Here is a 144179-nt window from a genome sequence, read left to right as displayed (position 1 = left end):
ATTATTATCATACTTTCGCCTTTCCTCCACCTTCTTGAGAAAGAAGGTGGTGGGGACTTATTTAAATCGTACGCCACATTCTTAAGGTTTTGCTATCATTCACTATAGTTTCAAATATGTATGTCAAATGGTGTGGGTGATATTATATATTAGAAATGGACGCACACAAGATCTCACGAATGAAAGAGGAAAAAAATCTGTCCCCGAAATTTTCTTTACACAGAGCAGAAAAGTAAATGTGCTCAAATATTTACTGAAAAAGAAACGATTCAACACAAACGTAAGTCTATGCTGATGAAAGATTTATCTTTAAATGCGCGTATAACAAATTTGCGTACACACACTTACAGACAAACATACAAGTAAACACACAAACCATGATGCTTATGTGATTGAATGGAATTGTTAGATAATATAAATACTATATACAAAGGTAACAGCTGTACTTACGTTTTGGCTATCACTTTAATTCTAGTTGTACCATCAAGCAAATAAATACCTTTTCCTTGACTGATAAGATTTAACTGGAGATGAAATCAGTTGACATAAGATCGATCACGGTGAAACGGACATGAACTACGTCAAGCTGAGGTAAAAGAAACCCATCGATCACGGTGTGTCAACCTTGATTCAAGCTACTAATTACGTAGGGGGTTGATTGTCGAATTGTAAACTAGCGTAATTTTTTTTGGCTGGGATGGTGTAACAGAATTGATTTAACAGGAATTAATGTTGGCTATCTCGAATGCTACTGATCTTTTTTTTCAATTTGAAAAGGCTTTAGCATAAGCACGGCGTCAAATTGATAATCTAAACAGGGGCGAAGAGATAAAATATTCTAATGTTTTTTTTTCTCACTCTCTTTCTCTCTCTCTCTTTATATATATATATATATAATGTTGTTGTCACGACACGAATATAAACAAACAAACCGGAATGAATACAATATTAATATCTTGTAAATGACACAGTCTCTTAAGCTCATTAGGCGCCTCGCTGCAACTGACATGGTAGGTTGGATTTTCTTGGTACCGCGTTGAATAACATCATAGAAGAGAAGATGTTTGATGATAAAGTATTAGCCCCAATGTACTATAAATGTTTGATGATAAAGTATTAGCCCCAATGTACTATAAATGTTTGATGATAAAGTATTAGCCCCAATGTACTATAAATGTTTGATGATAAAGTATTAGCCCCAATGTACTATAAATGTTTGATGATAAAGTATAAGCCCCAATGTACTATAAATGTTTGATGATAAAGTATTAGCCCCAATGTACTATAAATGTTTGATGATAAAGTATAAGCCCCAATGTACTATATATGTTTGATGATAAAGTATATGCCCCAATGTACTATAAATGTTTGATGATAAAGTATTAGCCCCAATGTACTATAAATGTTTGATGATAAAGTATAAGCGACAATGTACTATGCAAGGTGATATATCTGAGTTGTTTATTTTCGCCTAGTGTTTTTAAAATCACGCCTTTTATATTTTCACGACTGAGCAATATTTTCTAATTATATTCATTCCATGAGGTTAAAGTTTTGCGATTATTTTTACGAGGACTAGAAAATTGAAAAAAATTATTTCTCGATGTAAGGTATTACATCACAAATGACTTTAGTGTCATCCATTACAGATGACTTCGGTATCATCCATAACATAGGACTTCGGCATCATCCATAACAGAGGACTTCGGTATCATCCATAATAGACGACTTCGGTATCATCCATAACAGAGGAGTTCGGTATCATCCATAATAGAAGACTTCGGTAGCATCCATCATAGAGGACTTGGGTATCATCCATGACATAGGATTTCGGTTTCATCCATGATGGACGACTTCGGTATCATCCATTAACAGAGGACTTCGGTATCATCCATAATAACGGAGTTCGGTATCATCCATAATAGAGGAGTTCGGTATCATCCATAATAGAGGAGTTCGGTATCATCCATTATAGAGGACTTCGGTATCATCCATAACAGAGGATTTCAGTATCATCCATAACAGAGGACTTCGGTATCATCCATAATAGACGACATCGGTATCATCCATAACAGAGGATTTCAGTATCATTCGTAACAGACGACATCGGTATCATCCATAATAGACGACATCGGTATCATCCATAACAGGCATCGGACTTCGGTATCATCTATAATAGAGGACTTCTGTATCGTCCATAACAGCGCCATTCGCCGTCATATTGATGATAAGATTGTATCTAAATATGATTACAACTAGGAACAATATGCGCTTTCATGTTTCGGAAGATGGATGTTTTCATGCCCATAAAGTGTGTGTCGTCAATTTAGATATCTAACAGTATCGTACGTAATACAGATCGCATATCCAATGATAATGTGGATTCGTTACTTACTCTACGTGTGACTGATTATACAGTGCGGCAAATATGTGTCTTTCCACCGACCAGTCTGGTGTTACACCTTCTCAGTCAGAGGAATAAGTTAGAATCTTGAACCGCTCGTCCTTCGGTTCTTCATATCTGTGTATTTGGAAACATGACATGAAATAAGACTATGCAACATTGTTTCGTAATAAATAATTTACCATGAGAGAGAGAGAGAGAGGTGAACCAGATTGCTTTCATTTGTAGCAATACATTTATGACTATAAAAGGCATGAATTTATCCTTCTCACCTGACATCGAAGTAACATATTTGCTAGACATTTTTGCGGTCGATCGTTATAGATAGCCATTTGGGTAGATGGATATTTTACATCTGCCCACATCTTAATGTGAGATGAAACAAAAGACATCTCTGATTAGCAGACGAATGAAATTCCAACAGGTTTGTAAAATGGCTTATACAATAAACTCAATATGTGTGATTTGTGCCGGGCCCTTTTACCACGTCAATTTAGTACCAAGTCTAACAGCCGCTAGCACGAGAGTAACACGTGTTTATCATACATCGCCTGTATTAATCCCCGCTAATATGTCCATTTGAGAAAACCGCCAAAATTTGAATCCGAAGGTTTTAATAGCTATAAGGTTTCATTTCAACTTATTTGGTACAAAACTAAATTCTCGGTTTCAGTTTTGTTAATTGTCCGCGACATAACAATCGATCACACTCGCACATTTTCCGGTTGTTTATCAAACTTGCAACTGCCACTTAACGTGAGCGTGGATCGCTAACCAGTCATTGGGTCCAATATACTGCCTGTTCAACCAATCATATTGAGAGAGTAACAAAACCATTTTACATGAGCAAAATATTTACATCCATATAATTAGTACTTTTTGTCTAATGGTTCATTATCGTACAGGAACTGTTGACATAATGTAAATGACTTTTTACTTACATGAAAAGGCAGAATTTTCTTTGTTGTGCGTATTGTTGTCTGACATCGGAAAAACCCAAAGAAAAGCTAGTTGCATTGTAAGTGATCATAAATGTATTCTGTTGTTTCAGGCGCGCAGTGGCAACTTTCTTTAGTGGCACACCTACCCAGACACCTGGGGACAATGCTCTTTAGGGGAGCCCCTAATTTACTACAGAGAACAGTTATTGTGTCAATCAACCAAATCGCTAGTGTAAGTTTGTTAAAGAGTTACTCCCCCCCCCCCCCCGTTACACTAAGCTGTAGATGATATACTGTCCAAATTTCGACTGCAAAAAAAATATAAAGCTATAGACCCGCCGGGGGTGGGTGGTTAGGTAGCTACGATGTCGTAGCCTCAACTTGATTTTGTTGTGGTTGAGGCTACGAACTGATCCCATATCATGTAATGGAGCAAAATAAATCATCACTAAAGTCAGAAAAACAAACAGTGTACAATTCAACTACATAAGTAAAATCATGTTGTGAAAGAAGTTTGGCTTATTTTGAATTTATTAAGCCCTTACACGATAAAATAAATTGGCATGGTTACTCTAACCTTATCCTGTCCGCCATGACAGATAACGCGAGACTCTCGCCGTGACCCCTTTTCTACGTAAAGCTTGCCAGACCATATTTTGGATATTCTACGCTATATTATTATCAATCAAGTGCGAATAATCGCTTCTTGGTGGAATTTCAAAGTTGCCGATAAACCGTATTTACTTTTAATGCACAAAATTTCTGACCCAAACGGCGCCAAAATTTTACTACAATTTGTTTACATTTCCAAATAAGGCGTCAATGTCCTTATATGGCACACAAACAAACCAGGCTGAGAACGGAAGTAATCATTATTTGAAATAACATGGCGGACGATCTAAACGAAAATATCGGCTAAAAAAGGTAAACGAGATTTTACAACTATTTCTACAAAGATTTTCGATACTTCCGGTATTAAATAAGAGGACTACTCATTTTATTGGATTGTATGCAAGGAATATGTTTAAAGTGTTATTATTAGGCTAAAAGAGCGCCGGGTGTGAATCACACCCGGCTTGCTCCATTAACGCGTATATGCTCATGTTAGTACCCTGTCCACGAGGTACGAGTAAGGGTACTAATATTAGTACTAGTGGTTAGGGTGATAGCACCTCCCCACCCTCCTCCCTCTGGCCCCCACTTAATTCCTTTGGTCCGATAGCACAGTACGTTCGGCTGTAAGCGGAAGACTTCACAGACCTCGAGCCTTCTGTCGTCATGGAGATTTGTGTGCACCATTTGTCCCTGGGTTATGTAGGCCAACCGTGCATGCCCTCCCCCGCTGTCTCTTTTGTATGTTTATGCTTTAGGGTTAGCTTTTATTTCACTAACGCTATCGAAAAATATGGTGAGTATATTCTCTTTCAAATCAATCTAGTGCAATTGTTTGTGTTTCCTCAATTTTGTAACAACACATATAATACTATTATAGGGTTCTGTTAGGTACATTGATTAACTTTTAATAGGACGCAGGACTTGGAAAAAGAATTCGCCTTGTCTAGAAGATTGTATATTTTAATTCGCCTTATCTAGCAGAATGTAGATTATAATTCGTTGTTATGAATCTTTTCCATTATTTTTCCATTAATGAAATGAATTACTTTAAAGGACCAGTTTCTCTGTCTTGTTTAACATAATGTTAAGGCTTATATTTTACTCATTACCGGATGAGTACAGTATTATGGTTGTAAAGGTTGTATTAGCAATTGTATAATTAAGGCTCTCCTTGGATATAATTTCAAATGACATTCATTTCGTTTCTGCGCTTATTGATTTCAGAATAAGACATTAGATCAGAAGCAATCGTATTTTCTATTTTCATTCATATTGATTAAATAAACATAAGACACATATATGATTTAAACATAAAAGCTTTTGGGACACTGAATGCGCAGCCACGAGTGATATATATATATATATATATATATATATATATATATATATATATATATATATATATATATATATGACAGAGAAACTGAAAAGCTACACAAAAGGATCAACCTTCATAGATCTGATTGGATGACAAAGAAGCTGTACAGAAGCCCTGTGGCAGAACACTTCTCCTCCCCTGGCCACACTTTCAATGATATAAAACTTATTGCATTTGCTCACAACCCCAACTGGAGTTCCGAAACCAGGAAAGAAAAGGAACCTTACTGGATACGCCGCCTTAGAACATTGGAACCAAGCGGTTTAAACCAATAAGACTAGAAAAAGACAGACATGCACAAATAAAATTATCTTTTGCAGCCGACACATTTTCTTTTAAATAATTCTCTAAATTTGCCTAATAGCCTATAATTACTACTATAACAATGAAGTATCCGGGACATAATTTTGTCCTTACATAAATTTACATAAAACAACAAATATCGTTATGGCTCATCGATTTCAAGGTCAGTAAAATATTTTCCAGCATCTGCAACAAGTTGAAATGAACTAGATGAAACATAATCAATTTAAAGGTTTAATTCCTGTAGAAACAGCCATGTAAAGTTTTGCAAACAACGGTTTTTGTGTTTTATTTGTTTGTATTGTCTATATTTTGTTTTTGCTTTTGAAAAAGACTCGTTGAGAGTCGAAAGCGCTTAGGCTAGGTAGATACTAGTTTTGCACTGTTCGTTGTCAGTTTATTGCATTTGTGTTAATCAATCCCTTGATGGATCCAGAGGTAATTCAAACATTCAATTATATTTACAGTTGATCAAAGTCGTTATTAGCTTTGCCACCGACCATAGTTGTTTTTCTGCCCCTACTTTCTAGCGTTCACCTTTCCATTGGTCCGTTCGACAGTAACTTTTTACCTCATTCAAAAGTCAAGTGAAACCGTCGCATGACACAGGCGAAAATCCGCTATGCATGTTTTTTCGTGGCCCGTATATTCCTACGAGAGAGAGAGAGAGAGAGAGAGAGCACTTATATGCTGACAGTCCCTAAAAATCCTAAGCTCAAGAACTCATAGCAGCAATCATAACACCATTAGTTAAAATGTGCGATGAAGTATACATTATATACCCTAAAAGGAGAACAACTCCTACTTACAAAGATGTGAAAGGAAAGAAAGGGACAGTAACTTCTAAACCATTCCCACAGAGATATATAAAATCCGACCGCAACGAAGTGCAGATAACCTGTAAAAATATGAAATTCCTCTAGAAGTAACATCCAAGAGCTTTTAGCAAATATTCGGATTAAAGCGCAAAATAGCAAAATGACTAAGTCTAAAGAATACGATGATATTCGGACAGGAGTTCGAATTCTGGACATAAAGAAAGAAGATTTTAAAAAAATACAAACTTTCTTCTACATGCATGGCTACAAGGCAAAGCTTTGACACAGCGGTTGTACATATCCCCTCCAAAAAAAAAAAAAAAAAAAAAAAATGTAACAGGTGACGGAACACAAGCCATGACCCAAGGAGCTGCAGACCAAAAGAAAATGATCAAAACCTAGAAATGAAGCCAGTACAGTCTATGCTGAAATACAGTGAGATGAAAATACAAGATGACGAAACAGACATAGAAGAGATAAAAAGAATATTTTAAAAAATGATAAGAAAGAACAGAGAAAGAAAGGAAGAAAAGAAAAACATAGAAGAATATAAGCAGAAAAGGACGAAAAGAAAATACAAGAAGAAAGGAAGAAAGCACAAATTAAAAAGTCAAGGAAAGGAAATAAAGTAAACGGGAAAGGATACTAGAAGAAAGAATACAAGAAAAGAAAAAGAATTGAAAACCGAAACGAAAAATAACGAATAAAACAGGGCGGAAAACGAGGATCTGTAAAAAGAACCTGAGGAATAAAATTCCAGTAGAAAGAAATAAAGACAGGAGAGAATGTATTGTCGGAGATTATCGCAAGCGGAGTTAAGCCAGAACATATAAAAGCTTTCGCTGAAGTAAATGAGAAATAATATATATTGTACCCCAAAGGGAATAAGGAACTGTTAAGCCATAACAATACCAAAGTGAACTGAGAAAAACGGAGAATCTATTTGACCCAACTCTAAATCTACAATACACAGTGATAAAAAAGAAACGTTGATGCCACTAGATTCATAATGGAGTATAATTAACTTTAAGCCTTTCCTCACTGTATACCATGAAATCAAAGAGTGACAGTGTTTTCAACTCCGTCCGTGTTAAAAACCGAATAACCTGATAACCTACTATAACTAAAAAGTGCATCCAGACTCCAAATCCATGTATTTCTACTGATAAAGAGCAGAGAAAAGATATATATGTAACGAAGTAATAATCCCCAAATTCTTTTTCTCTCGCTCTCCACAGATTTCCCTGCATTTTGTCCGGTATACACGAGAGAGAGAAAGAGAAAGAGAGATAAAAAGGAATGCCGAAAAGATTTCGATTGAAGTGTGAAGATTATTTAATTCGTTTAGAAAATGTGGATAAATAATGTTATTTTTCTTCTGATTTTCTTACGTCTCTAAATGTTAATCAGTGGAATTATCGCTGATTTAGAGAGTATTGATAATTTCGTCATGACAGCATAATTCAACCAATCAAACAAAACTATCTGACTTATTCGAGTACGTGATTAACTCAGTTTTTATCCTTTTAGACCTTTGTCTTTGATAGCGAAGAAAATCCTTCTAGCCTACTGTTTTGTTTAAAAATAAACACTTATAACTAATAAACTCTTTAAATGTTTTCCCAAGATTTTCCAAGATTCATTTTGAGAAATTATATCACGACGAAATTAAACAATGGTAAGGCAAGATGAAGGATAACCCGATTTTTTAAACTGAATGTTTTCACCTACCTGAACAGGGCGTCAAGCCTGTTGTAGCCCGTATATAGAAAGTATCAATAGAAGAGATAGGCTACTGTTGAAATATAGCCTACTACTGAAACATTGTTTATATATGTGTCATGGGCAGATCACTATTAACTTTACCAATATTATTGGTATATCAAATTGCTTCATACCAACACTTCAAAGCCATGCTATTTTAAATGAATGTGGTATAAATAATAAATAAATGTCTTTAAATTAAATATGTCGTATCTTTGTAAATGTTGTGAAGATTTGCTTTGTAGACTAATTAAACTACCGATCTCCAAACACGTGTTATGGTAAATACTGTGGATACAATGAATAATGTAATGTGCGGTATGCTTCACATTGATTATATTTTGCAGGGTTTGTCTTTATTCATCATAAAATATTTTTCTTACAAATGCGCAGTTATTCTAGGGTAAGCTGACAACATTGTTGAAAAGTTTTCAATCGCCCCAAGCTTAAAAATACATTGTTGAGAACGTATCGTATCCGAAAGAGCCATGTGTATATGTCCATACTTCCTACAGTTTAGTAAAACAGAATATAAATTTTACCTTCAACTTGATAACAAGCATTTCAAAACTCTCTCTCTCTCTCTCTCTCTCTCTCTCTCTCTCTCTCATCTACCCTTTCATTTACAAATTTGTCATTGTCGATTCTCAGAGGTAAAACACCACTCTTAATATACGGTTGATCTATTACACCGTGACAGATGAAGGGAAACAATTTTCACTGCAATATATTTCTTTACATATTCAATACAGTTGTAATTTTGGAACATTTTTATCCTCTCAGGCCGTCTGTTTATAATTATCCAAAATGGCCTTTTTAATATGGTCCATGTCGCAATTCATTCGATTTTGAAATGTCTACATATTATTCCTCTAGAATGTGTCTGCAGTTATGGTATCAGATATCATGGTCCCATATAAAGACTCGTCTGCAGTTATGGTATCAGATATCATGGTCCCATATAAAGACTCGCATAGTGAGCCAGTGATTGTCTATGCGTGTCAGTCTGTTCCAGTAACGATAAATTAAAATCCGCCTGTACTAAGCAAATAGTCAATGGTCCCGTTTCTGGAAATGTAATAATTCGTTCATTAAATGACAAAGAATATATCTGAAGATTAAAAGAAGCTATCTTAAAAGTTAAATGTGTATGTGCTGAAAAATTAAATACGTTTGAAATTTCACCATTATCAGGTTTAAAATGTATTATAAATGATTGATCGTTCTTCGAAATTGCTTCCATTAAAAAAAAGAGGAACAAAGATTACAGATGCGTCCTTTAAAAAATATTAAGATCATCAGGAAAGCAACTAATTAGAAATAAGCAATTTGGAGGAAAGAAACAGTGTCAATGCAATACCTAAACGTGATGGAAAAAAGAAAGAGAAGATAATAGGAAGAAAAAGAAGGATGGCTTGAGGGTTATATCTATATCTCAGTGGATTAAAGGAAATAAAATCTTGAAATACTTTTGTAATTTAGAAATTATAAATTATATAAGTTAAATGAGGCCACACCCTGTTAACAGCAATGTTTGTTAGTAAACAACAAATTTCGCAGGAAGTTGTTTCATACAATTTTTTATGACATTATTGAAGTTGATTCTGTCGATCTCTAAACGACATTCAAGTGCCCAGATATATATATACTTAATGATTTAAAGAAACATTCCTTACAAGGTCTGGTGTCATATACAGAAACTGTAAATGATCTGAAAAACAACGTCAAACTATACAAGAATAGGATATGATGGATTCACGGTAGAATTTTCTAAATTGTTTTCGACAGTTTCTTGTGAGGGACACTAGCTTAGGATATGAACTTGGTGAATTAAGAAGGCGTTATTAAATTTGTACCTAACGGTTATAAACCTAAGCAGCATATTTACAATTTTGAAACAGATGGCTCATTAAAAAGCCCAATACGATGTTGATTCTGCATGTATTTCAAGTAGGATTTAAACTGTCCTTCCAACACTTATTTATAAGCATCAAACAGGGTTTCTGAAAGGACGATACATTGGAAAGAACATTGGAAATTTATATGATTTAATGTTTTTCACCAAAAACGCGCAATATTCCTGGACTGCTGCTTTTGACTGAGGTCAAAAAAGCATTTGATTCAGTTGCATGTGCATATATTTATATAGTTATACAGTTTTTACATTTTGATAAACCGATGATAAACAGTATAAATCATTTTTATCCAAACCGTATATCATCAGTAATTATTAATAGTCAAGTTGTTTGTTATCAAAAGATAATATAGATCTGGGGATCCACTTTCCGTCTATACTTTTATCATATGATAAGAATAAATGACAATACTAGGGAAATTAAAATAGGTAATATAATTTGTGTTCTTTCTCAGTGTGTCACTCACTCGTGATGGTTCCGAGAAGCCTCGAATGTCTAAGTTGCATCTTTCATATCAATATTCCAAATGGTATGCTTTGAGTGTAACTTTTGAAAAAACAAAGGTTGGAAAGGAAGTTGAACACGCAGCAACAAGAAAAATTACCAGAATATAAATTTTATTGGGGTTGTACTCTGCTTGTTATTTTCGAAATAAAGTTTTCAACTAACGTGGAAAATACTACAACTCTTGATTATCCACCTAGAATTCGTGGCATTAAGAATATGCAAATTCAGTGGAAATGCGAGGTTTTCAAATCTTTTTGGAAGGATAACTGTGTTTAAGAGTTTAGCTATTTCTAAAATTAATCATCTTCTATTATCATTTTTATATATTTGGAATATTTTTTCTTAATTCAGTTAAAAAGGATCGTAATCATTTTGGGCCCCATATGTTTGAAGCATATTTAGACTTAACTATATCATTAAAAATTGTCACAGCTGAACATTGTTTTAGAAACATTGGTTTAATTTTTGTAATTACAACAGATGGAAAAAGTGCTCATTACAAAACATGGTTTCAGAACGTGTGTGTGTGTGTCTGTGTGTGTGTTCTGTGTATGTGTGTCTATGTATGTCTGTGCCTCTGTGTGTGACATGACTGCATCATCTACCTTTATGTCAATAAACAGTTTTTAGAATAATAAAGAATTATCCCCGTGTTGTCTAAACCCAGTTTTGCACGCAAATCATTCTATTAACTGTCCGTTTAGCATAAAAGATGCTGATGTATTTGTGTAAATGGGTTTAACTGAAGTATACACTTGACCATCTTCTCCACACAATTAAACCTTGTAAAGCATCGTGTCCCTGCCAAAAGAAATCAGTATGTTTTCCTTTCTTGCTTTTCTATTTTAATTTTATAAATCAAATTGGTAAGACATTTTTCATTTTCTTTATAGATCAAAGCTTACAAATATGATCTTTATATGATCTATCCGGTTTGAAACACATTCTGTTCATCTGCTAGAATTTCATTTTCCTCGAAGCATTGATACATGCTATTGTTTAAAAAAAATATACGCAAGCTTGCGTTTTTCTTGTTATTTCAGTGTTTTGTATCATGGTTGCAATGGCCTATCTTAACATCTCTGAAGTTAGGAGCTATTGGGAATAGATCAAAGGTTATATCCAATGTTGGTACTCCTATACGGAGAGATGGTGCCTTCATGATGGCACGGCCGGAATACCGGTACACTGGGTGTACTGAACTCACACTGGATCAAGGCATGGTCTAGAATTTTTCTTGCTCCCGGAGCAAATGGAACCGGCTTGCTATCTAAGCGATCGCTTGACATGTAATGACCTACATGAATTAAACTAACTGAAGTTGTCATGATGTATACCTACATACAAATACAGCCAAACAGACATCCCTCGAGGAGAAAGTAATGCATAGCTATCTGTTACCAGGTCAAATCTATCATAAAATGTTTAAAATCGGGAATCATGAAGACATTCACTCGGTGCATGTCTGTACTTATTAGCTGTGTCATTCATTCGGTGCATGTCTGTGTTCATTAGCTGTGTTATTCATGTAGTGAATGTCTGTGCTCAATAACTGTATTATTCATTACTTGTTCTAGGTGGAGATTGACAAAAGCTGTTGAACTCTCTCAAGTTCCTCATCGGTGATTTCAAGTTACCACAGATGAAGATAAATTGCTCCGGTGATAAATAACAAGATAACGCAATAGAGTCAACATCTGTTGATATGATTCTAAAATGAAATCCAAGCATTTATTGACGAAATTTTAAAAGAATCACATCGCCGTATAAACAATACTTTCACGAGAATTCGGACACCAGCAGAACCTTTCGGAGCGTCAGCATATATTTATTTTATGTTGAATCAGAAACCATTGATATCAATTAACTTCATTTTCTTTGTTACATTTTAATTGAGTGTTACGAGTCTATGCTCTTGAATTAAGTAGCAGAAAAGAGTCAAGACAACAAGCTTTGTAAAATTAAACAAATAATTTATTTCCCTAAACTACTAAATGAAAATTAAGAAAGAAGGAACTTACGATATTGCGAATTAAGTCCGAAAATAATCCAAGAATTAAAAAACACAAGTCATATCAATGAAAAGCTCTAAGTGAATCAGAGTTCAAATCCCGATGAAATCCAAGATGGAAGGCGATAACGTCTGTAATAGTCAGTGGTGTACTGATGTGTCAACAGTCTCTTGTTGAATCACAGAAAATATTATTCCAGTTTTTGAATTCTGTATAATTTCCAAGGAATGTCTTTATTCAAGAATTATTAGAGCACTTATGTATTGCCAGCACAAAAAAGAATCACTTTAAATTCGTATTTCCAGAGAAAAGAATTACTTGAATCTCAATAATTTGAAGAAAATTTATATATAAAAAATCAACCCAAGCTGGACAAAACATAAAACATCAGCTATAAAACTAACTACAACGCAAAACAGATTTCTGGATGAGGGCCAATAGTTCAATTTTCTAGAAAGAAATGGAAGCTTGTTACATGATAAACATCACTCCTACCCACCATGACCTTGACTCAACTTAAAATTCTTACTCTGAGAAAGAATGATTTTTTTTAAGTTGTTTACCAAAATTGACACTGATTGTGAAACAAGGTCAGCGAAAGGATACAATGTATCATTTATTAGTTGTTTACGTCGAAAATAAAATAAATAAAAGTAACAACTGAACTCTATTCTGGACAATATCAAATCCAGTAAACAAAATTACATTACAGTAGCATAAACAAACAAACTAACAAACCAACAACAAATTACATATACATAACACTGAGATTCACACGCAGACACAATATCAGAATGTATATTTTTCATCAAAGAAAGACCCAAACATTGACTTTGTCTGTCCATCAACTCACATTGTCGGAGCAATCTGTATGTTTCAATAAGATCGGACGGGTTCATAATCTTCTCGGGTGCCCCGAGTGGCCGAGTGGTCTAAGCGCTCACCGTTACGGATCACTGCCATCTCAGCTCTGTCTGCGTGGGTTCGAGTCCCGGGTTCGGCCAATGTGGGTATATGAGAAAGCTTGCCAGTAGCTTCCCGTGGGTCGGTGGTTCTTCCCGGGGGTTTTCCGGGTTCTTCCTCCACCATTTATACTGGCCACCATGTATGCCTGTCTTGTGCTGAAAAATGGCGTTAAACCCAACAACAACAACAACAACCTCTTCCCTTGGTTCAGTCATGCCAAGCTTCGCTTCTGTATTGTGGGAAAATATGACCACTCCCTGTGACCCTGTATTATTTCCTTGAGGAACCTAACTGATTAATGTGTGTGCAACCACCTCAATCAACCTTGCTTCAGATTATTCCTGTTCCAAAGCAGCATGATTTCAATTTCTCGTGCGGAAAATGATTTTCACCAAACCGGGTTTGTAACGGTTGCATTGCTTAAGTCATATTAAAGTCATGACTACAGCCCTTCTTGAAAAAACTTGTCCCAATAGTTTGGATAATTCTGAAAGATATCTCCCATCGTCAAGGCAGGGTACATAAGTCTCAATATTGGTAAAATCAGGTTACTGGAAATCATACTGACCTCCGCCCAAAACTCCCTGCACTAAGGTACCGTTAGATTTGTGCATTACACCACCAGGTCCAACAAATCGAAACCCTCACCAATTCTCCTCACAGTTTGCTATACATTTGCAAATCTAGTTGACCAGTTCTCAATACATTGCGATAGTTCATCCATTATTGCTTTTCAGAGCCAAATTCAATGAGAACTTCTATTTTCTCATCGCATCAATGCACGAATTAGTTGCGTAATTTGTCAGATTGGTCTCTAAAATATTCCCATTAAGCTCACTTTCCACATTTTGACGTCATTAACTTTCTTGAACAATTCTTATGCTTAATACTGATTTCATCGTTACCACTCTAACATACGACACCATTGTGCACGGTTACAAATTATCACCAGACAAACGAGAGCGTCTTTCACAGACATGGATATAAGCAATGACACTTGCCAACATTTTTCTGAGTCTTTTATACCTATGTAAATACAATTTATCATCTCAATACATCATATATATATATATATATATATATATATATATATATATATATATATATATATATATATATATATATATATATATATATATATATATACACATACATTTTCAATATATATATACATTTTCACTTTTCAGAAAATTTCGCTATCTTGCCTATATTGGATGAAATGTATGCATTTTAATCCATAGAAATAAAAACAAAATAATGTAAAACAGATTTATTTTCTTCAAAGGGCTTAACATTTATAGTTAGATATCTTATATACAATCGTTCTTGTTCACATACGGTAGGATCTGTTTTTCATCAGCAAGAGCGGTAATGAATTAACTGGAATTGCAACTTTTCAAAACGTCTGCTCTCAAGAATTTATCAATTGTCAAATGTTTCTTGACTCGGATCTGTTCTTTAATTAGCACCAAATTTACCACTGTTCTTCACCAAGAGCACGCACAGCATTTCCATGATATAAAATGATTTTCCATATTAGGCTAGGGAGATAACTGCCTTAAAGAAAGCTCTTGTTTTATTTTATTTTATTTTATTTTATTTTTCTTTCTTAATTAATTTCAAGACAGGCTTTTCAAGGGACGTCTTAGCAACTCCAACTGCAGGATATTTCTGCACATCTGGCTAATGCCATGCATATACTGTGCTGCCTGCCCACAGGCTATATGATGTTCAAAGCTGTCACGTGACATGATTTATTAAACCATGAATGTATCTGTTACGTCGACAAATAAATTGGTTCGATACCCAGCCCATGCCAGTTTGGGATAAGTAAAACACCATTCCTTCAGAGTCAGTGAATTCAAGCCATGGATACTTATGAAACCAATTGGCTGACATGTCTTTGTTTCTTAGATATGTCATATTTTATAAATTTTTACTTATGTCTCTTGGAAGAACTCAGACTGAGTAGCAGCCTTAAATTTTAGCCCTGTACTTTAGGTTTTCCTTCACTAAGTTTTCTTTATGATCCTTTTTGGCGAAAATAATTGAGTAAACTCATTTTATCCATTAATGGAAAAGATCACATCACTTGATAATTATTTAAAAGAAAGTGATCATACTATATATTCTGTTGTTCAAATGAAAACACCATCTCTCCATAATAAATATCCACGCAAAATGGCACATTGAAGTTGGTCCTCCGTATAATCAATTACATAGACTCATTACAGTTGTAAATTCCGTTCATAAATGGAATGCATACTTCTGTTGGTAAAGTGCTTCATATGTTGACCCCTCTTAGCTATGTTATCTAGTAACCGTTGAGGTATCCCCCATTGAGCCGAAATTTTATAAAGGATTTTGTATGTTATTGTATCCACTAAGGTCTGGTAATATGGGTATTTTCCAACAATAGAACTCAAAAAGAAGTTTGATAAAAAATTTATTTAGATGCATTTTTGATTAGGGTTTCTCTACTTTCCTAAAATTTTGATAGATTGGTACTTATCAGGGTTCCTGGTCTCAGGTTCCCAAATTCTCCCTCCCCAGGCTCGAAAATGTTGAGGTAATGGGGGATGTACTTCCTTCCATAGTCATATTTGTCAAAGGCCGGTTTCCGTCCCCCTTATTTCTCTTTGGTCTTCATTGCCAAGAGATCTTCCTACTGCACTGTGTTTGCTATGTATTATGCTAAATTGTGTAATGTTAGGACTGGCGTCATAATCAAATTCAGTCAGAGTTGTTATTTATATTTAGTTTGCTATTAAAAGAAAGCATATTCATACAAAGTATTTACATATAATTCGCTCTTTCACTGAGTTCGTTTCTGATTTTTAATGTTTCTTTTGTTCTATTCCACGGGAAAGACATTTTAGTGTTTTTTATTTTCTTTGAAAAACAAAAACAAAAAAATACTAAACTACAAAATGACTTATATTTGTTTCTTTGCAGTGCTACCTGTATGTCGTGCGTCTGTCAATCAATCAAATTTGGAATTTATGTCGCTTTTGCACTTGTGCATGTGCGACCAGTTTATTTCCGCAATGGCAGATTACTTAACTGATCGTGGAGGAAGGAAAGGAGCCCCATCTGCCAGGCATTTGTGCACATAAAGTGTGCAATTTAATTATTGTCCGATTCAGGGGCGTGTTTAGTCCCACGGGACATACGATAGGCAGGAATACAAACATAAATTCATCGTGATATGTCTGTATCATTTCGACGCTTTTTGCAGATTAATACCCCATTCATAGCGCCACCCCGGTTCTGTGCGTACACGCCCTTCGGAGCACATGATTATTAGATAATTGGGAATCGTCCCACACACTCGTCTTTGGTAGTCCTTGTCAGGGAAGGTAGGAAAGGGCCCGATTTAAGAGTCCAAGCGCCAACTGGAACCCTAAGGCTGACACGCCAGGTATAATAATGTAAAATCTTGCCATTCAACCAAGGGGCTAATCCCTATTGCCAATTCTGAGTAAGCCACAGTCGTAATTTGAATCACGCAACATATAGTTAAAACTTTTTTACTTTTAATTTAGAATTTTGAGTACTGAGCGTATATTGTAAGTCCTAATATTATCCTGAAAATCTGCTAATCATAGCGACTAAAAAAATTGGTTTGCCCTTGTCTGGTTTTAAGAGAAAAAATGTGACCGGTTACCAAAGGATCAAATTCGTATCTATTGCAGAAATTGAGCCGTGTTTCCAATCCAAAATGGAACCCCTTAAATAATTAGGCACTGAAATAGTATTGTAGCCCTAAAAAAGGATGTTAGAACTGCAGTCGAAAGGTTTTCCTCTTCCTTTATCTCCGCTGCACGCCGTGTTTCGTCGAACCGCTGTTCTGGAAATGTCTCGAACCCGTGAAGTTCTGTCAGCTGTTAGACGGGCAGCATCAGGTTGGTTATTGGATGATTTTGGTAAACCTCTTTGCAAAACTGAGTGAAGATACGTACCCCAAATTGCCATTGTTGGGGTACCGGCTTCCTAGTTTTAAGTTGTCTCCAGGATAAGTATTTCACTACACTTACAAAATGATTGGCCTTTTAGGAGTTAATTAGTGCTGCTTCTATACCGAGATCCACCAGTCGTTGTCTATATGGGTTAATATCCTCTTCTTCAACTGCATCCTTAGACTTACCTTCCTCTTTGTCCTCCTCTGAATCTGTGTCTGAGCCGGAAATTGTGCTTCAGCTTTCGCTTTTAGCCGCAGCTTCAGCTTCTACTTAGGCACGTTCCCTAGCTCGTGTAATGTCGTGGAGGTTTATTTCTGTCTGGGCCTCCACGTTTATCATGTTGTCCTGCCGTGATATAGTCTGGTTCGCTATGTAGGTTGTAATCAAATGATGAATCATTATCTATTCCATAAGTCTAGGTATTTCGGTCAGAGATCCAGGCGTTGTAGTTGAGTAGTCTGCAGCCCTCAAAAAAAGCTGCCTTCCTCCTCTTTCTACGTTTTCTATTCATTTTCCTTCTTTCCTCACCGTCTCCCTCTCGCCTCCATTGAAGAATATACAGGTAGATGGAAAACCCTCTAAAAGGAACATTCAAAGCCAACTCAACTAAACAACCATCGCAAGCCCATAACTCAAGTAGCAATAAACAACAACCCAGTAGAAACCAAGCAGGAAAATTGACCAAACAAGATACAGCAAACCTTAAAAGAGCAGATCACAACGTGAACTGAGAACAACTAGATAGACAATCATGCAACCCGATATAGCATACCTTCTACATCTCCAGCAAGAACACCAAATTGCAGAATATAAGCAGCCGCAGCATCGCTTCAACGCTTTAAAAAATGCCACGGAGGAGAATTCAAAGTAATCAGGTCTAGATCGAATTACATCACAATCTGGTGCAGCACATTACATCAAGTGGCCAAATACATGGAACTTAATGCCACTGGAGATATCACAGCGACCATAACAAGAAACAAATCGCTTACCAAAACCAACCAAAGCGCATGAAAACAAAACAACAGAAAAAACCACCACAGAAACAAACAAGGTAGCACAAAACTGATTTTCGTACAAAAAGTAATCAAACTAAAGGGCGCTCACAAACAAATAAAAAAACAATTTGGAAATCAAAGATGAACTATTGTTCTATAGATTGGATGTAACAAGAGCTACTAAACCTAGGAACACACAAAGCCACGAAACATAAACAGTATTAGTGGAATTTATGACAGCACAATCCTACTTTTGAGACTAGACCATCACAAGGCAAATTTTCCAAGCTAGAAAATAACCAAAACAAGCCACGATTCTGCAGTAACTGCAAAGGATGTAGCCACCTTTCCATAAGATGCCCGCAATTGAAGACGTGGAAAATGTGGTGGCCAGCATACTAAGACCTGCCAAAATCAGGGCCAGAAATGCGCCAATTGTTTGGAGTCGCGCTACCCAAAATCAACGGATTCTGTATATACCACGAGAAAAATTGAAATAATAAAATTCACGGAGCACGAGAAACTGCCCTACCATAAGTCTATACAAAATGTTAACAAGATCAACAAGGAAAAAAATCTAACAACACCAAAGACGACGGAGCTAATCAAGCACAGGGATAAGCCAAGTACGACGAAAGTAGCTAAGGAAAAGATTAATAAAACGAAAACATTCAATCGAAGAAGACCACGCCGAATCACCAACAACGCACAGACTCTGCGGCTTGCACGGAATTCACTATCATTACCAACACAAGCAACCATAGATCTAGCAATGCAAATAAAGAACAGGAATTAAGTCAAACCAAAAGCAATGCAAACACAAAACAGGCAAAAATACCACAGACAATTCAACATAATGGAAAAACTACTAGCGCCGCAAGCAATTGCAAAACTATCAAGGTCAATCTTCAAGCAAATACAACTGAGTATATATTCCTAAGCAGTGTGCTTCAGTACATTGTAGAACTCATAAATGGAATTAAAAATTACACACAAGATAATCAAACCCCAGTCAAACCACCCATCATAGTATTAGCGAAATTATTGGAAAAATATTTTCCTTCTCGTTCGTTTACTCAGTTCAACTTCTACTAACCATTAAACAACATGAATAACAGGCGGTAACAATCGCAAATAGTCAGTAATAAGCTGGTAGTGGATGTGTCGTGGATAATTAAAAGTAATCAAGAATTGATAATTAAACTAATTCAAGAAACTAGCAGACCGAATGTACTTTGCCTCCAAAAAACACTTGTTTAGTGCTACCAGGTTTACTCCAAAAATCCCAGAGTATTCCATGGCATACTTCAAACACAAAGATAACGGGGAAAAGGTGAAGTCTATGCCATCCACGTTAGGAACTCCACCCAAACCACAACTACAGGAAACACACACACACACACAACTTGGAATCAGTCGACTTTAACTCTATTATATTCAACACTTGACAAACTCCTAACAAAATATACACCATCTATGATCCCGGAAGAAACAAATGTACGACATCAGAAACAAATTGCCAAATGTTGAGCAGTCCAAAATAAAACACAATAATCTGTGGCGATTTCAACGCCCACAATGAACAATGGTGAGGTAACCTCGTATATAAAATATGAAGAATAATAGATAAATGTATCAGCGAAACTAATCTCGTAATACTCTACAAAGGAACTCGAACACGAATTAATCCTGAGAACGACAAGATATTGCCAATAGGCCTGTCTATCTGTAAACCAAAAATAGCCCAAATAACCAGCTGAGAAGTGGATCAAACCAGCACCCTTGGAAGCGAACACTTTCCTATCATATCGCCACCATTAATGTGACTATTCCTACTATACAAACAAGTGACATACCTAGATGGCAATCAGACAAAGCAGACTGGGCTGCATTCCACTTGACCCTTCAATACATCAAATTAGAACAAATGTGATATATCAATGTGCATACTTATAACAAAACCACAACCGGGGTACTAACCCCTGCGGCGGCTCTGTCATCCCCAAAGGAGGAGAAAGGAGATCTAAACCAACTCTCCCTCACATTGTGGTGGAATGACGAATGCAAAAAAGCACTCGAAGAAAAAAAAGGCCCTCAGCAGATTTAGACCTATCAAACTATCTTCAGATTTCATATTTGAGAAAGGAAAAGAACAGACTGCAAAAAAGACATTAATACCGCTAAATAAAATACTTGGCGTAATTACTGCTCGTCCCTAAATAATAAATTAATGCAAAACAGGTATGGTAAAAGAAAGGTAATAAAGGGTAAAGCAATGCAAACAATACCCAAATTCCCAGAAGCCTTTACTTACATGGAAAAAGCTAACCTACTTACCCAACATTTCGGAGGAATGAGCAGTAAAACTAATCATACATTACAATTCCAAAACCATCGGAATAGGGTAGAACTCACTAATCCCGGTTGTTCACTGATCAAGGAACCATACAATCCCAACTTATTACCAATTTTACCATTCACGAATGGAGAGCAGCATTAAGGAACAAGTTAACAACCTCACCTGGAGAGGACCAATTGTCTTACAAAATATAAAATATGTACTAAAAATATGGAGGTAATAATATCAGATATGATAATCGTCATCTGGCCCACTGATACAATATCAAACAACTGGAAACAAGCAATCGTAATACCCTTCCCAAAACCGGGCAAAATTCCAATTGATTCAAACTTCAACAGACCAATCTCACACAGACAACATTTGCAAGGAAGCGAAGGCTATGATTAACAACAGACTTAGGCACCATTTGGAAAGTAACAACTTGATATCACAAAATCAGAGCGACTTTCGGAATAAAAGGTCATCTATAGATCAGCTACTAGACTAGAATATAGGATAAAACTTGTTTTCAGCGCTACACCTAAACGTGATCGTAACCTAATTGCAGTTTTTTCTTGATCTAGAAAAATATTTTGATCAAGTATGGACTAAAGGGCTAATCGCGAAACTATCATTGGATAACGATCCGGCTGCATCAATGGATATCTAGGTTTCTAACAAGTCGTCCAATCAAACCAAGAAAGATAAGTTCTCGGATAATCATACTTTAGATTCAGGTACTCAACAGGGACGTGTCCTGATTCCTACCATATTTAACATCATGATGAACGAACTGGAACAATCTATTGATCTCTCACGCATAGACTTATCCCAAATCACTGACGATAGTGGTATAAGGAAAGCAGAAAATCCTGCCAGCAAAACACCTATTGGCGAAATCCAAACGAGTCTAAATATGATTGGTCGATGGGCCGACAAATGGGGCTTTACGTTACTACCTGGAGAAACCATAGGAGTAATGTTTTCTCCAAAAGCAACTTAACAAAGAGAATACCCCAACGTATTTCTGCAAAATACAGAATTTAGATTTGTCAAAGTAGTGAAATTTCTAGGCATGCTATTTGATGAATACCTGACATAGAAAAATCATATCAAAGAACTAATTCCGAGATGCAACGTATACTTAAATTTATTAAGAAACCTAAAAGTAACCAATTAGGGAGCAGATCAAAACACACTCTTGCTATTATATAGATATCTAATTCGGCCAAAAGATTGATTATGGATGTCAAATCTATGCCTCAGCAAACCTACTTCTGCTCAGGAAACTCGACAGCATCCATAACAAAGCCACTTATATATGTACAGGTACACTAAAGAATACATCAAGAGAGGAGTTATACATTTTAGCAGGCGAACCGCCCCCCACATCTAAGAAGAGAGGAAGTTATTAAGATACGTAACCAGGATAACAATACACGACAAATCTCACCCTACAAGCCTCGTCATAGGAAAATGCAGTAGACCGTTTTGTCACAGATTGGTCCCCAAATTCCTAGGAGAAAGAAGATCCATGAATTGATTAGAAATTTAAACTTCGAAACAACTCAAGCAGAAGAATCCAAATATCCTGATCCCTCACCACGGACATGTAATGACTCCATTATCAACCTACAAGCATTTACATTTTACTGTAAACATGAACAGCCATTTGAATTAAAAGCAAAATCTTGTCCATGTTAGATACAGTATACGAGGATTACACCAAAACCGATATTGATAGATCCAAATCGTCCGAGCCCTGTAGAATTGCAGCTGCAACAATCCAACAATCCAAACACTATAATTATTATGGATTCTCTTAGTGTAACAAGATCGATCCAACAGCCGGTACAACTAATTTCTTACACAGAACGCTAGAGAACCATGATATGACGATCGAATTTATGTGGGTACCATCACACATCAAGATACCTGGAAATGAAACAGCCGACATTTCGGTGAAAGAAAAACTCAAATACCCAAATTCGATACCACTCCACTTCAGCATTCAAGACATAGTCACATCAGGAAAAATATTAAAGATAAATGGCAATAAGAATGGGATAACAGTACCCGAGGGAGCAAACCTTACTCCGTCCAGAAAAAAAGTCGCCAGGAACAGTAAGGCATCTACTACAAGATCATTAGAATCAAAACAGGAAAAACCCTGCTATCAAGTAGATTTGTAAATATCTTCCGAATAATATAGCCTGGGGTACTAACTGCCCTCACCGCCTAACACCAAATAACCTTCATGTATTCAATGTATGCTCAAGGTATCAAGAACAACGAAACGACCTTAAGAGAGAACTGGATTACCAGCTACATATCCGGACTTTCTGAAAAACGACACCAATATCAACATGACCTAAAACAATATCTTACACTTCATCAAAGAAAACATGGAAAAATTTAACCAAGGCCAAACAAACTAGAACAAGCAATTCACATCCACCTAACACTAAATACATCTAGCCGCCTCATCAATACAGAACGCAGTATCAGAAACATATTTTTTATTTTTTTAAACTGTACCCGTGGTAAGACCTGGTGAGTGGAGCAGGGAAGGCGGACTGACCAATGGAGGGCATGATGTCAATCAGGTCCTTCGGTCTTGGTGTCGCCTAGGCATAGCGGACCCAGCATCGATTGAGAAGATATTACCTGCTCTTCGTACGTCGGGCCAAGGAAATAATTAGGTCACTAAGGGAATATAATCAAGTAACAGGTTATTAGCGTTAAAATCAAGCAATGACAACAGATAACAGGTCAACCACCTCGCTAAGTTCGGGCAATGTAAGAGTCAACAGGACAACCACACAACAACAACAACAACAATAAAAATATTAAAAAAACGAACACGTACTACTTATTCGTATTTACTCAATCTGGCTTTACTAAATAAGTAAATATATTGTTAACAATACTTCTATTCAATTCTCATTATATTTCACATGAGCTTGCATTACGATCAACAACTCATACCCTAAACAATTAGTTCATATAAGGTGGCTTAAATCAAAGCCATCGGGTCCCGCCACACTGGTGGTCATGATTAATTCACATCGATAAATAAGAAATACAGCAATTACAGACCACACACTAGATACATAAGGTGGCTAAAACTCCCAGGACCAGCAGGCCTCGCTGCAAAATAAGGCAACTCTAATCTAAACTAGCAGGCAAATATGACCCAAATTAGTCACTATAAGGTGGCAAATATCCAAGCCATCAACAGCATTCACCCCCCACCCCACCCCACTCTACCCCACCCCCCCCACACACAAAGCGGAACTAAAATTAACTACAATAGCATATGGCCCCAATTATTAACACACAGCACCCAACTGCTTCGGCACTGAACCGCTATAAAACATTTAGCTTACCCAGCTCAAATCTCTTCCTCTTACTTCTGAAATTAGCACAGAGTCAATGCATTCCAAATTGTGAAAATGCGGTTTTTAGTTTCGGACTAAATGGGATCAAAAACTTTTCCTGGAAGTTGGGGTGCGTTTCAGTGGCGTGGGTGTGGCTCTATGCCTCCGCCCTTTCTTGCCTCGGCCGCGCATAATAGTGTGCTATACACACATAAATGTGTGTGTGAGTGAGGATCTAATAACCCCGTACGATCAATTAAACCCACTTTGTGGGAATAAACAAGACGTACATACCCAACAGGCGTTTGCATTTATAACTGAAGATCGTATTGTATCTTTCTTCTTTATTCATTTGTGGAAACAGCCTTGTGTCCCGCCTTGAGCGGTCCGTTGAGTATTCTTCATTTTCAGGGCCTAAGGGTTTTAAAATCTGCTTCTGTGGAATTTCGGGCGCATCTGATTCTAGAATTTTCAGGGATAGTTGCCACTGGGTGGGGGTCCCTGATCTCGTATTCCTCCAAATTGGGGAAAACGATATCAGTTCTATCTCTCCCGATGATATACTTATTTCTGTTCCCCATCTATGTGAAGATCTCCTCGTGCTTGGCGTGCACCTCGTGTTAGTTGAATCTTTCATACTTCGCATTCAGACACGTCACATGACTCGTCGTCGGTATCATCGCGTCATTACATGTTTAAATTCTATGCTTCACTCTATTTTCCGGCTTAACCCAATTATTGGTGTCGACATATGGGTTTCCGTCTATGTAATTTAGGCCCCCGATGGGGAGCATTTGAATAATGCCAGTAAAAATGAATTCTTCCACAGGATTTTATCTTTTGTTTGACCCTCTCTAATGTAAAAAAGAAAACTTTATATTATATTCTTCAGTCTAAATTAAAAAGGATGAAAACCAAAACAAAGAGTAAAAAATATTTTGATATGGGCTATGTATACTTTATTTCCATAGTTCTTCCGTTTCTTTGTCTGATATTATTGTATGGGACAATCGTTCTATGTTATTATTGTTGTGGTGTTTCCGTTTGATCTGTTTGTTTGTCCATATACTGTTTGCTAGGTTTTCCCGGGCTTCTCCACAAGCCTGTCCACTTCGCGTAGCGCCTTGTCGCTTAGACCTGCGGTTTCTACGCTCGATACTTCACTAATTCCACTGTTCTCCGTCTCCGTCTGTAAGATTTTTTACCTATGTGCAAGTTCTACTTCTATATTAGTGAATGTGGGTTTCTCCTACATATATTGTAATAGTTAGTTTGGTTATTATTTCATGTAAAGGAGGATACAGTGATTTATATCTCTTCCTCCTCCCTTACATTATATTTTTTTTATATTGACGATTACCTACACTTAAAAGTATTAAAGGAGTTCCTCTTATACTGAGTTCGCGCTAGACAATAACATCCTCTAATAGGGTGGCGTTCCCATTCCCTACAGTGGTCCTACAACAGTACAGGAGCCGAGTGGTCTAAAGCGCTCTCCGTCACGGATCACTGCCATCTCACCTCTGTCTGCGTGGGTTCGAGTCTCGGGCTCGGCCAATGTGGATACGTGAGAAAGCTTGCCAGTAGCTTCTCGTGGGTCGGTGGATCTTTCCGGCGTTTTCCCGGGTTCTTCCTCCACCATTAATACTGGCCGCCATGTATAGCCTATCTTGTGCTGAAAAATGGCGTTAAACCCTATAACAACAACAACAACAACAGTACAGGAATTTTCATTTACAATTACAATTACCTTTGTAGCATGTGATGGAGAGAGAGTCCATCTCACCCAGGCAATGTTACCCCCGAGTGGGATGACTCTCTGGAACCTTTCCCCAACAGTGGTCACTTCATCACTTTACCGTTACAAGCGATATATATTTTTGACATTTATTTACTATGTTAGACGGTCATCGTCCTGTTGCATCCCTCAGTGTGATCACTTGACCACAATTAATCATATTTTTTGGTAATAAAATCAATTATTTTGGAAAGTAAATATTTGTTGAGTATCCTATCTAAATATAGGAGGTTTTTTATCATGATATCCCCTTCTTCGAAGCAATTGCATTTTCAAGGTGTTCCGTTTTATCTTACTAGCAATGCATTGCGTTGTAACGTGATTTTTGGGTGAAGTTTCCCCATTAAATAAACGACATTGGGCATTATTCAGATCATGTCTTCATATTGCTGCTTCTCCTGTCGGCCACACATCATATAAACATTATTATTATGCTATTTTGGGGTTTTTTGTTTTAAGGATTTGAACCTCCACCCAATTTTTCCTCACGTCTTTCCGTCAGACCGGACTGTTTCTCCACTGTACTCCTACTTTTCTGTTCTTCTGTACTCTTCTCTGATTATGTTATATATATTCTCGTCTTTTTATTCCCATATTTTCTTTCTTCTCTATATAACATTATTACTTGTTTTCTATATGAATATCTTTTGTCGGCTCAAATAGCTTTGTCAGCTTATTGTTTTCATATATTCCAAGTTTATTTTGAATTGTGATATATACATATATACATATGTGTGTGTGTGTCCGTGTGTGCGTTCCAACACGAATTTTGGAGATGTTAGGTAGATTTATCCCACCGTTTTCTTTTTCCCTAAATAAATATTCTTTGGGCCAGTAATGCCGTTAGTTTTCTGGTTCATCTGTAGTTAATTATTAGCATGTCTATTTTGTGTATCCATTTATTGTCCATGTCTACCGATCGATAGATAGATAGATAGATAGATAGATAGACAGATAGATAATGTGTTTTGGTTTTTTTTGTAACTAGGTTCGTTCCATTATGTTTAGTGGTCTTAGTGCCCAGATTTCTATGTCCGTTTCTGTTTTCGTCCTTCATGTTTCAATCATTTTCTAGGATTTCATTTTTGCTGAAGATAATTCCTAGGCCTTGACCTTTTCATTTTATTAAATGTGGAGGGAGCCCTGGGGAATTTCCTCTCCAGTTACCTATTAGAAGTAGTTCTGTCTTGTCGTGGTTTATCTTTTATCCTGAAGCTTTGCAAAAATTCTCAAATTTTCAAAAATTCTCAAATTCCTTTTAAAGGTGTATGAAGGAAGTCAGTTATTAAGTTAGTACAATCATCAACATCTTGTAGCATTTTTAGTTCTTGTTTCTAATTGGGTATTTTGATTTCTTTAATGTTAGTATTCTTTTTTTCTATATTTTAGCACACTGTATTTTGAATGCAATTACATATAATGGCAAAGGTCATCCCTGTTTTACTGATTTAGGTAATCACTTTTGGTTTGTATTGTTAATATGTTATTTTGCATATCATATCTTCTTCTGAGAAGCTTTGATTTTCATTAATGATTATGGACATTCCTTTTATGCACTCTTTTTGATTAAATCCTGCTTAGTATCTTGTAATCTACATTTAAATAAATAACTGGTCTCCAGGTTTTGAGTTCATAACCGCTTTCCCTTTATATGTTATGTTTATTAAACCTTCTTGCATTGACTTAGGCATTTCCCTTGGCGGAAAGATATTTTTGTCTAAGGATTCCAGTACTCTCATTCAGAATGTTTTACAAAACGTTGGGGTAAGGCCATCTGACACCAGTGACATTCCTTTTGTCAGGGGTTTTATTATTTCTTCTATTTCCGTACTTTGCATTGATTCATCACATCTTTTTGTTCTGATGTTCAAATGGGACTTTTGGTATATATGTGTTTATATTTTGTGTAGTTGATAGTTCCTTATAATAAGTTCTAACTTTTCCATCACTTCTTTTTTTATCTGTGTATATAATATTTCCTTCCTTTATTTTTATTTTTTTATACTTTTTTTTAATCTTCTTATTCATTTCTTTTATGTAAACCATTTGCCTTTTCGTAAAGATCTCCAAATTTTTCCGCCATTTATTTTCCTTCCTTGGTTTTCTTTATTTCTTTTTTTCTTCAGTTTTTATTCTCGCCATTTGTTTTATTCCCTGCACCTTCTGAGAACGAATATGTTGGAGATAACGTGTCACACAAAATAATGCAATGAAATACTAACCATCTAAAGAAAATGCATCCAGACAATATTAGCAAGAGCAGGCTCATTATAAAGATAGTTAAGAACCTCAAGCATCACAATACGAGGCCAGTACCAAAGTTCAATAGATGGTCTAGGTGAGCCAATTGGATGAACATTACACTATGACTGAGTTGGTGAACTTCCTATTCAACGCTGTTGGATAATGGATGTGTCCCCCAAGCCATGATAAGACTGCTGCGTGTGGATGCAAAGTGCCTTTCAATAATTTCATTGCATCTTTTGTGTTGACTTGGTGGATTGATATCAAAGGGTGGTCATATGCGGGTATCTGGATTAAGTAAAGATAAGATCGTTTAAAACACTGCTAATTAATCATATCGGATTCGCTTAGTTTGAGGTGTTTTGATTGGCAGATAATTTGGTCGCTTAGCTGAATATGCAATCAAGAAGAAACAGAACTAGAACGAATTTTCTTTTTCATCAAATACATTATCCAATCACATTAATGTAAGTAGAATATGAAAGAGGAGGAGGAACAATAAGTAATCAACCTCTACCTAAATGCATCCTGTAGAGTCAAACGAACTCTGCTTTTAAGGGTAAAACTCTTCTAACGATAGTTGACGCAACCTGTTTTAATATAATAAACATGTACAGCAAATCATCATGTGGAATCCCGCACCTGATAAATAATTTCAAAGGAAGGTTGTATTTTCCTCTGCGAATCAAGTGAAAGTTGACAGGTGTACTACCCGGGGATGCAGATGTGTCAGGAGTGGCATGGTCTGGTAACTGTCTGGGCATCAACCATAGGTCATCTAGAGTCTAAATTATGAGGCCATGTCGATCAAACAGAACGAGGGGGAAATGGATTGGGCTTCCAAACGACTCATTCCATTATATCTTTAAAAGTAAAGCTCTTTGAAATAGCTCGTATTTTGTGAGCCAAAATGCTCATCTGATGCACCTGCTCCTGTGAGATATCAGAGCACATTGACTAGATGACTTCCTTTGGCCACAACAATAACGCTTGTGGAGTTACGTCCTGTTTTTTTTCTTCAAATATGTTTTCCAATCACAATAACGTCAGGAGAATAGGCAATAGGCAGAGCGAATGTTGACCATCCTACCCATGAATCAGTGAACCTATGAGGGAAGAATATTGGATTTCCCATATGAAGGTTACCCCACTCTTATGATTTGCAAGAATCGCAACTGGAAGCGACGTGGTTACGACTGAGGTAGAAGAAATAATAAAATCTTACAAAACAAAATTTTCGATGGAATTCAGCGAAAGCTGCTTAGGGTGTCCATCTGGATGTTGAGCTGATTTCATGTGGGTCTGTTAGCCGATTCAGCGTATGAATCAGGGCATAACAGGTCCTGATTGTCACCGTGGAGCCATGTCTCATACATAAATCTCTCGAGAACATTAACTGCAAGCGACGGCCTCAACTATAACTTCTATAAAGATATGACAGTCAAAGGCGAGGCTCACAGAGATTGATCCTGTTTCATGGGCAGAGATCTTCATGGGGCTACTCTTATCTGGTGAGGTGTCAGAATGTGCTGTACACATTACCTACTTCAACCATGATGCGAGAGCTTGAGGGGCTGTCATACCGTCACTGAGGCTGCTCATGGGGAGGGTCGTCCGAAAACGGATTTTCAACCGACAACTGTAGAGTAACTCCTGTACTACCCGTTTTCTTATTTCCTCTATACATCCCCCAAATATATGTGGGGACAGGAAAGGGAGGGAGTGCAAAGTTGATATGTGGTGTGGTTTGCAAGATGCAGATTGCACTTGAGTATCCCTTCATATTAGATCTAGGCTAGATGGTGCTGTTAGGGTGTTAGCTACAGCATGATGGACCGCTCTATTATTGACGTGGGAAATGAGACTGCATCCTGATTGTTCTCGGCCTTCTATATTAAGTGGTACACTGCTACAGAGGTTAAATCCAATCGAGAGGAAAAAGGAAAAGAAAATGTTATTACCAGCGTTGCTAATATTTTTGTTCAGCAACCTGCTATTTTTGCAATCGTCAAAATTTGGGGCAAATTTTGAAGGACAGATGCAAGTCACTTTCATCCTTATCAACTGAAGCATTGACTAAGTTGTATTTATAACCAGCAGTGGGGACATTGCGTAGAGGGTAGGATACGAAAAATTTCTTCTAAGGCAGCTTTGAAACTAAATTCAGTTGCATCCATGGTACCAGGTAGGATCGGATATATCAGGAAACTAAGGTGGAATGCCTTTCAACTTAAGTGTCCTCTTCCTCCAGCGGGTATTATACAGGACAGTCTCATCAGCATGATTGTTGGCATACATCTACAATATCTCCGCTGTACGAGGTAACTTAGTTGTATGGGCAGGCATTACCTCATATTACGCAAACTAGAAATCGGGTCAGATGGACATGTAATTGTTGTTGTTGTTGGGTTTAATGCCATTTTTCAACACAAGATAGACTAAAAAAGGCAGCCAGTATTAATCGCGAAGGAAGAACCCGGGAAAACCCCGGAAAGAACCACTGACCCACGAGAAGCTACTGGCAAGCTTCCTCACATACCCACACTGGCCAAACCTGAGACTCTAAACCACGCAGACAGAGGTGAGATGGCAGTGATCCGTAAACTGCAGACATCATAGACTCATAAGTTAAATGCTAAAAAATCTAACCAAAGCCAGTAAAATGTGAAATGTAGGTTACAGTGACTTTTTCTATTGTTAGGGTGTGATACTAGAATCATCTTCTTTGATGATTCTAGCATAAAAAGTACTTGAGAAATAAACATAAGACACAAAATTTAACAAATGTCAGCAGCATATAATATGGGCCACCACGACTAATGTTTCTGATGAGAATATTACATTCTCATCACAAACATTAGTCACGGTGGCCCATATTACACTCAACAAGATGCAGCCCCTCACTAAGTCTTGGGATTCTATTATAACCGTATAAATATGGAGTGCAAAAAAAATCTATCTTGTCATGAACTGAATATAAACACAACCCAAGTCAGAAAAATGTGAAATTCAAGTCACAATGACCTAATTCAGTAGCAAGGGTGTGCCACAAATACAAATGTGTGTGTGTGATTTTTTAACATAGATTTAACAATTTTTCAGTGATATCGCTACGATGTCTGCAGTGTGGCAGTTTATAGTGATGTCTAGCACTGGGGTATCATGCCGCAAACATGTAGCATGATGTCCCACCCAGTCACATTATCCTGACACCAGGCCGACCAGTCCTAACACTAACCTCTTAATGCTGAGTGCCAAGAAAGGCAGCTGTTAGTACCATTTTTGTAAATCTTTGGTATGACTCTGCCAGGGATCGAACCCACGACCTATCCACATCTGAGGCAGACACTCTAACCATTAGGCCACCGAAGCGGTCAAAAACAAATGTGCATAATCATCTATCCTGATAATTCTAGCATTAAGAGAACTTGAGAAATAAACTTGAAACAAAAATTTTTTAAATCAAAATCAGTGAAGCATAAAATATAGGCCATAGTGAATTACTTTTGTGATGAAGATGCTGACACCAAAAGGTCCAATGTTAATGCCAGGGGCAGTACAATAGTTCTCCTCTAATTGAAAAGTAGTTTTACTAAAACAAAATTTCACAACTTCTCAACAAGAATCTAGAATATTCCTCCCATAAACAGATTTCCTGACATAGTTCTGCACTTTGTTGCTTTCTTTTCTGATCAAATTATAGATTAAATATACACAGTGAAGACTGCAGGTTTTATGAATTACTTGTGTTACTCCTTGCTTCTCTTAAATTTCTGCTTTTAAGCTCCTCATCAACTTCCTTTGCCGATTACAAAACAAATGTTTATGATCAATATTTCTCTTCGAAATGAAAAACATTCTTAGAAAAGAGAATGGTATAAATCTATCAAAACTGCAAGGGGTTCCCAAGTAAAGATGAATGGCTTTGAATAAAACAAGACTTGTGTAAACAGTATTAAGTATGGTCAGTATCTGGATTGGTCAGTGCTCAGACACTGACATTGATATATATGTTTAGTTAGCACTAAGACATTGACATTAGTCAATGCTCACAAACTGGCCAATGAAACATAAGAATTTGGACTCGAGTCTGAGCTTGAGCATGAGAATACTTTTAGAACCTCCAACCTGCATGTTCTCAAAACATTCTAAGCATAAAAGTTGAGCACAAGCTCATAACCCCCTAAATCATGTTAAATACTTGGAGTATATCTAGGTATCAGTCTTGAATACAGACCAAAGCTAAGACAATCCATGAAGCTGTAAGATTTTGTTGTAATTATAATTACATTTACATAGCTGTCAATGGCTTGAAACGTTTTGCTAAGGCTGGAGTTTTGTGGTCAAAATATGTTGTGTCAGAACTGGTCCTGTATTCTTAAAACGCCTAAAACAGGAAACTAAAGCTGAAGAAACCTAAATACTGGAATTTTATTTAGAATGAAGTTTTAGATCATAAAATATTCTATGATTATCTAAAATTTGATATGTCTGAAAGAATTCTGAATTTCAATGTGCTTTAATTATTATATACAATTTGGAAGCATGGATGTGCTTTAATTATTATATACAATTTGGAAGCATAGATGTGGTTTAATTATGATATACAATTTGGGAGCATGGATGTGCCTGAGCTTGAGATTCTGCCTCAAAAAGTTTTTAAAAAATATGGGATCAAATCTGTCTGAAATCTAATGCTTGCTCCTCCAAACAACCTTAATGATTCTATCATGATTTCTTACCTAAAACAAGATAATCAAATGACTATTAACGAATATTCTAATATTTAGGCAAAAGTTTTTGTACACATATGTCATCTTGTACATTAAAGATTTAATATGGATCAATAAATTTAAGTATTGTACACAGAGTCTAGTTACATAGAGTCCTTATCATCTATGCATCTATCATTACTACATTACTATGATGTTCACCTCTATCAACAGTTTCTTCTCATAAATAAGAAAATATCACTATTATATCTGACTTTTACTCCCATTCCAAATATGCAACTGATAGAAAACAGTTTTACATAAAGCTTAATGGAGTTAGAGTCACAAATGCCTCATCATGAGTAACCCTAGGCAGAAGTCCCATATGCCTTGTCATAAAAGTCCTTCATGTGTTGTCATAAGGTATTATCAACAAGTCACTTATGTATCTTCGGTCCGAGACTTCCGTTTCTTGGCCTTTCCTCCCTCTGTAGCCTCTGAAGAAGTCCTTCTTCTCTTTGTTTCTTCTTCCTGGTAATTGGTGAAAAAATAAATTAAAAGACTGCAACAGAATTTTCTTAAAGTCTGACTTTAAGTGCAGTTCTGTTAAGTTTGACTTGGTTTCCCCACTAAAAATATGGTACAATGGGTCAGGCAATACAAAGCAATTACAACACACACACACACACACACACACACACACACACACACATATATATATATATATATATATATATATAGAGAGAGAGAGAGAGAGAGAGAGAGAGATAGATAGATAGATAAATAGATAGATATAATTGTTTGAATATGTCATATAAAAAACAATAAGGAACGTTATCAATTTTTAATATGGAAATTGATGGGCCAATATAGTTGATTGCAAATGCAATGTACCTGTCACAAGGGTAGAATATTTTTGAAAATATATACTTGTCCCTGGGCTTTGAAAAACAGATGATTCTGTCTGCCCAGTACATTTCTAAAATCAAAATTACTCAACAACTTTTATCATCTATATAGTGAGTCCTACATGTATTCAATAGTTGTAACTCACCATCAGTCTTGCAAATGGAAAGAATCACACATGCTTACCCATTTATTTTTAACTGTTTGAGAGAAGCACATAAAAGATGAACAATTTCCTGTTTTGATGGTGTTTTGTGATCCAATAATTCAGCCCCCAATCCTGTAATGGTACTGATGGGTAACCACCTATCACTACAAATACAGTTTGGGGGCTGATTTATCCGACTAGATGTCTTGCTGTCCATCAACTCTATAGTAGCAGTGCTGCCCCTGATGAGAACGATGCACATATTTTATGTCTGAATTTACATCATTAAAGTTATCATGAATCCAGTACTATTAGTCCTGTATCAAGACTGTCAGCTACATGTTAACTTTCCACATGGGTTTTTACTTAGACATTACACTAAAAGCCAAAATAATATGCAGCAACAATTGTGATTGGTTCAAATATTTATACTTGAAATATTCTTTTAGCTAAAGTTAGCCAACAGAAACAATGCTCACATGCTCTACAGCGAGGTACTTTTCTTCAATAACCAATGAGAAAGCATGCTACTAAATCACAAGCATTCCGTGTGTAAGTCAAAGATGACAGATACAGCTACCATATGTTGGTAAGTTCATAAATGACAAGCTTTAAAAGTCCTGTTCCTTTAAGGGTTCACCCCAAGGGGCTAGAGGCATGGAATGTGATCACCCAATCAGGTGATCAGGTGAGTATCCAATACATTTAGATTAGTGTGTCTTGTAACCTAGAAATCATACAACACTCAGCTACAGGATTATATGGAGATCATTGGGATGTCAAACCATAGGTAGAAAGAGGGTCAATACAACATCAAATGTTTGTCACAGGAAAAGAAATATATAATTCCATTATAATTTCTCATGTCATTCTTTATTATTACAATGGAGAAAATGATTGCCTGGCATCAAGTTTTGGTTGTCCGAATAAATGGTAAATGATTTTTCTAGCCAAATAAATAAATTTAAGTTCCTGTCAGTAAGTAAATATGAAGACTCCTCAACAAGAAAACCAATTAGGTCTGAACCATGGGCTGAAAGAACAAGGTTTTTGGCTGCACACCTGCAAATTTCTGCAATTTATGTTTCGCTCCAACTTTTACAACATCGCCACATTTCACACTCCAATGTCATGCCCCAGAGACCAACCTTCACTACATATAAGTATTTACTATTTCATGCTGTGATCATAAATATCTAGATAAAGGGTACAGATCTTAGTAATTATCCTCATTTTACTATGGGCAGCAACCTCATCCTATGTAGCCAGTTATTAATTCATTCAAACACCTTGCACATCTTTCCTAACTGGTTAAACATATGTGTTTGCTTATACATCTACTAAAAACAACATAGACCCTGATCTGCTGTTGCATAATCTGCTGGCACATCCGCGTTAGTGTTGTTTGTTCTCTAGATTACTCCTAACAAACTGTAGAGATCCAGATCTTCTGGCAAATTATACAACAGCAGGTCAAGGTCTGTGCAGCCTGCAGCTGAGATCAACTAATAAGTGAGTATATAAGTTAAATTTAATTGTGAAAGCACAAAGAAACACTGACTTGATTTAATTTATACCTCCTGTGCAAGACACACTGTATTTGTTTCATGCTGCTGCTCTAATCAAAAGATATACTGAATGCATGTAATAAAATTTCAATGAAGATTTAAAAAAAAAATATTTTTTAAAAACATGAAAACATACAAGGATATATTCTTTTTTGGGGTAACTGTATTAAGAACAAAAAGTAAACTCAAGCAAAGACAACTTTATGTAAACATGTATTCAGTTTGCAAAATCTGATTGCATGAAAAGCGACTATTACAAATTTTGAACCAAGCTATATGCTGAATTGAAACAGACCTTGTCACTGCTCTCATTTCTTCGTATATGCCTTAGGAGTTTGACCTCTGAGGATTGGACCATTAGCTGTGTACTGACATATTGCTAAAAAGAAAATGAGATCTCATATTTATCTATGTATACTGGAGTGTTTGATTTAGTGGTATTAAGTAGGCTAAAGTTAATTATATATAGTGGGTGTCTAGTCATTTGTAATTAATGGGTGTTCCAGTTAGTTATATTTAGTTGGTGTTCCAGCTAGTTTTAAGTTATATTTTGTAAGTATTCCAGCTAGTTATATTTAGTTGGTGTTCCAGCTAATTATATTTAGTGGAGGCACTATGCATTGCTCTTATTTCCAGGTTGACCTCTATTTTTCCATTGTGCCCATTTTTTACAAGCAGCTGTTAATTTTTCACAACTTGCCCTCAGTTTTCCATAAACAATATTAAATTTTATACTGATTGCTTACTGAAAGAAGGGAATACAATACTTGCCAAATCATGCTGAGTGAGGACAACGCTACACATTCTGTTAGCAAAATGTCGAGATGAAAAATTCATGAAGTTACAATGGGTGTAACAATATACTAATTTACGATTAAATTTAAAAAAACAAAAACAAGCAGATTATACATAAATATCATAATATTGGTGTAAGTTTCTTTTTCTTTCTCTGTCTTACATTAGGCTTAGTATCATATCAACTGTGGTGGCCTAATGATCATGAAAATAAGAAAAACTTATCTGAGAAAGCTCCATTTGGAGTAGTTTTTCACTTAAAAGGAAATTAAGGACAAAAAATTCATTTGGTAATCTCTGTAAAATATAAATCAAAGATGTAGGTTGAGTAACAACTAATCAAGTAACACATTTATTACATCTTCGTCTATCAATTTCAATCAATAGTACATTAAAAAGAAATGACAGAAAACCATGTCACAACTGAGAGAAAATATGCTAAAAGTTCCAGTAAAAGCCTGCAAATACAGAGATGCTGCCAGGATTTTATCTAAAGGGAAGCTCCCCCTTGCCACCAAAGTAAGGGGTAAGTAAAAGAAGAAAAAATTGGAGGGAGATAGCCACAGTTCAATATTTACCTAACACTAAAATCTGCCATTTAATCTTCCTGCTCCACTCTGTTGGAGTTTGATTAAAATCAAAAACCCTTGAAAGATTCTCCTCTAGTAGTAGAAGCAAGCATTACCAGTAACCTGGTAATTGTTTCTGAGCTTAATCAGTCCATATCTGTATAAATATTGTTCTGTGCTGAGACACTGTGTAAAACCTGTATCTGACCTTTAAGAATGGATAAAAGATTCAGTCTTAATTTTTCTTTCCCTCAAAATTGTTTAAAGAACTGACCTCAATGTGTTCCATAACATCATCGTACATTTCCACTGCCATCTTATATACATCATGATTTGAGCTATTGTACATGACAGCATTTGTGAACATCAACATCATGTCTCGCTGTAACTCCTGGGTTGTGCGAATGACACCATTCTCTATGTTCTTCTTCACTGTGCTGAGGTCTATGGGTCTGGAAGACGAAGGTGATAATGTACTGTTACTGCTTGTATGTAAATGATTTATAGGATTTAAATAATTAAATGCAATGTTCATCTGCTACCCAAAAAAAACCCACCTTATCAGAACTGTATCACTCATATATACTGTTGCAAGCTTTATGGCAAATATGACAGTACTGGGCCGAATGGTGTAGAAAACTAAGAAATGTCTTCGGACACAGTTTATAAGGTGGTAAAAAGCTCTGCCAAACAGTTATATGACTATCTCATTATTTTGTGCCAACTGCACTAATACATTTTGGAGATGGTTATCAACTTGTGGTGTATATTACATACCTGTGTACTATGCTGCCATAGCCTGGGGCAATGTCATCAGTGACTGGGTGAAGAAACACATTGGCATATCTAAAATAAAGTGAAGAATAGAAGAAAAACTTTATTACTTCTTTCCATTAGTTTAAGTGAAACACCTGAACCCATATCTCCATGACATAGTTAAACTAATATATTTTTTACATGAAAACAAAGCAATTTTCTTTTAACTGAACGAAGAAGAGGCCCAAGTGGCCTGAGATCACTAACCTGGCAGACATATACACAACTGCTATATGCAAGAGCACTTGGCTAAGAAGCCTAGGTTACTACAATGCTTTCTGACATTTAATAATTATTTCAAGCTTTTTAGTAATGGCAGTTATATTGGATGACGGATCAGCATCATTTTTGGAAACTAGAAAGTCCTTATGCCACAATGCTTTCTGTAAAAATTGGTCAGTATCTGTTGAATGAGTTTTGTGTAGAAGTTGCTTACATGTTTTCCTTAATTTAGCATATGTCTGTATCTATGTGTATGATTCAATGACATGTCGAAACAATACTGTCAGAATGATTAAATGTCCTAAAACACAACAAAAAAAAGAACTGCAAAAAAATGTAAGAAACAGGAGTCCTTCAAGGCATAGACAATCAGCTGGGCAAAAAGAATTTACAAGAATTCAAGATAAGACCATTTCTTCCTTTACCTGTCAAGTGTTGAAACCATCGCTGATATTCTTCAGTTACAAGATGACCATAACATTTGCTGCTATTGGATGTTAGCTTCTTACCATTTTCATTTTGGGCAAAGTGAACTTCATTAAAAGTCTTCTAAAGGAAACTCCATTCATAATGATCATCCATTTAGTACTGACAACAAAATTTATAAGATGGTCATAGTGACAGCTGAAATAGACTGGCACAATTTTCATTTAGGACTTGGTGAAAACACCGTCATAATGATCATCCATTCATGGGGAGTATAACATTGAGATTTCATGACAGCCATCATGGCAGCACATTAGATGTACGATGACACAGTCTAGCTAACATAAGAAGTCTTTTGGTAAAAACCCCATGTTGATATAACCATTCATTTGAAGAACAGAGATAAGAATCTTTTGAAGATATGACTTTTCCATTCAGAAGCAGCAATGATAATATTTTCAAGATGGCTGCTGTGGTGGCCATATTGGATATCAGATCCACACTATTTGCATTCAAGACCAACTGGACATAATAGTCGTCTAGTGAAAACTCCATGTCAATATGATTTTTTGTGAAGTAGGATTGTCGTAACTAAAATGTGAAATGCTGGTTACAGTGACCTTCTTTTGTTGTAAGGATGTGGTAGTACTAGATATGCAATCATCTTGCTTGATGATTCCAACATGAATAGAACTAAGAAATAAATTTAAGACACAAAATTTAACCAATTTAGTCACTTAAACATGAAATATGGGTTGCAGTGACCTATTTTTGTGATGTTTAGTACTTTTAAGATGCTAGCCCTCATCAAGGTTCATGATTCCAGATATAACAGTATGTACAGAGTGTGCCTAAGGTAAACAAAATTGTAACCAAGAATACCTAATTAATGTCCATGTATGCAAAATTGAGCCATGTCAGACTTTCCTCCAAAAGTAGATGTTATGAAACCCACTCCAAACTGTTGCCTGGGACCTAGGACAAAAGAATGGTCAAGATGCAGTGTGGCTATTTATCCCTTTATCTGCGTGGACACCAACAAACGCATGGGGTAATACAGCAATTGTTGTTAACTTCATACAGGTGAGCTAAAAAGTTACAACCATAAATATGTTCAAGAGTATGAATGATCAGTCACAGTGCCTAAGAAACTGACCTAAACACAAAAATAAGCCAGTAATGGAGGATGTAAAGATATGAATAATACTATAAGCCTCAACCAAATCCATGCTGCGACATAAAAATCCTTACTTGTGATTAGCTGCTGCTCTCCAAACCAGCATAATGGACTTCTTCCAGGCTTTGTAACTCTTTTCATCCTCTGTGTCACTACTGTGTATGTGGAAAAGAAAGATTTTTTTAAAACATGTATTTATCTACACCACTTTTGAAACAATAATTCTTTGTAAAAGATGCATTCCTCTGCTCCCCCAATTTTGACCTGAACTCAAAGCATAAGCCTCATGAGACGGTCATTGAGGATAGGTACCATATATATTTATCTTCTTATGAGCTGTTCCATTTAAAAATACAAGGTAATCAAGGAAAAAAGTTGTTTTCTATATCTAAAAAATATACACCAGGGTACTTTGATTACTGAAAGAGTTCATCTATGGGTGAAAACTCCAGGTTGAAAGTGCATTCCCTGAGTCCCAAGTATGTTTTACTAGAACAGTTCTTATAGGCTAGATGACAAAGGGACTAAGTTCCTTGGGGCAGAGATGACCCTCTGAATCAAAGATAACTGCATTTATGAATCAGTCTCCTCATGTTCAGCAGCTTGATCTATATTACAAATCATGGGCTAAGTCCCAGGGATGTACAACAGCATCAATGTTAGTTACATGAACAAATGTACTATTTTGACCTAGTAAGCATAAATGATTTTAAGTTGGGGAACTAAAGAGTTTCTAGGTTAAAACCTTGGGGCCAAGATTTGCTGGAGGCTTGAAAAAGATCCTGGGGCATGATCCAAGGTTCCTAGTCTGTTCAGTGATACACCTGGCTCATTGATTACACATTCGACTTTCAGGTATGTGGTACAATCAAAGAGCTATTTTGAAATTTACACAAAATTATCCCTTCCTCCTGGAATGAGAAAACAATTTCAAAATCAATCTACACCCACAGGACTATCACTGACCCAAATTTATGCATCTAGCTTTATCATCAAAGAAGTTCAAAGACATTACACATTTACAATAATATAATAACAAACATTTGTGCTTAACAAGTCCTTCTTACAGTTCATATTCAACACTCTTGATACCCTCAGTAAGAGTTTAAAATGGTGTCTAAGATGAGAGAAAGCAAATCTTTTTAGCAAATTATGTTTCTCAAATAATACTTACCTGAATACATTCAATTAGGACAACTTTCTTTGCTGACTCCAAATCAAACCCTCATGGAATAATGTTCCCTCTCTCTCTCTCTCTCTTTTATTGACAAAGGGAAGCAAATCTTAGACGTTAACTCCCCTTTCTACCCACTAAGCCTGAGTTTAAATCAATGTTTGCTGAAGCAACACCTAAATAAGATGCTCACATTCCGGGGAAGGGTAGGAGGGATCATTTGTGATATCATCAGTTAAGTATTATAGGAGAAACATAATTTACCAAAAAATATGCTTTCTCTGCCAAATACATTACCTGATCATATTACATTAGGAGAAGAAGAAAGGAGGAAAAGAACATGCTGAGCATCACACTGCTACCTGTATCACCCAGAAGGAGTATGATTGCTCTAATAATGGATGAAATGCACCTAATGTTAATTTAGCACAACAGGAATCCTTAGTTATACACATGCTAGGAGATCTTTATGGGATTTTGAACTTGATTATGGTCTAACCCTTAAAGTTTTTTCCAGGCAAATCCAGAAAAAATGGTCATTACTGCCTAGTTATGAGGTTATAATGTTGTACACAGGAGGTGGTTACTCTCCGTGCAGCCACCACTGGGCAATGATGTTCAGTTCTCTCTTATGTGAGGCCATGTCCTGCAGATAAAAGCTGGAGAAAGTGACATGCCAAACAACTGACTATACTGTGTTTTGAAAGAAGACAATTACCTTCAAAGGCCCAGATTATGGAAATTGCAAGCATTTCATGCCCAAGGATTTTCATGAGGTGCACCTGTTTCTGAGAGAAGACAGTGTATGCCAACTGTATATTTCTTTTTAACCAAGTGGCTAGCACTTGTGGTGTTATGCCTTGCTTTTCAGGACTTAAGAGGCAGGAAAAAATACTGGTAAAGAGAGTATTCTCAATACACTTTTGATAATATTTGAGAGTGCATACAGGATCATGTAGCTTCACCTCTCTCAAAGTGTTGATTGAGGAGAAGGGGTAAATAGTTATTTGTTGCCTGTCTATTTACATCAACCTGGGGTTTTTTTTTGTAATGAAACCAGGTTAGGTCATTAAGATAACTAATCCATTGGAAGAGAACTGCATGCAGTTCAGGTCCACAGACAGAACAAGTAGCTCACCAATTCTGCTTTCTGATTTAAGCATGATCAGAAAGCAAGTCTTATATGATAGCTGACTGATGGACATGGATGACAGGGGATCGAACTTGGATGATTTAAGACATGTCAACACTTATTTCCATCTTGAATTTTTGGGCTGTAATGAATTAGTTGAGCCTGTTGAGATCGACCACAGGTGTCAATCTGCCATTGTATTTCATCATCAGAAACAGTCTGGAGTAGAAGCCATAAGTGTACAGCTTTCATACAATCTCCACCACTTTATAAGTAAAAGGTTTATCTCCCTCTGTAGTATGTCAACCGTCATTGACCTGCTTGAGATTTCTGTCATGCAGTGGGACGTTGAAATTGGAGGAGGCCTCAACATTACGACTCCCTCCAACACAACTTGTACCACCCATTCATTTCAAAGAAGGGGCCCTGAGTGGCCGAGTGGTTTAAAGTGCTCTCCGTTACGGATCACTGCCATCTCACCTCTGTCTGCGTGGGTTCGAGTCTCGGATTCGGCTAATGTGGGTATGTCAGAAAGCTTGCCAGTAGCTTCTCGTGGGTCGGCGGTTCTTTCCAGGGTTTTCCCGGGTTCTTCCTCCACCATTAATACTGGCCGCCATGTATAGCCTATCATGTGCTGAAAAATGGTGTTAAACGCTACAACAACAACAACAACATTTCAAAGAAAGAGGTCAATCCAAGCAGTAAAAATGAAGGAGTCTGGTGCCCACACATGGGTCACTGGTGGACAAGGTAAACTGTAGGTCATTGATGGCTGGCATACAAAGATACAAATTTTCTATCTCCTCTCCCTGCCTGGTGGTGAGAAGCAAGGAAGTATGACTGCCAATTTTGCCTGGCCACAGTTATTCTGTTTTCTTTGAGAACTGTGTCTACTGTATCCCTGCTGACAACTGTCCCTTCTTTTGAACAATGCCTGAGCAAGATATGTAGATGAAGCAGCCTGCACTGACAGATGTAGTATCAATAATTGTACTACCTGTTTTCTGACCTTAATTCAACCCTCAAAATAAAAGGGAGAGCTAAATGGGACAGGCACAAGGCCGCCATATGGTGGGACTTTAGAGAGGAAGAGTGCATCTTGTTTGACTAAGTTGATGGACGCAGTCTGAACATGAGTCATGGTATGGTGACAAGACATATTCATGATGCTGGCAATATGTCTCACAGAATCCAAAAAATGATCGCTTCAGGCTTTCTTAGCAAAACAAAAAACTGCTATGTCAAGTAGTGAGGAAGATGCAGGGATGCCCTATGCCAACCAGGGAAATCAGGGACAAAAGGGTATAAATTCATGATCCCACCTAAAAATTTGTGACACTTACTGCAGCAAATGAAAATTTATAGTGGAAGCCAGAAGAATGATAAAATCATTTAAAAACATTACAAAACATGTCTATGTGCAGTTTTATAACACTATTTACAGCACACAGCTCTGTGTATTCTTTAATTGTCCTCCAAACTGCTACTTGCTCTTTTCGGCTTTGCCAAAAGATCCCCTTCCAATATTGTTTCCAAATTGGAAAAGGCCGGATCCCCGTTTATCATACTGAATGGCTCCATTCTCAGCTCTCTCCATTTTTTGGATGGAAGTTTTGTATCTTTAAAAAATAGGACACTTTTTTCTTTAAAATTATGAGTTTAATTAAATTTGATTCCATATAGCCTTCAGGATGGGTTTAAAATCACTGTATAACATTTTAAAGTCAAGGAACACATGAAAGGTTTATAGAAACAACAACATTTTAAAGTCAAAGAACACATGAAAGGTTTACAGAAACACTACCAATTTTATAGTTAAAAGTAAAATGAACTGTTGCAGAAATAAAATTTGAAAAAAAAGAGTGAAATGAAGCATTCCAAATAATGGCATGATCATATGATACAAAATACCAGAAAAAATAGGAAGGAATGAAACAAACTGTTCTGATTATAATGGCACATTATGTCAGAAATTGGTCTTATATCGCAGATTAACATGAAGACAGGAAAGGACGGAAACTGACAATATGTAACAAATTACAGAAAAAGACGTGAAAGGACCAAAACTACTTGCACATGGCTTCAACTTCTGCCAAATCTTTCTTTCAGTTTAATTTTTTATGAAAATTCTTGATTTTTGCATATGGCAGCATGACTCAAGACCAAGCTCAGCAACTCAGGATGTAACCACCAAATTCAAGACGATGGGCATCTCTGAAGATGACAAAACATTCCTCATTAACCTGGAGATGGCAATGAAGACTTGCCACTCCATCTTATAACAAAGAGAAGTCATGCCAAAAGCAGAAATCGCCTTGTCAACATTAGGTAATTCTTAACAGTATGCATCAGAGTGTGACGAGAAGCCAACAGGCAAATGACTCAAGGAAATGAAGTTGTTTGCATCACATGGATCAAAAACTTTCTGAGAGACAAACAGTATTTCAGCAACTTTTGTAGACTAAGGCAATACTCTAAATGACAGACTATTGTAAGCATCATATACAAAGGTTTTGACCTTGTAGATACGGATGACTCTAGGCGGAGGACATTTGGACTGGGGCAGTGTATGGTAGATTTCTTCTATTACTGCCTAAAAGTTGAATTCTGTCAATTCCAACATCAGATCGGATGATTCAGCCATTTCGTTTTCATCCCCTTCATCTAGTTGGGGATTGTCCTCCTCTTTAACACCTTGGGTCCATGGGTAGGATATTCTGTATGGCAATGATGATGACATATCATTAGCATGCATCATTTTCCCCGAAGAATTTGAAGAATAGGCCCTAAAGAGTGGTGATATACTAGAATGCCAAATCTGTGTGGCTGGTTTGTCATGGCCAGATGGCTCTATAAATAAAGTCAGTTCACCATGAAAAGGCAGAGCAATGTTCAGTCTGGCTGTTTGATTTCACTGTGCGATATGTTCGACACAAGATAACTAAGATAAGCAACTTGAAACTAGCGTATTCATATGTTGCACATTCCTATGGCTGGGCTAGCTGGTCGACAGTTTGTCTGAAAGACATATGGCAGTTTATAAATGCCATGTTGGTTGTGCTGCTGGTCAGCCATCCATATTGCGACTTATTTGGTTCAGCCGGTCATACGAGTAAAATAGTCTGCCCTCATTTCCAGCAAGAACACTGCTACATTGCTGTGCATGGATGGAGTATGAGGTATATTATATTCATGACTAACAGATCGAGTCCCATGGCGGGGGGATATTTTACTTAGGATTGTCATGCCTATAGGGTAGGGTGTAGCTAAAGGTTTACAGCCATTGGGGTCATAAAAATTTTCTTCCTGCTTGAATGTTGACAGTTTTGACAATATGGCCTTGTTAATCAGAGAAAGCATGCATGATTCCAACTACTGGTTGCAACTATTGACTGAAATTGTCTGTCATTGCAACATCATTAAGATCGGGCACCTGAATCTTCCTGGGGAATGGAATGGACATCTCTGTATCTACCATGAGACTTATGTGAGAATTTGAAATAGGATGTAGGCTCAGCACTTCATGCCAAGCAGATATTGCGCTTTTTCTTTTTAGCAGCCTTTGAAGTGTTTTAAGGACATCAGACCATGTATACTCTGTCTACACTGAACACACTTGACACGAGTGTGATGAAGAACAGGCACGTTCAATGAACATCCTCTACTACTTTGACTCTCTTGCACTTGCTGCACTGTGTGTTGCACCTTGCCGGGTTGGATTCCACTGGGTTGTGTTTCTACACTCCTATTTTGTCCTGTTTCCCAATCCCCTCATCTCATTCCATTTTTGTCAACCATGGGCTGGGTATTGAAGCTAGTGCATACCTCAGCCAGGTACCCATCCATTAAAAAAAACAAAATAATTAAAGTAGATGCCTAAAAAGATAGCATCTGGGGAAATCAACCAGTGAAAATACATGTAGTCATTCAAAGTCAAATGTATCAAAAATGAACAGTACAGTAATTTAAAAAATATCAATTAATTCCCTGGATTTGACAAGTGTTGTATGCCCCATATAGAACATTTTGTCTTATTCTACCATTGAAAAAGAAATGTGGATGATTAAATTTAAGTTATAAACTTTACTGAATTAACTGGATTATCTACAGAACATATCGCACATGAGGGAGAAATTTAAAACTGGTTTTAACCGGGTATAATGCTAGCCAACCAGCAAATAGAGAGGGGAGTTAACCTGTAAGAGTTGCTTCCCTTTATATAGACAGCACAACATTTTTCAATCTTTCCAGGAGGACTGGATTCAGAGGTAGCAAAGAAAGTTATCCTAATGTAATGTGATCAGGTAATGTATTTGCTGGAGAAACAAGACATCCCCAAAGAATAAAAGTTTCTGGATAAGCAACTTCTTACAAAATACAGAGGACCCCACCCCCCATAATGTGTTTGTTACAACACAAAATCTGATATAACATGGTCAGGTCTACTGAATTTTTAGGTCACCAATTTCTCATGACTGATTTTTGAACAATAAAGCTATTCATTCTTCTTTGTGTTTGCATTAAATGCATTGTGTACAACTGTTGTTCAATCCAGAGTAATAAAAATATGACCACTAATGTTTGCTCAATATACACCCATGCAACAAATAATGACAATCTTACAGTAAGTTTATCACCTGAATTGTTAAATCAATTAATTTACCCACTTAATGAGGTCATTGCAAATCATCAAAATCAACCAGACTGGGAAAAGTTGCTGCAACTCTCTGATGCTAATGTCTGTCAAATATCACCAAAAAAAGCAGTCTTCATGTGGAGATATTTTGTACATCTTTATAAAACAAATCGGCCAACCCTAAGAAGTTGTACCAGTAAGGCAGCTGATTTTCTTCCGTAAGTATGATCAGTTTTCAGTAAGGTGCAACAAAATATGTACTGGCAATGTCAAGTTGGAAAACGTGTATCTAAACAGTTCAGTATTCCAAACTGATGCATCGATGGCAAGCATCATGTTCATCTGAAAAGTTTGTAAAGTACACATACACCTTATTTACCTCTAGCACAGTTGCACAATCTTCAATTCCAAACCCTGTCCAGCTCAATGGTTCAACTTGACATAATTCTTGGAAGTTTCTTCTTCCTTTAACATGACGACAATCAATCTCCCACCATGTGACATATCAAATCCACATATGATGTCCAATGAACGCAATTCTGTCTCTTCCTGCTTTTATTCAGAATAATCTGAATACTCCTTTCATTCTTCTGCTCTGATTATTAAAACTTTTTTAAGAGGTTTATTGTTTCCTTTCATCTCTAATATGTATTGGTAGCTAGACACCAATTTTACAAAACTCTATAATCAATAATTTGATCATGCAGATGCTTCAAAGAGAAAAATATGTGCAGCTTAAAGCATCTAAGGTACGACTATAAAAGTCATTCTGGTTCTCTGACTAATTCCACTAAAGCTAATGTGAAACCCAGATCCAAATCAAACATGCATGAGCCAATTATCCAGATTTAGTACAACAATCATATTTCCATAGTTTTTCCTTTTCTTCTGTAAGTCTGTATTTAACTTAATGGGTCATTTGGTCATTTCTATAAGACTTATGGCAAAATCTTGAGGGTTGGCAGGTCTGCTATTAGTGCTTCATAACTTTGTGTGAGTTTACAGGAAAAGTTTGAAGTATCCAGATTTGAATGGAATCTAGTAGTGAAAATTCTAGGGCAAATATCATAGTGATTTTCACACATATATATAAATATGATACTGAAAATCATAATTCTACTATATCATTCCTACGTTATTCTTAGATTAAGGTTAATGCACTGAATTCGGAATATCAACTGCAAACTGTACAGACCCTGATCTGCCATCGCATAATGCACCAGCAGATCTGGATCTATGCAGATTGTTACATGTAATTACAAGAAACAATAGTGATGTGCCTGTACATTATATGATGACAGAGCAGGGTCTATGCTGTTTGCAGTTGGACTCAACTTATGAGTGTGCATATATGCTATACTGGGATGATTAAAAACCATGCTTCTTTATGCACATTTTTAAGCCAATTATTATGGACTGAATAATGGATGAAATGAGATTTTCATGCTGTCAGGATGCAAATTTTCTTAAACATGTATAAATGCATAGTTCCCTGCAGAAAATTAAATATTAAATATGTTATCAGTTTATTATTTTTATTATTATTATTATTGCTCAATATGTATCAATTTACACCAATTCATATCGATTATTCTGTCTCTAAAGCACATAATTTGTGTTCTCCCTGCCACCCATGATCACTTGTCTTGTATAGTCAAGAGGATGAATGTGCAACAGTTTCTAAGTTAACTGACTTGCCTTTATAGTATACAATGTGTTACGTAACACAACTCCAGTCTGTGAAATATGACCAATGTGTTATGGGATTTCCCTGCATATCCAAATTCAACTTTCTTTTGATGGAAAATGTTTCAAAACATTAGTATTAAAACTGTCTCATCAAAAGACAGTAAATTAAAAATGAAAGGATACATATCCTCAATGAAATGCATTTTGTCACGTGTTTCCTGAAATAGCTGTGGACCGAAAGCCCCGTTCAAGGGCAGTCATCTTACCAGTGTAATAGCAGATTGTTGGGAATCGACCCTGAAAAGTCTCTTCACCCCCACTATTGGGTACCCATCTTAATAATGAGATCTCGGACCCTTGGGGATGGACCATCCCCATCCATCCCAATTGTATGGTACCCATCCCATTAACAGAATTTACGAATTGTTTTCTTGTGGACTACTGGGGAAGGACTTGAAAGATTGGAAGGCAGCCAGGCCCTGATTATTAGAACAACAATGGACTGATGGATATAGAATCTGAGAAAGCCTCTTTCCCATGAATTTATTTTACTAGTGAGAATGCAGACAGTTGAGGATGGCTCAAAGTAGGTCCCCCATAGATTGTTCGGGAATGACTCGAAAAAGGGCCTGTCCCACAGTACCCATCCTAACAGTAAGATAGTGGACTATGTGGATGGACTCAGAGAAGACTATCTGTCATAGGGCACCCATCTTACCAGTACTACAGAGAGCAGAATGTTTGGGATATACCACGTCACTGGGTGGTGGACAAGGTATCTTACCAGTGAGATAATGGACTGTTTGGTATTGACTCCGAGAAGGCCCCGTGTCCCAGGTTGGCAGACATGGACAACTCATCTCTCTCATCATCAGTTGTTTCAGCATCACTGGCCCGGGAGCTTACATCATCTTTCCTATCTTCTTCCTAGTGTATAATAAAACTGTCGTGAAGCAGATCTTAACTTATGAATAAACAGATTCTTACTCATGTATGAGGGAATGAAATGGAAAAACAGCACAAAGCGATAATGTTATAAAGATTACGTTTCAATATTGTATCAACAAAAATAGAAAAGCTACGTTTTGTCTCTCATGACAGACATTATTTTTCAGTGCAATATTTTTCAAAAAAAATTTAAAAGTGTCTTATAGCACAGCAATTCAAGCAGGTTATTTACTGCTAAGGCAATCAGAGTTAAAGTGCCTTGCCCAAGGACAGACCATGGTATCTGACCCATGCTTGTTTGAAAGTAGCATCCCAACATGGACCCTTCTGATCACTTGTCAGGCATGCTGACCACTGCAATGCAGCTCCCCCAATCAAAGATGTTTGACAAATAATGTCATATATTGACATATACTGTTCAGAAACTTATATGGTAATGTAGACTCAGCAGCTATGACAGCTCAAGACTTTTTATTGACTAAACACAGCCTGAGTTCTGTGAAAAGGAACTTAAGAATTTGGAGACTGGTTTCATGAACCTCCCGAGCCTCTGACAACCTTTCCTAATTAGAATATTTAGCACTGCCATTTCTCCAAAGGTAAAGCCATGTCTAACAAAATCTACATAGGATAAGTTTGACATGCATAACACCTCATGTATATTAATTTCCATTTAAATCTCTCTTTAAGACAAATCAAAGCATTTATAGCAAACAAAAGAAAAATTATGCTCAAGTCAAACCACATTTTAAACGTTATACAGAAAGAACAATATCTGTTTCAATTAGACCATCCACTCTATTCGCATCATTCTGGATTCTTCTTATGCATAACCTGAAAGATTCTGCTAATGGTTTTATTAACATGCATGTATCTTCATACCATACATGAAAGAAGTTTGTGACTCTGAAAATGGCATGAAAAAGATTTCTCATTTCTTGCATTATTTTTAAAAAAAAGATAAAATTCAATTCAGAATGGCTGTATTAATAAAAGAATCAAATGGAACTGGGCTTAAGGCAAAACATTCAACCATGTATTTTCTCATGAAATCTATCAGGTACTTACAGTTACTGATTTTCTTGTCAACTTCTGACTGCTTCGTCTTCCTCCCCTAGATTTGCTGGCTGATTGACAGATCAAAAATATGATTTTATCACTACTGCATTATAGCACTGCATGATGTCACAAACGAAGTCATAACATTAAGCAAAGAGAAGGTGTAATAAATGGGACATACGGATGTATTTCAAAGCCATTTCTCAACACTATTTCTGCAGTCTGGTCCAACAAAACCACTTTTTCCCTTTATGAGATAAGTAGAATCTTACATTTGTGCTCATTTGGTTTCATGTGAAATTTATTAAATGAGTTTTAAATAAAATGTCTTTTGCTGATCAGTGCTCACAAATGATTAATATTATTTGACTCATTTTTTAAATTTAATTTAAAATGAGCACCCATTTAAGATCCTCTAAATAATATTTGTGTAAATGTATTACCTGCACAAAAGCATGTCCAAATAAAAAAAATAAATATTAACTAATATTTTATACTGCCATCATGTTTTTATGTAAGGGTTACAAAATCTGTAATAATATTTGTAACTTTCAGCACATATTATTGATCCCCTCCATGACAGTGATGATGGATTTTTGTAATCAGTGATGCCTGTCTGTCTGTCTGTACATGTCAGCTGAACAATTTTAGAACTGTTTGAAATACACTGGTTGAGATTATTACGGTGATAAAAAGGAGAATTACTTACATTTTTGATTCATTGCTTTTAATTTTTAAAACAGTTATTGGAATGCCATAACAAATAACAATCATGATGTGCATATGCCATCCATAAGGCATCAGGCATTACAGCTAATATGAATATGCTATCAATAAGGCATCAGGCATTACAGCTGATATGAATATGCTATCAATAAGGCATCAGGCATTACAGTTGATATGTTTATGCCATCCATAAGGCATCAGGCATTAGAGATGATATGAATATGCTGTATAAAAAGCATCATTAATCAGAGCTGATTCCAATTAAGAGATCAATAAGTCATTATTTTGGTTTAAACAACATCACATAAAAATAATAATGATAATACTGATACTAATGCTAATAATAATAATAGTGACCACAAATCACCATGGATTAACATCATCAAACCAATTCCAAAATGTTTTCCTTGCAAAGTGTTGTTATTTTGTATGGATGGACTGATTTAGGGTCAAAACAAAGAATGAAATTCAATATTAACATATGTGACCACTAATGTGTCAATCTTTTTCGAGGCAAAATGCAATTAAGTCTTTGTCACGTTATGTACCTTTGCGATTTTTCCTGCTGGAGGAGCTCATACCCCCAGTTTCACTAAGCCTGGAGGATATGCTGCTAGAGGGAGACAGAGGTTCCTCCTTGATGGAGACTTCGTCATCCACACTGACAAAACTTGCACTGGGAGTCACAGCCATTTCCACTTCATCCTCTGACTGCTCCTGAGAAATTATAAACTTGCCAATTACAGGCTCACAATTGGGGATTTTTTGGAAGAGTGAACTGTAAATATCTGGTATAAAATGTATTTTCTTGGTGCCATATGCAAAATGCTTGGTCCATGCAAGATATAACATGTAACAGAATCTTACCACAGTAGAGTAAATAGTGAATTGCTAAGTCTTGCAAATGTATCTTTCATAAAATGATGTGAAGATATGATTTTACATATACTTTTACCTTTCTGAGACATCTGATAATTTGAAAATAAAATTTAATAATCTGAATATAAAAAACAATCTGCTTTTTTATGTGTGAGCAACTAATGTTCAATTGTGCACCTCATTACCATCATGAACCAAAGATCAGGAGCTTTTTAGGGTTACAATTTATAATCTGGCATAATTTGTCATACTTCATGCTTCAGCACTGCTTTGATTGGGCTTTCTTTCTTGACTTCCCCCAGTGGATCCTCACTTTCAGTTTCCTCTTCAATCTTAACTTTTGGCTCAACAGGTTCCTCTGAAAAAATGACATAGAGTTTAACGCCATTACAAACCCCAGTGTAATAAAAATGATCCCTGTTGAACAATCCAATAACAAAAATATAAGTTTTATTTTACATGCGTTTCCACAAATGCCTTAGTTGGTCCCCATCATGCCATTTATTCCTTTAAAATGATGTGTATCACTGCAAAGATCAAGGAAACATGCATGTCACAAAACTCTGCTAAAAGCTGATGTACTACAGATGAACATGGATAACAACATATGCTCCATAACTTTTCCGGCAAGACATAAATATTACATTTTAGAAGCTACACAAATTTCAAAAGTTACCATATTTATCTGTTTACAAATCTAGTCCAACTGCAAACAAAAAAGACCCTAATCTGCCATCACATTAAGTACTGGCAGATAAAGGTCCATGCCTTTTGCTGTAATGATTACTCCAAGCAAACTGCAATGACATTTGTGCAAGCATATCTGGGCCTGCTTGGTTTGCAGTTTGATCTATCTTATAAGCAAGTACTTATGGTACTAGATACAATGTTGCAGACTTTTTTTAAATAAATTTCTTTAAAAATGATATGCCTGTCTATAAATGTTATCACTGCCTTGCTCAGACTTGATATAAATAAAGCTTGCATGAAGAAGAAAAAAACTGATTGCATCAATTTCTAATGTTTGACATACTGTTTTACCACATGTGTATACATTCCTTCACCAATCCATTCATCTGTCTGTCTGTAACTCAAAATCCTACACTTGGTACATAAGTTCCAAACATTATGTAATCTTAAACAAGAATTGTGTGCTTTCTGGCTCCCACCTCCGTGGTAGGAGGGGGTAGTTGAAAGGTGAAATTTAATAAAAATAAAATCAACTTCAATTACGAAATAAAAAAATGTGTTTCCAGTTGGCTGACTGTCCATTGTTCATTGACTACCCTTGCATTCCCCAATCCCCGTGTAAAAAATAATTTAAAAAATGCATAATATAATGTTTAAAAAGATCCCTACCTACCTACCCTAATTATAAAACCAAAGCAAAAGGAAACATACATTTGTTTTGCCCTACAATTATCTTTTCTTTTCTTAAATAAAAACAGAACTTTACATATATGTGATCAGAGTGAAAGATGATGGACATATAAAAGAATATTAGTTCACTGTCTGGGATAGAGGTTGCAGCTCCTACTGTTGTTGTTTGATCAAGCTCTGTATATACTGTATGCTGTGGTACATTCCACTTCACTCTAACAACCTTCTTTCAATAATACTGGATTCCCACAATTCTGTGATATTCAAATACCTGTTTATAAGAAACGGGTCACAACAAGTTAGCTTAGCTGTACAAGTCAACTATATATAACATCCACCATTGCAAAATATAAATAACCTAACCTCTTTGTAGATACAAAATCTAAAGCCTACCATTTTCTGCTATTTCTGCTGTGTTTATGCCCATGTCTGCTTGATTCACACTAACCTCCTCACCCGCTGAACTTGACAAAGGTTGAAGTCCACTCTCAAGTGGTACAGATGTGCTACTTTGATCTGAAAAGGTACGAGGAACTGGACATCAAATCATTGGGTCTAATCTTGGTTAATGTTCATGTTCAAAACAGTTTTCCAACATTACCCCATGTATTGTTGACATAAATATTTCATGAACACAAAGACACACAGCAATTCCATATAAGAAAAAATGGTTTTCCCTATTGAGCTAGGGTGCAGGCTGTGTTAAAGAGAGCTCTCATTTGTTGTTTAATTCCCATTTTGTTTTAAAATGACTTTCCTAGTGGAGCATTAGCAACTCTAAATTCTGTTTTTTTTCCACGTGTTGGATCACATGACTTGTATCATGTATATACTGTGCTGCGCAGGCTTTACAAGATCCCAAACTATCATGAGACTTGCTTGAGTAAATCCTGAATTTGTCAGTTCCATTGACCAATACAATGGCTGCATTTCCAACCCATGCCATTTTGGGGTAATATCTGCAATAGCTGCAAAAAGTCTTTCCTTCAGAGACAATATGTTCAAGCCAGGGATAATTATCACCCGAATGTGGCTGAAAATTAATGTTAGTTGCATCATATTTGACATTTGTTGCTGCCAGACAGTCTGGCTCGTTTTTTTATAGAAACAGTTCCCTCAAACTATGTGGCAGCGTTACACTTTATCCCTTCACTCTCACATGAGTTTTCCTCCTCTGAATCCTCATTATGACCTTCCTTGTGAAAATAATTTATGAAACTCATTTTATACAAATAGAAAAGATCATCTCATTTGACAATGACTTCTAGCAAAGTGATTATAGTATATATCTTGTCATTTAAATGAAAACAGAGGCAACTCTTTTTGCATAATGCCATAATTGTTTAGATTCAAATACAATTTTGAATGTTAAAGTTAAACCCCCTATACAATCAATTAAAAAAAAAGACTCATTAGTGTCATTTAATCAGTTAACAAAGGAAAAGGACACCTATGTTGGCTAAATGCCTTTCACTAATTTCATTGCACTGACCCAGTCAAGGTTCCTTCAGACTTAAGAACAACAAATTCCATGGCCTTTCCAAAACTTTTCCTGGACTATTTCACAAAAGTCAATAACCACAATATCTTGCATTATCAATCACAATTGTGTCTTGTTTGAAACAAGTTTTTTTAATTGGTGCTTGATGCTCTATGAAATTACCAGTTATCAATTTTTCAAGCCACAATGTCTGCAATTCCATGACTTTTCCATAATTTGCAAAGTTTTAGCCCTTGAAATTTATTTTTTAAATTCCAAAATTTTCCAGGGTTACAGGACCTGTGGGAACCCTGCTCACTGAACTGAAATACAAAGGATGATCTGCCCATGAGTATCTGGTTTGAGTAAGTGCAATAAAACAAAGTTGTTTTGGTCACACAGCCCAATATCAAGTCAAACAGTAACAGACTTAGCACACATGCAACAGGTATCAATGACCATTTACATTAGTAACACAAGATGTGACTGAATTAGTGGAAGTCAATTCAAGCATTCAGAATGCCTACAGGGAATGAATGGCCAGATAAAGGTAGATAAAGTGATTAAATTATAAAAATTAACATTTGCCTCAACTTGTTTTAAAATAGGACAAAAGCACTCATATCAGGCAAGTGCCACGGAAAATTTTATTTTTCTGATTTTAAAACAAGTAGTCGAGGATGTCAAGCTCTGGCATCTGATCATCACATAGTCCTTACAAAGGGTCTGCATAAGGTAATGGAATGTCTAGGAATGGTTTATGTATGATGCCATATCATGTCAATACTGACCAGGTGATGTGCGATACCTGTGACCTGAGGCTGATACCCAGTCCCAGCCATCAAAGACATAGATCTAGGGTGTTCATAAAGCCAATGTGGTCTGCAGCCAGTTGGTGACCTTTATCTAGTTAATGGCCCACTAGGTAATGCCAAGAAGTTCTGTTGGTGGCAATGTTTGGGCTGTCACTGAGCGAGAAGCTTGTAATTGCCAGGATTGCAAAAAATTTTATAAATGGGCAAGGTTTTCAAATACAAGGATTCTGTTTAAAGAAAACTTGACTGAGGTGGCATTATTAACAAAAATGATGGTAACTACATCCTTGTTCATAGCCACAACAACAGCTGTCTCATTTGCATGAGTATAAGTTATTTGGCAATGATGGTAGCATAGCCATCCCCAGTCCAACATAAACACATATCACAGGTATGGACTAAATTGCACCCCATATAAATTATACAGGTAAAGTGATTTTTTTCAGACATGCTCTTAATCCAGCCTATTGTGTTGACAGCTTTCAAAAGAGAAAGCAAAATAATGGCAGATGCAGGTACAATTGGCCAATAATCTTACTGTATAACAAAGTTAGACGTTTAAGGTGTAAAGTATTCATCTGATGAAAACAGAGCAGAAAACAGATATAACAGCTGAAGCACACTGCACTGACTTGAGAAACCTTCACAGAATTGAAATGGTACAAGTGAATTTGGTATTGACAAGTTCTCAAGAAAGTGTGTACTTCCAAGCACAAATGGAAGTAGCAACATGATTAATGGAATTATGAGCCCATCCCTCTATCCAAGGGGAGACATTTCAAGTCGAACTTCCACCTTTGCAAGTAATGAACTTTTAGCACAGTTGCTAAATTAACCCAGGACATATGATGAATGTCTTTTTTTTTTAGCATGGGAGCGCTGGATTTGAACATGACAGAACAGGATTTAATCTGAATAGTAAAACTAAAATACCTTTCCCAGAATATAGCAATGCTCAGATCAAGAATTCAACTCCTCAAGGCACATACCTATTGCTGAATCATTACTGTCTGTCTGCATAGGTGATTTTGGTGCAGGAGAAGTGGGGACTTCAGGATCATGACTCAGTGCTTCTGGCATTACTGTGCTAGCTGAAGTTGTGGTCATGGCATTGGCAGTGGCAGCAGCAGCAGTGGCAGTGGAGGCTGCAGCAGCAGCCTGCTGAGAGGCCTGTAGTGCTGCTGCATGCTCTGCTTCGGCCTCCTGTAGGATAAAAAAAAAGAAGAAATACGATGGATTACCATATAACTAATTTAAATGCTGTCATTTTTATATATCTCTAGCAACAAAAGATGATTTAATCTTAAATGAGTTTCTTTCTATACATGGTCAGGGTAAAGTTATCTAATATTTAATTAAAATGTTTATGCATGTAGTTTTTTATGGAATCATCTGCTATATGGTTTTATGGAACTGGCATTTCTTATGAAACTACTAACATTTCTAATATAGATAGTGTTGATAGCTTTTCTCTTCAAATACATCAAGAACAGATATACACAAAGGGCATTAGAATACCAAAAATGTACAGTGTATGACTATATATACTTGCATACAAGTCAGGTCACACTTTACAAAATTTTATCTACTCTTGCACAATGCACCAGTAGATCTAGGCCTCTGTTGTTTGTTCCACTAATCAAACTGCATAGACTCAGATCAGCTGTTGCATCATGCAATGGAATATCCAGGTCTATGCTGCTTGTAGATGGATCCAACTTGTATGTGGGTACATATATGTACATTGTTTTTAATATATTGGTACAGCCACTTGATACTGAATGTTTAACTGAAAGAACTTAGAACCCAATGTAAAAGTTGAGACTTCTGCTACATTATAGAAACTACAGATGTTATCTGTGCTTAAGTAAAGGCTGTTTCAGCTGAAAAAAATGTATGTGACAAGCTTTGGAATTCTTTTTAAAAATGTACTGTATTGAATATTGGCTTGCTGAACAAACATGCATCTAAGCTTCATTTTTGTTTATATATGCATGAATGTTAAGTTTTGCATTTAACTTGGTTTCTCTTTCACTGTTGTATACATAGACATGAAAACTAATCAGTGTAACTACTGTGGAAAAGTATTGCTCACCACAGACAAAAGAAGGTCATAATAATCTACTGTTCATACGAAAACGACCTACTGTTCATTTTCCAATGATTACAGTCAGTTTCTGCATTAAGCAAGTGCATTAATAAACTTAATATATGATTCCATGTTTCACTAAAACATCACAGAATGTAACATCATACTGTTCTTCTGGAGCTTTATGGGACATTTTCAGAAATAAACTTACCTAATGCATTAAGTTTCATCACTGTACATACAACAGGGTCTAAGTGTGTGTGTGTGTGTGTTTTTGTGTTTAATGTAGCTTTTAAAATTTTAGTCATATTGCTATAATATCTGCAGTGTGGCAGTTTATACTAATGTCTGGCACTGGGGCATCATGTCGCAGACATGTCCCAGCCAGTCACATTATTCTGAATCCAGGCCGACCAGTCCTAGCACTAACCTCTTAATGCTCTTAATGGATGCTCTAACTACTTTTGCCTCTGAAGCAGTAGTGACCTAATGCATCTAAATTTGTGTCTGTACAACATACATGCATTGCAGACATACAGACCAAAGAGCTAAGTCCAACAAATTTAATAATTTCAAACAATTTGAAATAATGCTATAACTGAATGAAAATCTAACCAAGTCAGTTACAAATGCAAAAAGGCAACAAAAAAATCATTTGCCCACCTTAAGTCCTTTTATGATTCTTCATATTAACAATGTTTTCGTCTTAAAAAAATAGAACTCCAAAAAAGTTTTAAAATATTATAATGCCCTGGAAGTTTAATCAGGTGATTTGCATACAAATAAAAATATACAGACCAAACTTTGTCTACTTCAGGTGGTTTTTACTTAATTATGCTAACAAGGTTTGTGTCAGAAGTCCTAAAAAATTTAAATGTGTAACAATTTAAAAATTACTTTACTGACTTGAAAATATATTAAAGTTCTCTACAAATATGTACATTTATACACAAACCAAATTTAATTTGTTAATGTAGATTGATTTTTGTGCAATCTTACTAAAAGGCTACTAAGGATGGATTGAAAGACAAACAGGTTGAACCACATCAACATTCTGCCACTGAAAGCAGTGTGTGTGTGAAAAACAGAAATGAACATTGATGCCTATGCTGACAACAATGACAATGCCCTCGGACAAAAGACAGCTATATTTCTTGCCAACCTAGGTTACCCTCAACATGACATAGAGTTTATGATAAATTACTTACGGCTTTGATCTGCTGCAGGTCATCAACAGACTTAAGCTTGCTCTGCAACAGGGATGACAGGAGTGGGGATGTTGGAGGCATGGGTTTAGTCACCTCAGGGGTGACGTTTGGAGGGATCTCAATTTTTATTGGTGGAATGTTTTCAGTCAATGTTAATATAGTTGGGGTAATGGAAGCTAAGCTTTCATCATCTGTCTGTAATGAGAATAAACATTATGAACTTTTATACATGTTAGATATAGGCTTAATTTGTTGTACTTGTAGACCAACCTTTCAAATAACGCTAATACACAATGTATTGAAATTAAGAAAATATATCATTTTATATAAAGTTAATACACAATGTATTGAAATTAAGAAAATATATCATTTTATATAAAGCTAATACAAGGTATTGAAATAAAGAAAATATATCATTTTATATAAAGCTAATACACAATGTATTGAAATTAAGAAAATATATATTATATTATAAATAAAGCTTATATACAAAAAATTGAAATAAAGGAAATATCATATCACAGAAAGCTAATAAACAGCACATTAAAAATTAGGAAAATGTCAATATAATGACTCTTTCCTCTTCATTTTATTTTAATTATTAAAACACATCACCAAAACATTTATATAGTTTACATCACTTTTACTTTACATGGCAAGGCCTGCAAAGTGAGAAGAATGCCACTTGACAATACTTAATTCCACTAACAGAAAAAATAATTTTCATTGTTTTCTAGTTCCTCTAGCTATGTTTCAAACTGAGAGATAATGAAATATGTTTAATTCTTTATTTCAATAAAAGTTCATCATGCTGCACACTTTAATTTTAATTTCAAAAACACATCAATTTGAATCAGTGCATTCCATTTTTCAACAAAAAAAAGCTACTCCATTTGCATGAGCAAGTTCCATACTTTAATTTCAATACAGTAAAACCTGTCTTGAGAGACCTCTGCTATGAAAGACCACCTGTTTTGAGAGACTAAGATCTCCATGCACAGATTTATTGATTATATAGTGTTATTACCTGTTATGAGAGATGACCTGTCTTGAGAGACCAATATGTTTTTGGCAGAAGAGAAGGTCTTTCAAGACAGGTTCTACTTTACATCAAGTACAAACATTTTTCATAAGAGTAAGTTTTAAAAAGTTCAATATAGATACTAAAAAATATCATGGTGTTCTGCACACCAAACCAACCCATACACAATTTTTCTACTAAACCCATATTCAACTGGCATAACTAATTCATGCTACCCTTCTCAATTGTACACTAAATAACTTCATGCTACATTTACTGACCTCTACGTTGACCTGGTCACTGATGGAATCCTGGGTACTCTCATCAAACTCTGACAAGCTGCTTGCTGACTGGTTCCGATTTAACTTTTGCACTCGTCTTAAGGCTGCAGAGAATCAAGACACACAGTCTAGTTTGCTTTATTAAATTTCTGTTTACTTTAGTATAATTGTCATACAAAATCATCAACAGGAGTAATTTGTTGAATGTAACTCATAATTAAGGACGATAGCTTGTGAAATAATGAAGCATTCAACTTCTTAAAATGTAGCTGTTTTTTTTATATTGTTCAGGGTAATCAATACACACACAAAAACAAAGAAAAGGTAAATATCTGTGCACATTTTGTTGCAAAATGGGCATAAAACCAGTGTGCATTAGGAACAAATTTGTATCATGGTTCTCACAAAAAAAAATCAAAACTATTTATTTATTGTCTTTTTTGTATCTCTCAAAATAGTATGCAAATTTATTTAAAATACAGACATGAATCAATAAGTTCATCTTGTTTAAAAAGCTGGGAGAGGGAATATGCACCGAATTCATGTTTGCACAATAGAAGACAAATAATGGGAAATATCAAATGGCACTTATTTTATTACATGTAAATGCTGTAGCTGGTTAAAATAAATTCCTGCAACTAAGAATTATATCAGCAACATGTTGTTTGCCACATTCATTTATTCCTCAGCTTAACTTTATTCTGAGATCCCCAAGTCAGACAAAATGTGGACAAACACTAATGTAAGTTATGATGTAATTTCTAGATTGACTGCATATTGACAAGATCTACAATTATAACTGAACATAAAACATAAGTAAGTGCACTTACTGGTATAAAAGAAATCAATCAATTGTATTAGAATTCAGCAAAAGTGGATAATAAGAACAGAACTGTTTCTGCAGCTTCAGACATCTGCTCCTAGTGACGCTATTTTCAGAAATGATATTAAATTACAAGATATCTGCAATAAAATGGCTTCATGCAGTAGTTTGATTTTAACAAACTGGTAAACTAATTTTTATTTTACAGTGATCAAAATCTTTCATTAAACTCACTTTGAAATGAGAAATGATGTTTGCATTCTTAATAAAAACTAATCTGGTAGGATGCCAGTAGAATGAATTAAGTATCTATGGAAAAAATTAGATAAATATAGAAAAGCAGTGGAACAGAAGCCCCTCAAAAAGCATCAATGAAAATCAGTGCAAAGTAAGTACTGAACCTGAGTACGAAAAATGACACATGATACAGCCATCTCATGGCCCTCTCCTTAACTACTGAAAATATCTTCAGTGTTTCAATGTTATACTCTGGACATCATAAAAGCAAACACTTCACCATACACTGAGCATTCAGTCTAAGCCAATTTAATTATCGCTTGCTTCATGAGGAAGGCATTGTTTAGAAAATGGAATATAATGTGCAAACATTTCTTATCTCACTTGTACTCTTAATTCCAGTCAAACTGGCAGTGTAAAAAGGTGTAAATACTCTCAAATTTGAAAGCGATGCAGATTTTATCATTAGGGTAGAGGGTCGAAGCAATTCTTTTGCTAGATGGTGGGATAACTAGTTGTGTTAACACAGCAGAAATGAAAGTTGCCTTTTGTGCCAGATTGACAAACATAGTTGTTACGATGATCAAATTTTACTGAGCAATTTAGAATTTATTTCAATGTTTTGTTTGCTTATTTTATTATAATGGTGGCAGACCAGCATCTTCTCCAACACTGTTAAATGGTATTCATGCCAGAATTCTTTGTCAAGTTTGGTCAAATTTTATTCAACGATATTGAAGAAGACATCAGTCCAAGGTTTTTCTGTTTTTAATAAAAGTGGACATATCTGACGTCAGATTGGCATCTATTTTTTCTTAAATATGAAGACCTTTATGCCAGGATATTTTCCTTTTTAAATGTTCAAACTCTATTTGACGGTTATAAAGAGTCATTTTAAAGTTCTCTTTCAGGGTACATACAGAATTCTGAATGATAAATTCAAAGACTTTTTACAACCTTTCAAAGACCACAAATATAGATTTCCAAGACCTATTTTCGCTAGCATTTTGTATAAAAGTTACATTATATGAGAAAACAATGAATGCAAAATATTACAATATTGAAACTGAAGAGGTCATCAAAAAAAAAAAAGAAACCAGGAAAACTCGACTACATCCAAATCTAACAACCCTGGACAATTTTATTTGTGATTATGGAAAAAAACTAAAATGTTTGGGTTTATTTCAATTTTCAAAGACTTTTAAAGACCTCTGGTTAATCTGCTTGATTTTCCCAAACTTACAAGGCCTTGAAAATGCTACCTCATTTTCCCCAAATTGTCAAAGAACTTCAAAGACCATATGAACCCTGTCTATTGTTAGTAGCAGTGGTTATATTTGATGACAAATTGTCATTAGTTGTACAACTTGAAAGTCCTCAAGTAATGGTGACCGTATCTGGCAAAGGATTGGCATTATTTATTGAAATATGAAAGGTTTTCAGACCAGGAAGCTTTCTGTCAAGCTTCAAAAAATTCCATTTAGCATTTGTCTACTTTTAGTAACTGTGGCCACATTTGAAGGCACATCAGCGTTACGTGTACAAACTTTAAAACCCTCTGTACCAGGATGCTTTCTGTTAAATGTGGTCAAATTCTGCTTATCGTTTTTTGAGCGAAGTTGTTTAAAGCTTTTCTAATTTAGTAACAGTGTCAAAATCTGATGGCATGTCATCATCTTCTGTACAACTTGAAAAGGTCTTCATGACAGGATGGGTCAAGTTGTTCAAATTCTATTAAATATATTTTCAGGAAAAGTCCTTCAAAAGCTTTTTAATTTTTATTAATAGCAGCCATATCTAATGGCAGATTGGCAGATTTTGTTACAATCTTGAAAGGTATTCATATCATGATGCTTCTGTCCAGTTTGGTAAAATTCTATTCAGTAGGTTTATTATTACTGTTTTGGGCCTAACATACATTTTTCAACTCAAGATATGCTACACATAGTGGCCAGTAAAACTGTTGGAGGAAGAACCTTGGAAACCTCCAGGAAGAACCACTGACCCACAGAAAGCTACCAGCATGCCTTTTCACATACCACACTGCCACAGCCCATCTGTAGGTTTGGAGAGCAAACAGTTTCAATTTTTTTATGAGTTTTAGTTGTGCTGGCCATATCTTATGGTGAAGCAGCATTAATTGTTGAAAGCCTTCTATAGTCAAATTTTATTTTGATTGCTTATGGAAAAAGGTGTTCTAGGTTTTTCTATTTTTAGTATGACAACCATATTTGATGGCAGAGCAGTAACATTTGTAAAAGCTTGAAAGGTCTTCATACCAGGAAGGTCTCTGTCAAGTTTGGTCAAATTCTATTTGTTAGAGAAGTTGTTTTTCTTGTTTCAGCAACAGTGGCCATTTCTGGCAGCATGTCAACAGCATTTGTGCAGACTTGAAAGATCACCTGACCATGACCAAGCTGATCAAATTCAGTTTAGCTGTTCTTGCGAACAAGTTGTGTTGAGGATTGTGACTATTTTTAATAATGGTGGACATATCTGACAAAGGACTGGCATCATTTATACAAATCTGAAACCACTTCATGCCAGAATGCTATGTGCCAAATTGGTCCTGTGGTTTTTGAGAAGAAGTTTATTATAGCATTTGTTGACAGATACATGATACGTGATGCACAATCCACAAAAGTGTGTGTGTGATTTTGATTTTTAACATAGCTTTAACAATTTTTCAGTCATATCGCTACGATGTCTGCAGTGTGGCAGTTCATAGTGATGTCTAGCACTGGGGCATCATGCTGCAGACATGTAGCATGATGTCACACCCAGTCACATTATCCTGACACTAGGCCGACCAGTCCTAACACTAACCTCTTAATGCTAAGCACCAAGCGAGGCAGCTGTTAGTACTATTTTTTTTAGTCTTTGGTATGACTCTGACGGGGATTGAAAACACAACCTCCCGCATGTGAGCCAGACGCTCTAACCATTAGGCCACTGGAGCAGTTATGCACAAAAGAATGATAACCATATGATAAGCCCAAATGGCCTATGGCCAGGATAACCAATTAGAGACTGAAGTCTTAATCATGTCACTTTATGTACAATTTCTCCCAGAGTTTATAGTGCTATGAACCAATAAGATAACAAAAGACACAAGAGATGAAGCAATGTAATATCAAATCATTTTGAACTTTCAAGTAAACATTGATGTTTGCATCAGTAATAACAGTAACAATGAATTCAGATATAATACAATTAGTATCAATTACATTTTACTAAAGTACATGAGATTAAAAATCAGATCAAAACTCTCACCCAAGGCTTGTGCTCTGGCTTTAGCTTCTTCCTCAGCTTTTCTCTCTGCCTCTCTAGCCTTTTCCTCTTTTTCTCTCTTCTCTCTAGAGTCATAAAAATATGCAAAGATTCAAAGAATAAAAAGTCTTCAGGAGCATTGCTAGGTTATAAGGTTGCCGCTTATCCCATTTTACACAGCATGTTGACTTTTTGACGACTTTCAATCCTGGATAATATACGTAAAAAAATTAACAGGATCTAGTTATTTTAATACTGGTGTAAATTTATGAAATGTAAGCAAAATCAACTTGGTGAAAAGAAAGGAAATGTGCTAAAATACAGATACATGTCAAAAGTATTAAACTGAAGGTGATTACAAGAAAACATGGATGACAATAAGATTGTGGATATGATAAGTATAAAATATTTTAATGATGTATGATGAAATCATAAAAATAGCAATATGCCAATGATGTGTGAGACACAAATACCTGTACCAGATCTGCCAACCATAACAAGACTGTTTCAGTAAGGCAGTTGATTTTTTTCCCCGTAAGTTTGACAAGTTTTCAGTAAGGTGTAACAAAATATCATGTACTGCTATTCTAAAGTTGGAAAACATCTAAAACTTTTTGGTATTCAAAGCTGCTGCAGTGACAATAAACATTATGTTCAACTGAAAAGTAGGCCTTATTTACCTTAAGTACAGTTGCAAAAACTTCAGTTGCAAATCAACAGCTTGTTGCTATCTCTCAATTTGACCTAATTCTTGGAATCTCTTTCGATTTCACATAACAACAGCAATGACATCTCCCGCCACAACTTGTACTCAAATCGACAAGTGATGTCCAATAAATGTAACTGTGTCCCTTCTTGCTTTTCTTCTGGAGGTTAAGATTATTCCTTTTTATTCTTTTGTAATGATTATTAACACTTACTAAGATGCTTATTTACACTTACATCTTCAACATGTATCGCTAGCTGGATGCCATTTTTAGAGAAAAAATTATAATCAATAGTTTGATCATGCAAATTCTTCACAAGCAACAAAATTATGCAGTTTGGAGTGCGAGGTACTACAATAAAGTTAGTCTGGTACCATGAATAACAGTTTGGAGTGTGAGGTACTACTATAAAATTAGTCTGGTACCATGAATAACAGTTTGGAGTGTGAGGTACTACTATAAAATTAGTCTGGTACCATGAATAACAATTTGGAGTGTGAGGTACTACTATAAAATTAGTCTGCTACCATGAATAACATTTTGGAGTGTGAGGTACTACTATAAAATTAGTCTGGTACCATGAATAACAGTTTGGAGTGTGAGGTACTACTATAAAGTTAGTCTGGTACCATGAATAACAGTTTTGGAGTGTGAGGTACTACTATAAAATTAGTCTGGTACCATGAATAACAGTTTGGAGTGTGAGGTACTACTATAAAGTTAGTCTGGTACCATGAATAACGCCACTAAATTTAAATGAAACAGGCCAAATCAAACATGGACAAGCTAGTACATGGATATTACCGCAACATTCATGTTTCTATAGATTTTGCTTTTATTCTGTAAATCCGAATTTAAAGGGTCATTTTCATAAGACTTATGGCAAAATGATATGGGTTGGCAGGTCTGCAGTACATGTGATACAGCTGTATGTATGGACACTGATTTAAACTGACTAAAATATAATGTTTCTAATTATTCAAAATTTGTGTCAAAAGTTGCAGCTGTAAAATCATTGGTTAGATGTTTCATTTCACGGTGAGGTCAAGATATGTTATGACATATGAAAAAAAACACGGATCTGTCATCACATAATATGCTGGCAGACCCGGGTCTAGGTTTGTTCTACTGATTCCTCCTAACAATATAGCTGCAAATCCCAGAGTACAAAAATACTGACTTCTTATGACAAAAATACAGAGTTTCAGGAACAAAAACTGATTTATAAATCTTTAATACATATATAACTATTTACAACAGCTGCAACTTAGTTAAGTAACTTAATTATTTAATGTCAAAGATGCATGTGTTGCACTCTTGCACCTTCTGAACGGCCACTCTGCTCCATTCAGGTGCCCATTCAGAAGGTGTAAGAATTCAATACACACTCAGACACAGGCTGTTTATAAGAGCTTTTTCCATCAATATCAATTCAAATGTACCATCTTTCATTGAAATTGATAATGATTGTGATTTATTTTACTGAACTGTTTTCCTTCCAGCACACTAGTAATAATTTCTAGTTTGACTGTGTAGAAAAAGTATGCAAAATAAATTGTTAGCAACACTAGTAACTGAGGAAAATATCTTTCTAAAAGATATTAAGTAAACCAAACTTATTGAATTACTTTCCTGAAAGCTTAACTGTGTAGTAATATTCATATTTGACAATGTATCTAACTTTTCAATAACATACACACAAAAGACAGAGAAAACTAACCTGAAAATTTTGTCCTTAGGACTTCATCAGCAGACTGATGTAATCTCTACTGACTGTTAACATCGCTAAATAGAATAGTGAGCGATGTTAAGAGATTGTCACAGATATGTGGAAAGAACACTGAAAGTGAGATTTAATGAAAACTGAAGACCAAGTTCAAACTCATCTAGGCATCAAGGCACATCCACAATGTGGCTCTGGCCATAATATAACTTGGAACTCTGTAAAAATCCTAGTACAAGAACAAGCCTGGTTCGAGTGGGGGGTAAAGGAATCAATTTACATTAGTGCACATAAACCCATGTTGAACAGGGACGGGGGCCATTACAACCTGCTGCATATCTGGGACAATCTGTGGACATCACTCACCTTTGCATCGAGCAATGTTGACAGTCAGTAGAGATCACATATGTGTGCGGATGAAGTCCTTAGCGTACAGACAAAAGCTTCAGGTTAGCTTTCTCTATTTTTTGTGCATCGGTGAAGTTTGCCATTGGGATCAACTTATAAGGAAGTATATACAGTCATAAACTCTGACTCAATGAAACAACTAATTATGTCCTCATACCCTCTGATACAGAATTTTTGTCACCTATTTCTAGATTGCTGCTGTCAATTACAAGAATGTAAAAGTAAAAACACTGGGAAGTTATCAATCTACCTTTGCATTTCCTCCCAAACATCGTGAAGTCGGTCGTCCCACTGTCCAGATTTGATAAATTCTACTTCCCGCTTCAATTTCCTACACATATGAATAAAAGACAAGTTTTTATTAAAATGACAATGTAGAAGGCTGGAGAGAAAAAAAACAAGAATTTACTCAGAATGCATTGTGTTTTTATATAATTTCACCAATTTAAAAGTTTCCATTATATTTAATATAAAATTCTGTGCAAACAAATGAACATTTTAGGACAAGTTAGGAACAGGATGACATAAAACAATTCAGATCAGAAGCAAGAATGCGATAATGTAAACAACATGTTGTAATTATCCTGCATAGAATTGCTGTCTTAACACAAATTAGTTCAAATAATGAGCAGGAATGTGATACTGTATACAGTGTTTACATTGTCCTGCAGAGAATCATTCATCTCAATTCAGATTACCTCAAAACAAGAGTCCCTTGAAGAGAATAGTGCTCTGCTGGCAGAAAAGAGTTTCCAGGAATCCGAGATAAGTCCATTTTATTGACCATTTATTCCTTTTAACTTCAGACTATATAAACATCTAAATTATTTCTTGAGGAACTCCAACATACTAAATTTGATCATTAAAACATGTTCATATATGTTTGACTTATTTATTTTCACCAGATGCCTGAATGAGCAGAACAAAATTCTTTGTTATTGCTTTTGATCTGAGCCTGATATTATGCCAGAATATTGCACAACTTCTCTTAACCACAGTCAAGATACCTCACCTCCATCCTATGTTTCATTAAAATCTATAGTTAAGGTTATTGGGGAAAAAATATACAAAAACAACATAAACTAGTACCAATCATATTTCATATATTTCTACATGCATCACATGTGTCATCATGTTGACAAGCCAGCAGAACTAAAAACCCGAGTCAAGATCTTTGACCTTAAAATTATTGTCTAAGTGCTGACTGTCAGCATATTTATCAGAATGCAACTAAATACATAGTCTGGTAAAAATTCATGGTGATAAATACAAGTCCATGTGTTCATAAGTGCAATGAAGTACAAAAGTGCAAGTAATAACCTTTGACTTGACCTCAGTGTTTATTGGGTATGGTTTTGAAATAATTTCTCCAAAGATATACTTGTATCCATATCTGAACCAAATTCATTCAGAACCAATTAACATATAGCATGAAGTGTTTTAGTCAAAACTACATGCCAATGCCAGCACTCATTTATGAGGAGTCTCTTGATGGCCACACAAGCTGGCTATTGGATCAGTATCACCTGAATACAAGAACAACTGCAGAACAGAAGAAAAAAAAGTATTTTATTTAAAAAAATAAAACTTTAAAAAAATAAACTGTTAGTCAGACCATTCATTCATGAGAAGTAACTGTAACAAGATTTTTTTAACTATAACCACTGTGGTGGTTATTTTAGATGGTTGTTGCTGTTGTTTTTGTAGGGTTTAACACCATTTTTCAGTACAAGATAGGCTATACATGGCAGCCAGTATAAATGGTAGAGGAATAACCTGGGAAAACCCCAAAAAGAACCACCGACCCATGAGAAGCTACTGGCAAGCTTTCTCACATACACACACTGGCCAAACCTGAGACTAAAACCCATGCAGACAAGTGAGATGGCAGTGATCCATAACAGTAAGAGCTTTAGACCACTTGGTCACTCAGGGCCCCATTTTAGGAGGTTATTTACATTTTAGTCCAACTACACATAGTGAGAAGCATTTTTAGTGAAAATCTCATGTTGATACAAAAATCTCAGGCCCCGAGTGGCCGAGTGGTCTAAAGCGCTCTCCGTTATGGATCACTGCCATCTCACCTCTGTCTGCATGGGCTCGAGTCTCGGATTCAGCCAATGTGGGTATGTGAGAAAGCTTGCCAGTAGCTTCTCGTGGGTCGGTGGTTCTTTCCGGGGATTTTCCCGCGTTCTTCCTCCACCATTAATACTGGCCGCCATGTATAGCCTATCGTGTGCTAAAAAATGGTGTTAAATCCTACAACAACAACAACAACAAAAATCTCAAAATCTTCAACATGGTCAGTATGCTGAAGGTCTGATGTGAACCCATTTTACTTAGGACCAGAAAGTATACATGCCAACCCCTGGTGAGGAAAAAGTGTAATCCAAGTGGATAAAAACAGCAATCCGAGCAGAAGAAAAGAGTAATCCACATATAACATGATACAAATTCAATCAGCATATGTATAAAATGATTTATTTATCCCTCTGGACTTTTAACATCAATTACTGCTTCAAATTTTAGTATATAACACTTTGAGCTTTAAAAAGCAACAGACTCTCATATTGCATTTCAAAACACTTTGTACCAGCTGAGACTATAAATGTTTTGCACACCAGTAGAGCACTAAGTGCTGGGTTACAGAGCCTGTATCTAAATTCAGTTTTACTTTTGTTAACAAAGCTGAACAATCTCTCACAGTCAGCATTAGAATGGTAAAGAACCAATATACCTTTCATAACCTGACAAAGAGGAGGAAATTTATATCTTCCAGTTAGTAGGTGTTTTAGCTGGCAAATAAGATGAAAAAATCAACTCTGTCCCCATGAAGTACATTGTCAGGTAGAGTGCCAACTTGATACTTTAGGAGTCTCCTTCTAATTTATCAGCAGCCTTTCCTGCTGCATGGTGAATCATATGACAGAGACAACCTGATATGAACAATAATGGAGACATTTTTCAAAATACAGAATGCAACTTCTTTATGAATTCCAGTCATCACTGATGCAGCATCAGCTGAAAACCCCATACAGTTCTGCCAACTTATATTTATTCAAAGCATTATCAAGCAAATAAAAAATTGTTTTCTCCAGTGGAATCCACTGTTAATTCTGGTAATGAAAGAAGAGCACTCTGACTTTGCCCTTTTTGTTGTCAGTCTCTTACACAGGCTGGGTACATCTGTTTGTCATCATAATCACTACTCCTGTCTGTTGCAATATTAAACGGCCCAATTTTCATGGCTTCTGCAATTTTAAGTGAAGTATCTTCTGCTAAACACCTAACAATATTAGATGATTTTGTTCTTGCACATGCATATTTTCTGCAACTTTGGAATCTGGAAACATCTGTTTGAACAAAGGACCAATGTAGTTTTCTACTGCTATGGTTAGTCCGTGTTCTGTTAAGAACTCGAAAAATAACGCCTCTGCATTTATAAAATTCATGTCCATAATTTAGTTCTGCTGTGAAAAAAGAGGCTACCTTAGTACTGGAGTTAGGAAAACAAGCTAATTCATGGCTTCTTTGTTTTACCACCATGACCAATATTAAAATCCTTTCCACACAGCCTGCAAGGGGCGTGAAGCTGCTCTAGAATGGAACACTGTAATATGTAGTTCATGTATTCATCTCTGAATCGATTTTTCATCTTTTCTAATCCATCTGTGAAATTATTTGAAAAACATTTGCTCTAACACACACATCAACTAGAATAAATCCGACTTGACTTTTAGTGCCAAGTATCTACAGACTGGTTCTGTACCAGTTATCAATTAGAACAAAGAATCTGCGAGCAAAGATTACAAGTTAGAAAACCAGTCTGTTCTCTCCTAACTAAGCCATACAGCTGCTTTAAATATAAACCGAAGTCAAAAGTTTGAAAGTAGAACCAACCTACTTCTTGGAAATAAGGCAAGTGCTATAAATAGAATATAATACTGTTAAGAAAGTGCATGTAAGTCTATGGACAAGCGTACTCGTATGTCGTATTTACACAGAAGCCATCTTTTCTACAATACGGTCTGTGCAATTAATGGGATGTTAATAAAAATGAGAAAACAAATTATTACTTTTTTTGGAGGGGGATATACCAAAAATGCGTAATTGGGATACAATTATGCGTAAGGCGTAATTTAGTGGAAAAGAGCATAATGATTACGCCTAAAGCATAATGGTTGGCATGTATGCAGAAAGGTGTCATAAAAAGATCTTTAATGAAAACCCCATGTCAATATGACCCCATGTTCATTCAAGAGACAAGATCTGAATATGCTCCCCTCCACCATCATTAGCAAACACCTTGTCAGTACTGCTATCAATTTGGGAGAAACAGCAACAATACTTTCAAGCTTGCTTACATGGTGGAAATATTAGAGATCTGATAAGCACTATTTTCAGTTACGACCAACTAAAATCACAATAAGTATTTTAGAGAAAACCCCATGTTTATACACCATCTATTTGGGAGAGGTAACAAGATTTTCAAGAAGAAGTATCACTATAAGCAGTTGTTCACGGCAAGTAACAATAAGAGGTTTAATCAGTACCATTTTCGTTTAGAATAACTACACATCATCTGAAGTCTCTTCATGAAAACACCATGGATACAACCATCAAATCAAGTAGCCATAGCAAAAGTTTTCAAGATGGCCACCACTGCAGCCATAATGGCAACTGATCAACACTTTTTATTTGGGACAAACTCATGAAAAACCCATATTGAGAAGAACATTCTGGATGGTAAGTTATAACCAAATTTTCAGGACAGATAACTCAAGTGGACATTCACTTACTAGGACGAACTTGAAAAAAGAATACGTGGACATTCACTTACTAGGACGAACTTGAAAAAAGAATACGTGGACATTCACTTACTAGGACAAACTTGAAAAAAGAATATGTGTGCATACAGTTTCAAGGCAATTCTCCTTTGTTTAGAAGTGATAATAATGTAATGGACAATGTTGAATGGCACAAGGTCGCTTACTCTTTTATCAATAGAGCTAACAAGATTAACTCAATACATAAGCAATCATGGATCAAATGTTTGTTAAACTTTTAGAAAAAGTTTGAAATGAACATCTCCAATGTTTTCTACATAATTGAATCTATAGCTATTAGGGCTGCTAAAAAAAATATGGTGTGGGGAATACTTGGCAGACATTTTTTCAAAGTCCACCACACATGAAATTTTAGTGAGACCAGTCAACAATGAGCACACAGTTTCATCTGGATTATTCCACCAGCACCCACAGGTTTAATAAAAACATGACACCCATTATCTTTTTTTTTTCTACTGGAAAAGATCTAATTGTTTTTGTTTTTTTTAAAAACTTTGAAGCTAGAAATGTCTCTTGGCTACCAAGAACAGATGCTTTTACCTCATCTGAGAGATTTATTATGTAAAATGATTGCTCAAAAGGGACAATTTGTTGCTAATGGTACTCACTTGTACCGTTGTTGCTCCTCTTGTACAAAACGCTTTAGTTCCTCAATGTGTTCAATCACTAACTTTCGGACAATCTGGTCCCCTGGTGTCTCAATGGCCTCCTTCTCTTTGTCACCTCGCTTGCGCCTGAAATGATGTTTTTCCCCATGTAAAACATGCACTCAAATGCATATAGTAAAGGCCTGGCTCCATTGTTTAAAACTTCCTGACAACAAAAACTGAATTCCTGGTCAGATCCAAAACTTTTAATCTTCTTTAACTTCAAATGGGTGAGGTCATAATCCTGATTATGTTGGCATTATTTAATTTCTACAAACTCTACATACATATTCAACTGCAAACACTGAAGGACAGGTTCCATTTTCTTCAACTTCTCGACGACAAAAATTTAATTCCTGGTCAAATTCGAAACTTTTAATCTTCTTTAACTTCACTCTGGTGAAGTTAGAATCCTGAAAATGTAGGCATTATTTAATTTCTCCAAACTCTACATACACACTGAAATAAAGCAATCTGTAGAGACTCTTAAGAATGATTTTTAGTTATGGAGTTTTATGAGTTTAAGTTCTTTGTGCTTGAGCACCATTTTGATTTATAAACAGCTAAGCAGTATCAGGCATTTCTTAGTGACAACCCGATGTCACTACCTCAATCGTTTTAGAAGCAGCTACAAGATTTTCAAGATGGCCACCATACCAGCTATACTGAATATCCGAGGAGCTATATTTTTTGTATGATCAGACACTATAAATAGTCTTTCAATGAAAACACATGTTGCTATGGTCATCCAGTTAGGGAAAGTAGCAACAACAGGAACTGGCAACTATGCTGGAGGTCAGGTCAGCACAATTTTCAATTAGTACCAACTAGACATGACCAGGCACTCAGTGAAAACCCGATGTTGATACGACCATCCATCCAGGATGAGTAGCAATAACAAGATTTTTAAAACAGCCACCACGGTGGTCAAACGGAATGCTATATTGCCAACTACACATTATCAACCCTCCCACGAGAATACTTAACAGGAACATCTAGCATCAATATTTCTGATTTTTAGGCAGCCTGTCTGGAATGGATAACAAGTTTGCTGAAAATCTAAACAGCCATTCAACCATACTGCATCTTCCTATCATGAGAAATCTTTGTAAAATCCTAATGTCATTATGACAGCATGAGCAGCAATGATAAAAATTTAAAGATTACTTATGTGGCAGCCATCCTGGATATCAGGTCAGTGCCATTTCAATTTAATACCAACTAGACAGCATTTAGTCTTTTAATCAAAACTCAGTATGACCATCTGTTCAAGGTGGGTAGAAATAAGGATTCTGAAAATATCTGCCATGGTAGCCTTACTGAACATCCAAGACAAACCATTTTTGTTCAGTATCATATATGACAGGGGTCTCAAACACATGGCCTGCAAGGCACATGCAGCCCCTGACAAGCCGTATCCTGTGACCAACAAAATAATTGACATCACAAGGTGTCATGAGAGATAACAAAGGTGGTGCGGCCCTTGGACCATCGAAAATCCCCTCACGCGGTCCTCAGGGTGGTTTGAGTTTGAGGCCCCTGATCTAAAGTCTGGCTATGGTCCATTATGAATTGCACCTCACCTTTGGACTTCAACTTTGTTTATTTTTTAATATTATAAAGCCATTTTTTATTCAGACTACATTATTTTGGAATAAGTGGCATATAATAACAAAAATACTAGTCTATATTCTACTTATATTTTTATGATTCAAATATTTTTTTTCCACTGTACTTTTGTACCCTTTATTTAAATTGCACTGGTCACAGTGGTTGGTATCCTGCACATTGTATGCAGCATTACTGCACCATTATTCTTACCTGCATGAGCATCTGCGTCACAACAATGTGCCTTACGATGTATATTAAGCTGCCCCTTTTGTAAAAGTAGGATTTCTTAAACATTGCACTCACCATTACTGACTTTAATTTTCCAATTTTAAAAAGTGTGCACATGTAGAACAAGGTTTGGCTTGCAATTTGTAAGGTTTAAATGGATTAAATAATCCTCAGCTAGATAGTAACTGTACCAGTCTGACTACAGGCCTTGGGATGAGTTTATATAACATTTCATGGCAATCCTTTCAGTAATTAACATGAATAACAAGCATGTACCAATGGATAGATCATGGACATGAGATGCTCCACTTCAGACAACAGGCTATTGTTTAACCAGTTAAGCTAATAAACCAATTAATTCTAGGGAATAAAAAAAAAATTGAAACTATGTTTTACCAAATATAGCTTGTCATGACTTGCATAAGGCTGAATTTCTTCATGTAAACTTATTTGTCTGTGATTCAATTAAATCTCAAAACTTTTAACTTACTTTGGAGTTTCAACTTGTTCAAGTAGTTCAGCATATTGGACAGCACAGTTCTGTAAGATATAAAGAAATTAGTTTTATTCGCCATAATTTAGTAAAAAATAAATTTGATCAAATCTTTAATATCAACATATTCGCACCATTTTAGCAAATTGCCAATATGCAAATGCATAAAATTTACTTTTATGAATGAAGATATGTATTCACCGCATTCTACACCCAGTAAACACAAACAAAATGTGACTGCTTTATTTCAACACAAGGGACTTATCAAACTGCAAATAATATGAACCAATGCCACCACTATGGACATTCAAATAAAATGAAAAACAAAACATCAATTGCAGTATTTCTTAAAGGTACGTCTATGTTATATATTTGATCACAAGTCAAATCCAACTGCAAACAAACCAGACCCTGATCTGCTGTCCTAGAATAAGGCAGCGGATCTGGATCTATGTTTTGTTCTACTGACTACTCCTAATGAACAGCAGAGATCCAAATCTGATAGCGCATTATACAATGGTCAATCTGGGTCTACAAAATTGGCATTATATAATATACAGTCAAACCCACTTATCTCGACCTCGGTTAACTCGCCAACCCTATTAAGTCGACGTTTTTGAAGTGGAACCGCCAAATTCTCTCTTTGTCTTAGCATTTTCTCATCGGTTATGTCGATTCTTTTATGTCGCCGAACCCTAATATCTCGAGCACAAAAGAGGGCCAAATTTGCCACTTAACGTCGGTTATCTCGATCCCCATGACCAATCACCAAGCAGACTGTTAAAGGCAAAAAGCAACAAAGCATTTTAGACTTTGTAAAGAAACCATAGTAACCGTGTGTACGATACTTTTCAGAGCTGTGTCAGAGTGAAATGACTCGCGAATTTAATTTTGACACTGGTTAGCTTTTTGTAAAAACGAATTACACCCCGCACGTTTTTTGTGATTTTGTGAGCGATCTTTGTGTTTGCAATGTTGGAGAATATAATAAAGGTTTGTCTCGAGAATCAACGGTGGTTTGTATTGTATACTGGTAAATCTCTGCTGTTAGTTGGTGCACATATGCCTTTTGTTGTTAGCAAACATGTATGTACATTTTTATAGCATGCCGATCACTTCATCAAACAAATCGCAGCAACGCTGTTGTGTAAAAAAACCTCCAAAAACACGTGCATGTACATTCTCATTTATTAACGCACATCATGTACATAAAGAAATTTCAAGCACATGTTAATATATTGCCGCCATATTGGTTTTCGTTTATCTCGATCATCGGTTATCTCGACGCTTTTTGGAAAACCCCGAGGCCGGCGACATAACCGGGTTCAACTGTATATTTGTTCTGATAGTCACTAGCATACAGAGCATACATATCTTTTTCATCACAAAATTTTAATATGACACTGAAACATTTATCAATGAAGGTGGCATCAGTGGCAATACAGACGGTGTCTGCATCCTTGTGTGTGCATTTCTTGACTTGTTTATTCACCTTGCTCAAACGCTTGTCCTTCCTAACCCCAGTGTGAATGCACATCAAATCATTACAATTAATACAGGTGGAGTAAGAGTGCCCAGCTTGAAATGCTTGCATCCCACACACTCAATCCTTCCCATTGCCGCTGACATCGGTAATGTGAAAAAAACAAGACAATGGCATATATGCTTTCAAAATCAGACCAGCAGTGGGTTGAATTTGCTGTGAAATGAACACTATGAAATTAAAATGAATGTCTGGGAAAAATGCAGAAATAATCTTTTTACATGAAAAATGATCATATACTTGACATCCCCTTACATAACACAAAATGGTCAAGTACTTGAACACTAGATATGCTGTCATGCCATTAAGATGACGCCAGTTAGCTTATCGTATAATGAAGTTTGATAAATGAAGTGCAAAATATTCATAAATGATGAAGAGTGAAATTGGACAGAAAATTATACTTTTTATGATGAGAAATCTCTAATTGCCTCAACTAAAACAGCACAAAGTACACTGGTATTCACAAAGTCTCATAAAGAACAATCTGACAAGGCATGTGTGAAAGTAGTAAATGGTGGGATGGATGGTATTTGGCACTAAGCCGTCTATCTAAGGGAAATCACTATAGTCTGAGAAAACAAACTTTTAGATCTTTTGTTTGCTACATAAACATTTACAGTAGTAAAACATAACCAATCATATGATTTATACATACAAAACCACACCATAAGAATCCTGTAATTTCTAATTATGCACAATGAAACATCTCAATATATCTCTACCTGGAGATGAACCAAAACCCCTGTGCACATTTATAACAATCTTGCAATCACTGTACATCCCCATTTGATTGTGTATCTCTACTCACTTAGAAGATATATTAATGTACTTTACCAAACGAGTCTTGTAACCATTCACATCCCACATACATATTCCAGTAAGGGCACAAAAAAAGATCCCCAAGATCCCCACTATTTCTCTGAAAGGCAGAGGAACTGAAGAGACACATGTCAGATCAATACCTTCTGAGAAAACCAGTCTGGAGGCCGGTTAGGATCTCCAAAGGGTTTAATGGCTCTACTCACAGACACCCTGAAAAAAGCAAATGTACAAGCCATTACCTTTAATTCAATAAACTGTCTGCAATTCCTCCAGCAAGAATTTAAAATTGTACGACTACTTCCAAATAAAAAATATTAAGACTTATTTATAGTATGAATAATTTGGATACGCTCATGCCGTATGGAGGACATTCTGTATTGTTAATTTCTCTCAAGAGAAGCCCTGATTACACATGTTGAAGCATACAGTGGATAGTAAGGGTGGGTAATCATAACCCTGATAAAAGTACCGTGGCATTATTTTGAATGAATTTTTGGATTTTACAGCACAATCAGGTGGCAGAACACTTGGAGCAATAGACCCCTTCCACATTACGCATTTTGGACAAGTTGCCATTCCTGGTATCGATTGCTAAAAATCAAAACGAGGCTATCTTTGCTGGGTGAATGTTCTTTATATTGACTTGAGAGTGGACAGCGGTGTTAGAAAGTCTGAATAATGTCATATTATGCACATGTACTTATAGTGTTGATAAACAAATATTCTCCAGAATGCTTTTTTTAAAACAATAACACACACACAGCCATGCAAATGAAAAATATCTCTTAGAAATTGGTTTTATACAAAAAGTTTGTTTTGAAATGTATTTTATCCTAATCTGCACTAAACCTATTTAAGCAAGTTCTTTTTAAGTTCTGATAACAGTTGTCAAATAATGTTTAGAAATATGTACAGTTTATCTACCAAATCATATTTGGGAGTATGTAGTTTAAACAAATGATAACTACAAGCAGTAAAAAAAACAATCACTATCCTTGCAGATTCAGAAGGCAGCAGCTGCCCTTGCCTATTCTGTCATATTTAAATTTAAAATAAAATTGTCCTTAGTAACAATATACAGATTTTAGTCTGTAGTGAAATTTACTAGCCTCTGACAAATGAACTTATGTTAGTTTCAAACCCTGAAAATGTCTACATAAGCCTATTTTCAGAATCCTGTATCTAAGTCTGCCAATCATCAAAACAATTTTAATTTAAATAACATTATTCTAATGTTTTAAGTAAATTTAAATTAAAAAAAAATAATGTAAAATAACATTATTCTACAGTTTTGGCATTTTAATTAAAATATGCGTGTGTGTGATGTGATTTGGATTTTTAACGTAGCTTTAACAATTTTTCAGTCATATCGCTACAATGTCTGCAGTGTGACAGTTTATAGTGATGTCTAGCACTGGGGCATCATGCCACAGACATGTAGCATGATGTCCCACCCAGTCACATTATCCTGACACCGGGCCAACCAGTCCTAACACTAACCTCTTAATGCTGAGCGCCAAGTGAGGCAGCTGTTAGTACCATTTTTGTAAGTCTTTGGTATGACTCGGCCGAGGATCGAACCCACGACCTCCCGCATCCGAGGCAGACGCTCTAACTGCTAGGCCACCTGAGCGGTTTAATTAATTAAAATAACATTATTCTATAGTTCTGGTATTTTAATTAAAATAACGTTATTTTATAATTTTGTATTTTAATTAAAATAACATTATTCTGTAGTTTGTATTTTAATTAAAATAACATTATTCAATAATTTTGATATTTTATTTAAAATAACATTATTCTATTGTTTTAATATTTTATTTATCACTTTTCACATACACAAATAAGGTCTCTATTCATTGAAACTTTAATCTTAACGATATACCTTTCAACAAAAAATGCAAATGCAATTTCTTTTTTCAAAATTTGTTCCTTTCATCACAGCTTTTGTATTCTCTATTAAACAGTCATAAATAATCACAAATCTGATGGAAATTCATTTCTGATAATCTTTTTTAATCTCCAGTCCATTCAACATTTTTGGAGTGCCATAACAGACTGTAAAATGTTGGATGTCAACATCACATTTACACCTATTCTTTTTTAACCGGCAAGGCATCCTTTTTCCTACAAATTGGAGTTTAGGTATGCAATACTAGCATGGCTGTTTGACCAATGACACCATCATTGTTCAGATTTAACATTTCTTTTAATTGTTTGAAGGTTAAAAACTGTAAATCCTCTAGGCTTTAATCAATATTCTTCTCACCTTCTGACTTCTGAAATTTTGATTGTCACTGATCAGCCCAGGTCAGAATATGTCACTATAATGTTATGTAAATTTAATTTATATTGTGTAACTGACCTCTGTCCATGATTGAGGGTTGTTTTTGCCTAACTGACTTTGGTCATTTTTTTTAAAAATAGGTTTACTTAGATTGAATTCAAGACCTGGATTTTCCCTTGGGAAATTCTATTGTGTCGTAAGTCCAGAGAAAAATGTAATTTTTTTAAAATAATTACATATTCATTCCTGTTTAGTATCCGTCTTTGGGAATCTATGATCAGATTTTGTAGTCGTGTTCATAATTTGCACACATTTTCTCAACCACTAAACTAGTGAAACAGAAAACATACGCAAAACAGCATTTTTTGGGGTCGGGTAGAGTGTTCATCACTCTTCAAAATTTTGTTGTTTTCTTCTTTTATTTACATTTCCTTCAGTTTTATAGAAGTTTTTTTAGGTTTATAAGATCAAAATGAAATTTTAGGGTTTTCAAGATTTCTTACACTCACTTATACCCCTGACTTTGGATTTGTGACAGGACATTTAGGACTATTTGGAATTTAATTCACAATACTGCATCTTTGAAATTTTCACTTTGCATTCTAGAGAAATAATTTGTTGATTTTACTAAGCTTGCTGGTTTTGCTTCTTTCTGTTACACAGTTTGAGACCACAGAATCATAACAATAGTAAATGATTACTTTCAGCAAACTATTGGCAGTCATTGATCACTTGAAATTTTAAAATTCTGTTTAATTTGTGTTACTTATTTCACATTATTTTAGTACTTGCCTTATAAAAATCAATTATAATACAAGTTCAGTGCATTATATCATGACAAAACATTGATTGCACATACCTCAGTATAGGACCCCTCACTTATAGATTAATTGTGTGGCTATCATGAACAGTGTTACACAGAATTACTGAAGAAGAAGCTGGCTAGTGGTGAACTCTAGCAATAACAACTTTTCTTCATGCAAATATATATAAAAATTACCAATTTTGATCCCCACTTCGCTTCACTGAGCAAGCAAGAGCCAATTTCTCCTTGACTGACCACACATCAAGAGGAACCTTCTTCAATTCTGCAAGAAAAGGCATTTAAAAAAATACACTAAGAAAAATCTGAACCTATAACATTTTTCATAAGAATAACAATTTGATTCATCTCCCTCGGTTCATTCTGTTGGAATGTTATATCAAATCAAACCGCTGTTAAAATGGTAGTTGAAATTACAGTACTATCAGTTTATCTCGACATCCTTGTGTCTGGGGTAATACTGTCAACATAAGTGGCTGTCGAGAAAAGTGTTGTTGTTGGGGAGATGAAAAAATATAAATTTAGCACACATGTACATGTGAAATTAGTCGGTTAGGGGTAATTTTTCATCAGTGTGCAAGGTCTACACTATGTGAAAATAAACAACTGAAAATTTAATTACATGAAGGCAAGAGACAAAACCAGTTTGAAAAACACTTGTATACTGAAACATGTACGTGTGAAATTAATCAGTAAGAGGTAACTTTTCATCAGTGCATAAGATCTAAACTTGGGGAAAATAAACAAGTGAAAATTAAATTAAATAAAGGCAAAAGAGAAAACCAGTTTGAAAAACACCTGTATACTGACAACTTACATTTGTGTTACCTTTCCGCTATACCGTACAATCCACTGTCAACCAACATGCCAGCAGCACGTGGCTGCACATGCTGCCAAGGGAAAAGTTTACTCAAAGGATAATTGGAAAAGGTCACCAAGTTTTGAACTAAATAAGCATTATACTTGTGTAAAACACTCACAATTCCGGAATAGAGATTTGCATGTAATTAAGATTATCTATTAATGGTTTCAGTGCAAAGCAAAATCCCCAAATCTTGTGTATCTGGCCTTGTCATAATTTTAGCATGCATTTTAAGACGAGTCAAGTCATGATGAAATGTTCAAATTGCATTTGATCCTTGTTTCTTGCTCATCACATACATTTTTAGAAAAAGCAAGTGTTTTACTCTTTTGTAAGATAATTTTTTTTAAATGTTACTAATTGCTTGCCTGAAAATTGAGTTTTAAATTAAGTGGGTCTTACATGTAATTCAAACCAGAAGGTGCATTGCCAACATGTCAGAAGCAGTACATACATACTGACATCATTCTAAAGGATTGAGAATATATTACACTGCAAAAGTATGTCAATGTTTGGACCAATATCAGCACACCATATAACATATTTATAAATTTTCAATCATCAAATATGTAATTTTAATAAGTCTGATCACCTGTTTAAAATGTATAAAGTTCTGGGCTGTTCCTGTGGCGACTGTTAGTGTCAACCTATGGGCCTATAAACATGGATTAACCCCTTTCATATTTGTGAGGAGTGCTGTTAAGTCTCAAGTTTTAATTTACTACTCGGTTTTAAGGTACAAAAATGAGTGCTTTTGAAACAATGAATAGTAACACGCATTTATAGTCTTTGATTTCAAAATACCTATAATAGGTACAGCAGTTTAAAAAATGATAAATTATGTATAAATCTATAGACACAGCTCATGTATGCACTGTGAGTCACTTTTTGCAGCTATAGTCATTTTGGTGAATTTGATTACACATACCATTATTCATTTAATTTCGCACTTTGTCCATCAAAATTCCACTGAAAATTATTGTATAAATTCCTCAAAAAATGCTTAACGGCAAATTCAATGATAATGTACTTCAACATTTTTAGACACATTCAAAGATGCCAGGTGATCCCATTTAAACCGGTTTTGTCACTCATGATGATATAAGAGGAAACAAGCCTACCACAAACATAAACAGAGATGTGACAATGTCATAATTTATAAAGAAAGCCTGGGAAAACACCTGAAGGAAAAAAATGGCACACAAGTCCATTAAATTTCGTATATATCTACTGTATGTTATGTCATGTCATTTATTTGAAATTGTACATATCTGTTTTTCCCATACAAATACATTCCTTCATACACATAAAAGACAGCAGAAACATGGCTGTCAATTCAGACATAGTTTAGTTTTAAAAAATTACATTGTGCTAAATTATCATTTTGAAGAAATGTCATATGTACAAAATAAAACTTATTGTATGCTACTCTTCTAACCCATTCATAGTTGAACATCCATACAGGAGACAAATGAAAATGAGCCCCACTTCTTGTTCATCTGAATGTACACTGTTTCCCCGCACTCGTAATAGTTCAATCCAAAATTAACTTTTTTAACCCAGTCTAATGCCAAACTGCCATTGGTGGCGCTCTACAGTTTCATATTTTGCATAGGGTTAGAATTTTAAAGAAAAGAATTTCCCTGGCTTTCCTCACTGGTTAAACTGGCTATTTAAAAAAGACCTTGTATATCTTAGGTATAATTCAAAGAACCTTTAATTCCCTTTATTTTAGTGTATGATTGATGGGTGTAATATGGGTTATAGAGTATACAGCTTGGCCTCACTCAAAAAAGTGCTAGCTCCACTTGGTCATTTTCACTTCCTGAACTTATGAGGTAAATTATATAAAAAAAGAGCCGATAACTTTTTTTTACATTTTATATATTTGGTAATTCATTCATTGCACTTTCAGAAGCTGGTATTGTCTAGTCTGGCAAAATTAATTTTCCCTATTTTAATAGCTGCTATGGGATAGTGTACTTTAGACTAATTATAGACCAACATGTTGTTCTCCACTTTTTATTTTTGTTTGACTGGCGGCGGAGACCAACGGTGGAATGCACTAATTGTGTTGAAGTGTCCGCCTGTGTATAAACCCGATGATCGGACCGCACGCTATTAAATAATAAATTTATTTAGGCTAACCTTTGTATCCAGACAGTAAGTATAATCCCTCTTCTAATGATCCACTGCGTTCAATCCTTTAAAACACTCACTTTTTTAGTATAAATCCCTGTCATAACAGAACACCCATGTATTCATCAGCTGTTGACCTGATTTGAATTACCCACACATGCGTGTAAAGCAGCATCACCACAAGGTATATATCACTGGGAACTGATTAATGCTTGGGTGGGAGCTGTGCCATTATGGCAGAAATTTAGGAGAGAGAGAGAGGGATACATCATGTCAGAAATGTGAGATTGAGTGAATAAATAAATAAATTGTTAAAAAGACCACAAACTGTATTCAGACGTGAAAATGTGCTTCACAATAATAATAATAATAATGTTTATATTAATTTATTATTATTACTAGTGATAGTATTTTCAATCATAGTTAATAACATTTACAATGGTATAAATGGAAAGTTGACATACATACGTATCTATATATTAATACTTTAAATTACTTATAAGAACATGATTATTATGATGAACATTATTAATAATATTTGCAATGGTATTTATGAACACACACACACACACACACACACACACACACACATGTCTGTTATAATTTTACACCATAACTTCTAACATGGATAATGTTACATTTTAATCAAAAACAATATTTTCTTCTTCCCTTGTGCCCATTGCATTGACAAGTTTTACAACAATTTACACAACAATTACATTTACCGCAAAAGCATATATTGCAACTTCCCGCTGAACATTCTTTTAGGCCAGCGGGATGTTTATCCATTTCAGGGATCCACAATGACTCAAGAATTTTTCTTCTTAAACAGACTTGCCGATTATTGGCAACTTCATGTTTTCGTCTGTTGTCATCTTCATTATGCTTGTCCTGTAAGGTAGGAGACAAGCATAACCTTTTCTCCCATCTCTGGCACATCTTCCAATCTTCTGTCAATAGCTCAGAATGCTCTTTGGGCATCCCCAGTGAATAATGATTTCTACATTGGTGATTTGGATCCCCATTCCGAAAACTGCTGTAGCAACGAGTCATACATACATACATACATACATGTATGTATGTATGTATGTATGTATGTATGTCTGTATTCCTAAATACCATTGTAAATGTTATTAATAAAGTTCATCATACTAATCATGTTATATGTTAAGTATTAACATGTATGTATGTATGTATATATGTATGTATGTATGAATGTATGTATGTATTCATAAATACCATTGCAAATGTTATTAATAATGTTCATCATAATAATCATGTTCTTCTTATAAGTAATGTAATGTATTAATATGTAGATATGTATCAGAGATCTCATTAAGATTTTAAAACTAGGAGTCCAGGACTCCCATTTTGGTAAAAATAGGAGTCCCACCATCAAAAGTTGCAGTCCCTTCTTTCCTACAGAATCAACACAAACGTGAGTGCATCTATTTTTAGATGAAGAGGTTTTCATAATGTAATCACTCACTATAATATAGCTTCATTACAAATAGTCCATGGACAGGATTGCAAATTTTTGGTTTATTTATTTGTATACGTATTTGTAGTAATTTTAGGCAAATAAATAGTATCTGATTTGCTGTTTTTCCCCGTATTTTCGCAAATATGTGTCAAGTCAGAAAACAGGTTAGACCTTAAAGCACATCTCACAAATTCCACAACAAGCACTGTCCCATACACTTCTGACCTTCATATTTTGCATTTTAAAGTTAAATCTGTACTAAAATAATACCTAGGCTTTGGTTTCCATGATTTGTTTATTTTTTTCTGAATATATTTGCCCGATGATTTAAGAAAACAGACAATCTAATAAACTGGTACATCCCAGACTTTGCGAAGTCCACCATTATTTCCCATTAGGCCTACTGGTTCACTTATAGTTTCAAACAAATTTTATGATGAAATAGTGTATATGAGGCAGTTCATATATATCCAGATCACTGATTCTGATCTTTAAACTCAAGTTTGTATGTTTTATCATCAAAGGATATCATGCAAGAAATTGACAGTTGCTACCTTACTCAGAAAAGGGTTAATGGTCAATCAGCTATCAAAATATAATGCTTGTGAATGGGCAAGAGTTTGTTTGTCAACATAACTGATATAAAAACTAGGCCTAGCTACTGATGCCTTGATGAATAGGTTTCGCTACAACAACCGGGCTGAGGCAAGGGTCATTTTTAAAAAAATATGGTATGGTCAGTCAATGTACTTCTTAACCCTTTACCTCATGCAAGCGCCTTTGGACACCTCTATTCCATTCACATGGAAGTGCCTTTTGATGCCTCTACTCCATTCGCATGGAAGTGCCTTTTGACGCCTGCTGTAAACATCAGCCATGTTAAGCTGGTTTTTCGTAGCGCCATCTTTGGGGAAAACCTCTATTAGATACATTAATTTCTGTGAATGACAATTACGTCAGATCACGTGGTCACTGTTTATGCTATGGTCAATATCTGCTATTTAAAGTAACTGGGTCGTAATCTTAACTCTCCAAAATGGAGGTCGCAGTATTCATTCAGTACTTAATAAGTTTTCACGATTAGAATCACAACTATGAAAGATTCAATAACTTAGGTAAAGGCTCTGATACTGATATAGGCAGCAATTAGTTTTTATAAATTATCAAATTCAGATGACTTAGTGATGAAGACACAGATGAATAACTTGTGAATTTCGAGTATGAGAGATGGCAACTATGGTTGGTCATGTGGCCTCAATGACATGACAGTGATTGAGTTCTCTCAAGATTTTAAAGCACACCAAAATTCTTCCGTGAAAAATAATTACACAGCTATAACAATCGGACTTTACTCTTAAATTTTTCCACACATAATAGATGTGTACCAAAAATGTAAAATGGTTAAAATTGCTGTTAAACGTAACATACACTACACTGCTTAACACTTAACAGGCAGGCCTATGCGTATGGAGTTGAATATGTAACAGGTGTTCTATTTACGGTGTGCTGTACTTTGTAACTATGCTCTATGAGGTAAAGGGTTAAATAATCACAGGGCAAAATTGTTTTCGCTTTCCTAACAGAAGAAGGCAAAGTTTACATTTTTAGGCGACTTGTCACCCACTTACGAATGGCATTTTGTCTAAGTCTCAACATGTCTTGATTCTGAGGTCATGTGCACTGCTTATTCCACAACATTCGGAAATGAACACAACAACGAAAGCTAAAGTTGTTTATTTGATGCACTTTTATAAATGACCACATGTACATCTCTGGGTCTTTCTGCCTCTGAATTCCATCACTGTAAATATCAGTGCATTTTCCCGGGTTCTTCCTCCACCATTAATACTGGCCGCCATGTATAGCCTATCGTGTGCTGAAAAATGGCGTTAAACCCCACAACAACAACAACAACAACCAGTCAAAGCCTTTGAACTTGCCGCCCAGCTATTGCATCATGTTCTTTTTATGTACATGTACGTCAGGGGGTCTTTCAGTCACTGAATTCTGTCATTGTAAATATCAGTACAGCTAACTGATCAACACATTTTCCCACAAAGCAGATGGCTGAAGCAGGACTGGCAAGTCTTTGGCTTTTGCCGCACACCTATTACATGCGTACGGAGGACTCCTGCCTCAGTGATTTTCTGTGTCCCAGATCAAAAAGTGGCATCCAAATACGCATAATTAAGCGTTTCCGAGATCTCTGTGTATGTATGTCGACTTTCCATTCATACCATTGTAAATGTTATTAAATATGATTGAAAATGCTAACACTAGTAATAATAATAAATTAATATTAATATTATTATTATTATTGTGTAGCATATTTTCACATCTGAATACAGTTTGTGGTCTTTTTACAATTTATTTATCATTCATTCTATCTCACATTTCTGACATGATGTATCTCTCTCTCTCTCTCTCTCTCTCGACCGCTCCGGTGGCCTAGTGGTAAGAGCATCCACCTCGGATGCAGGAGGTCGTGGGTTCGATCCCCGGCCGAGTCATACCAGAGACTTACAAAAATGGTACTAACAGCTGCCTCACTTGGCGTTCAGCATTAAGAGGTTAGTGTTAGGACTGGTCAGCCTGGTGTCAGGATAATGTGACTGGGTGGGACATCATGCTACATGTCTGCAGCATGATGCCCCGGTGCTAGACATCACTACAAACTGCCATACGGCAGATATCGTAGTGATATGACTGAAATTTTTTTAAAGCTACGTTAAAAATGAAAATCACATCACATCACATCTCTCTCCAAAATTTCTGCCATAACGGCACAGCTCCCACCGTTAGTCAGTTCCCAGGGATGGTTTCCATGCGCTACTCTTACCTTGTGGTTCTGCTGCTTTACACGCATGTGTGGGTAATTCAAATCTGAGTTCAACAGCCGACAAATAACAGGTGTTCTGTTCTGACAGGGATTTATACTAAAAAAGTGAGTGTTCTAAAGGATTTAACGCAGTGGATCATTAGAAGAGGGATTATGCTTATCATTTGGATACAAAGGTTAGTCTAAATAAATTTATCATCCGGTCTATACACAGGCGGACGCTTCAACACAATTAGTGCATTCCACCATTGGTCTCCGCCACCAGTCAAACGAAAAAAATAGGTGGAGAACACCTTGTTGGTCTACACTAATTCAGGCTCATTTTTTAGCACAAGGGAGCAGTCATTTTAGTTAGCAGTGTGCTCAGATCATGTACAATTTACAAAAGTACAATTTCCAAAGAAATATCATCCACATTACATTAATGTAACACAGAGGTATGCCAACATTCTCTCTAATGTGCATGTTTTAAATGCAAACAACTTCACCTTACATACGTCACTCTCTCAAAAGTACATAATTACTGATTGAACATTTTCTTCTGGAAATTTTGCTATGACAATTAATGTGCAGGTCACTCAAAAATCACGACTGAATAAACTTTGTTATAACTATATTACCAATAAATTTTAAAACTAAAATTAATTTTTACATTTATAAATTATATCAGTAAATGCGCTTATATGCATCGTGTAATTTTACTCTAGCTGAATGCAAGACGAAAATGATTAAATGTACCAGTAATATCATTAAATATATTTTACATATATTTGCTTCCTATCTATTACCAGCATTTAATTGTAACGTGTTATTTAATTATGCAAACAATATTACAACCATGTATCGAAAATAGGTGACTACACTCTGTGGGAAATGAGATCCATATATCCATACAGTTATATAGTTCGTTTTTCCTTGAAATTTACAAAGTTTAATAAGTATAAATAAAATTACATTATTTAAAGTAACAAAATATAATAAAATTTAGGTCTCCTTGGTAAAACGTTACAGAAAACACAATTAAGATAGAAACGCACTTAACGGAACTGCCATTGTCCTGTCATTTGGTGAAGCTAATACCAAGCACGGTCGTTAAACGCGGATTAAATTAATACGCTGAAGAAAATGTTGAGTTACAATTAATATAACATTATATGAAAATAAACTTTTCTTGCTACGCTGATAAACGTCAAAAGGGAAACACCATGTCATGATATTGCATCTTATTTTACACCTGAAATTATTTATTTTATTTCTTTATTACTGTTTATTGTTTTGTGCAATATTTGTTCCCTTCTAATTTTTTAATGTTTTCTAATTTCATGGTGTTTGTTTTTGTAATCATATCATTATATATGTTTTTTATGTTATAGGTGTTGTCTAATGTTGTAAAGCACTTAGAGCTTTTAAAGATTAGGCGCTATACAAAGTCCTCATTATTATTATTATTATTAATTAGCAAGTCTCAGTAGACTTTGCATTTTTATAGAAATTTTGTTTCATATATTTTTATTGTAACACAGATTAGTGTAATGTTCAACTTCAGCTACTGTCTCAACTGCAACATATGATAGGCATATGTTTAGTATGTTTATACATCATCTTTGTCCCAATCATATTTCCCTCAAAGGATTATGGACAATCCAATGATATTTTGTTTATTTCTCGAATGACCATATCCATTCAGACCCTATATTTTTACTGTGTGGTCTACCAAATATATGCATTGTGGGAATATTCTGAAATTTAGTATTGCTTAAAAATGCATTATCTGATTTAATTGTACAATAATGTAAAAATTTGTGTGATCCAAATGTATGGAAAATTTAGAATTAACTATTTACAGAATGATAATTGTATAAAATCCATTCCATTTCTGAATCATCACTGCTTTTACTTGTACAATAAAGAGGAGGCTGTGAGGAGCAAATAAGCGATAAGTAATGGCCCATTTTTTTTCCCACTCTTATTATAATAATATTTGCTAAGCCACATTAAACATAGATTGCTTTGAATAGCATCTTACTTTTTTCTATTTTTGTCCCGACAAATAATTAGTGCAATACTGAGATACGTAGTGACTTAAGTCCAAATTTAGATAACATTGATTTTTTAGAACAAAATTAAATTCTTGATATTTTCAAAGTGTAATGTTTTTCATTTTCCTTGTCACCCATTATCTTATTTTTCTAAAAACTTGTCAAACAATATATATATATATATATATATATATATATAATGTGAAAGGCATGAATGTTATTGATTTATACGTTTTTTAAAGTTTTTATAGGTACATTTAAAATGTATTAAAAACAAATAAAATACATTATAAAACATCACAAATCAGGTCTGATGCACTATTATAATTATTATTATTATTATTATTATTATTATTATTATTATTATTATTATTATTATTAAATAAACTTGTATTATCGCTTCAATAAATATAAATCTTTCTGCCAGTTTCCGTGATATGAATTCTGACATGAATTCTGAAGATATTTATAGTAAGCCGGAAGTTTACTGATGGTAGATAAAAAGGTTTTGGGTGTGACACTAAATTTATATCTTATAATCTTGATATCCATTTAATCTTCTTACTCATATCAGATAATATTTCAAGTATCACAAAATGTCGGCAAGGAAAAAGAAACTAATTATCTTCACCATTTTCCCAGCCCTTGCATCGGTCGCGCTGATATCGGCTGCATTGGCGACACAGTACTGGGTGAAATCATCTCCAGAGAAAAATACCTCAGCAAACAATATAACGAATGGAAATGAAAATTCTGTAAATTTTGGCTTATTCCAAGGTAGTAAAATTCTTAACTTCGGAATTGGCGCAAGGGAGACTACTATTGAAGGTTTGTACAAGAAAATATTCAGAATGTTTTGATCGCAGTGTATTTGTAATTTGTATTATAGTCGGGACATATCTCCCCGCTTGTTTGTACCCCCACCCCCACCTTTATCGATTTCAATAACGGAAATCTTTCACGTGATAAAAGTGCACATAATTTATGTAGTGTAAGCCTTAATCTAAGTAGCTTTGAAATATCACTTGAATGGCATTCTTTACTCCCCTTCCTAGCTATATTGATGTCTTGTATTTAATAAATAGTATAGAACGCCTTCTGCAGTTATTCTTCAATAGCAAAGTAAATATATCCTCAGTACATGTCTCAGATAAAAAAATCACAAAATGCAAGCAAAATTCACAATAAATCCATAAATTTAGATGGGGATTAAAACAGGGCTCGAGATTAGCGGTAGTCCGCTAGCCCGAGGCTAGTAGATTTCCTGTTGGACTAGTAACTTTCATAATGTTATTAGTCTGATGGGCCAGTAAGTTTTGTTTATCAACAGTCCGCATTTGTTTACGCCATTCCCTAATAAAGACTTGACTTCAGCAGATGTTCTGTAGAATCAATGCAGTGACCATTGTAAACACAGTCAAAAAATATTAGCATGAGAAGATGAAGTCAATTTCTGCCTCAGAAATGTGTGTTTCTATAACAAGTAGCCATCTGATTTTGTGCATTTTGCTTAACAGCGCCAATTATGGTCCCGTCATTAACAACGGAAGTTTGGTAATTGATCCTAATTAATCTGATAGCAAATTAAATGAAAAATAACCTGGTATCACACTTTATTCACGCGACCACAGTAACAAACTACAAAGCGTTATACCACACAAAACAACATGTCATCAACTGTTCAAAGAAATTAGTTTGCATGTTGGTTTGTTTAAGGTTGTTTTTTTCTTTTGCTTGCTAGCCAAACGCTCCAACAGTCACAAACGGGAGACTGCATATTTTACGTTTGCATCGAAATAATTGTAAGAATTATATCAGTTTATTATGATTACATTACTGACACATCCTTTCCATACAACTACTTTTCTATGATAATAAGAATAGTTTTTATATTTTTTCCCATACAAGAATGAATAAATAATTGAATACACGTGGAGATATCCAAGCAGAATGCCGTACATTTGTTGGGAATTAAAATCTCTCAGCATGGGCATCTAAGATTTGAAAATTTTCTTGCTTATTATTAATTTCAACAATACATTGAGGTCTCATTAATTAGGAACAATTACCAAACTTACGCTATTAATGATGTGACCATAATTGGAGCTGTTATGTACACCACAACAAGTGAGATGGCTTCGTTTGATGGGAACACACATTTTCCAAGCTGAAACTAACATTATCTTTTGATGTTAATATTGTATAACAGTGTTTACAATAGCCACTGCTTTGATCCTGCAGAACATCCGCTGAAGTCAAGTCTTTATTAGGGAGAGGCCATTTAATTTGGGGTGGGTTGGCAAAGGCACATGTTTTGAAAAGTGTTTCTTGCTCAGACTTTCTTATATAAAGGACACTGTGCCATTCCTTTTCTTACTTTAAATAATTTGCGTCAGCTATACTGTAACATCTCGTATTTCAAAACGAGACACAATTCCCGCCTTATAAGACAGGCAAAATGTGGTGTTTTATAGAAGGTGTTCAGCCTCCGGAAAAAAAGCAAAGGTTGAATGAAAATGACATAAAAGAGAGGAATAATTCTTATGATAGGGAAAAGCGTAATCAAACATTTCAGAAGACATGGACAACAGACAGGGAATGGCTGAATTATGATGAGGAAAAGAACGTTATGCGGTGAAACTGGTATATGGAATTCGCAAAAACAAACACAGAGAAAACATCCTGTTTTGTTGCGGTTTGTTTGAACTTTAAAATTGAATCGGTAAATGCACATGAAAGCTGTGGGCAACACAAAAAGAGTTCAGAGAGAAAAGCAGCTATGCAGATACCACCAGAAGAATCAACCACTGGTAAGATATTGGAAAGTTTAAATCTGAATGTATTTGACCGGCTCATTAATTTGTTTAGAGATGCACATGCTATCGTAAAAAACAGAAGACACTTTACTGATTTTGTATGGATGTGTTAGCTGGATGAGATGAAAGGAGTTGATGTTGGAGAGACTTACAGGAATGATAAACAGGTTGTTACATTTACTCACTACATGGCTGAAAGCGAAAGACAGAAATTTGTCAAAGGTGTGAATGAAGCAAGGTTTCTTGCAGTAGTGTGCGACGGTTGTACTGACAGTTCAGTTCAGGAGGAGGAAATTGTATATATAAGAATTTGCAAAGGAGGAGAGATTAAATCATCATTCCTAGCAAAAAAGTTGATAGTGTAGAGAAGGCAGATGCTGAAGGGATCCTGAAGGAGATTACCACTGCACTGGATAATGCTGGAATCGCTAATTGACAGAACAAGATTATTGCATTTGGTAGTGACGGAGCAAGTGTAATGATGGGCATAAATGCTGGAGTTGTATCTAAGCTAGAAAACATCCAACCAGCCTTAAAGGGTATTCACTGCTTTGCACACCGGCTTGAGTTGGCATATAAAGATGTAGTGACAAAAACCTCCCGTTACACAAAGATGAACACTCTTTTGATGGGACTGTATTATTACTACCGCAACAGTCCTCTCAACAGAAAGTAATTTAAAGAGGTCATTTGCTGCTCTAGATGTATCACAAGTGATGCCAAGCAGGGTTGGAGACACGCGCTGGTTACCACACACTGAGAGAGCTCTTGACAGCTTCTGGATAGGATATACAGCCATCAAGAACCACCTTGAACAGGTATTAATCTTTAATTTAAAATTTAAATACCCATTGAAAATATAAAATGCAGTTTTAAATGCATGGCTCTGTCACTTGCATATAATGCAACTGAATTGTAATGTAACAAATTATCAAATGAAAATACGTTCCATTCATATGTTTAATTGTACAAAGTTTAATTGTAAAAATTGCTTTCATTTTTTAACTTATATTAAAAGTGTACATTTATTACTACTGCTTATTTATTTTTTATCCATATTATGTTAATTCGTCCATATTTTTTAAACTAAGAAGTAATGTTAGATTTTCACCAAAAGTTTTTTTTTTCTCAGCTTCCTTCACAGAAAGGTGAAACGTCAGATGCACTTGGAAAGGCCAAAGGTTTCTTGAAAATAATGAGAGAACCTGCTACGTTTAAGTTTATGCTGTCCAAACTGTCATTAATGCTGCAAGACACAAGTGCTTTAGTTGCTGACATCAAGCAGAAGTTGGATGCCACCATTTCCATTTTGAAGAAGTATAAATTCAAGTATGCTTAGCTAATTTATCTTCCTCATCTGCAGACTGTTACATTCATTACTTACTTGAATCATACTGATTAGATTATATGAAAATTAATTTTACGGCTTGTCTCACAGAATGCTTATTAGATTGATCTTTACATATTGTAATTGCAATTTTGTAATCAATAAATATAAACATCATTAGGTAAATACAGTCATTTATGGTTTTAATACTATTCCAACATATGATCCATCACCAGCAATACATTTGTGGAATGTTTCAGGGAGACGGATAAGGAGACCAGAACAAACCCCATATGGACACAGAGTGCAGGTGGAGGACAAGAAAGGACACCTGGATCCCTTTCTGGAACTGGATCCAGATTATCTTGAGAAACAAGAAATGTGAATTGATTGATTGATGATTTGAAGTAGGATTTATATTTCTGTACTTCTGCATTTCATATGATAATGTTATTTATGAAATAAAATTGTTGCTAATCTCAATGCAAGTATGTGACATTGTTTTGTGGACAGGACTAGTAAATATTTGGCAGGACTAGTAAATTTCTCAGTGCACTAGTCCTTCTGGCTACAAAGAAATTTGTGTTAAATTCAAGCTCTGGGATTACATACATGCCAACCATTACACTTTAGGCATAATCATTACGCTTTTTTCACTAAATTATGCCTTACTCGTAAATGCATTCGGATTACATGTTTTCAATGTATCCCCCTCCCAAATAAATAATAATTTGTTTTCTCATTTTTATTAACATCCCATTAATCCCATAGAAAGAAAAGACAGCTTCTATCTAACTACGACAAAAGAGTACACTTGTCTGTAAACATACATGCACTTTCCTAACAGTATTATGTTCTGTTTATAGCAGCTGCCCTATTTCCAACAAACAGGTTAGTTCTACTTTCACACTTTTGACCTCGGTTTCTATTTATAGCAGCTGTATGGCTTAGTTAGGAGAGAACAGACTGGTTTTCTAACTTGTAATCTTTGCTTGCAGATTATTTGTTCAAATTCATATCTGGTACAGAACCAGTCTGTAGGTATTTGGCATGAAAGTCAAATCAGATTTTTTCTAATCGATGCGTGTGTTAGAGCAAAAATATTTTTCAAATAATTTCACAGATAGATTAGAAAAGACAAAAAATCTATTCAGAGTTGAATAGATGAATTACATATTACAGTATTCCATTCTTGGGCAGCTTCACATCCCTTGCAGGCTGTGTGGAAAGGATTTTAATATTGGTTATGGTGGTAAAACAAAGAAACAGTGATTTAGCTTGCTTTACTAACTCCAGTACTAATGAAACTTCCTTTTTTTACAGCAGAACTAAATTGTGGACATGAATTTTTTAAATGCAGAGGCGTTATGTACTGAGTTCTTAATAGAACACGGACTACCCCTACCAGTAGAAGAGTACATTGGTCCTTTGTTCAGACGGATATTTCCTGAAAATATGCATGTGCAAGAACAAAATCATCTAATATTATTAGGTGTTTAGCAGAAGATAATTCACTTAAAATTGCAGAAGCCATGAAAATTGGGCTGTTTAATATTGCAACAGATAGGAGTAGTGATTATGATGACAAAAAGTTGTACCCACTCTGTGTAAGAGACTTTGACAACGAAAAGGGTAAAGTCAGAGTGCTCATCTTTCATTATCAGAATTAACAGTAGATTCCACTGGAGAAAACAATGTTTTGTTTGGTTGATAATGCTTTAAATAAATATAAGTTGGCAGAACTGTATGGGGTTTTCAGCTGATGCTGCATCAGTGATGACTGGAACTGATAAAGGAGTTGCATTCTGTATTTTGAAAAATGTCTCCATCATTGTTCATATCAAGTTGTGTCTGTCATATGATGCACCATGCTGCAGGAAAGGCTGCTGATAAATTAGAAGGAGAACTATTGAAGTATCAAGTTGGCACTCTACCTGACATTGTACTTCATGCGGACAGAGTTGATCTTTTACATCTTATTTCCCAGCTAAAAGGAATATTGGTTCTTTACCATTCTAATGCTGACTGTGAGAGATTGTTCAGCATTGTTAACAAAAGTAAACCTGAATTCAGATCCAGACTCTGTCACCCAGCATTTAGTACTCTGGTGTGCAAAACATTTATAGTCTCAGCTGGTAGGAAGTGTTTTGAAATGCAGTATGATAGTTTGTTACTTTTTAAAGCTCAAGCTGTTATATATGAAAACTTGAAGCAGTAATTGATGTTAAAAGTCCATAGGGATAAATAAATCATTTTGTACATATGCTTATAGAATTTGTATCATGTTATATGTGGATTACTCTTTTTCTGCTCAGATTACTCTTTTTGTCCACTTTTATTACACTTTTTCCTTTCCAAGGGTTGGCATGTATGGGATTATCGAAAGAAATTTCCAAATTTGTTTAAAGGTCTAGGGAAAACAAAATGGTTTTATAACATAACTCTGGACAAAAATGCCAAATCTTACGCCTTATCTACCCCGAGAAAGGTTCCTATCCCTTCATTGAATAAAGTTCAAGATGAGTTGGATAGAATGGAAAAAATGGTTATTTCAAAAGTAGATGAGCCCATTGAGTGGTGCATGGCAGTGGTTGTCATTCCAAAACCAAACAGTACAGTAAGAATTTGCATGGATCTAACTAAACTGAATGAATCAGTTAAAAGAGAGAACCACCCACCACCATCAGTTGTAGAATCCCTTGCAAAACTAGCAGGTGCAAAGTTTCTAACCAAACTAGATGCAGACTCAGGCTTTTGGCAGATAAAACTGTCAAAAGATTCACACCGCCTTACAACTTTCATTACTCCTTTTGGTCGGTTTTATTTTAATCGCCTTACATTCTAAATCAGTTTCGTGCCAGAATTTTGTCAAGAACCACCAACCCAAGAGAAGCTACTGGCAAGCTTTCTCATGTACCCTAATTGGCCAAGTCTGAGACTCGAACCCATGCAAACAGAAGTGAGATGGCAGTGATCCGTAACAGAGAGTGCTTTAGATCAATCGGCTACTCAGGGCCCCGACAACATAGTATTTTTCTTCTATGTGCATACATGTGTGGTCATGCATACACCCCTTTGCTGAAAATGGACTTGTCCAGGAACTGGAAATGACTGGTGAACAGGGTCATCTCTTACAATGAAAACTTCCATTTGGAATGAAGAGCACAGATGATAACAGTATTAGGGTCCCACCTGGGCATAATCAGGTTTGAAATTGTAAATCAGTAAATGAACTTAGTTCTGTGCATCTTTTATTTCATTTATGCTTTTCATTTTTTAAATTGGTAGTGGGGTACAAACACACAAGGGAGGTATATTCAGACAATTGTCCAATAACTCATCCCCATAAACCTGTCTTGGCAGTAATGGACTATTTGTGTCAACAAATTGTCTATATGTATCAACACAGATTGGGGAGCAGTGGCTAATTAATTGGGCTACACTTATATGTATGGAACATGTGTTTTTGAACTATACAGTATATCATTTTTCAAAAAGTCGTTTCTTTATAATATATTTTCATTTTGAAGGGAAAAAGCGTAATTTGAAGTTTTTAAAATATTTTAAGATGTTATGGATTTCTGTTTGCCATTAGTTTTAAGGTGATTATTGAGTTAAATGACTGAAAAGCTATTTTGATTAACAATAGACATTCAATTTGGTATTTACATAAGTAAATGGTACAGTAAATTCTCCCCTATGCAAAATTGTTTTAGATTGAAACAATTTAATTGATTAGTTGATGAAATCAGTTTTACCTAACTTTGTAATTTCTTTATTTTTTTATTACACATGGTACTACTACTACCCATAGTTAAAAGTCATTACACATACCTGCCATATTCCTAGATAATGTTGGGGGTAGTTTGGTTGAGACAAAAATAAATGTGCTTTGAGGTCATGGGGTGGGTGGGGTTAGTGCATGTGATCAGAAAGAGTAATAGTGTCCAATTGAGAATAAGCTAAATTTTCATAATAAAGCATATAGAAAATGATTGGAAATTCAAATAATAACTGGTCTGTCTTGTTCAAATCATTTAATACACTTACAAAAAAGTTTGTAGGTTTAGTATTGTTAAGTATCATCACAATACACATATGTGCAAACACTCACATAATCACATCCTCACTGACATTAAATAAAAACATTCACCAAGTTTCTGTCTTTAAATTCCATTGGATGGCAAAATATAAACTTAATCAGATGCAGTCTTTCCAACTGTCAGTAGTTCAGTAACAGGGTTTGAAGGAAATGCAAGCATTATTAGTGTTCATCACTGCACTCACTGGAGAGTGGTACTGGGGTTAAAACTTCTGATGGATTCTCTGAGTGAATCCTGCATGGTCAGAACCGAGTTGTTCCAGATGACCATAACATTAGCATTGTCAGAGCTATATCTGATGCAGTATGATCACAAGATATGCTCGTCTTGATAGAAATATGACCATTGCACTGGGGGAAGGGACAGGAGCATAATATTATAAAGGTTAATAGGGCTTTACAGGTAATACAGCAGGAATAAATGCCCCTATCTAGTATGGGTATTAAATGTTTATCAATGCAAACATGAGCATGTCCTTATTATTGTCTTCCAGTCAATCTATTTTATGGCTAAAGTCATCCTAATATCAATTAATATTTGGTATTTTAACAAGATAAAGATAATGAATTACAATAAAACAAACTAATCTGAATGTTCAGTTCAGTCTGTCAGATATGTTAATACAGGTGGTGCAACTAGTTTGACAGACATCATACAAACAATAACGATTTATGTCATTATTTATTTTGCAGTATGTGCAAAGAATTACCCACCTCCCATTCATGGTGTGCTTCACAAGTAAAACTGTGTCAACCAGAAGTTCTGAAATTTATTTTTGCTGGGCTTTGCTGATAGCAAATTGCTTCCTGAAATGCCTTCAAAAGCTAATCACACTTGAACACTATTCCAAAAACTGAAATAATCATGCTTTGCATTTTATATGTGGAGTAAAATCAGACTTCAGAGATGCATTGTCTCTGTTCACAAACTTGTCAGCAATCTTTAATACAGATGCCTTGAACATTCTCATTCAATGTTACCAATAGGTGAGATGGGATGGTGGGGGTGCAATTTCCCTGGCACTATTACAACATCATTTTCTTTTTTTCATAGTGATATCCATAGTTTTTGTGGTTGTTGTTGTTCTTATTAACTTCCCAAAAATTTGGCAAAAAATGAAAGCTGCATTTTATCCGCGAGTTATTTCTTACATTTGCACAGGATACTCTCATCAAAAGAAAAATAGCTTGATCAGTAAACCTTACTGTATTTACTGTATATGTTGGGACATGAAAAATAGAAATCATCCTACTGACCCAAATTTCTTTTTAGAGTAAGATATGATATGGATTGTTAAGAATCATTTTTTGGATTTTGTTGAGTTCTTCCTCTTGAAAATGTGAAACACATGGCAGAACTGGTTTTAGAATACAAGATTCATACATTTTAAAATAAGTTGCAGAAAATAAGAAAATAATACACATTAGGGAGTGCAATGAGTGATTTATAAATTAAACTGAAGAAAAATAATTTGTAAATATATTTATATTCATAGCACTAGTTTGTTAAACAACTTTGATCAACTTATAGGCAGGAGTATTGAGTTTGATTGCCAGATTACACTGGGTTGGCTGCTGTGTAGTGTCCAAGATAATTTATCAGATAACCAAACAAAAACCAACTAAAGCCACTCAGCAAAACACCTTAAAGCAGGATTAGCCTGGTCTAACCTCAAATAATGTTATGCATCTTTGATGTATGCCAATTGTTGTTTTACTAAGAAATAAAGCTGAGCAGGAATTTTCTAAGAAATGCAGCAAAGATTCTAAGCAGTAGAATTAGAAATATTTCTGATACACACCAATATATGAATATAAGGAACAGATTTTCTTTATATATTTAAATATGAATGTCTTTCTTATAAAAACCTTGCCATAGTTTACAAATTTATTTGTGGAGAATTAGTTGGGGAGCTGCAGTAGCTCATTGGTAGAGTGTCAGACACAAGACCACTCCGGTGGCTATGTGGTTAGAGCATCTGCCTCAGATATGGGATGTTGTGGGTTCAAATCCCAGCCAAGTCATACAAAAGACTTTTAAAAAATATGGTACAAGCAGCTGCTTCACCAGGCGCTCGGCATTACGGGGTTAGTGTTAGGATTGGTTGGCTTGGTGTAAGGTTAATGTTACTGGGTGGGACATAATGCTACATGTCTTTGGCATGATGCCACACTGCAGACATTGTAGCGATATGACTGAAATTGTTTTAAAGCTATGTTAAAAATCCAAATCACACACATAATCCAAGAGTTCAGTAACTTAACAGAATAGGAAAGGTTGGTTGCCATGGTGTGCTCTTGGGAAAAGCACTTAGCTCCCATTTCCTTGGCATGCTGTTGCCAGAAATGTGTTTAAAGTGTCATTAAAACTTATAGAAACAGGAACAAAAAGCATAAATTTATTGCTAAAAACATGACCACATTTGAAATTCTTGAATAAATTGAAGCAAGTCTGATATGCTAGGTTAAATAGAGTTTGACAGTTTGTAGTATTGCTGCATTAAAGAACCTAAAGCATTTTTTTTTATTATCTGTTATCTCATGTATTGTGCACTATTTAAAGGTATTTCATATATTCAATGCCATTACTCACAAATTATTTTCAATTTAAAAATGAAATCATGAGAACATCTCTATTCAGTCCAAGCTACGGTAATCAGATGATGGGACTTGAACCTGCAACCTTCTGGTCATATGCCATACTCAGTAACCAATGAATTACCAAAGCTCCCTAGATTGCAGATCTCAGTGGTTTTCAACTTATGTCTCCAGGGGCAAGGCCTGGGAGTAAGAACTGACCCAGAATCTAAGTTGACTGTTCAGATTAAATCCTCTTGTAATGTTAAATAAGTGTATATACTTTAAGAGCAGGGCTTTGAACAGTTTCCAAGTCATGAATTAGGGCCAACCTCTCAGGGGTTGGATGAAATCCAGGGGAATGCTAGTTGTATAAATAACATCCTTTTTATGCAAAGTAGATAGTCCTGTACATATCATTATTTTCCAGATTACTTTTTTTGATTATTTTCTTATTACTCTTGAAGATAAGTCACACTGAATTTGAAAATTATACTTAACAATATCACATCTGTATAGATCAGCTGGTTGGTAGATAGTGCTTGTTAACATTTTAGACTTATTATGATTGTATTTTTGACCCAAATGGGAGTGTAAATTTGGTTGGTCATAAAAGGAGCTCTGACAAATGACAATATATTTTGCTTTGCCAATATAAGCAAGTGTTTAATTCAAGTAATAGCTCAATATAACATTTTATAAAAGATGACCCTATTCTGTTTCCATTTGGCCACCTTTTTGCAATAAGATGATTTCTGAAAATTTTACTTTTGTATTTGTTTCCTGTTATTGCTTGTTTTAGACATACCTCAGTCTCAGGCCTCTGTCTTTATATCATTAGTTGTTTTTATGGCTCCCTTTGAATGGCCTAAAGAGGAAGCACTGTAGTAGAGCTAGAGGACATTTTAAAGGGGATTCCATTCCAAAATTAATTCATAGCTACTCATTATATGACCATGTATAGGCTTGATAGCACACCGACACAATCCTGACTTCATAGTGCTAATCAAAAGTTATATTGAAATGATGAACATGTTCTTTGAAGTTCTTACAAATGCAAAATGACTATATATATTTATGTATTTACATGTGATCTCACTTGCTAGAGCAACTTGGTCACACAGGTTATCCCCCCAAAAAAATTTTTTTTTCACTAAATAACTGTAATTATTGTTTATTAATAAAATTTAACAAATAATTTCATGCTTAGTCTCAATTCACAGTTTTCTGTGAGGGATAGCAGCATTAAATGTATTACTTGTTAGATGCAGCATGCCACCAAACCGTGTTTAGGGAGCCACCATGTATAAAATCGATACCTAACTGCACAGCAAAGGCCATGACTGCATGGAGCCATCTCCTTCAGATGATCAAAGCTCAAGCACCTCATAGTTTCTGGACCTAATCAGCTAACTCATCACTTACATACCTTGGGGTTTAAGAACCATAGAATGTACAGTATAGTATGTTATGTACATAATTCCAACTTCTTATCTACAAAAGCAGTCTTGTATTGAACTGAAAAGGTTGCTTCCTTGCTCTGGATGATTCATGATCATTTGTAATTTCCCATGCTTAGAGCATAAATATCTTAAGAATTAAAAAAAATCATCAATATCACCATTACAAGTCATGTGATCAGCATTAATTGATAATGAAAGCAGTGTGATATTGCCAGAAATGTCAAATTCTTAAGATATTTATGTTCTGAGTATGGAAAATTACTAATGATCACAAACCTTATTTTGTTGGTAGGGGTGGGGGTGGTCTTCCACAAAGTTGTGAGCAAATATAGCATTTTGCTTGTTTGTTCCTGCATTTGTTCATTCAGCCCACAGTATCTCATACCCTGTTTCACTAAACTTAGACATTTAAATATGTATGTATGTCAGGAAGAGTAACTCAGCCATTCCAAAAAGTAGGTCACTTTGACCTTGCATGCTTGAATGACTTTTATATTTTAAGCTGTTTATTCAATATCTTGGATCCTGTTTCAACTGTTATGTATATTTGATTTAATTTATATTTGATTTAATTTAATTGTCTCCAAGTATTAAAAAAAATTTATTTCATGTTAAAGTAATGTAATTTTCTTTACTGGAATTTGATACTTTCCAGAAACTATTTTAACCTGATTGTTTTGTCATAAACACTGAACTTTGTATCTAAAAGCTGACTTAGTTCCTGGCCTTGATTGAGAAACAAGTAAACAACTTTTTTTAATATTTATTTTTATTGTGGGATACATAGAACGAGATCAAGGCTGTACTGGAATGTGTGACCTTAGACATGTAAATAGCTTCTAAACTGTTCTGGAAGGTGATCACATGACCCTCATACGGGTATCTATTTTGCATCATACTTGACTGTATAACCTTTGTCTATAGAGAAATTAGTCAGTTAGGCTTTTTACCTTGGACACTGGAAGGTGTTTTGTTGTGAGCAGCTGAGTTTAAATTTTACTTTTTTTGAATTATTAATTCTTTTTCCTGGAAATATTTAAGCGCTCATACAGAATTCTTAGACAAAGACATTTCTTGAAATTTTATTTGGAAATTCAAACACCAGAATATTGTTTGTGGATCAACAAAGAACTGTAGACACATCCATACTATAAAGGCTACAGTATATGTCGTCACCTTCCATTTTGGATTTTCGTCAGGGCTCAAACTTGAATTTATTAGAACATTTCATTACTAGAACTTAAAATTTAATTTGTGGATTATTCTTGGATTATTTCTGGATTTTAAATCTTAAAACCGTAAGTTTTTATTTTTTATTTTTTTCATTGCTTTTCCAGAGAAATAAATTATTTGCTAAATTTTTCAAAGCTTGTTGTTTTCACTCTTTTTTGTTACTGTTTATTTGAGCCTGAACACGTATCATAAGATGACCTTCACTCATGAAAGTTGGTTTGTATATACATTTCATTAAAAAAATACTCAGCTATGTAACCAGATTTCATGCTTTAGTGATTTCAGTATTTTCAGCTGTTCACCCATTATATTCCCCATATCATGGACTTTCTTCACCTATACATGAAAATTCTGTCGATATATCTAGATGAAAGTAACTAAGCAATAACTAAAATTAGATATCCTTGCATGAGGCACTTCACTCTAATTGCCTTAATATCAAAGAACATATGTGCATTAATAATCATACTGTAAAACATCAAACCAAAATAAGATCAATTGGACTGAATTCTCATGTGCAGTTACTTATGCAATTTTAGTTGTTTATTCCTTATGCCAGCAATATCATGGAACTTATTTCACCTACACACATGAAAGTAACAGTTATATAGTTGTAAAATTTAGTTCATTGTGACATAGTTTTCTTGGTTGAGTGACTTCTTCATTTTCAGGATGGGTTTTCTTTGGTGTCACTTTCAGGATATTGGACCCTATTTCACCTATGTGTGAAAATTAGCATGTAAATGTATGTCACAGAATATTTCACCTGCATGTGAAAACTGGCATGTAAATGTATCTCACAGAATATTTCACCTACATGTGAAAACTGGCATATAAATGTATCTCACAGAATATTTCACCTACATGTAAAAACTGGCATATAAATGTATCTCACAGAATATTTCACCTACATGTGAAAACTGGCATGTAAATATATCTCATAGAATATTTCACCTACATGTGAAAACTGGCATGTAAATGTATCTCACAGAATATTTTAACTACATGTGAAAACTGGCATGTAAATGTATCTCACAGAATATTTCACCTGCATGTGAAAACTGGCATGTAAATGTATCTCACAGAATATTTCACCTGCATGTGAAAACTGGCATGTAAATGTATCTCACAGAATATTTCACCTACATGTGAAAACTGGCTTGTAAATATATCTTACAGAATAGTTCACCTACATGTGAAAACTGGCATATAAATGTATCTCACAGAATATTTCACCTACATGTGAAAACTGGCATGTAAATATATCTCAATGAATATTTCACCTACATGTGAAAACTGGCATGTAAATGTATCTCACAGAATATTTTAACTACATGTGAAAACTGGCATGTAAATGTATCTCAGAATATTTTAACTACATGTGAAAACTGGCTTGTAAATGTATCTCACAGAATATTTCACCTGCATGTGAAAACTGGCATGTAAATGTATCTCACAGAATATTTTGACTACATGTAAAAACTGGCATGTAAATATATCTCAATGAATATTTCACCTACATGTGAAAACTGGCATGTAAATGTATCTCACAGAATATTTTAACTACATTTGAATACTGGCATGTAAATGTATCTCACAGAATATTTTAACTACATGTGAAAACTGGTTTGTAAATGTATCTCAGAATATTTTAACTACATGTGAAAACTGGCTTGTAAATGTATCTCACAGAATATTTCACCTGCATGTGAAAACTGGCATGTAAATGTATCTCACAGAATATTTTAACTACATGTGAAAACTGGCATGTAAATGTATCTCACAGAATATTTCACCTACACATGAAAACTGGCATGTAAATGTATCTTACAGAAAGTGTCTTATGTAGCCAGCAATACATAAATAAGTTTTATATTTTCTTGTATTTTGTTTGCATTTATAATATTGATGTTGACACTATGTTAATGTTTGTAGTTAATCATGTTAATTTATTTCTTCTCTAGTTGTCTGTGTTGCAGCAGAGGGTGTCTGTGCCTGGCTTTCAAAACCAAAAGGCCAACCACCACCAATATCGGGTGATGATCTCATTAAACAGCTGTTGCAAGACCGCAAGAATATCACAGGTTTGTAAGTTACTAATTATTGGTACAAGTGTAATTGTAATCTGATAATAAAATGTTATCAATCATCAGTGTGTGCTAACTGATTAATTAATAATTGATTCTCTTGAACACATGTTGCCTTATGAATTTTCATACAGTTTTTCCAAAAAAAGGTGCTAATTTTACATATGGTAGTCTAGAGCAAGTATTCTAATAGCCCAGGGTTCATGATATATTGTAGCACACAGGACTGCCTTAATTTTACATATGGTAGTCTAGAGCAAGTATTCTAATAGCCCAGGGTTCATGATATATTGTAGCACACAGGACTGCCTTAATTTTACATATGGTAGTCTAGAGCAAGTATTCTAATAGCCCAGGGTTCATGATATATCGTAGCACACAGGACTGCCTTAATTTTACATATGGTAGTCTAGAGCAAGTATTCTAATAGCCCAGGGTTCATGATATATTGTAGCACACAGGACTGCCTTAATTTTACATATGGTAGTCTAGAGCAAGTATTCTAATAGCCCAGGGTTCATGATATGTTGTAGCACACAGGACTGCCTTAATTTTACATATGGTAGTCTAGAGCAAGTATTCTAATAGCCCAGGCTTCATGATGTATTGTAGCACACATGACTGCCTTAATTTTACATATGGTAGTCTAGAGCAAGTATTCTAATAGCCCAGGCTTCATGATATATTGTAGCACACAGGACTGCCTTAATTTTACATATGGTAGTCTAGAGCAAGTATTCTAATAGCCCAGGGTTCATGATATATCGTAGCACACAGGACTGCCTTAATTTTACATATGGTAGTCTAGAGCAAGTATTCTAATAGCCCAGGGTTCATGATATGTTGTAGCACACAGGACTGCCTTAATTTTACATATGGTAGTCTAGAGCAAGTATTCTAATAGCCCAGGGTTCATGATATATCGTAGCACACAGGACTGCCTTAATTTTACATATGGTAGTCTAGAGCAAGTATTCTAATAGCCCAGGGTTCATGATATATTGTAGCACACAGGACTGCCTTAATTTTACATATGGTAGTCTAGAGCAAGTATTCTAATAGCCCAGGGTTCATGATATATCGTAGCACACAGGACTGCCTTAATTTTACATATGGTAGTCTAGAGCAAGTATTCTAATAGCCCAGGGTTCATGATATATCGTAGCACACAGGACTGCCTTAATTTTACATATGGTAGTCTAGAGCAAGTATTCTAATAGCCCAGGGTTCATGATATATCGTAGCACACAGGACTGCCTTAATTTTACATATGGTAGTCTAGAGCAAGTATTCTAATAGCCCAGGGTTCATGATATATTGTAGCACACAGGACTGCCTTAATTTTACATATGGTAGTCTAGAGCAAGTATTCTAATAGCCCAGGGTTCATGATATATTGTAGCACACAGGACTGCCTTAATTTTACATATGGTAGTCTAGAGCAAGTATTCTAATAGCCCGGGGTTCATGATATGTTGTAGCACACAGGACTGCCTTAATTTTACATATGGTAGTCTAGAGCAAGTATTCTAATAGCCCAGGGTTCATGATATGTTGTAGCACACAGAACTGCCTTAATTTTAGATATGGTAGTCTAGAGCAAGCATTCTAATAGCCCAGGGTTCATGATATATTGTAGCACACAGGACTGCCTTAATTTTACATATGGTAGTCTAGAGCAAGTATTCTAATAGCCCGGGGTTCATGATATGTTGTAGCACACAGAACTGCCTTAATTTTACATATGGTCGTCCAGAAAAGAAAAATATTTGAGCAATGATTGGTCCACCAATTTAGGATCAAACAGTCTTGACTGTAGACATACTGTTTGTATGCAGACTTTGCTAAGCACACACTGCTGTGATCTTTTGCCAGCCACTCAAACAAATATACATGTACCTATGATTACTGGTTTGTTCATCTGACAAGTTTAATATTACTGAATGTAAGCATGAAATTGATTCAGAAGCATAGTCACTTTTATTCGTTAGGAGTTTTCAGTTGATTTAGATAGAAATTCATTTGGTACAGTACATTCTTTTAGTCCACATGACACATACTGCAAAACTGTTCTTGAATGTCAAGTTAGTATTGTTGTTTAGTTTCTTGTTATGTTTTGACAGAATTAGACCATCATTCTTAAAAAGTCAGCACAAATACAAATCAATTTTATTTCCAAAGAATACATACAAAGTACATACTTAGAGATGGTTTGGCTATTAGGCCAGCAGTGTGAAATTAATGAAATTATGTCTCTAATCGCCTAAATGGTACTGAATATCTGGGAACCAAAACTAAGTTTAAAATCACTTGAACAAACTGTGGACTCTAAAGTGGAATTCAATGCAGTAATAATCAAAGATTCAGTGCCTGAAGATATAAACGTATTCAACACAGAATGATAGGTTTGGCCAGTTAGTAAGTGCTAATGGGAAATGCAAGCTTTTTTTCCATATTGCAGTAGCTGTTAGTTTCTCCTGGACTTGCATCATCTTTTTGAAATTGACAAGAAATGACCATTATTATGCAAACTTAGTTGTGAAATGAGTTTCTGTGGTATATATGATTGTATTTACTGTTTGATAAATAACCTTTAGTTTTGTATGTTGGCTTCATAGATAGATAAAATACTGTTTGATAAATAACCTTTAGTTTTGTATGTTGGCTTCATAGATAGATAAAATACTGTTTGATAAATAACCTTTAGTTTTGTTTGTTGGCTTCACAGATAGATAGAATTACTGTTTGATAAATAACCTTTAGTTTTGTATGTTGGCTTCATAGATAGATAGAACTACTGTTTGATAAATAACCTTTAGTTTTGTTTGTTGGCTTCACAGATAGATAGAATTACTGTTTGATAAATAACCTTTAGTTTTGTATGTTGGCTTCACAGATAGATAGAATTACTGTTTGATAAATAACCTTTAGTTTTGTATGTTGGCTTCACAGATAGATAGAATTACTGTTTGATAAATAACCTTTAGTTTTGTATGTTGGCTTCACAGATAGATAGAATTACTGTTTGATAAATAACCTTTAGTTTTGTATGTTGGCTTCACAGATAGATAGAATTACTGTTTGATAAATAACCTTTAGTTTTGTATGTTGGCTTCACAGATAGATAGAATTACTGTTTGATAAATAACCTTTAGTTTTGTATGTTGGCTTCACAGATAGATAGAATTACTGTTTGATAAATAACCTTTAGTTTTGTATGTTGGCTTCACAGATAGATAGAATTACTGTTTGATAAATAACCTTTAGTTTTGTATGTTGGCTTCACAGATAGATAGAATTACTGTTTGATAAATAACCTTTAGTTTTGTTTGTTGGCTTCACAGATAGATAGAAATATTGTTTGATAAATAACCTTTAGTTTTGTATGTTGGCTTCACAGATAGATAGAATATCCTCTTACTCATTCATTTGTTGTTATTTTAAAATTGTTACTGTATTATGCATAAGCTAAACACATAATACCTATCACCAACTCCTTGTATATTACCCAGAATTGCTAGCCAAGCCATGTATTTGCCAGGGCTATCAAATATGTATCTAACTGAACTGAAATCAACATTGAAACTTGACATTTCTGTATATCCATGTCCTTCCTTCCTCACCTTTATTAACAAGAACAGCGCATTACTCAAAGTAAGAATGTCACTTCTCTGCTCGTTCTAGATGATAGATTCACAGAGAAATAAAGTAAAGAAAAAAGTAGCTGTTGTCATGAAAATCACTTAGTTGATGATATGAAGGGGCCAGAAATCTACAAAAGAACATTTTCAGTCTCAGCTTACATATCTTTGTATTATATCAATATATGATGCCACATGTTTCTAACTGAAAAACTTCATTTTGCAAGTATAGAATAAATAGTAAAGTGTATACTTCATTGTGTATGTATGCTATAAATAGTAAAGTGTATACTTCATTGTGCATGTATGCTATAAATAGTAAAGTGTATACTTCATTGTGCATGTATGCTATAAATAGTAAAGTGTATACTTCATTGTGCATGTATGCTATAAATAGTAAAGTGTATACTTCATTGTGCATGTATGCTATAAATAGTAAAGTGTATACTTCATTGTGCATGTATGCTATAAATAGTAAGGTGTATACTTCATTGTGCATGTATGCTATAAATAGGAAGGTGTATGCTTCATTGTGCATGTTTGCTATAAATAGTAAGGTATGTGTGTGTGATTTGGATTTTTAACATAGCTTTAAAAAAAAAATCAGTCATATCGCTACGATGTCTGCAGTTTGAGAGTTATTTATAGTGATGTCTAGCACTGGGGCATCATGCTGCAGATATGTAGCATGATGTCCCACCCAGTCACATTATATTGACACCAGACCGACCAGTCCTAACACTAACCTCTTAATGCTGAGCATTAAGCAAGGCTGCTGTTAGTACCATTTTTGTAAGTCGTTGGTATGACTTGGCCAGGGATCGAACCCACAACCTCTCGCATCCGAGGCAATGCTCTAACTGCTAGGCCACTGGAGCGGTGAATAAATAGTAAGGTGTAATGTTTGTAATTACAATTGATAATAAGGGATCGACCATATAATGTGGTGGGTCTGGGATTGTCTTTCAAGCCTGGATATTTTTGTTCCTTTTACCTCTATAAATATCTATTATTTTCCATAATAAACATAGGGTATTTTTTTTCTTTAAAGAAAAGTAAATTTATGTTTTCTCAACCTATTTAAGAGCCAAATATAGTCAGATTCCAGTTATTAGTCTTGAAGTTTATCTTCATTATTAGAAATTATTAGTAAAAAATAATACAAATACTATGATACAAAGTTGGTTCTATTTGACATTGATGCAAATTGATCAGTTTAATTAAGTGTTCACTGGATACAAACGTGTTTCAAATCTTGTTTAAAGTATGAATGCAATAAATAATAACTATCTTACATTGCATGCATTTGTAATAAGCTGAAGCATTTCATTTTTATTTGTTTACCATTTTCAATCATTTGTTTAAAGGGTTCTTGGAAATAATACAGAAATTAAAAGGAAACTAATTAATGACAAATTAATAAGCAGTACATAAAATACTTTTATGAAATTTTTTCAGACAGTTGAGTGTCAGTCCCTTTGATGGATTATTGTTATCACTAATCAAGTTTGTTATCACTAATCATTAAACTAATTAGAGCATTGCTTTGAAACTTTACACACACATTCATCCCATGGTATAATTTGTCCTAAATGAAGCTTGTGCTGCTCACACATCTGTTATGGCTGCCACAGCAGTTATCTTGACACTCCTGTTGCTACTCCTCCCGAATGGATGGTCATATCAGCATGGGATTTTCACTAAAAGACTTCTTATGATGTCTAGTTAGTCCCAAAAGGAAATTGTACTGATTGAAAATAAATATTGTATAATTGCTACTTCCACTGAATGGTGTTTTTACTAAAAGAGATCTTATGATGTCTAGTTGGCCCTATATGAAAATGGTGCAGATCTGATGTCCAATATGGCTGCCACAGTGGCCATCTTGAAAATCTTGCTATTGCTACTCCTCCTACTTAGATGGTCATATCAGCATAGGGTTCCCACTCAAAGACTTCCTATGATACAAAATTAGTCCTAAATGAAAATGGTGCTGGTCTAAAGTCCAGTAATGTCACCATGGCAGCCATCTAAAAAACATTTTTCCTGTTAGTCCTTCTAATCTGTTTTTCACTAAAAGACTTTTTATCATCTAATTGGTCCTAAATAAATTTGGTGCCATTTTCATGTTCAGTACAGCCTCCACAGCAGCCATATTGGTATCACATCACCAGAGGAAGAATAGATGATTGTATGAGCATGGGGTTTTCACTGGTCTGTATAAAAACCTTTTTATTTTAATCAGTCATCAACATTTAAACAACTATTGATTGTGAAAAGTGAGTCTTTAGTGGATTTCATATAATTATGTGTAAAGAACAATTGGTTTACTGCTTATAAGAATGTAAAGTTATTAAGCATGCATATTTGTTCTTTAATATCTATCTTAATAAATAGTGGGCACAGATTTATTTAATACAAAATTATAGAAGCAATCTGAGGAATGTAGACTCAAGAATGTTTGCATCCCAACCACTATCAGTAACAAAATGTGCCAGTGTGAGATCACCAGGAGAGAAAGGGAGTTAATTCAAGAGATCATATCCAAGTACCCCAATACATCCAGTATGATACTGCCCTGTGATAATTCAATATCAGCCAGTAGCTTGATTGTCTGATTAACATCGATAAAGTGTAGCTTAGAACTTAATGATTAATGTCGTTATAAAAAGTCTGAAGGACAGATTTTAAGTATTTGCTGATTTGATAAGCTGATGGCAAACTGTTGAACTGTCTTCAGTCTCTTGACATAAATTTATGCCCACCATCATATGATGTCATCTATTTTGAAGTCAAGGTTTCACCAGTACAGCATAAGTCAGCATGGGTCATACAACCTTAAAACTGCCTTGAACTTGGTTTTATCCTCAAAAGGTTTTGAATTTGTTGAAAAATTCCCTTAACTTTGCCAAAAACACTTTGAATGTATGATAGAGAATACAGAATGTTAAACTTATATAAATTAAATTGACTTTTAATTTCTGAATTTTCTTTCATTACATGTGTTTCCAAAACATATATAATAAAAAATTAATAAAATGGCATACAACTGGATGAATCAAAATGGCACAGGACACTATTAATATGAAATGTAGTATGAATGCATTTTAAACTTTAAGAATACTAGTATCCAGTTAGTATTAGTTTTTAGTTCTATCGGTGAATGGCCCATTGTCTTTCCACCCATCCATCCATCCATTGGTACAGGTACTTAAAGGATTGCAATGAAACTTTACACTAACATTAATTCTAAGGTCTAGTTGGTTCAAAATCTAAATTGTGCTGCATGTATATCCAGTTTTACTGCCACAGCAACCATCTGAAAATTGTGTTATTGCTACTCCTTCTGGATAGATGGTCATATCAGTATGGGGTTTTCACTGAAAGATTTCTTACAATGTCAACTTGGTCCTAAATAAAAAATGGTAACAATCTGACATCCAATATGGCCACCATGGCAGCCATTTGAAAATAATATCATTACTCCTCTTGAACAGAAAGGGGTTGCTCACCAGTTATTATGTTCTTTTGAGAGAGTTACGTATGTAAGGTGAAGTTGTTTGCATTTAAAACATGGGCAGTGGAGAGAATGTTGGCATACCTCTATGCCACTTAACGTAATGTGGCTGACATTTATTTGGATATTGTACTTTTGGAAATTGTACATGATCTAAGCACACCGCTTACTAAAAATGACTGCTTCCTTGTACTAAAAAAAATCAGCCTGAATTATATAGTCACATGAGTATACAAATCTAATAGGCCACATTTTCAAATGTTGTAGAGGAAAAAAAAAATTAAATGAAAGTCATATGATGGTTGTAATAAAAATGCAAAAATGAAAGAACACAAAATTCTCCATATTTATATATTCTGAGAACAACTTCTAGAGTTTTGTTGTATCACGTGACTACCACGTTGACATGTGCTCTCTGTTTGATAAATCAGACTGGCCAGATTGCTCGTTTTTACAAAAAGTATCTGACTTTCATTTAATATAATTGAATTTCTGTACAACAACATTCAAAAGGAGTTTGTTCTTGATATCATGTGACTATTGTACTTCCAATGTCGTCATTTGAGATTTGTGAAGTCATGTGACTAGTAATGCAAATGGCGAGTACAGGGTCAGGTTTCATCTATGCCATAGTTTCATCTAATCTCTCAGCGGATTAAAAAAATAACATTTATAATACTTGCCATTTCTGAGAAAATAAACCATTTTCCTATCAATTTCATGCAGGTGTGAGTCTATATAACATAAGTTTAAATTTGCTTGGCCCACTGGTAAGTGACTACCATACATTGCTACACACGGTGGTGGAAAATTCCAAATATTCGATATCCAATTGCAATGACCCCACACCCCCAAACTACCGGTAAATGTCCAAATATGAAAAATAAGGTGGGAATATTTGGAGGAAACCCGGATTCATAAATGGATTGCTATTTGTTTTAAGCCAAATTTGTAGTCCAAATTGTTGAATCTCAGAGCTGAAATGAGAAATTGTCGTCCCTTGTATTATATATTAAAACACGATACAAGCCCCTGTATCAATACAGGCTTGGGGACTGGTTTAACGAATTACAAGACGACAAGTTGATTTTACAGAAAATTCAGTCCTTCTTTAAACAATAGTTTATTATTTTGAAGATCTTTTGTCAAAATTTAAATAGCCCATGTGAAAATGTTTTTTTTAATGACTGATTTTTAACCAGATAGTCTTAAGAAGATTAAGTTGTTTGAAAAATTCAGTTTGGGATTTTATTGGCACAGATAAATTTAGGGTTAAACTCTTCCATTACAAGAAAAGATTTTAATTATTTGCATTTATTTTTTTTATGTATATACTGTAATAGGAAATGTTACATTCTATGAAATGCATATATATTGATATAGAATTCTTTAGAATTAAAGGTTTGAAAGGAAACAAAACTAATTTATGTTCATTATGTTGTTACCACTTGGCAACATAATGCAGGTCAGTAAAATAATGTTAGAATTTTTATTATGTACATTGAAATGACTTTACATGCCAATTTATAGGAATATAATCAAACTTGTTTTGTGTGATACATTTTGTGGTTTTGTACACAATCATCTTTTCTGACTTAGATGTTTTGCTGAATCTTGAAAGAGAAACGTCTTTAGATTTAGAAAATGCATGTTTTACAATCTAAAATGCTCTTTAATTCCATTCAGTAATGGTCATAGGTGAACCTTGAAAAAATTAATTTCATCCTGGAAAAACCCTGGAAATGACCTAGAAATTTATCTTCAGAACAGCGTGGGAACCATGTCTAAAGTACTGTATCCATAGCACTATTAAAATAGGGAAAATGAATTTTGCCAGACTAGACAATACCAGCTTCTGAAAGTGCAGTGAATGAATTACCAAATATATAAAATGAAAAAAAAAGTTATCGGCTCTTTTTTATGCAATGTTCCTCTGATATTCAGGAAGTGAAAATGACCAAGTAGAGCTAGCACTTATTTGAAAGGTGCACATCTGGAGTAAGGCCAAGCTGTATACTCTAGAACCCATATTACACCCATCAATCATACACCAAAATAAAGGGAATTAAAGGTTCTTTGAACTATACCTAAGATATACATGGTCTTGTTTAAATAGCCAGTATAACCTGTGAGGAAAGCCGGGGAAATTCGTTTTAAAAAAAAAATTCTAACCCTATGCAAAATACGAAACTATAGAGCGCTGCCAAAGTCATATCTGCATTTTCATTGGAAGACATCTTATGGTGTCTTCTTGGTCTTAATTCAAAATGGTCCTGCTTGGATACCCAGTATGGCTACCACGTGACCATCTTGAATGTCTTGTTGCTACTCCTCATTAGCACATGGTTAAATCAATATAGGGTTATCACTCAAACACTATTAATGATATCTAGTTGGTCCTAAGTAAAAATCATGCTGATCTGATCTCCAATATAGCCACCATGGCAGCCGTCTTGAAATCTTGTTAATGTTATTCCCATTGAATAAAAAGTCATATGAACTTGGAGTATTCACTGGAAAACTTCTTATGGTATATGGTTGGTCCTAAATGAAAAGGTGCTGCTTGGATATCCATTATGGCTGCCACAATGATAATCTATTTCTCATGAGTGGTCGATCATATCAGTATGTGGTTTTCACTGAAAGAATTCTTATGATGTCTAGTTGGTCCTAAATATAAATGATGCTCATTTAATGTCCAATACTGCCACCATGGCATCTTAAAAATGTTGGTAATGCTACTCATCTTAGCTGGAAAGCCAAACTGGCATTGGATAATTAGCATGAGACATCATACAATGTCCAATTGGTCCAAAATAAAAATATTCCAATATGACATCAGAAACCCTTGAAAACTCTTTGAAAAGAACTCTCCATGACTGTACTAACCATGGTCTGGGCTTGAGCTTAAATCAATAATCCAGTGATCTGGCTGGTTCTAATTTACATCTGACTTTAAATTTTAATCAGTCAAATGTTTAAAAGTCCAGACCTAACTGTAAGACTTGTATTGTTGAAAACTAGTGCCAGGTCTTGTTTTATTAATTTTGCATAATTTTTACACGTTACGTCTGCATGATCACACCATTATTACTTGGTTTGAAACATGACGTTTGAATACAGAGTTTTTTTGGTTCAAAATACTCCTTATGATTGATAATTGGTATAAAATTGATGTATTTACTTACTGATGTAAGAATAATGATCATACACAGGTTTGCACTGTGTAAACGTTTGCTGAAACACCCAGGTAAACTTAGAACCATCAATATTAAACTATTTCATTGTGCTTCAGTAAATGCTTGTATAGTGCAAACTGTACAAGATACCTAATATGCTTAATTCTTCCTTCTCAAATGCCAGGTGAACTTTATGAGGTTGGCCTCTTTAGCTATGGCCTGTGGATATCCACAATTATGATGGCAGCACTGGGGATAGCATTTGGACTGATTTCTGTTGGATTTGCCATCTTTAATGCTGTGGGAAAACCTATCGAGACTATCACTGGGCCAATGGGACTCTACCTCTGGAATGGATTGGCATGTAAGTAAATATGGTAGGCTATTCTGTATTACATGTTGTGCACATACTGTATTACCAATAGCACATGACAATGATAAATAACAGACCTTTATCGTTCATACTAATAAAAACTGTTGACATACAGCATTTGTATGGTTTTGGAACACTACATCCACATTGACACAAAAAATAGAATACAGAAAGGCAGAAAGACAAAATTTCTGTGTTTTATTAGTACTTGCATGTTTATTTTTTTAATGTATCACTACACATGTTCAAGAACAATCCACATGTGAGGTAAAAGCAAGAACTTTCAAGTTGTCTACAGTATGTGACTTTGGTTGGTCCTGTACATATATGTTACCCTGATATGGACACTTCATGTCTTGTAATTGGCTGAAATAATTAATTTGTTAATTGTTGTGCATTATCATGTCAAATGACCATTGAGTTTTCAAGAGTTGTCAAAATAAAACCAGTTTATATGCAGAGTAAGCACTTAATTTGGTGCCCTATAAGCACTAGCATGCATTACTGTGGCAATAAAACAAGTGATACACAGAGCTTTCATTTGCCAGATTTAAATGTTAAAGAGATAGGAAACTATTTTCTGCATTTTCCTGAAGCAAAAAAATTTAACACATTAGTCTCCACATTATAAGCAAGTTCTCAGGTTGCACTAAAATGATGGAACAATAAATCTTGTTTTCCTGGAAATTCTTTTTGTTCATTAGAATCTCAGTCCCTCAGAAGGACTTTTATCTTGTGTTTAAAAGTACTTAAATAAGAATATGGAAGTGATTTGTTTGATGACTTATTTGGTACCCATTATCTTATCATACCATTGGCTTGTTTGTCCTAATCATCGTCAGAATGACAGGAAATCTTGCAACATGTGATTTCTGTCGAGGTGTTTTGTAAACAGAAATTTAGCGACTTTTTTGGAGTAATTGATAGTAACCACTCATGACCCTTTAGTGGAAAACAAATGGAGCTTAACTGTTTTTCAAATAGAGCTGAGATAATTAATTGCCAGGGTTATTCAACAACTAGTGAAATAGGTATTGTCATGGCATTGTTTGGAGTACAGTCAGACCTGTCCAAACAATCACCTGCTTTCAGCAATCACCTGATTACAATGGCCATTCTAATCTTCCCTCGGCAAATTTCCTATATAAATGTCATGTAATCAGTGGTCACCTGTCTTTGACAGTCAGTGGCTAGGTGTTTCTTAACCAAGCAGTGGTTTCATCCTGCCTGCTGCTGTCATTGGAGCATATCAGCAGTAACCAGAGTCAATTGCCTGTAAAAAAAACTTGGAATTTGCCACCTCCCTTGCACTGGTGGCATAGGGTAGGTGCTTATCAGCAGGGCTAGCAAACTTAAACGATGTTACATTGAGTCAAATCTGCATGAAATCAATTAGAAAATGATTTAATTTCAAAAAAATTATGAGTATTTTAATTGTTATGTCTTTAGTCCACTTACAGTAGAGACAAAACTAGTGTCTAAAGCGCTCTTCGTTACGGATCACTGCCATCTCACCTCTGTCTGCGGCGGTTCGAGTCTAAGATTCAGCCAATGTGGGCATGTGAGAAAGCTTGCCAGTAGCTTCTCGTGGGTCGGTGGTTCTTTCCGGGGTTTTCCGGGTTCTTCCTCCACCATTAATACTGGCTGCCATGTATAGCCTATCGTGCTGAAAAATGGCGTTAAACCCCACAACAACAACAACAACAAAACTAGTGTTGATAAAATTTGACCTGGTACTTGCCATCTGCATTACTAGTCACATGACTATACAACTCTCATAACCTACATGTCCATGTAGTCAAGTGATATAAATAATAAATCCCATTCCAATGCTATTATACAAAACTTTGAAAATATTAAGTGAAAGTACAGGACACATAATTCTCAACATATTTATTGAAAACAATGACTAGAACCTGTCACAGAAACAGGGAGAAAGATTTATCAGGAATGGAGCTTGTATCAATGATGGTTTTGTTGTATGACATGACTACTGGATTGACATGTGATCTCTGCCTGATGAATCTGGATTTATTGTGGCGAATTCCGACCATTTGATAGGCAATTGACTCGGTCCCTACACCCCAGCATAAATGTCCAGATATCAGTAATGGGGTGAGAACAGTCAGAGGAAACTCGGATTAACATTTTAGGTGCTACTAACAATAGCCACATGAAGCTTCTTTTCATTCACTAATTGTCAAAGGTCACAAACAAAAGCTGGCTGCCTTTTGATTTCTCTGAGTCTGAGCCCCAGCATAATCCGTCAATTGTCTTAAGTGTGAACACATATTTTCTTGCCTAACAAAATGTTGGTCATGTGTTTCACAATTACAGGTAAGCTGTCAGTGAGTAATGATATTTAGGAGCCATTTCTACTGTTAATCAGATATAAATAAAAAGGGTGAGAGAGAGAGGAGTGCATATACTCAGTTGTAGTTTTTTGTATTCTTGATAGCTCAACTAAATTCTTGTATCTTGATAGCATACTACTACTAGTAATAATACATATCAAATAATAATGATAATACATTAATAATAATGTTAATACTGCCTTCAGAGGTCACCTGTCTACAAAAGACACTTTTGCCTTTTTCCATGGGTGGCTGCTGTAGACAGATTTCACTGCATTACAGATGAGAAAGGTGGTGGATAACCAAAATCCACAGAGAATCATTGTCAGTAACTTGTTTTTCATTATATAAAGAATTAAATAGTGTTTGTATACGTAGACATGTAGTTTTTGTCATCTCTAATATCCCCTGAATGATACTCATTGATGTTTGAAAGCTGGAACCGTATAGAATTGATTTCATATAGGTGCACCCAAATTTGAAGAGACTTTAGATTGTACCAAAATTAAAATAATTATTGTAATTAACAGGTACAGCCTTGTTGTCTGGATATATTTCTAGTTTACATTTATTTAATAACATCAAATTTTTTATCTTTATATCTTTTTTTACAGTTTTCTTCACCTTTCTTGCAATGATTTTGTACCTGGTGTTGTTCTTTACAATGTTCAAGAAAAATTTCCTGAATTATGATGAAAAGAAGCAATTCACAGTGGAGGGAACAACTAATTTGGAATATTCATTCTTCTTTCTTGTCATAGCAGCAATACTCTATATTATTAACATAATTATCCTCTTCCTTTCGGGCTACAAGCTGCGCTGCGCATTTGGAAGTGAAGCAGAAAAGGTTGTGGATAATGGGATTATACTATTTTAAATATTAATCTGCCTAAAGACAATCTGGATGGTTGTGAAGTTTACCCTACTCCATTTGCCTTTAAATTATTCAAAAAAATCATATCATCAGATTCATGTTAACTGTCTTTGTAATACTTAAGTTCTTTGTTTAATTGATTAACAGAGATGCCATCTCATATTTCAATGGAGTTTCTCCGATTGTTTTTTTTAACTGAAACTCAGCACTCCAAATTATGATAGTTTTTCTCTGAATTTAGTCAAGTTTGATAATGGTAAGATAATTTAGAGCAGTTAAATGTTTCAGAGGCAAGAAAATGTGCTATCATTGGTTCCTGTAATAACTGGTACATTGATTATAATTCATCCTTCTCAAGTTCTCAAGATACAGTAAAGAACAACTGAGTAGCAATCTAAATACTTTGAGTCACTGAGAAAAATGGCAGCCAGTGAAACAGAACCAAAAAGGAAAAAAAGATTTTTGATTACAATCAGTGATATTTGGAAAAAGTATTCCATTATGTTTTCTACATTCTCCAGGACATGACTTGGGGAATATTACACATTCAAAAGATCTATGCAAGAGACATAAATCTAGTTCATGAAAGAAAGTCTGAACTAGCAAGACACTTAGTTCGAACAAAGACTGAATTATTCTTGTGTCATGACGACTTATCAGTCATTAAACTTGATATCTGTTCCACTGAAATCAGACCAATATCTCTTTTTTTCTACCTTGGACTTTACATTAGAAATCAAATTATTCTCTACTTTAAATTCTATAAAAAAAAATATAGCAATGAATCTCAACATTGTAAATCTAATAGCAGGAAACACAGCATACTCCACCCCACCCCAGCCCCAACTCCATTTTCCCCTTCAAGCATATTGGCATCTCTGTTTTATCACCAAAGAAGGAGATATGTGGACGAATTTTGGACATTGGAATAGTTTTAACAAATGTTAAATAACATGATGATGTCAGTTTTGCTGAAAGACATGAAACAAAATTTTTTGAAGCAGCTGACTTAAAGATGAGAGAGGAAAACTGAAAAATAATGAAATTACTTTATTTGCTTAAATAAAAATTTTAGTAAGCCATACAAATCTTAGGAGAGAACTTTGAAGTCCACTGTTTTATTAGCTCCACCTATCATAGACCAGAAAAGTATATAGGATGGTCTGTCATCCATCAGCTGTTAACATGAGGGTTTTTTGGATGAATACCATGAAACTTTAAAAATTACATTCACCCTAAAGTCTAATTGGTTCTAAATGAATATGGTGCCAGTATGGTAGCCATAGTAGCCATCTTGAAAGTCATGTTGTCAAAACTCATCCCCATTGGGTAGTCATAGCAACATGGGTTTTCAGTAATAGGCTTTTGATGATGTCAAGTTGATCCTAAATGAAAATGTTTCTGATCTGACATCCAATATTGTCACTATTGCAACCATCTTGAACATCTTTTCATCACTAACTCTCCAGAATGAAAAGTCATATTGGTATGGGGTTTTTACCAAAAGACATAATGTCTAGTTGGTCCAAAATGAAACTGATGCTGATCTAACCTCAATATGACCACCATGGTATCCATCAACAGTGAGATTTTCACCAAAATACTACGATATCTATTTCACCCTGAATCAGATGGTATAGATCTTTTTATATGGACACAATTATGGCTATTTTGAAAACCTGTTTATTGTTATTCCTCCTATATGGAAATACGGTATTCAGAGTGGAGGGAACAACTAATTTGGGATATTCATTCTTCCTTGTTGTCATAGCAACAGTACTCTATCTAATTAACATAATTATACTCTTCCTCTCGGGGTACAAGCTGCGCTGCTCATTTGGAAGTGAAGCAGAAAAGGTTGTGGATAATGGGATTATTTTAAATATGGATCTACCTAAAAGACATTCTGGATGGTTGTGAAGTTTACCCTGGAAGTTAAATTCCATTTGGATCAGCCTAAAAGACATTCTGGATGGTTGTGAAGTTTACCCTGGAAGTTAAATTCCATTTGCCTTTAACTTATTCAAAAGAAATCATATCCTCAGAATCATGTTAACTGTCATTGTAATACTTAACTTCTTTGTTTAATTCATTAACAGAAATGCCATCTCAGATTTCAGTAGAATTTCTCTGATTTATTTAACTGAAAACCAAGAAGAAAAAAAATGTTTGATTACAGTCAGTGATATTTGGAAAAAGTATCCCATTATGTTTTCTACATTCTCCAGGCCATGACTTGGGGAACATTATACGTTCAGAAGGTCTGTGCAAGAGACATAAATCTAGTTCATGAAAGACAGTCTGAACTAGCAAGACACTTAATTTGAACAAAGATTGAATTATTCTTGTATCATGATGACTTATCAGTCATTAAACTTGATATATGTTCCATTGATATCAGAACAGTATCTCTTTATTTCTCCCCTGGACTTTACATTAGAAATGAAATGATGCTTTACTTTAAATTCTTTAAAACAATATAGCATTGCATTTCAACATTGTAAATCTAATAGCAGGAAACACAGCATACCCCACCCCACCCCAGCTCCAACTTCATTTTCCCCTTTAAGCATGTTGGCATCTCTGTTTTATCACCAAAGAAGAAGGAGATATGTGGATGAATTTTGAACATAGGAGTATTTTTTAACAAATGTTAAATAACATGCTGTCAGAATGATGTGAAACAAAACTTTTTGAAGCAGCCCACCTAAAGATGAGAGAGGAAAACTGAAAAATAATTAAATTACTTTATTTGCTAAAATAAAAAAGTTTAGTAAGCCATAAAAATCTTAGAAGCAAACTTTGAAATCCACTGTTTTAATAGCTCCACCCATGATAGACCAGAAGAGTATATAGGATGATCTGTCATCCATCATCTGTTAACATGAGGATTTTTTTTGTTACTCCTCCTAAACTACTTGGATGAATGCCATGAAACTTTTTTAAAAAAATACATTCATCCTAATGTCTGATTGGTTCTAAATGAAAATGGTGCCAGCATGGTAGCCATAGTAGCCATCTTGAAAGTCATGTTGTCAAAACTCATCCCCATTGGGTAGTCATAGCAACATGGGTTTTCATAATAGGCTTTTGATGATGTCAAGTTGATCCTAAATGAAAATGTTTCTGATCCAACATCCAATATTGTCACCATTGCAACCATCTTGAAAATATTTTCATCACTAACTCTACAGAATGAAAAGACATAATGTCTAGTTGGTCCAAAATGAAACTGATGCTGATCTAACCTCAATATGACCACCATGGTATCCATCAACAGTGAGATTTTCACCAAAATACTATGATATCTACTTCACACTAAATTAAATGGTATAGATCTTTTTATATGGACACAATTATGGCTATTTTGAAAACCTGTTTATTGTTATTCCTTCTATATGGATCTTTTCTAAAATCTCTCTAGTTTTCTTTTTTGTGGTTTTGATCCATTTAACATATTGTCACATAATGACAACATCAAATTTGACCACTTGACATCAACTCTTGCACATTGATTGTAAGTAGTCATTCAGTCCGAGTCAGGTTGGGCTTAGTATTTTCTGTTTTTAACTGGAAATTGAATTTGTAGCAGATTTAAGACCTGTTTGTGCATGTCATGTTAAAATGGCCCCATGGCTTTCCTTTTAATTAAATATCTACCATATTTGAAAATAAAAGTGTTATCACTAATGTTTTGTTTTCTAACTTATACGAAAACAATCCTGTTCAAAACTTAGATGACTAAAACATTTTATTCTTAAGTAGAGTATTACCTTGTATGCAAAATTAGAAGGTATGAAGAATGCTGACAAGACAGGGATGTCTTTTCTTGGCAATGGGGACATGCAGAACCCTATTTTATGAAGAAACCATCTTTATGAAAAATCCTATGGCTTTGATTTGGGGAACTTGTATCTTATGTTCTGTATTTGTTCTTTTGAAATTTATTTTTACCACCTGGGTCTAAAATCTCATCACCATGACAGCATGTGAATTTATAAAAACTGTATTTAAAAAAAATTAAACCTTGATAACTTGAAGATCAATCACTCAAATGCTGTGCATGACACTAAAGCATTATTTTTGAGTCATGATGTAAATCCTTCTTCTGGTCTGTGAGCTAATGAAAAATCAAACAAATCTTATTGGACTGCAGCACTATGAATTGTGTATTTTATGGGGACTGTGGTCAAATAGTTGATTATTTAATGTCTTTTTTAAAAGCGTTGTTAATCCTGTCCTAAGCATTCAATCAAAATGTCTTTTTGTGACATGTACTTTCACATTCCTAATCAAAATGTGACACAATTATTGCTTATTTGGTTTACTTTGTAAGAGAATCGCATATTATTGATACATTTTTTTTTTAATATTTATACGCTGTACTGGTCATTGACTAGTAGAGTTTATGCGATGGCCTGTTGTCCATCTATCCAACTTTGTTATCACTGTTTCTCCTATGATACTTGGAAGATTGCAACAAACTTTCACACAAACATTTCTCTCGAGGACTATTTAGTCTAAATCAAAATCGTGCTACTCAGAAATTTATTCTGACAGCCAAAGCAGTCTGTTTGAAAATCTTGTCATTGCAGCTTCTGATCGGACGGTCATATCAGTATGAGGTTTTTACTATAAGACATGGAAATCATACTGACACATGGTTTTCACCAGAAGTCTTCTTTTGATGTAAATGAAAATAATGGTGATCTGACTTCCAAGATGGCCACCATGGTATTCATTTTGAAAATCTTGTAATCGCTACTTTCTTAAATGGATGGTCAAATTGACATGGATTTTTCCAATAAAGATGCTTCATTAAGACAGTTTTGGTCCCAACTGAAAAGGGTTCTGATCTGACAGACAAATATTACTACTGTTTGTTATTGCTACTCCTCGTAAATGGAAAGTTGTATCAATAGGAGTATTGATTATATCTAATTAATCCTAAATAAAAATGGCGCTGGTCTGCCCTCCAGTATGGCCATCTTGGAAATTTTGCTATCACTGCTTATGAATGGATGGTTGTATTGACATGGGTTTTCACCCAAAAAATTTTTTAAAAGATGTGTTGTTGGTCCTAAGGGAAAATGGTGCTGGTCTGACCTCCAGTATGACCACCATAATAGCCATATGAAAATCTTGTTATCACTACTCCATTCGATTTGATAGTCATATTGACATGCCATTTTCACCAAAATACTTCTAATGGTGTCTAATTGATCTCTAGTGAAAATGGTGCTAATATGACATCTGTTAAGGCCATTACAGTGGCCAGTTTGAATTACTGTTAGCACAAAAGAATATTAGAGATGGTTTCAACATTCAGCAGTCATAAAGAACAGTATTTTCTTGGATTCCTGGAAATTCTTTTCAGACAGTTGAGCATCAGTCCATTTGAAGGACTATTATTTTGTTCATGTTGCCAGGGATGTAATTTAGCTATATTTCTACATTTGGTGTAAGTGACTATGTTAGTAAAGCCTATTTAACATTGTTTTGAAATTTTTACATATATTATTAGCATCATGAATGCTATAATGGTGAGAAAACATAATTTTTTGCTAGACAAAGTTCTTCAATCCACATTGTTTTTCATTGACCTATGGCATATGTAGCTTGTTTTTCATTGACCTATGGCATATGTAGCTAAATAAAGCACTGCTTGGAACAAGTGCCCATATGTAGATGATGGAGTTAGTGTCCAAAAGGAAGCTGACCAATTGACCAGTGAGTGAACTCATGTTGGAAGTTCATTATGATGACTTCCATGATGTCCACATTACTTGACTAAAACAAAAACAAAAATCTTTAAATGGTTTGAATTAGAAAATGGAACATGCATGATTGTAAAGAGACACAGTTATGATTTTTTGCAACTGTCTTCCCAGGTAATTAGAATGAACAGTCTGGTTAGATCAGTGTCTTCCAGCTGCTTTCAGTGAGATAGTTGAGCAGTTATTAATATTTCATCTAGCTAAATATGCCTAGATAAAATGTAGAATGAGCGGATAAAAGATCATTAGCTAATAAGATAAAAAATATAGGATAAATCATTCCCATTTGATCTGTAAGATCTAACCTTGCCAAAATATATATTAAACTGACAAACTTAATAAAATAAAGTCAGTAACAGAGCCATTGTTATTCAATTTTTTTAATCTTAACACTTGATTGTCATCACCAGAGTTCCTGTTTTATCATATTTTATATTTTCAGATGTTTGTGTTAATTTTTTTAATTTTAGATATTGAAGGTGAATGTTTCATTTACTATCTTTTCTTTTTTCAAAAATCCATTTCTTTTTAAACAAAGTTTACATTATATTGTAATTTGTGTATTTTCATGCATTTTATTTGCCTGATACTTTATAAACTGTACCTAGTCTAATATTGATCAAGTGAATTCTTTTGACAGATGCCTTACAAAATGTACCTTGTCTAATATTGATCAAGTGAGTTCTTTTGACAGATGCCTTACAAACTGTACCTTGTCTAATATTGATCAAGTGAATTCTTTTGACAGATGCCTTACAAACATTACCTTGTCTAATATTGGTCAAGTGAGTTCTTTTGACAGATGCCTTACAAACTGTACCTTGTCTAATATTGATCAAGTGAGCTCTTTTGACAGATGCCTTACAAACATTACCTTGTCTAATATTGGTCAAGTGAGTTCTTTTGACAGATGCCTTACAAACTGTACCTTGTCTAATATTGATCAAGTGATTTCTTTTGACAGATGCCTTACAAACTGTACCTTGTCTGATATTGATCAAGTGATTTCTTTTGACAGATGCCTTACAAAATGTACCTAGTCTAATAGTGATTCATTTTAATTTCTGTCTGACAAAAGTGATTAAGTTTTTGTGGAGTTCTTCATTTTCACATTTGTAGAACTTTACTTTTAATTGGCACTTTAAAGCCGTTATCGTACTGGTATGCTATTAGCACTGATGCATACATACTTATTATAGACGCAATGAAAATGGACCAACATTTTTTCATTTTTCCAGATTAACTTTTGGAAACCTTATTTCCACATTTTGTTTTAATTTAATGCTTTTTTTCAGAAACTTTTTAAATGTATTTCAAATGGTTTTGTGTCAATGTTTCAGGCTGTATTTAACCAGCAGCATCTCTAGTCAATATTTTATATTAAGAATTTTTATTTTCTCATTTCTTCATTTCCTCTCGAAAATATAAAGGGAAGTTTTACATGTGCCATAAATCCTACTATAATAATTTATGATGATCATTGATGTGCTTTTGTTTTCATATTTGTATCTTTTATTTCAAGATTTTCTGTTTGAATCCAGTAACATTTTTGTTCTGTCCATTTTATTGTCTAAACTCGCTTATAAGTTTAGTCCAACTGCAGATTGCGCAGACCCAGATCTTCCGTCACATAATGTGCCAGCAAATCTGGGTCTTTGCAGTTTAGTATGAGTAATCAGTAGAACAAACAACATACTCTGGTCTGCAGGCACATTATGCTATGGCAGATCTGGATCTTTGTTATTTGCAGTTTGACTTAACTTATAAGCAAGTATATGCAGTATTCTCTGTAATTTAACTTTTAATACTTATGAAGGTGAATATTCTCACAGATTTTACTTGACAGGGCAAGATATCTTGATGTGGAAATTCAATATTTGGGGTACAGTTATGTACTGCTCAGAGTTAATTATAAATACATAGTTTATATGTTACTTTTAGTACCAAATTTGTTTTTAAAAATTGATTATTGATGTACTTTCCTTCCTGATGTCTTTGCAAATTACTTGAAACTATGTATGAAAAGTCCACATCAATTTGAATTTTTTTTTTCTTCATGTATATCAAATTTGTTGGTTTTGCAAAGAAATGGCAATTCTCCTGGAAACAAAAACAGGGGTAGAGGGTGGGGTGGGTCTGTTGTTATTTAATAGCACTGCTACATAATATGAATTCCTGCTAGCTTCTGGCATTCATATTTAGAACAATGCACAGGGTGTAAGTAAGGCTTGTGTCAATTTTTATGTGTATGTAGAATCAATTACAGTTCAGATCTTTGAAGAAGCTTTTTAAGGAAGTAATGCATCTAAAATCTTTTTAACTTGTTTTCATTTGGATTTTTTTTCCAACTTCAAAATTTATTTATTTTCCTTATATACAGTTTATGTCAATCACTTTTTGTAATGAACTTGGTCAGTTTAGACTTATAACTAACTTTTAGTTCGTGCTTCCATCAGCTTTCATTATTTATGATCCCTTGCTTGGCGATTTATTAATGGCTTTTGCTTCTAATTATTTATTGCCTTGGGAAGGATCATCTCTTTAATTAACAGCTATGCTGCAATGCTGAGTTTTCATCCATTGAGACAGATGGGTGGGGATATATTTCCTCCTGTTTAATATCACCATCTCCCTCATTGTAAAAGATGAGTCTTTATGATTATTATTTTGTGGGTTCCTTTTCAATACAGCAAACTCAAGATTCTGTTCTTTATGTTCAGGGTGGGACATTTGCAAGAATTGAACTACATAAATGTTTTTGCATATTTGGTGTAGAAGTGTATAAATTAATTCTTTTGTCCTTCTAAAAGAAGGATAGTGCAAATTGTATCAATTAGAATTTTAGCTGTTTATATCATTTATGCATCAAACACAGTGTACATCACTTAGCTTTAATTATGACAAAATGGCATTTTTAATAATGATGAAATTCTTTTTTATATGTGATGATTTTTTTTTGATTAAATTTTTGATTGTCTAGTCAGTGATTTCAAGTTTGCCAATGATTATTGTTATAGTTTTTCCCTATAATATAGATGTTTTTTTTCAAGTATACATATTTTTGTGCTTTTCCTATATTGTTTTGAAGTAATTATTGTATTTACAGTAGTTTTAGACATTAATTTTGGGTGAAAAAAGTTAGTCATGAATGAATTATTGTGGGTCAGTGTTTTTGACCTACCATGACAGATTTGGAGAAGTTTGTAACATAAAATCTTAGCAAATAAACAAATTGAATTCATGTTATAGTACATCATAGTTTTTGCATTGGATTACTTTTTGGAGATTGGTGTCAGAGACTGAGATGACGACTATGAGTACTGTAAGTACTTGATAGAACAAGAGTACCTTTAGAAAACCGTTATTTGTGTCATAGGAAAGTAATATTATATGATGGAAATCCAGACAGCAGACATAGAATATGATGGCCAGCATAACAAGGGCTTCTGCTTCTGTCCAGTCTGATTTGTGGCAGGGTTTAATTACATCAGATTGGGATTGAGATTGCACAACACCCATTTAGGTCCAAGACAAGTTTCATTATGATTTTGTGTTGCACCTGTCGGTGGTGAGATGTTGGTTTCACTTTTCCACAAGCGGTGGTGGCATCAATATTAACATCACCTAACTGTAAGAACAAGTGGGCTTATGGTATGGCATTGTATCTGTCAGACATAATCACCTTCTTTTCAAAGACCACTTAATCAAATTTCAACCAAATTTGGTAGAGATTATTCTGACATGGATGGCTTTCAGGTTTGTTGTTGTGGGCTTAACCATTTTTCAGCACATGAATGGCTATACATGGCAGCCAGTATAGCAGTTCAAGGAAGAACCCAAGAAAAGAATCACCTACCCATAGGAAACTACTAGCAAGCTTTCTCAAATACCCACATTGGCCAAGCCTGAAACTCAAACCAGTGTGCACGGAAGTGAGATAGCAGTGATTGTAAAGGTGAATGCTTTGGACCATTCAGCCAACCATGGGCCACTTCAGGTTTGTAGAAGTGATTTCAATCTGCACTCAAGTTTGTCTGCCGTAACAAAGCCATGAAATGACTTCTCAAACACTGCTTAACAGAATTCGCCCAAATTTGACAGAAAGCATCCAGACATAAAGGGTTTGCTTGTTTATGCAAATGATGCCAATCCACCATCAAACATGGCCACTATTACTAAAAATAGAAAAACATTTAATGAACTTGTTAAAAAAAATTCTAGTTTAATATTACTGTATGTCTAAAGTTTGTATCATTGTGTACTAAGATTTCCTGTCTTGCTTGCTTAAGCAGTAATGGTATCATAAGACATTCACATGTGAGACACAATGTTATGTTGAATCGTTGTTCCTTCTGTAGTCTCATTTTTGTAGAAAGTCTTACTAGCAATTTGGCTTTCCTCTTGTTGCAGATGCACTTTGAATGAAAACTCATTTAAATCTTTATAATGAAATATCTTCTTGTATGATCTAGCTTTACTTGTTTAGAATAATTATGGGATGTCTACCTGATTGCTCTTGTCAGAGGAAGTGTTTGACATGTAAATGCAAAGTTTTCATGGGAAAGAAAGTGCCATATGTGCCTATACGTACATTCAACATAATATTTATTGCATTACTAGTATATTATTTACATTATTATACCTGTTTCATAATTTTGACATAAAACACTTGTAATAACACCTCATGACATCACAGATGACATCATAACATCATGCAGAGGAAAAGCTAAATGACAGAGGTATCCAATTTTATTTCAAAGTCCTTACACTATTCTGCAGTTTAGTCCAGTAAAATGACTGAGGTATGCAATTGCATTTCTGAATCCTTGTACTGTTCTGCAGTTTTGCCCAGACAAATCAGTATTTTTCATCTTGCATTAAATAACATTACATTTGTGCTCATTTCAAATGAAATCTATGCAATTTCTGAAATAATTTCAATATTTGGCTTCCCAAGGCTTGCAGAAGATAGAAATTATTCACCTCATTTCATAAATTTCATGTTAAATAAGCACTTGTGTAATATCCTCTGACTCCTTGCTACCATAGGAAACAAATTAAACTCAGTAGGACTTATTGCTATCACAGAAAACCAGTTAAATTCAGTTGAACTTATTGCTATCATGGGAAATAAATTCAGTAGGACTTGTTTCTATCATGGGAACATATTAAATTCAGTAGGACTCATTGCTGATAGCAATTCATCAGTTTTGAAAAACTATTTCAGTCTGCTCAGATAACATCTGTAGACCCATCATGTTCCATTCAAGTCCAATGTATAATCAAGGTTTACAGTGAGACAGAAAATGTTGGTGGATAGAGCAAAGTAAAACACATACATTAATTAAACAATGATGTTAATTAAAAAAAAACTTGAATTATAAACATTTATAAACCTAATAAGAAATTGGTAAAAATTTTGTATTTGTTTCTCAAATACAATGTTCATGAAGGAATTTTTTAAAAATAGATATGGAAATAGTACAGTTTTTACAGTTCATATATGAGTGCCAATAGGTTACATAAATTTTGTTGAAGAAGTATTACTGGAGTATGTCAAGAAATATAAAGAGCTCTCATCAGCCACACATTACAGTATCTGCAAAGAGCAAATGGATTTTGCAAAAATTGTGGTACAAGCTCCATGTACACTAACCATAAACTTTTGTAAAGACTCATTTGTTTATGCTTGTTTTTACTACAATATGAGTTAAGGTAGAGAAGAAATTAATTTTGAATTGTGTCATACTGAATTTCTAAATTGACCTTCATGATCAACCTTAAACCAGGATTTTTAAAATAGAAAATTAAATGTTGTTGTTGTTGTTGTAGGGTATCACGCCATTTTTCAGCACACGATAGGCTATATATGGCGGCCAGTATTAATGATGGAGGAAGAACCACCGACTCTCGAGAAGCTACTGGCAAGCATTCTCACATACCCACATTGGCCGAATCCGAGACTCGAACCCATGCAGACAGTGGTGAGATGGCAGTGATCCGTAATGGAGAGCACTTTAGACCACTCGGCCACTCGGGGCCCCAAAATTAAATGTAAATAAACAAATGTGACAGTGGCCTTTGCCATATCTTTATGATCAGAATCTTTTTTCAAATTACATGGTATAGTGTGTATTATGTGTTTAATTTTTGCCACATATATATATATATATATATATATATATATATATATATATATATATATATATATATATATATATATCCTAGTTAGAACAAATTATTATAATGGTTTGATTTGTTATGTCACTGTAACACAATTTATTTAGTGCCAAGGCAATGGGGAAGAAAAGAAGCGCCTTTTCTAAAAAGTGTCCCATGGTAGCCAACCCAGGCTAATCCAATGCTAGGATTCAAACCTGTACCAGTTGGATATAAGTCCTGCTTTCATTAGTCATTTCTTATTACATCAGGTCTATCCAGAGCCTGCATTTCCACTGAAATTTTAATACTGAAAACAGATATCATTTTTAGTTTATTTTTGTCAAGCTTGTCATGGGTAAAGTACAACATGGCAATCTTTTTGACATCAATGCACATGTCCACACCCTAGACCGAGTGCATTGTTACTATTTTTACTTTGTACCTAAATAAAAGGCGGACTTGACAGAATGGAACTTCTTGTTATGCATGTTATTCTTTATATTAACTTATGAAATTAAATGATGGCTCAATAATGTTGAACTTCCAGTACACATATTTTATTACTGAATCAAAGATGCTGTTGTGTTAAATTAACAGTTGTTATTAAACATATTTGACTGGTGTTTATTCATCAAGAGGTGTTTTAGTCAGTATATATATATATATATATATATATATAGAATAAGCATGATATACATGTAGATATATAGAATAAGCATGATATACATGTACTTTTTACATATATTTTTAAATTCTGTGTTAGGGATTTTATCAGGTTTAGTTTCTTGTTTTGAAACATGGAACAATGAACTGAAAAATGTGCTTTTTCTGTACCAAATAGAAAATTGTATTTTCTGGTAATTTTAAATTCTGTATACACAAATCCTACAACTAATGGAAGTTACAGATTACTCATTGTTTTCTAGATGGCATGAATGTACTGTGATTTCTGGACTGGTTCTCTATTTCAGTAGACTTTGTTTATGAACAGAGTTTCTGAAACATGGAAAAGATTGACAATATACATATACTATCTATGTGGGGAGTTCCATAACAAATTTAAAGATTTGGATGGTAAATTTTGACACCATACTTTTTAATTTTCTTTCAGAGTGGTAGATACAAATGTCACAAGACTGACATTCCATCACCATTTTTTCTTACTGTGCTTAATGCATATTATTTACACATTGGTTGTGCTGGTACTTATTTATAATGTCTTTCTCCAGGTTGTGATGGTACTTATTTTTTATGTCTCTCTACCAGATTACACCATTACATTTTAAATTTGTTGTTGATACTGATAAACACTGATGAAGTAGAATTTCCGACTTCAGTCTCATCCTTTATTCTTTCAAGGGTACATGCAGCAGAAGCAAAACTTGCCAAGTTCCCTTTTAATGAAAAAAAAATAAAATCAAGGATACGGTATACATACTATACATATCTTTTATTTATACCACACATACATATACATACTTTCAACATACATGTACTTGCACTTCCAATGGAGTTAAGGTTGATTACAAGAAACTGTATTGACAATGGGAGTGAGTTCTATGGTCTTACACTAAGTAATAGAAAAGAGCATAAAGCAACAAGTTTTGTAAAATTCAACAAATAATTTATTTCCCTTGAATACAAGGTGATGATTTATAAAAAATTTAAATAATTTTAATGTCATTTTCCATTATAGAACATTCCAAGTTGTTTACAAGACAAAATCTGTTACTAAATTCATAATAAAGGAGGTGGTAAACTTAAGGTAGGCTAGGTATTTTTATGACGGAATTCCAATATCTTAGACCCAGACCCAGATAAACTTATTTACTAATATTGATAATGGTCCTAATATATAATTCACACTCATAGAACAAAAATCAACTATAATTTGTTTTCCAAAATAAATGTTGCTGGTCAGGTGACTATGAACTGAATTTTGGACAAAGGCAAATCCAAAGTACAATAATGTGTAACATAATCATAGAGAACAAAAAAAACTAACAAGCAATACAGATTAAGTATACATAAAAATAAAGGTTTGATTCAGAAATTTGAAGTTATTGAATTTTTAATATCCTGGTGTTTGCAAAGCTTTACTATGGGAGATGTTTTAGAACTATGAGTCCTGCAGGGTCGTGCAACTTTGTGTTTATATCTTACTGAGGAAAACACTTCTATCCAACATTGACCACTGTAATCTGTATTTTATTCTTTGCCTTTTGCTTACGTTTTTCATTTTGAGTACAATTGGTATGGTGGTGTTGGTTTGTGGGCTTAATGCCTTTTTTCAGCACATGATAGTCTGTACAAGGAAGCCAGTATATCTGGTGGAGGTAGGAAGGTCACTTTTGCAGATAATATTTAAATAACTTGACTTTAAGGTTGTGAATTTTGGCCTTACTTATAAGATTCATAAGGAGTTCATTCCAAAGAAAAGCAGATGTTTTTTTTTAAGTGTGTATTTTTGGCTGACATATTGTAGAACTATCATTTGAAATTAATCCAAACTTTATTTCTAAAAAATTGAGTGCATCAGTTGATACTCAAATTCAACTTTCATAATTTTGAAAAAAGTAAAAGTAAAACCAAATTTCAGATGGAACACTGATGTAAATTAATACATTTTCTGTTGCAAAAATTAAGGTACTTGAATATTACATTGTTATGACTCTATGGTCTTAAACTAACCAACAGAAAAGAGAAGAACACAATAAGTTTTGTAAAATTCAGCAAATAATTTATTTCCCTAGAATACAATAGGAACATTTGAGAAGAACTTGCAGTATTGAGAATAAAATCCCAAATAGTTAAAAAGGTCCTATCACCAATCCTAATGAATAAAGCCCTAATTAATCCATGATGTCTGAATTCATTATAATTGAAAGTTAATATTCCTGTTGAAGAATATTTTATATGAGTTCATTGTATTTCCAGTAAATAATAACCTGAATAAATAATTCTACCCAAATGAAATACTGAATACAATGATAAGACTGATTGTGCCTCAGCTGTTAAATGTAAGAATGAGTAATTTTTAGATAAACAAGATTATAAATCCCTCCTCTTGAGCTATGCAGCAATTACCATTTTCTGAAAATACTATTTCACTTAATGGAATTTTCCATTCTAAAACATTCTAAATTGTCAGCAAGATAAATTGTGTTCCTAAATTTATAATAATGTGGTGAACATCAGGCAGACCAGGTTCTTCCATGTGAGAATTCCAATATCCTAGTCTCAGATTAAAATAAACATGTTTACATTCTTAATAATCTAAATAATTAATCCACAATCATTGGAAAAATATTAGCTATGTATTCTATTGTCCACAAAACAAATGTACTGGTCAGGTACAACATGAACTTGATTTACGACAAGGTCAGGTACAAAATGCAATTATACATAACAAATAATCATGGAGGAAAAAAAGAAACAAATAAAATATACACAACGCCTCCCCTCATAAAACGAAAGCTGCATACACTGAGCTGAAAGAACTGGTGTACTATGAAGTAAGGCCTTTAACTTATATAATGCATCCTGACATTTTTGAGACCAGTGAAACTTTGTTTTCTTACTCAATAAATTGGTCAATAGTTCAGCAAATATGGAAAAATTGGAGATTATGATAATATCAAGCCCTACACAAAAATTGAATCAGTCGTTTTCTACTGTCCAAGAAATGTAACACAAGCATGGCAAAACTCACTTTTATTTAAATTGTTAAATTTGCATTAGTTAGTCTAACAAAAACTTTGTATTGTTTCCAAATGATCTTTCCATGTGTCATTGTAGATGGAGTTATGAGTGACATTTTTTTTTTGTTGCTCCTTCCATCAGTGGAATTTGCCAATATTCTTTCGAAACGTTACATTTGGTGACATTTTGCACTTCCAGTTTTATCAATACAGTCATTGATTCTTGGCAATTGAAATGAATCTATCTGGTCACACTGTTCAGTTTTCTATAGTCTGTGCACATGCGAAAAGTATTATCTGGTTTCGTCACAAGAATACATGGTGAACTCCAGTAACTTTTACTTGGTTCTTTGAAATCATTCTCCAACAAATACGAAATTTCTTTTTTGAAACATTCCTCTTTGAGAGAATTCATCATGTATGGATGCTGTTTCACAGGTGTGGAATCTACAATATGCATCTAGGTAGATTTTATTTGTTCATGTTGGAACATCTGGAAACCAGTACTCTTGTTCAGATAACATTTTGGCTGCAGATGTGGAAGTTTCTGGTCCAGATTATTCAGTATTTCTGAATTCTGAAGATTGGTTACACCAAAGTCACTACAGTTTGAAAACATTCCAATGCTTAAATCTTCACTGTGTTGGCCAAGATACAACTAAATTGAGTGCATGATCAACAGCTATCTCTATCAGCATACTCCTTGAACACATTTATATCGCAAAGTTGTTTTGTTTTCCCCTCTCAGGAGTATTAATGATATAATTTAAATACTTACTTTCTTTTCAATTGTATAAGAATCATAGTACATAACCTGAAGAGGATTTTGAGGTATGGGCAAGAGTACCAACCCACTATCACCAGCCGAAAACTCCTTTGTATTTTTGTCTTATCTTAATTTCATTTTTGACTGAGTAGAGTGCAAACAAGTCGTTTCAGCTTCACAAAGCCTTTAACAACTTGTGTTAGAAACGTAAACAAGAAGATAAATTTCAGAATCTTAATTTGAAAGAAGTTTATCTTAACAGCTTCAATGGACAAAACAAAAACTAGTTCATAGAGACTAAATCCCAAAGATTCTTGAACTGATTCGCAAATTTACATTAAATGAACACCTTTGTCCCAATCATTTCCCGTATCAAAACAATATGATTGAATCATATTCTTCAAAGTTGGATGAAATATTTCTAAAGCCCCTTGGCTTTCAGGGTGATTGCTGAATTCCGCAGAATTCAGGCACAAGTTTCTTGAAAATTCCAGACATAAAATTTGACCCTTAATTAGATTGAACTGATATGGGAAGGCCAAACTGTGTTTTTAAAAAAAACCCAACAATTTATCAAAGCTTTTACTGTGGTTTTATTATTAATATTCCTGAAAGGAATTGATTTGGGGAATTTTGTAGATACATTATGATCAATAAGTAATGGTTGCCTGACTTGGTCTTAGATAATGGACAAAGACAGTCCACCATTATTCTGTTAATGGTTCATCAAATGCAGGAATAGATTGTAGATGAGCCTTATATAGCTTCTATTTGGGTTTTCCTCCCATTTGACAAATGTGGCATGATCTACAGTATTTACAAACATCACGTTTAATGTTCAGCCAATAAAAAATTATAAAAAGTCTTACTGATCCCTAAATGACCAGCCAAAGGAGTTTCATGGGATAGACTAATAATTTCCTATCAATACGACTTAGGAAAAATAACCTGATAGCTCATGGACCACTCATCACCAGCGTCATCAGTGGCGTCAGTTTCGCTAATAGTCATCTGAAACAAATAGATCTCAGGATCTTGTTCCTATTCGACGACAAGTGAATATCGTTTGTCACCCTGATTAAAATAAAGAGAATGAGTAGTACAAAAGGGATCACTGTGATCAATACCTTTTGATTGATCCATACCAGGAGCACATGCGACCTCACCACTAGCCTGACCAGTACAGGTGTCTGTTAAAGACGCAATTTCTTTATCAACATCATCCTTAAGAGCTTACTTCGCCCTAGCTCTATTAACCGCACAAGCTGGGCATAAATCAGGGATTTATTTTTCAATAGGATCGACTTTCTGATCCAAACAAGGCTTTTCAGTTACAAGTGGATTGAACACAACTTTATCTCATGCTAGGTAATTGCCTAGTAATAAACGAATACCTTCGATGGATAAAGACATTGTCCGACCATCATGGGTCCTGAGACTAAGTCTAATGACAAATTTACACAATGGAGAGGAACATTAACTAAGCCACACTGTACACCCTAAATAAGAACACTCTCATTAGAAGACCTCTCAGAAAAAGGCAAAGTACTTTATAATAAAAGACTATGAGAACCTCCTGTGTCCCTTAAAATTTAATAGGGATAGGATTGGCAGAATCGCTAACAAGTGATATTAAACCTTTTGGCATAAAGGGTTATAATTCTCCATAATAAAATCAGACGGGTTTGTTTTACCCTTCAAATATATTGCTTTCAATACATGACTGTGACCTTTACCTGTTAGAAATAAGAGCATTTGGGTACTCTTGATTATGTTGCTTAATTTTCAATCTGTAGCAATCAGAAATAACACGTTCTTTCTTCTTGCAATAGGTGCACAAAGAGAGAGAGAAGGATTTCCGATCAATCTTATCAGGAACTTGATTCCTAAAAGTTTTGCCAATTTTAGATTTGGAAGTTCTCATTTGGGACTGAGTTGCGTTTTACCAAAGACTGCCAAGTGAAAGACTTAATGACAAAACGCAGTTTGTGAGTCAAAGAATAACCGTCAGCTGTATGAGCAGAAGCTTCTAAAGTTTTGACTTTTTGCTCATCAAGGACGCAATTATTGAACTAATATGAGCTGTCTGAGGGTTTCGAACGTTCTTGGCTGGGTACCACCTATCAAATAATGGGTCTTGTTCTCATGTAAATTCTCCATGAGTTTCTTTTTTATAGTTTCTAAACATTTGTCGATTTCCTGCGGCTACTAGCGCATAACCCTTCAAAATATATTCCTTACCCATATGATAATCAGCACTTTGTTGTACGGACAGGCACGTGTCGACTTCACAAGCTTTGCCAATAAGTACATTTTGTAACAATAGAGTCCAATGCTCTCTTGGCCATTTCAAATTCTCAGCATTTTTGAAAAATGAGAATATTTATCTGCTTTTTCTTTAAAATTGGGTACTAGCCTAATACTTTGGTACAATCAAAATCTGAATTTGTGTGTAAATTGGAGGAGTGTTTTCCACTTGCCAGCTCTGATTCTTTTAATCTAAATTTAAATTCCCTTTCTTCTTTTTCTCTTTCACTCTTCTTTACTTTTTGCATTTGCATTTGCATTAGCCTATCTTCTCGTTCTCTTTCTGTCTCTTTCTCCAATTGCAGTTGTTTCTCTTTCTCTTTCTGAAGCTGAAGCTTTCTTAACTGTATTTCCATCTTGTGTTTTAATTTCAGCTCTTTTAATTTGATATCAAGCCAAAGATAAATACTTACTAATCAAACCCAAAGAACTTTTTTCAAAGATGCTCTTTTTCACTAAATATTGGACCAAAATATTTTTTATTTCTTGCTTGATTAAAGAAGCTTTTGGCTCATGGAGACCGTATTGTTTGGCAAGTTGGACTAATTCTTCATTTTCAGGGTCTCCAGCCCTTCATGGCTTAGATTTGAAATAAAGTTCTCCACTTTCGATGACAACGTGAAAGTTTGTTGGTTTTACTGTTGATTTCTCAAATATGCAAAATTAAAAGAAATGCATTGGACTTAGAAAATTGCGAAACAAATGAATTTAAATTTCAGAAACAAAGTTTTTGAAATATTTTATTTAGATTCTTGTCTCCATTTTTCTATTGCGACTCTATGGTCTTAAACTAAGTAATAGAAGAGAGCGAAAACCAATGTATTTTGTACAATTCAACCATTAATTTATTTCCCTTGAATACAGTGATAATTTTAAAATAATTTACAGTAATGCGAATTAAATCCCTAAATAGTCCGACCAGTTCTATCACCATTCCTAATGAATAAAGTTCTAATTAAATTCCACTGGTGTTCTAAAAAGATCCTATAATGAATGTGTTGATGTGCATGTTGTAACCTGTAACGTGATGATGTACCATCAGTCTTTTGATGAATCTCAGTTATATAATTCAATACGTCCTTGTCTGAATTCTCTATAATTCAAAGTTTATGTTCCTGTCCAAGAATATTATTGATGAACACGTATTTCCACTAAATAATAATTTGAATAGGTTATTCCACCCAAATAAAACACTGAGCACTGCAATAAGACTGATTCTGCGTCAGATGCAGATGTTAAATACAAATATGAGTAATTTTTAGATAAATAAAATTGTAAACCTCTCTACTTGACCTGAGTCGCAATTACCATGTTCTGAAAATACTCTTTCACTTAATGGAATTTTCCATTCTAGAACATTCTAAATTGTCAGCAAGATAAAACCTTCTACAACAATTATTAAAGAATGTGGTAAACGTCAGGTGGACCAGAATGTTCCGTGGAGGAATTCCTATACCCTAGATTCAGATTATAACGAACATCTTTACATTAATAATAATCTAAATACGTAATCTACAATCATAGGAAAAATACTAGCAATGTATTTTGTTGTCCAGAAAACTAACGTTACTGGTCAAGTACAACATGAACTTGATCTTGGACAAAGTCACATCCAAAATGCAATTACATATAATCATGGAGAAAAGAACTAATAAACATTATAAATTAAATATACATAACGAAATGAAACGTAACTATTTGTACACCCTTTTGTTTTCACTAAACTTCATTGTCAGATGGTCAAATAATCATCTGCTCAGTGCTGGAATCGTTATTTTTTCAAGTTATCAAAAGTAATGGAATAGTTTTGATCAAACTTAGCAGAAAGCATCCTGTATTAACAGCTAAGATATGTATATGACTGGTGTGGATTTCCTATCAATAAGGACACGATTACCAAAAAACAATAATATTTTCTCAAAAATGACTGAACAAAATTGAACTGAATTTGACAGAAAGCATCGTAGCATAAAGGCGTAACAGATATTTACAAAGGATTACAGTTTATCATCCTATATGACAGCCATTACAACAATATAAAAAAAGCGTAATAAGGCTTATAAAAAAGAAACATTAAACAGAATTTAACCAAAATGTGACAGAAAACATTCTGGTATAAGCACCTTTCAGTTTTTAGCTTATCAGATGATCTGTTCAAACACATCATAGTCGATTAGCAAAAGTTTGTTCAAATTAATTTGAAGATTGCCTTGAAACTTTACACACACATTCATCCAAAGGTCGAGTTGGTCCTAAATTGCCACCACGACAACCATCTTGAAATTCGTCTCAGTTCACATGAAAAAAATTTTATAATGACATGTTTTCACCAAATACTTAAAACAATCTCTAGTTGGTCCTCAGTGAAAATGGCGCTGTCGTGTATAGACACTACCAAACTGCGTTACAATAAAATTATATTATATAGATACTTTTTTAAATGAAAATGGTGTCATCCTTGCATCCAATATGACCACAATAGCAGCCATCTTGAGATTTAACCGTTAACCTCATTCTAAATTCATATCAACATGCGTTTTTCTACAGGATATTTCTTATGGAGTATCGTTCAGTCCTAAATTAAAAAGATACCAGTTTGACATCTAATATATTGTTATCACGACTCCGGAATGGATGGTCATATCAACATGGGATTTTCAGCAAAAGTCTTATGTTGTCTTTCTGGTCCTAAATTAAAATGGTGCTGATCTGTTATCCAGTATGGCCATCATAGCAACCATCTTGGAAATCTTGTTCTCACTATTCCTAAACAGAAAGTCATATCGATATGGGATTTTTAACAAGTCTTCTTATGGTTTCTTGTTTGCCCTAAATGAAAATGGTACTGATCTTGCAACCAACATGGCCATTGTGATGACCATCTTGAAAATCTTGTTAAAGCTACTTCTCCAAAATGTTTAGTGAAATAGAAGTGATTATCACCAAAAGCCTTCTTACAATGTCTAGTTAGTCCCAAATGAAACTGGTGCCAATCCATGGTGGCCATCTCAAAAATCTTGTGTTTACTCTAAAATATCAGAGACGGTATTAACACTAAGCAGTTTTAAAAAAAAAGAACTTTCTCTTGGATTCCTCGAAAGACCATTTTGCCAAGGAGAGCATTAGTCCCTTCAGGGGACTCTTGCTAGCTGACCCAGCTGTAAGGCTAAAGTTAACTTATGGTCTGCCTCTGTGCCCATCATACAACATTCATCTGTCAATAACTGCATGTTACCACTCTGAGTTCAAATATCTGATCTTTTGTCCAGATTTGGAATATTGCAATGTGATAATCAAACTCTTAGATGAGTTAAATATATTGGGTGAGATCTATACATATTAATAAGGTGATCTTGCAAGATCTTGTTGCCAGTACCAAACCAATAAATGTCACATAAAATAGTTAATGTTTTTTGTTTCAGTATTACACAAAGAAATAATTTTGTTCTAAAAAAGGATATTGCAAAACACTTTTTTTCCAATTACATTTTGAATATGCCTAAAATATCCTGATAAACATTATTTAATAACCTTTTAAGAAATATGCAAACCAGAAAGAGAAAATATTCTACAACAAAATTTTGATATTAATAGTATTACAAAAGCTGTTATCAAATGTTAAGGAAAAGGTTTTGAATAAAATAACGCACTATATTGCACATAAAACAACGCCAATCCTAAATAAAGATGAGTGTAAACAACACTTAACATTTTTGAAGCAGCTCTTCAAGAATTGAACAAGGTATTGTTGGAGATTAGAGAGTGTGAAATCTACAGAACTATGAATTTCAGCTTTTAATTCCATCGGGGCTTAAAGTTATATTCCACTAGATGAAAATAAACAAGCTTGCATTAATGTTTCCAAATATGAAAGATGAGTGCTTTATGTGATCTGGTTATGTGTCTCATATCCAACAAAATATAATGCTAAGAGTGTAACAAAATACAAAATATCAAAATTATACAGATAAACTAAATTTTGGCGTTATTTATATTTCCTGTTTCATTTTATAATATTTATTTTTACAAAATAAAACAACATAAATAAGCAATTTCAGTGTTTTGATTTGAATGATTAATTCTTCTTGCCATTAAAGAATATAAAATGAAAAATTAGAAATAATCGTGATTTAGTACTGAAATCAGATAAGGAAAAGAACTATTATGTATGAACAAAATATATAAGCATGTTAGTTTACCATAACGGCAAACATAAGGGTAAAAATATACTTAGTGTGGATCTTAATAAATAAATATATATATACAGTGTATATATATATATATATATATATATATATATATATATATATATATATATATATATATATATATATATATATATATATATATATATATATATATATATATATATATATATATATATATATGTGTGTGTGTGTGTGTGTGTGTGTGTTAATTAGAATAAGCAAAACTTAAATAAAAATAGTGACGATTTTGAAGGAATTGAACATTAATAACATAAAGCTTTTGTCAGCAAAGGAATAAATATTCTTGAAAGCTCATTTTATAATGTGTGCTCATTTTGAACGTTAAATCAACACATAGACATATGAACAGGTGAAAATATAATGCAAAGTCAGGGATGGTCCTGGCTTTTAAAAAGCTGTCGCCAAAAAAATCGCCAACCTCAATATTTTGTCGCAAATTTTCAAAAAGTGTCGCCAAAAAAAGTAGTGTACATTTTTCCAAGTGTTAATTTAGTCTATCAATGTAACAGGCAATGAAAGTTACAAAAGATGGATTAGTTAATACTTTAATTACAACAAGCATTAACAAAATGTTACAAAGTGTTACATGAAGATCCGTCGCGATTTTAGGGCTGCCCACTTGTTGAATGCAGTTTCAAAGTCTAATTTTTCACATCTGTACATGCTGATTCTCATTAAATTCTCGAGAGATGAGATGCAGAGCTTATTTCTGATGTCAGTTTTTATGAGGTTCATCTTACTGAATCCACGTTCACAGTCCTCAGTGCTGACAGGTGACACCTGTAGTCTCTCAGCAGCCCCCCCCCCCCCTTATGGCTAGCTTCACAAAGCTTGTAGCGAATTGCTTCCTAAATCCCAAGAATGATCACTGAATGCTGTATAAATTTTCTCGACAAGAAAAATAGGATCTCCATTCCCACGAATGAAACTTACACGAGTCAACACCTGGCAATATTGGACCGTATATATAAGCGTAAATTCATGCCCAATTTCGGGATTCTTTCACTCCTGTGTTTTGAGAAATAAATAATTATTATTAATTATGCAAAACTGTTTTTTTTTTTTTTTGCTATTTCTTGTTGCGGAGTTTAAGTCTCTGCAGCCGTAACACGGGACTGATGGCAAAAGGAAAAGATCAATGAGTAAAATGCTGCACTGGCGACAGATGTAATTGTGATTGAGATTTTTTCCATTTGCTTTGTATTTATACACAGTAGTCGGTACTTCAGAGGTTATCAGTTTTCTATGAAGGTTCAGCAAAACTATTGTATTGGTATATGTATAAAAAAACCAGAAGGATTAGCTATACAATTAATTGTATCTGTTCTATTCGCGTCTTCAGAAGTCGGTCAGTTGTAGGTATAGTGCGGTAGCATGATTGACTGTATTGCAGCATACAGTACTCAGCCCAGATGTCAGCGTAAGCAGATTATGATGTAACAATGCACTGTAAAGATAGGGTTGTCAATAAGAACAAAGGATCGTTTGTGTAACAGATTGATTCCAATGCATTGCTTAGTCAAGTTTGTGGCTTCCTTTCGTTCTGGCTTTAAATTTATTCAGTCCAAATCCATGATTGTATGTACAAATTAAATAACCAAAAAGTATGTCGCCAAAAAAATCGCCAGATGGAATATTTTTGTCGCCAATAAGGAAA

At 34.7% G+C, this 144179-nt stretch overlaps 2 protein-coding genes across 3 annotated transcripts; one reads left to right on the top strand and one right to left on the bottom strand.

The window, feature by feature from the left end:
• Positions 1 to 33321: 33321 nt before the first annotated feature.
• Positions 33322 to 89073, bottom strand: LOC149795372 (bromodomain-containing protein 8-like). The gene is made up of 20 exons (XM_089965148.1): positions 89036 to 89073; positions 80853 to 80940; positions 77706 to 77775; positions 75195 to 75244; positions 72827 to 72952; positions 67622 to 67702; positions 64537 to 64619; positions 60204 to 60307; positions 58902 to 59096; positions 56594 to 56807; positions 53703 to 53825; positions 52181 to 52287; positions 51599 to 51767; positions 50334 to 50392; positions 49102 to 49244; positions 39761 to 39841; positions 37823 to 37891; positions 37320 to 37497; positions 35977 to 36060; positions 33322 to 33590 (listed from the first exon to the last, which is right to left on the bottom strand). Exons 1-20 carry the CDS (start codon positions 89049 to 89051, stop codon positions 33501 to 33503), a joined length of 2130 nt encoding a protein of 709 aa, XP_089821274.1. The 5' UTR covers positions 89052 to 89073; the 3' UTR covers positions 33322 to 33500.
• Positions 89074 to 90525: 1452 nt separating this feature from the next.
• Positions 90526 to 142486, top strand: LOC149795371 (clarin-3-like). 2 transcript variants are annotated; one of them, XM_089965147.1, is made up of 4 exons: positions 90526 to 90865; positions 105520 to 105639; positions 116164 to 116343; positions 137819 to 142486. In XM_089965147.1, exons 1-4 carry the CDS (start codon positions 90634 to 90636, stop codon positions 137947 to 137949), a joined length of 663 nt encoding a protein of 220 aa, XP_089821273.1. In that variant the 5' UTR covers positions 90526 to 90633; the 3' UTR covers positions 137950 to 142486. The 2 variants fall into 2 exon arrangements, with proteins under 2 accessions (XP_089821273.1, XP_089821272.1); XM_089965146.1 differs by lacking the exon at positions 137819 to 142486 and adding an exon at positions 119321 to 132843.
• Positions 142487 to 144179: the final 1693 nt, after the last annotated feature.

The sequence above is a fragment of the Sinohyriopsis cumingii genome, chromosome 7 (genome assembly GCF_028554795.1).
Source record: "Sinohyriopsis cumingii isolate HCF-2022 chromosome 7, ASM2855479v2, whole genome shotgun sequence".
Taxonomy (NCBI): domain Eukaryota; kingdom Metazoa; phylum Mollusca; class Bivalvia; order Unionida; family Unionidae; genus Sinohyriopsis; species Sinohyriopsis cumingii.
This window is presented reverse-complemented; position numbering and strand designations above follow the sequence as displayed.

What these genes read in the sequence shown, in the direction of transcription:
- LOC149795371 (XM_089965146.1), top strand. Translation starts at nt 90,634, where the DNA reads ATGTCGGCAAGGAAAAAGAAACTAATTATCTTCACCATTTTCCCAGCC. An exon ending in AAGGGAGACTACTATTGAAG is followed by an intron (nt 90,866 to 105,519) that starts GTTTGTACAAGA and finishes TTTCTTCTCTAG; the next exon opens with TTGTCTGTGTTGCAGCAGAG. An exon ending in AGACCGCAAGAATATCACAG is followed by an intron (nt 105,640 to 116,163) that starts GTTTGTAAGTTA and finishes CTCAAATGCCAG; the next exon opens with GTGAACTTTATGAGGTTGGC.
- LOC149795372 (XM_089965148.1), bottom strand. An exon ending in CAGCAGGAAAAATCGCAAAG is followed by an intron (nt 50,393 to 51,598) that starts GTACATAACGTG and finishes TCTGTCAATCAG; the next exon opens with CCAGCAAATCTAGGGGAGGA. An exon ending in TATGGCAGCATAGTACACAG is followed by an intron (nt 37,498 to 37,822) that starts GTATGTAATATA and finishes TTCGTCTTCCAG; the next exon opens with ACCCATAGACCTCAGCACAG.